Raw genomic sequence first — 114,552 nt, 5'->3', positions numbered from 1 at the left:
GTGAAACCACACAGGCAGAATTTACTATCGATTTGTCAGAAATCCACTCTCAAGGTTAAAAGAAGAGATGGCTTTTGCTAAGGCACTCTGCTGTGAAGTGAACAAATGAGAGTCCAGGGAAGCTTTAGGCTCCTTGATGCTGTTGACCATCAAAGACTTAAAGCTGGATCTGCAAGAGCAACTGTGAGGCAAGAGCAAAACCAGAAGAGGCCACCATGAGGCAGAAGATGGGCCTTGAGTGGTCACTGTGAGGCAGAAGATGGGCCAGACGAGGCCATTGTGAGGCAGGAGCTGGTGTAAGAGAGACTACCATGAGACAAGACCCGGGTCTTGGGAGGTAGATTTGAGGCAGGAGATGGGCCTGGTGAGGCCACCGTGAGAAAGGAGCTGGGCCTAGAGACGCCAGTGCAAGGCAGAAGCTGGGCCAGCTGAGGCTGCCGGAAGTCAGATAGGAACATGGCCGGGGAAGGCCACCATGAGGCAAGAGCTAGGCCTGGAAAGCCCACTGTGAGGCAGGAGTAAAGCCTGGAGAGGCCATTGTCAGGCAGGAGCTGGGCCTGTTCAGGCAGCCACGAGGTTGACAATAGGTCTGGAGAGCTTGATTTGAGAAAGTTTTGGGCCTATAAAGGCCACCAGGAGCTGGGCAGTAGCTGAGTCCAAAGACGTTGTTGTGAGGCAGGAGTTGGGCCTATAGACAGAGCCGTGAGGAAGAGCTGGGCCTGGAGAGGATGGCAGGAGGCAGCAACTGGGCCTAAAGAGGAAGTTCTGGGCCTGGAGAGGCTGCCAAAAGGGAAAAACTGGGCCTGGAAAGGCCATTGTAAGGAATGAGCTGGGCCCAAAGAGGCCATTGAAAGGCAGAAGCTGGGCTTGTCAAAGTTGCCAAAAGGCAGGAGTTTTGGACTAGTGAGGCTACAGTGAGGCAAGAGCTGGGCGTGGAGAGTCCACTGTGAGGCAGAGGTTGGGCCTGTACAGGCCTTCAGAAGGCAGGAGCTGGGCCTGGAGAGGCCGACTTCAGGTCAAGTTCTGGGCCTGAAGAGGCCACCAAAAGTCAAAAGCAGGGCCTGGGAAGGCCACCGAGAGGCATGAGCTGGGCCTGGACAGGCTGACAGGAGAAAGTTTTGCACCTGGAGCGGCCACCAAAAGGCAGGAGCTGGGCCTGGAAAAACCAACTGGAGGATGATTTGAGTCTTCAGAGGCCGCCAGGAGGCAGGAGCTGGGCCAGAAGAGGCCAACTTGAAGACGATTTGGACCTGCAGAGGTTGCTGGGAGGAAGAGCTAGGCCTGGAGAGGCTGACTGGGGGAAGTTCTGGGCCTGGAGTGGATGCCAAAAAGCAAAAGCTAGGCCTGGAAAGGCCACTGTGAGGCATGAGCGTGGCCTACAAAGGCCATTGGGAGGCAGCAGTTAGGCCTGTAGAGGCTGCGAAAAGGCAGGAATCTGGCTGCAGGAGGCCACGGTGAGGCAAGAGGTGGGCCTGGAAGGTGCACTGTGAGGCAGAGGCCAACAACAGGCAAAAGCTGGGCCTGGAGAGATGACGAGAGGAATGAGCTGGGCCTAAACAGGCCAGTATGAGAAAGGACCTTGGCTTAGAGAGGCCAGTATGAGGCAGGAGCTGGGCCTGGATAGGTTGCCAGAGGCATCGACTGGGCATAAACAAGCCTCTGTGAGGGAGGAGCTAGGCCTGTTGAGGCTGCTGGGAGGCAGGTGGAAACTTGGCCCACGGAAGCCACTATGAGGCAAGAGTTGGGCCTGGAGAGGGTGCTAGGAGGCAAGAGCGGGGCCTGCAGAGGCTGTTCTCAAGCCAGAGTTGGGTCTGTACAGGCCACTGCGAGGCAGAAGGTGGGCCTAAAGAGCTTGACTTGAGGAAGTTTTGGGCCTACAAAGGCTGGCAGGAGCTGGGCAGGAGCTGAGCCATAAAAGGTTGTTGTGAAGCAGGAGTTGGGCTTGTAGATACAGCCAGGAGGAAGAGCTAGGCCTGGAGAGGACGCCAGGAGGCAGCAACTGGGCCTGGAGAGGCCGACTTGAGGAAGTTTTGGACCTGTAGATGATGTCCCGGGACAGGAGCTGGGCCTGGAGAGGCCACTGTGAGGCATGAGCTGGGCGTAGAGAGGCCAGTGTGTGGCAGGACCTGGGCCTGTCCAGGCTGCCAGGAAATAGGTGGAAACCTGGCCAGGGAAGGTTGCCATGAGACAAAAGTTGGGCCTGGAAAAACCCTCGTGAGGTATTAGCTTGGCCTGAAGAGCCACTGGGTGGCTGGAGCTGGGTGTGTAGAGGCTGCTGAAAGGCAGTGGCTTGGCTTGGGGGGGCCACGGTGAGGCAGATGCTGGGCCTGGAGAATCTGCTGTGAGGCAGATATTGGGCCTGTAGAGGCTGACAGGAGGCAGGAGCTGGGCCTGGAGAGGCTGCCAGGACACAGAAGTTGGGCCTGAAGAGGCTGCCAAGAGGCATGAGCTGGGCCTAAAGGGGCCAGTGTGAGACAAGAGATCAGCCTGGAGAGGCCACTGTGAGGCATGAACTGGGCCTAATGATGCCAGTGTGAGGCAGGAGCTGGGCCTGTTGAGGCTGCTGGGAGGCAGGCAGGAACTTGGCCGGGGACGACCTCCGTGAAGCAAGAGCTGGGCCTGGAGAGGCCATTGTCATGCAGGAGCTGGGCCTATCCAGGCCACCAGGAGGCAGAAGTTTGTGCGGGTGAGCTTGATGTGAGGAAGTTTTGGGCCTACAGAGACCTCTAGGAGCCGGGCAGGAGCTGAGCCGAAAGAAGTTGTGAGGCAGGAGGTGGGCCTGGAGATCCAGCCGGGAGGAAGAGCTGGGCCTGGAGAGGCTCACTTGTGGAAGTTCTGGGCCTAGAGAGGCTGCCAAAAGGCAAAAGCTGGGCCAGAATGGCCACCGTGAGGCATGAGCTTGGCCTAGAGAGGCCACTGGGAGGCAGGAGCTAGGCCTGTAGAAGCTGCCGAAAGGCAGGAGCTTGGCCTGGGGGGCTGTGGTGAGGCAGATGCTGGGCCTGGAGAGTCTGCTGTGAGGCAGAGGTTGGACCTGTAGAGGCCGATGGGAGGCAGGAGTTTGGGCTGGAATGGCAGACTTGAGAAAATTCTTGGTCTGGAGAAGCCACCGGGATGCAGGTGCTGGGCCTGGCGAGGCCACCGAGAAGCAAGAGCTGTGCCTAAAGAGGCCAGTGTTAGGCAGGAGCTATGCCTGAAGAGGGGACTTGAGGAAGTTTTGGGCCTGGACAGCCTGTTGGGCGCAGGAGCTGGGCCTAAGGATGCTGCCATGAGGCATGAGCTGGGCATAATGAGGTTAGTGTGAGGCAGGACCTGGGCCTGTAGAGGCTGCCAGGAGGCAGGTAGAAACTTGTTCGGGGAAGACCTCTGTGAGGCAAAAGCTGGGCCTGGAAAGTCCGCTGGGAGGCAAGAGCTGGGCCTGGAGAGGCCATTGTCACACAGGAGCTGGGCCTGTCCAGGCCATTGGGAGGCAGAATTGGGTCTGGAGAACTTGACTTGAGGCAGTTTTGGGCCTACAAAGGCCACCAGGAGCTGGGCAGGAGCTGAGCCAAAAGAGGTTGTTGTGAGGCAGGAGTTGGGCCTCCAGACACAGCCAGGAGAAAGAGTTTGGCCTGTAGAGGCCACCTAGAGACAGCAGCTGGGCCTGGAGAGGCTGACGGAAGGCAGGAGCTGGGCCTTGAGGGGCCGACTTGTGAACATTTTGGGCCTGTATAGGCCGCCCAGAGGCAGGAGCTGGGGGGACTAAAGAGGCTGTTGTACGGCAGGAGCTAGGCCCGTACAGGCCGCCAGGAGACAGAAGGTGGGTCTCAAAAGGCCACTGTAAAACAGGAGCTGAGTTTTGGAAGGTGGCTGTGAAGCAAAAGCTGGCCCTTGGGAGGCTGATGAGAGGCAGTAGCTGGGCCTGGTGAGGTCGACTTGAGAAAGTTCTGGGCCTGGAGAGAAGGCTGGGAGGCAGGAGCTGGGCCTCAAGAGGCCGTTGTAATGATGGAGCTGGGCCTGTGGAGGCTGTCATGAGGTAGGGTATGGGCCTAAATAGGCCATTGTGAGCCATGAGCTTGACCCGTAGAGGCCGACTGGAGAAAGTTCTGGACCTGGAGAGGCTGCCAGGAGGCAGGAGCTGAGCCAAAAGATTCAAGCACATTACATTTATTAGGCACTTTTTTCCATTATTACATTGTAATATATAATGAAATAATTATAGAACTCACCATAATATAGAATCAGTGGGCATGTTAAGCTTGTTTTCCTGCAACAAGACGGTCCCATCTGAGCTTGACGGGAGAAAGTGACAGATCATCAGGTATTAGATTCTCACAGGGACAGTGCAACCCAGATCTCTCGCATGCATGGTTCACATAGGATGCATGCTCCTATGAGAATCTAATGCTGCTGCTGATCTGAGAGAAGGCGGAGCTCAGGTGGGAATATGAGCAATGGGGAGTGGCTGTAAATACAGATGCAGCTTCCCTTACTCGACACCACTCACCTCCTGCTGTGTGGCTCCTTATAGCTCCATGGCTCAGGGGTTGGGGACCCCTGCTGATGTACATCTAAAAGGACCGTTCCCACAACAGTCTTCATAGCGGTCAAGTGCAGTAACCACTTAGCTCCCAAGGCATGTGCCTCAGCTGGCATTTCATCACAATCAACAGTAAGTGGTAGCTTGAGTCACTGTGAGGTCACTTTCTGGAAATCACCAGCATCCCATTTTCCACTGGCAAGGAGCTCAGTATAGTCCCTTGGATAACCAAACTCATGTCCAAATCCCATCTATGTGAGTCTATCTCCAGGGACCCTTCTTAGCATATCAGTGTCTAATCAGGAGATGTAAACCACTCAAAAATTTAAAGTGTGTAAAATTTAATACAGATAATTATTCATTATAACAGGGGAACAACATAATGAGAGACTGGCTAGCACAAAGTAAAGAGAACTCTAGAGAATGTAGGACTAGCCCTGGTCAGGCATGGTGGCTCATGCCTGAAATTCCAGCAATTTAAGAAGCCAACACAGGAGGACTGCTTGAGGCCAGAAGCTAGAGGCTGGCCTGGACAACACAGTGAGACCCTGTCTCTATTCAAAAAAAGAATAAAATTAGCTGGGAGTGGTGGTGCACACTTGTAGTCCCAGCTCCTCAGGAAGCTGAAGCAAAAGGATAGTTTGATCCTGGGAGGTCAAGGCTGCAGTAAGTCATGATTATGACACTAGAGTCAAGCCTGGGGGACAGAGCAAGACCCTGCCTCAAACAAAACCACCACCACAACAACCATTTACAGACAGAAAAGAAATAGAGCTAATAAGCTAAGGAAAGATGTTGAAATGTGACAAAGTAATATGAGGTCTTTTATCTATTTAAAATAATCAAACAAAAAATAACTTATTAAATTATAATACCCTGTGCTGGCAAAGGTGCAGTGAAATGGACTCCTTCTTATACTATGAGGGTGTTTAAATTGTACCTAAGCCTTCCAGGGTAAAGCTTGGCAATTTTTTAAAATAATAGAGACAGGGTCTTACTTTACTGCCTCCTCCAACTCTTGGCCTCAAGCAATCCTCCTGCCTTAGCCTCCCAAAATGCTGGGATTATAGCCAGGAGGCACCCAAAATCTTGTCAATTTATATCAAGGGCAATGAGAATGTCCATTCACCATGACTCACAGTAATCTCACTTCTGGAAATACCTTGGGAGACAATTCAATCTAAACAAAAGGTCATCTGCATAAACACGGTGAAATTCTGGGAGTAATCGAAGACAGAGTGGTTAAGTGAAATAAGAAACAGTTATAAGAAATTATATTATGGTATTTATAGGCACCTAGTAAAAGGTCAGTTCATGTTAGCTGCTACTTTTTTGTTGTTTTGAGACAGGGTCTCACTCTGTCACCCAGGCAGGAGTGCAGAGGCCTGATCATGACTCACTACAGTCTCAACCTCCCTGGGCTCAAGTGATCCTCCCACAGCTGCTTCCCAAGTAGCTGAGACTACAGGAACATGCCACCACACTAGGCTAATTCATGTATTTTTCTGTAGGGATGGTGATTCCTTTGGTTTCCAAATCCTGTCTGAAACTCTTGGCCTCAAGCCACCCTCCTACCTCAGCCTCCCAAAGTGTTGTGATTACCGGTGTGAGCCACCACACCTGTCCAGCTGCTACTTTTATTATTATTATTATTATTCCACTCAATTAAAAATAATTTTCATTAAAATTATCATTTTCAAGGTTATGGAACAATATGTGCCCTACAGCATAATTGTAAAAATATATACAGTCATCCCTCAGTATACAGAGAGGATTAGTTCCAGCTCCCCATCTCTGCATATACCAAAATCCATGCATACTCACGTTTCACTTTCAGCCCTCTGGAACCCACATATAGGAAAAGTCCAAGTATTAGTTGGGCATAGTAGCAAGCATCTATAGTCTCAGCCACTTGGGAGGCTGAGGTGCGAGGATCGCTTGAGCCTGCGAGGTTGAGGTTACGGTCAGCTGTGATGGCACCACTACACTCCAGCCTGGACAATGGAGCAAGACCCTGTCTCAGAAACAAAACAAAACAAAACAAAAAACAAAAAATGGGTTAGAAATTGTAGTGAGGTCTATTGGGCAAAATTCCATATAAGCAAAGTATAAATTAATGAAGCAAATGGTGATAAATTAGTATGATTGACTTTCTGGAGTTTCTGACAATAAAGGTAAGAAAAATGCAAAACACAGAGACAGAGGGTAAAAAAAGAAATTAGGGAAGCATTCTACATGTTTAATAAAATGACACTGGCCATGTTCATGCAGCAGCAGTATGTCATGATATGACATACCTTGGAGAGAAGTTAACAGACGAGGAAGTTGATAAAAATGATCAGAGAGAGGCCGGGCGCGGTGGCTCAAGCCTGTAATCCCAGCACTTTGGGAGGCCGAGACGGGTGGATCACGAGGTCAGGAGATCGAGACCATCCTGGCTAACACGGTGAAACTCCGTCTCTATTAAAAAATACAAAAAACTAGCCGGGCGAGGTGGCGGGCGCCTGTAGTCCCAGCTACTCGGGAGGCTGAGGCAGGAGAATGGCGTGAACCTGGGAGGCGGAGCTTGCGGTGAGCTGAGATCCGGCCACTGCACTCCAGCCTGGGCGACAGAGCGAGACTCCACCTCAAAAAAAAAAAAAAAAAAAAGATCAGAGAAGCAAATTACTGATAGTGATAGTTAAGTAAACCATGAAGAATTTCCACAACTGATGTCAGCAAAGTGGAAATATTGTACAGTGTGTGTTGAAGTTCCTGTACAACATTGTTTATTTGCCTTTTGTTTGTAAGAAATGAAGAAATGTATCTACTAAAAGTTCTTCTTGCTGTCAAAAGAATATGTGTGAATAAGTCATTTGAACTTATTCTTCTGTTTTTCTACTTTGATCTTTCTGCCATCATCCCACAGCCTTACTACAGAAATTTCTTATTTTTTTAGAAATTTGAACAAGTGCTTGTTGTGGTGGCTCATACCTCTAGGATGGGAGGCAGGGGTGGAAGGGTCACTCGAGGCCAGGAGTTTGACACCAGCCTGGCCAACAAAGTGAGACCCCATGTCTACAAAACAATTTAAAAATTAGCCAGGTATCATCATGTATACCTACAGTCCCAGCTACTCAGGAGGCTGAGGCAGGAGGAGCCTTAGCCCAGGAGTTCAAGGCTGCAGTGAGCTGTGATTGCACCACTGTACTCCAGCCTGGGTGACAGACTGAGACCCCATCTCCCAAAACAAAAAAGAAAGAAAGAAAATAGATCAAGTAGCAAGTTGTATGTGGCTTACTCTGAATATTTCTTTTTTTTTTTTTTTTTTTTTTGAGACGGAGTCTTGCTCTGTCGCCCAGGCTGGAGTGCAGTGGCCAGATCTCAGCTCACTGCAAGCTCTGCCTCCTGGGTTTACGCCATTCTCCTGCCTCAGCCTCCGGAGTAGCTGGGACTACAGGCGCCCGCCACCTCGCCTGGCTAGTTTTTTTGTATTTTTTTAGTAGAGACGGAGTTTCACCATGTTAGCCAGGATGGTCTTGATCTCCTGACCTCGTGATCCGCCCGTCTCGGCCTCCCAAAGTGCTGGGATTACAGGCTTGAGCCACCGCGCCCGGCCTACTCTGAATATTTCTAACTAGAAGTTCTTAATCTTTCTGGGTCTAGCATCCCTCTACATTTTTTAACTTTGTTGAAGATCTCTAAGACTTTTTCTTTATATAAATAATTATATTAAAATTAGAAAATAAGACAAAATTTTAAAAATATTATTCATTACATATTAATAATAGAACCATTACCTGTTGATAGAAGTAATACAAGACAAAATTTTTAAAATATTTGGCGGGGCGCAGTGGCTCACTCCTGTAACCCTAGCACTTTAGGAGGCTGAGGTGGGTGGATCACAAAGTCAAGAGATCAAGATCATCCTGGCCAACATGGTGAAACCCCACCTCTACTAAAAATACAAAAATGAGCTGGGCATGGTGGCACACACCTGTAATCCCAGCTACTCGGGAGGCTGAGGCAAGAGAATCGCTTCAACTCAGGAGGCGGAGGTTGTGGTGAGCTGAGATCGCACCACTGCACTCCAGCCTTCTGACAGAGCGAGACTCCGTCTCAAAAAAAAATAATAAATTTATTATTTATTACATATTAATAATAAAACCATTACATGTTGATATAATTTTTTTTGTTTGTTTTTTGAGACGGAGTCTCATTCTTTCGTCCAGGCTGGAGTGAAGTAGCGTGATCTCAGCTCACCGTAACCTCCATTCCCCAGGTTCAAGCAATTCTCCTGCCTCAGCCTCCCGAGTAGCTGGGATTACAGGTGCCCACCACGCCTGGCTAAGTTTTGTATTTTTTTTAGTAGAGACAGGGTTTCATCATGTTGGCCAGGCTGGTCTCGAACTCCTGACCTCAGGTGATCCACTCACCTGGCTCTCCCAAAGTGCTGGGATTACAGGCATGAGCCACCATGTCCAACCCGATTAATATATTTTTTAAAACACTGATTAGTCTGGCAACGACACTGGGCAGGGGTCTCCTCATTCCCAGTGACACAAGCCCCACTGTACGGCTCCAGGGTTGCAAGGGCTGGAGAGCCAAAAGGCTCTGACTTGAGATTTTATTATTTTATCTGTATTTCTATTTGTGTTGTGAGACAGCTCCTGCTCTGTAACCCAGACTGGAATGCAGTTGTGCACTTATAGCTCACTGCAGCCTCGACCTCCTGGGCTCAAGCCATCTTCCTGCCTCAGCTCCCCAGTAGCTGGTACTACAGTTGAGTGCCACCATACCTGGCTATTTTTAAAATTTTTTGTAGAGTGAAGGGTCTTGCTATGTTGCCCAAGCTGGTCTCAAACTCCTGACACCTCAAGAGATCTGCCCACCTCAGCCTCCTGAGTAGCTGGGACTATAAGTACACATCACCATACCTAGCTACATTTATTTTATTTTATTAAATATTGAAAAATATTTTTGGCCAGGCGCGGTGGCTCACGCCTGTAATCCTAGCACCTTGGGAGGCCGAGGTGGGCAGATCACCTGAGGTCAGCAGTTCAAGACCAGCCTGACCAACATGTGAGAAACCCCATCTCTACTAAAAATACCAAATTAGCCGGGCATGGTGGTGCATGCCTGTAATCCCAGCTACCCAGGAAGGCTGAGGCAGCAGGAGAATCGCTTGAACCCAGGAGAATCGCTTGAACCCAGGAGGCAGAGGTTGCGGTGAGCTGAGACGGTGCCACCGCACTACCGCACTCCAGCCTGGGCAACAAGAGTGAAACTCCGTCTCAAAAAAAAAAAAAAAAAAAGAAAAATATTTTTGTAGAGAGGAGGTCTTGCTATGTTGCCCAGGCTGGTCTTGAATTCCTTTTAAGATACTCCCATCTCTGCTTCCCAAACAACTGTGACTACAGGCATGAGCCACCGCAATGAGCCTGAAGAGATTTCTTTAATCTATCATCCAATACTTGATAGGATTGAGAAAGGCAGTAGTGTTTTTAAAAATTACTTAATTCAGTAAGAATCTATCTCAACCTTGACCTCTGCCTTCTCTCACACTCCACATCCAGTCTGTCAGGAAATCCTGTTGTGTCTTCAATATGTATTAAAGATCTCCACCCAGCAACCCCCTGGCCTCCTCCCCTGCTTCTCTCCTCTGACCATCTCGTACCACCACTATGACCCTGGTCAGGACCACTATCATCTCCCGCCTGGATGTTGCCGCAGCTTGGCCCCCATGCTTCTACCCAAATCTTCCCACAGTCTTTCTCAACTCAGCAGCCAGAGAATGCTTTTAAATCGGGAGAGAGATCATGTCGCCTCTCTGCTCAGAACCCTCCCACAGTTCCCATCTCAGTCAGAGTAAAAGCCAAAGCCCCAGCAATAACCTCCCAGGGCTTACACGATCTGTGCTGATCCCAGCCCAGCAACTCCCTGGCCTCCTGCCCTAATTCTCTCCCTCTCTCCTTCTGCTCCACTGACCTCCTTCCAGAGCCTCAGACACACCTCAGACACTTTATTCCGTTGTTTCTGCCTACAATCCTCTTCCCTCAGCACCTCGGCCAGCTCCTTCCCCTCCTTCAAATCTTGGCTTAATTTTCACTTAGGAGGCCACCCCTGACCATTTTATTTAACATTGCCATCTGTCCTCATGCCCACCATGCTAATTTCTTCCTTCCTTCTTTCTTTCCTTCCCTTCCCTCCCCTCACCTCCCTCCCTCCCCCCACCTCTCTTCCTTTTTTTTTTTTTTTGTGTCAAGATCTCACTCTGTCACCAAGGCTGGAGTGCAGTAGCACAGTCACAGCTCACTGCCACCTCAAATTCCCAGGCTCAAGCGATCCTCCCACCTCAGCCTCCCTAGTAGCTGGGACTACAGACAGTGCATGCCATCATGCCTAATTAATTTTTTTAGAATTTTATTTTATTTTGAGACGAAGTTTCACTCTTCTTGCCCAGGCTGAAGTGCAATGGTGCAATCCTGGCTCACTGCAACCTCCACCTCCCAGATTCAAGTAATCCTCCTGCTTCAACCTCCCAAGTAGCTGGGATTACAGGCACGTGCCACCACGCCCGGCTAAGTTTTGTATTTTTAGTAGAGATGGCGTTTCACAATGTTGGCCAGGCTGGTTTCAAACGCCTGACCTCAGGTGATCCAGCCTTCCAAAGTGCTGGGATTATAGGCATAAGCCACCATGCCTGGCCATTTTTTTTATTTTTTGTAGACACAAGGTCTCACTATGTTGCACAGGCTGGTCTTGAATTCCTGGTCTCAAGTGATCTTCCTGCCTAAAATTCCTAAAGTGCTGCGATTGCCAGCATGAGCCACCATGCCTGGTTTCATGTTCATTTCTTCTTGCTGTTGCAACATAGTTTGCAGTTTCCTAAATTAAGTGGCTTAAAACACTACAAATCTACCATCTTACAATTCTGGGGGCCAGAAGCCCAAACTAGGTTTATTAAGGCTAAAGTCAAGGTGTCAGCAGGGCTACATTCCTTTTGAAGGCTCTAAAGTGTACCCTTGGCTTTTCCAGCTTCTAGAAGCCATCCCCATTCCTTGGATCATGGCCCCTGACTCCATCTTCAAAGTCATAAGTGAAGCATCTTCAAATCTCCCTCTCTGACCTCTGCTTCCATCAACCACATCTCCTGCTCCAGTTCTGACTCTCCTACCCTCATTTTTTTTTTTTTTTTTTTTTTTTTTTTGAGACGGAGTCTTGCTCTGTAGCCCGGGCTGGAGTGCAGTGGCCGGATCTCAGCTCACTGCAAGCTCCGCCTCCCGGGTTTGCGCCATTCTCCTGCCTCAGCCTCCAGAGTAGCTGGGACTACAGGCGCCCGCCACCTCGCCCGGCTAGTTTTTTGTATTTTTAGTAGAGACGGGGTTTCACCGTGTTAGCCAGGATGGTCTCGATCTCCTGACCTCGTGATCCGCCCGTCTCGGCCTCCCAAAGTGCTGGGATTACAGGCTTGAGCCACCGCGCCCGGCCCTTTTTTTTTTTTTTTTTTTTTTGAGACAGAGTCTCGCTCTGTCTCCCAGGCTGGAGTGCAGTGGCCGGATCTCAGCTCACTGCAAGCTCTGCCTCCCGGATTTATGCCATTCTCCTGCCTCAGCCTACCGAGTAGCTGGGAAGGCGCCCACCACCTCGCCCGGCTAGTTTTTTGTATTTTTCAGTAGAGATGGGGTTTCACCGTGTTAGCCAGGATGGTCTTGATCTCCTGACCTCGTGATCCGCCCGTCTTGGCCTCCCAAAGTGCTGGGATTACAGGCTTGAGCCACTGCGCCCGGCCCCTCTTTCTTTTATAAAGACCCTTGTGATTGCTGGGCATGGTGGCTCTCACCCATAATACTAACACTCTGGGAGGTCAAGGCAGGAGGAACACCTGAGGCCCAAAGTTTGAAACTAGCCTGAACAACATAGTGGGACCCCACCTCTAGAAAAAAATGAAAACAAATGTTAGCTGGATGTGGTGTGTGCCTGTAGTCCCAGCTACTTAAGAAGCTGAGGTGAGACGATCACTTTAGCCCAGGAGTTTCAGATCAGCCTGGGCGACATAACTAAATTTCATCTCTACAAAAATGAGCTGGGCATGGGTGACATGCATGTGTAGTCCCAGCTACTTGGGAAGCTGAAGTGGGAGGATCCCTTGAGCTCAGGAGGTCAAAGCTATAGTGAGCTATGATCACATCACTGCACTCCAGCCTGGATGACACGGGGAGATTCTGTCTCAAAAAAAGAAAAGAAAAGAAAAATATATTTGGTCTCTGTCCCTGGTTCCTGGTACAGAGCTTCTAAAGCTTTTATAAAGACCTCAGTGATAGAGGTGATAGGAGCATCTTTTGTTTTAATATTTGGTCTTGGTCCCAGGTTTCTAACACAAGAGCCTCTAAGAACTCTGGGATCTCCAGCATGATAAGAATGCATTTGGGGATGTTGTTGAGATGAATGGGTGGCTGCAAGCTCCTAGATCTCTTCAGGAGGAGGGCTGACTGCCAGAGGAAGCAACCAGATGATTAGAGGCTTGGAACTTTCAGCCTCACCCGCTTAACTCCAGGAGGCAAGTGGGGCTGGAGATCGACTTAATCACCAATGGCCAAGGATTTTATCAATCATGCTTGCATAATAAAGCCTCCATAAACACCCTGAACAACAGGACTGCAGAGCTTCCGGGTTACTGAACACAGGAGATGCTGGGAGTGTAGCATGTTCAACAGAGTGCATGGGAGCTCTGTGCCCCTCCCCACTTACCTTGCCCTGGACATCTTTCTTTTCTTTTTTTTGAGAGGGTCTGGCTCTTTTGTCCAGGCTAGAGTGCAGTGGCACAATCTCAGCTCACTACAACCTAAGCCTCCCCAGTCCCCAGCTCAAGGCATCCTCTCACCTCAGCTTCCCTGTAGCTGGAACTATAGGTGCACAACACCACACCTGGCTATTTTTTTTTTTTTTTTTTTTTGTAGAGACAGGTTTTCATCATATTGCCCAGGGTGGTCTCAAACTCCTGAGGTTAAGTGATCTTCCCACCTCAGCCTCCCAAAGTGCTGGGATTACAGGCATAAGCCACCACATCCAGCATGTACATCTCTTTCACTGGCTGTTTCTGAGATGTATCCTTTACAATGAACCAGTAATAGGAAATGAACTGGCCCGATGTGGTGGCTCACATCTGTAATCCCAGCACTTTAAGAGGCTGAGGTGGGAGGATCGCTTGAGCCCAGGAATTTGTGGCCAGACTGGGCAACATAACAAGACCCCATTTCTACGAAAAATAAAAGAAATTAATTAGCCAGATGTAGTGGTGCAGACGTGTAGTCTCAGCTAATAGGGAGGCTGAGGTGGGAGGACCACTTGAGCCCAGGCAGTCGAGGCTGCAGTGAGCTATGACTGCACCACTGCACACCAGCCTGGGTGATAAAATGAGACCCTGTCTCTCAGAAAAAAATAAACTGTTTTTCTGAGTTCTGTAAACTGTTCTAGCAAATTATTAAACCCAAGAAGGCGGTCATGGGAACCCCTGATTTATAACAGATTGGTCAAAAGTACAGGTGACAACCTAGGACTTGCCACTGGCATCTGAAACGAGGGTGGTCTCGTGGGACTGAGCCCCTCATCTGTGGGGTCTGTGCCAACTCCAGGTAGTGTCAGAATAAAATTGTGGGATACCCAGTTAATATCCAGAGCATTGGAGAATTTGGTGTAGAAACTCCACACACACATTCAGTCAGAAGTGTGTGAGGAGAGACAAACACGGGCTTTTCTTTCACCTGTCTACCTGCTTAACTGCATAGGAGAGGCAACACGTGGTGCTCATGAACAAAGCAAGCATTAAAGTCAGACCAGACCCGACATTTGACTCAGTCTTAATATCCAGGCGAGCTTGGGCAAATCACTCATTATCCCTAAGTCTTCATCACTTCATTCATAAAATGGGGATAACTGTGAAATACTATGCTTGGTGTTAGTGTGATCATTATACCTATTCCAAACTATCTGACAAGGACAGTGATGCATGATAACATCAACAAATTAGAAATTGTAATGAGGGCTGGGCGCGGTGGCTCACGCCTGTAATCCCAGCACTTTGGGAGGCCGAGGCGGGCGGATCACAAGGTCAGGAGATCGAGACCACGGTGAAACCCCGTCTCTACTAAATATACAAAAATTAGCCGGGCGCGGTGGCGGGCACCTGTAGTCCCAGCTACTCAGGAGGCTGAGGCAGGAAAATGGCGTGAACCCGGGAGGCGGAGCTTGCAGTGCAGCTGAGATCGTGCCACTGCGCTCCAGCCTGGGCAACAGAGCAAGACTCTGTCCCAAAAAAAAAAAAAAAAAAGAAAGAAATTGTAATGAGTTCTCTCAGGCAAAATTCCATACAAGCAAATTACTGTCTCTCCAAAGCATTCCCATCATACTTAATTCACCATTCCCTGAACAAAATGTGCCATCTTCATTGTCCAGGTCTTTACAGTGTTGGTTTCCCTGCCTGGGCAGCTCCCTCCATCCCATCTCAGCCCATTCCCCATCCCTCCACCTCCCCCTTCCCTCTCCACTCTCATACAACTCTTCCTCATCTTTCAGGACCCGGCTTCAATGTCACCTTAATTGGAAGCTTCTGTCACCCTCCAGAAGAGCTTCCCATTGCACTTGATGCATGCACTGTTATTTGATCATTTCTGAGTCATAGTCCAAGTCTTTTTGTACCTGAATAACATGTTGCCCAGTCAGTCTCTCTTCCTGGATTCTGAAGTCTTTCATGGTAGATCCAGCTAGAAGTGACAAAAAGACATTCTTTTGAAAAAGAGGGATGACACAGACAGACATAAGTTCTTAAATGTTTTAAATGGTACGTGAAATTTTAACAAAATTCAAAGGCTTGTGGGGAACACTTAGGAGGAAAAGTTACTAGGAATGTTATAAAGGGTTAATTTATATTTGATTGTACTTTATTTTATTTTATTTTTTGAGACAGTCTCATTCTGTCACCTAGGCTGGAGTGCAGTGGTACAATCAGGGCTCACTGCAGTCTCAACCTCCTGGTCTCAAGTAATCTCACTTAATCTTTATTTGGTTTAAGAAACTCAGTCTTGGTTGAGCATGGTGGCTTATGCCTATAATCTCAGCATTTTGGGAGGCTGAGAGGGGTATATTACTTGAGTCAAGCAGTTTGAGATCAGCCTGGGCAACATATTAAGACCCTGTCTCTACCAAAAAAACAGAATGAATTTATGGAAGACAATTTTTCCACAGACTGGGGGTGGAGGGAATTATTTCAGGATGATTCAAGTGTATTACATATATTGTGCACGTTATTTCTATTATTATTACATTGTAATATATAATGAAATAATTATACAACTCACTATAACATAGAATCAGTGGCATCTCTGAGCTTGTTTTCCTGCATCAAGACTGTCCATGTGTGGTGACGGGAGACAGTGACAGATCATCAGCCATTAGATTCTCATAAAGAGTGTGCAACCTAGATCCCTCACATGCAAAGTTCACAACAGGGTTCGTGCTTCTATGAGAATCTAATGCTCCTACTGATCTGAGAGGACATGGAGCTCAGGTGGTCATGTGAGTGATGGGAGGGGCTATAAATACAGATGAAGTTTCCCCTCACTCACTTGCTGCTCACCTCTGGCTCTGTAGCCCTGTGGTTGGAGACCCCTGCTTGAGTGCATTCAAAGGGATCCATCCCATGCCATTCTTCAGAGTCATCTTTACTGCCATCATGGTCAAATGTAGCACCCCTAAGCTCACACGGCATATGTCTCAGGTGGCATTTCATCACAATCAACAGTAAGTGGTAGCTTGAGTCATTGTGAGGTCAGTTCCTGGAAATCACCAGCATCCCATGTCCCACTGGCAAGGAGCTCAGCACTGCTCCGTGGATAACCAAACCCATGCCCAAATCCCATCTGTGTGGGTCTATCTCCTGGTATCCTTCCTAGCATCAATTCTGTATTTGTAGGAGTCCAATCAGGAGACATAAACCACTCAAAAGTTTAAACTAGAATGGGCACGGTGGCTCAAACCTGTAATCCTAGCACTTTGGGAGGCCAAGGTGGGTGGATCGCTTTGAGCTTAGGAGTTTGAGACCAAACTGGGAAACAGGACGAAACTCTGTCTCTACAAAAAACACAAAAATTAGGCGGGTGTGGTGGTACATACCTGTAATCCCAGCTACTTGGGAGGCTGAGGCAGAAGAATTGCTTTAGCCTGGCAAGTGAAGGTTGAAGTGAGCAGAGATTGTGCCACTGCACTCCAGCCTGGGCGACAGAGTAAAATCCGGTATCAAAAAATAAAAGAAAAAATATGTATGTAAATTTAATATAAAAAGTATTAAATTTTGGCTGGGCGCAGTGGCTCACGCCTATAATCCCACGACTTTGGGAGGCCGAGGCAGGCAGATCACCTGAGGTCAGGAGTTAGAGACTTGACCAACATGGAGAAACCCCGTCTCTACGAAAAATACAAAATTAGCTGGGTGTGGTGGAGCATGCCTGTGATTCCAGCTACTTGGGAGGCTGAGGCAGGAGAATTGCTTGAACCTCGGAGGCGGAGGTTGCGGTGAGCCGAGATTGTGCCATCGCACTCCAGCCTGGGCAACAAGAGCAAAACTGCATCTCAAAAAAAAAAAAAAAAAAAAAAAAAGGTATTAATTTTAACAGAGGATCAGCATAATGAGGGATACTCTAGCACAAAGTAAACACAAAGTAAATATAGAACTAGCAGAGGCCAGGCATAGTGGCTCAAGCCTGTAATCCCAGCAATTTGGGAAGCCTAGGCAAGAGGATCGCTTGAGGCCAGGAGTTGGAGACCAGCCTGTGCAACATAGTGAGACCCTGTGTCTACCAAAAAAAGAAAAAAATTAGCCAGGTGTGGTCGTGGTGCACACCTGTAGTTCCAGCTACTTGGAGTCTGGGGTGGGAGGACCCCTTGAGCCTGGGAAGTCTAGGCTACAGTGAGCCAAGATCATGCCATTGCACTCCTGGGCAATAGTGAGACCCTGCCTTAGAAAGAAAAAAAAAAGAAAAGAAAGTGCTAATCCCCCTACGGGAATCTCCTCTTCTCCTGCCTTCTCTGGAACCTCACTTGTCAGTTCTTCTTCCTCCCACTTCCCCGTATCATTAACCTATCCCCCGCTTTTAGCTCCTTCCCACCATCATTTAAACTAATCAAACTTCTTATATTTTAAAAAACTTTCCCTAAACTCAGTGTTTCCCCTGCTTCAGGTCTCCAGTACACCCACTGAGCCATCTGCTTTCCCTGATGCCTTCTCTACACAGCAGCCTGGACCACATCTCTAATCCATGAATCTCATTATGTTACTCTTCCCCCATTTACATCACTCCTCCTTGCCTCAGGGATTAAGTCCAAACTCCTTAACAGCCCCTGCTCTGCCCTGCATTCCAAGGCAGACTCACTGCTCTTGCCCCTCTCCATTTTACCTGCTGTGGAGTCCAACTGAGCCTCATCTGCCCCCTGAATGCCCACTCTCACTCCTCTGGGAGGCTCTGAAGTGGGTGATGCCCTCTGCTTAGAATACGCTTCCCCTTAAACCTCTACTCTCTTCCTGGGTAGCTTCGGCTCCTCTGTCACTTCTCTGCTTTGGCATCATCTCCTCCTGGAAGCCTTCCTTGACTCCCCAGATTCTCAGGAGTATGGGAGGTGAGGTGCTCCTCCCATATATGAATGGAGATTAGGGAGTATGTGTTATTCATGTTTAATTCACCAGTGCTTAGCTCAGTACCTGGCACAAAATAGTCACTGTGGTGGCCAAGGTAACGACAGCCCTCCCACCCCCCAGCAATAGCTCATGTCCTATGTTACACTGCACAAATACATAGGAAGGGGAATTAAGAGTGCAGATGGAATTAATGTTGCTAATCAGCTGACCTTAAAACAAGATTATCTGGCAGTATCTGGGTGAGCCCATGTAATTACAAGTGTTCCTTAAATGTGGAAAAGGGAGGCAGAAGGTTAAGAACCAGAGATAGTGGGCACAATGGCTCATGCCTGTATTACCAATACTTTGGGAGGCCAAGACAGGAAAATCCCTTGAGTCCAGGAGTTCAAGGCCAGCCCTGACAACATAGTGAGGCCTCATCTCTACAAAAAACCCCAAAATTCCCCAAGTGTCATGGTGCTTACCTGTAGTCCCAGCTACTGGGAAGGATGAAGTGGGAGGGTCACTTGAGACTGGGAGTTTGAGGCTACAATGAGCCATGATAGGACAACTGAACTCCATCCTGAGTGACAGAGCAAGGTCCTGCTTCTAAAGAAAAAAAGGACATTGGAATTAGGGTCCCCTCCATCCTAAGGTGCCTACAAGGCATCTCTCTCTGCAAACGAGTAAACGTCATCCTCCAACTCCTCACAGAGTGGAGCAGCAGGAAAACTCCCTCACCTCATTTCTGTGTGGCTTGGGAGGCCTGACAGCCCAATAACCAGCTCCTTGCTGATGAAGCAATTGGGAAATGGCTCGAGTTGAGTTAAGGAGAATTTGGATCCTTCTTTTGGTTCTCAATAGGCAGGGTAGGGGCCAGGCATGGTGGCTCATACGTGTAATCCTTGCACTTTGGGAGGCCACGGTGAGAGGATCGCTTGAGGCCAGGAGCTCAAGACCAGCCTGGACAACACAGCAAGACCCGGGTGGCATGCACCTGTAGTCCCCACTACTTGGTAGAATGAGGTAGGAGGGTTGATCACTTGATCCCAGGAGTTTCAGGCTTCAGTGAGCCATAATGGCTTACCACTGCACTCCATAATGCACTGTTCCATAATGGGCACCACTGCACTCCAGCCTGGGTGACAGAGCCAGACGATGTCTCAAAAAGTGACAAAAAAAAAAAAAAAAAAAAAAAAAGAGAGAGAGAGAGACGATAGGCAGCCACTGCCACATCTGGCTAATTTTTAAATATTCTGTAGAGACGAGGTCTTGCTAGGTTGCCCAGGCTGGTCTAAAACTCCTGGCATCAGGCCAGGCGCAGTGGCTCATGCTTGCAATCCCAGCACTTTGGGAGGCCAAGGCAGGCAAATCACCTGAGGTCAGGAGTTCAAGATCAGCCTGGCCAGCACGGCGAAACCCCGTCTCTACTAAAAATACAAAAATTGGCCGGGCAGTAGTGGCATGTGCCTATAATCCTAGGTACTCAGGAGGCTGAGGCAGGAGAATCACTTGAACCCAGGAGGCAGAGGTTGCAGTGAGCCAAGATCGTGCCACTGCATGCACTCTACCCTGAGTGACAAAGCGAGACTCTGTCTCAAAACAAACAAATACAAACAAACAAACAAAAAACCTCCTGGCATCAAGAGATCTTCCTGTCTCAGCCTCCCAATGCCCTGGGTTTATATATTTTTTTCAGTATAATTGAAGACACTTGTTCTTATATGGCTTTAAGAGATAAAGAAAAAAAAAAACAGATAATAACAAATGTTGGTGAAGGCCGGGCATGGTAGCTCAGCCTGTAATTCCAGAACTTTGGGAGGCTGAGGTGGGCAGATCACTTGAGGCCAGGAGTAAGAGACCAGCCTGAGCAACATGGTAAAACTCCATCACTACAAAAACATATAAAAATTAGCCAAGCATGGTGGCATGCACCTGTAATTTTCAGCTACTCAGAAGGCTGAGATGAGAAAATCACTTGTGCCTGGGAGATCAAGGTTGCAGTGAACTGTGATGGCATCACTGTGCTGCAGCCGGAGAGACAGAACAAGCCCCTGTCTAGAAAAAAAACAAAAATGTCAGTGAAGATGTGGAGGAACTGGAACTCACATACATTACTGGTGGGAACATAAAATCATGTAACCACTTTGGGTATTTCTTTTCGTGTCATTTTAATTGGATTTTTAAAAAAAATCAAGATAAGGTCTCACTATCTTGCCCAGGCTGATCTTGAACTTGTGGGCTCAAGTAATCCTCCCAGCTGAGCCTCCTGAGTAGCTGGGACTACGGGTGTGAGCCATTGCACCCAACTGGTGTAGCCACTTTAGAAAACAAACTGTCAGTTCCTCAAAAGGCTAAATATACAGTCATCATATAATACCACAATTTCACTCCTAGGCATATATCCCAGAGAAATAAAAATATATGTCCACACAAAAACTTGTACAGCAATCTTCACAGCACCATTATTCATAATGGCTAATACACGGAAACAACCCAAATGTCCACCAACTGATGAACAGATAAACAAAATGCAGTGTGTCTCTACCACGGAGTATTATTCAGTCATAGAAGGAATGAAATATTGATACACACTATGACATAAAGGAACTTTGAAAACACTGCTAAGTCACATATTGTACAATTCTATTTGTCCAGATTAGGAAATTCTACAGCGACAAAAAATGAATCAATGGTTGCCTAAGGCTGGGGGCCAAGGCAGGTGGGGGGAGTAGGAGGTACTGGCTAAGGGGTACGGATTTCTCTATAGGGTAATGAAAGGTTCTAAAAGTGACTGTGGTGATCGATGCACAGCTCTGGGAATACTCTAAAACCTACTGAATTGCAGATTTCAATAAATAAATAAATGGAAGAGTATGTGAATCATATTTTAATAAAGCTATTATTTAAAAAATAAGTGGCTGGGCACAGGTGGTCACACCTGCCTGTAATCCCAGCACTTTGGGAGGCTGAGGCAGGAGTTTGAGTCTAGTCTGAGAAATCTAGCAAGATCCCATCTCTATGATAAAAAATAAAAAAATTAGCTGGGCATGGTGGCACACGTCTGTAGTCCCAGCTACTTGGGAGACTGAGGATTGCTTAAGCCCAGGAGTTTGAGGCTACAGTGAACCATGATCATGTCACTGTACTGCAGCCTGGGCGACAGAGCAAGACCCTGTCTCTAAAAAGGAAAGAAAAGAAATACAAGTTTTTTTGTTTTGTTTTGTTTTGTTTTTTGAGATGGAGTCTCGCTCTGTCGCCCAGGCTGGAGTGCAGTGGACAATTTCGACTCACTGCAAGCTCCACCTCCTGGGTTCATGCCATTCTCCTGCCTCAGCCTCCCAAGCAGCTGGGACTACAAGTGCCGGCCACCATGCTCGACTAATTTTTTGTATTTTTAGTAGAGACGGGGTTTCACCGTGTTAGCCAGGATGGTCTCGATCTCCTGACCTTGTGATCCACCCGCCTTGGCCTCCCAAAGTGCTGGGATTACAGGTGTGAGCCACCGCGCCCAGCAGAAATACAAGTTTTTATCACTTTGTGAGTATAGTCAAGTTTGAGGAGAAATAGACAAGAATAAAAGAGCACTGAATAATGAGAGTAAGTGGCTGGTTAGGCCCAGTTGCTAGCTAAGTTGCTTCTGAAAAATTCATTAGTAAAGTTACAGCTCTAGGGACAGTCATACAGTCAAAGAATGAATGCTAAATTCATTACAAATGCCGATGGTCTTTCTTTACATGCCTTCTAGTGAAAAACTCTTAAGTGCCTAAATAGCAAGTCTGCAATGATAGCAGCTGTTTATTAAAGACTACAAAAAAGAAATGGAGGCTGGGCATGGTGGCTCATGCCTGTAATCCCTGCACTTTGGGAGGCTGAGGCAGGCAGATCACCTGAGGTCAGGAGTTTAAGACCAGCCTGGCCAACATGGTGAAACCCCATCTCTACTAAAAATACAAAAATTAGATGGGTGTGGTGGCGGGCGCCTTAATCTCAGCTACTCAGGAGGCTGAGGCCTGAGAATTGCTTGAACCCAGAAGGCGGAGGTTGCAGTGAGGCAAAATCGCGCCATTGCACTCCAGCCTGGGCGACAAAAGCAAGACACTGTCTTTTTATTTTTTAAAGCATCTTTTTCAAGAATGACATAGTGTTTCATGATAAAGAAGCCTTAATTTTGCATTTGTTCAAGTATTGATTCGATTTAGCAAATATGACAACAGACTTGGATAAAGTGCAAACAACACAATTTCATTTTCTCCTTAATCAAAACTGATTAGGTAGTCTAATATCAATTCTGATCTTATTAAAAACTGATAAGATAAAAAAATTAGGGAATGATGGAGCCAATAAGATGTTACAACCTGTTCCAAGGAGAATTCAAAAACCCACACATATCTGAGACCATTAAGTATGATGAAATATATTTGATTACTATATTTAAAAATAAACTGATTATATAGCCAATAACAATTGGGCAGGGGTCTCCTCATCCACAGCCACACAATGCGGCTCTGCGGTTGCAAGGCCTGCATAGCCTAGAAGGGACTGCTCTGACTTAAAATTTCACTTCATTCATATTTGTATTTTGAGACAGGGTCCTGCTCTGTCACCCAGGCTGGAGTGCAGTGGTATAATCATAGATCACTACAGCTTTGACCAACTAGGCTCAAGAGATCATCCTGCCTCAGCTGCACCAGTACCTGGGAATACAGGCAAGTATCACCATATCAGGCTTTTAAAAAAAAATTTTTATAGAGAGAGAAGTCTTGCTATGAGCTGGCCTCAAACTCCTAGCCTCAAGAGATCTGCCCACCTCAGCCTCCTGAGTAACTGGGGCCATAGGTACACACTACCATGCCCAGCTATATTTATTTTATTTTATTAAATTTCTTTTTTCATTTTTGTAGAGAGGAGGTCTTGCTATGTTGCAAGGCTGTTCTCGAACTCATGGCCTTGAAACATACGCCCATCTCTGCCTCTCAAACTGTTGGAACTATAAGTGTGAGCCACTGCACCTGGCCTGACTTGAGATTTCTTTAATCTAGCATCCTTTACTTGGTAGGATTGGGAAAGGCAGCAGTGTTTTTTAAAATTACTTAATAATTCAATTAGAACCAAACTCAACCTTGACTCCTGCCTTCTCTCACAGCTCACATCCAGTCTGTCAGGAAATCCTATTGACTGACTTCATCTTCCACCTGAATATTGCCACACTTTAGACCCCCTGCTTCTACCCAAATCTTCCCACAGTCTTTCTCAACTCAGCAGCCAGGGAGGTGCTTTTAAATCAGGAAAAAGATCACGTTGCTTCTCTGCTGAGAACCGCCCCACCCCACCCCCGACCCCCACGGTTCCCATTTCGGTCAGAGTAAAAGCCAAAGCCCCAGCAATAGCCTCCAGTGCTTACACGATCTGTACTGATCCCAGCCCAGCAACTCCCTGGCTCCTCCCCTACTTCTCTCTCTGTATCTCTTTGCCCCTCTGGCCTCCTTCCAGAGCCTCAGACACACCAGGGAGTTTCCTCCTAATGCCTTTATCCTGTTGACTCAGCCTACAGTGCTCTTCTCTCAGCACCTTGGCCAGCTCCATCGCCTGCTTCAAACTTTTGCTCAATTTTCACTTATGAGGCCAACCCTGACCATTCTACTTAACATTGCCATCTGTCCCCATTCCCACCATGCTCCTTTCTTTCTTTTTCTTTTTCTTTCTCTTTCTCCTTCCTTTCCTTTCCTTTCCTTCTTTCTGTCTTTTCTGACAGGGTCTTGCTCTATTGCCCAGGTTGAAGTACAGTGGTGCAATCCCAGCTCACAGCAACCTCAACCCCTTAGGCTTAAACAATCCTCCAGGCTCAGTTACCCTAGGAGCTGAGACTACAGGTGCATGCCACAACACCTGGCAATTTTTTTTTTTTTTTTTTTTGAGACAGTCTTACTCTATCGCCTAGGCTAGAGTGCAATGGCGTGATCTTGGCTCACTGCAACCTCTGCCTCCTGGATTCAAGTGATTCTCTGCCTCAGCCTCCCGAGTAGCTGGGATTACAGGTGCCCACTACCACACCCGGCTAATTTTTGTATTTTTAGTAGAGACGCGGTTTCACCATCTTTGCTAGGCTGGTCTTGAACTCCTGACCTCGTGATCCACCCCACCTTGGCCTCCCAAAGTGCTGGCATTACAGGCGTGAACCACCGCACCTGGCCTTTTCTTTAAAATTTTTGTAGACATGAGGTCTCACTATGTTGCCCAGGCTGGTCTTAAGCTCCTGGGCTTGAGCAATCTTCCCACCTCAGCCTCCCAAAGTTCTGGGATTACAGGTATGAGCAACCGCCCCTGGCTTCATGTTCATTTCTTCTTGCGCTGCAACAAACTACCCTATGTTTAGTGGCTTAAAACCCCACAAATCTACCATCTTACAGTTCTGGGGGCCAGAAGCCCAACTAGGTCTATTAAAGCTAAAGACAAGGTGTCAGAGGGGCTGCCTTTTCCAGTTTCTAGAAGCCACCCCCATTCTTTGACTCACCTTAAAGATGGCCCCTGACTCCATCTATAAAGCCAGAAGTGCGGCATCTTCAAATTTCCCTCTCTGACCTCTTTTTCCATCACCACATCTTCTTCTCTAATTCTGACTCTCCTACCTCCTTTCTCTTATAAAGATCCTTGTGATTGGTGGGCATGCTGGCTCCCACCTGTAATCCCAACACTTTGGGAGACCAAAGATGAAGGAATGCTTGAGACCAAGAGTTCAAGATCAGCCTGGGCAACACAGCAAGACCTTGTCTTTACAAAATTAAAATTAAAATCAGCTGGGCATGGTGATGCATGCCTGTAGTCCCAGCTACTGGAGAGGCTAAGGTGGGAGGATTGCTTTAGCCTAGGAGGTCAAGGCTGCAGTGAGCTATGATCACAGCACTGCACTCCAGCCTGGGTGGGAGAGTGAGACTCTGTCTCAAATATAAGAAATATATATTTGGTTTTTGCCCCGGTTCCTGGCACAAAATTTCTAAAGCTCTTATAAAGTCCTTAGTGATATAGGTAATAGGAGCATCTTCTGTTTTAATTTTTGGTCTTAGTCCCAGGTTCCTGACACAAGGGCCTCTAAGTTCTTTCAGATCGCAGCATGGTAAGAAAGTATGTGGGATGCTGTTGAAATGCCTGGGTGGCTGGAAGCTCCTAGACTGCTTCAGAAGGGCTGGTTGCCAGAGGAATCAACCACATTTTTTTTTTTTTTAAACGGAGTTTGGCTCTCGTAGCCCAGGCTGGAGTGTAATGGGACAATCTCGGTTCACTACAACCTCCACCTCTGGGCTTCAAGTGATTCTCCTGCCTCAGCCTCCTGAGTAGCTGGGATTACAGGCATGTGCCACCATGCCTAGCTAATTTTTGTATTTTTAGTAGAGACGGGATTTCTTCATGTTGGTCAGGCTGGTCTTAAACTCCTGACTTCAGGTGATCTGCCCACCTTGGCCTCCCAAAGTGCTGGGATTACAGGCATGAGCCACCGTGCCTGACCCCAACCACATTTTTTGAGGCTTGGAAATTTCAGTCTCACCCACTGAGCTCCAGGAGGCAAAAGGGGCTGGAGATTGACTTAACCACTAACGGCCAATGATTTTATCAATCATGCCTCCATAAAAACCCTAAACAACAGGATTCGGAGAGCTTCCGTGTTGCTGCACATGAGGAGGTGCTGGCAGGGTAGTGTGCCCAAGAGAGGGCATGGAAGCTCTGTGACCCTCCCCACTTGCCTTGCCCTGTGCATCTCTTTCATTGGCTGTTTCTGAGATGTAGCCTTTACATTGAACCAGTAATAGAAAATAAACTGGCCAGATGTGGTGTCTCATGCCTGTAATCCCAGCACTTTCGGAGGCAGAGGTGGGGGAATCACTTGAGCCCAGGAATTTGAGAACAGCCTGGGCAATGTAACAAGACTCTATCTATACAAAAAAATAAAATAAATTAGCCAGATGTGGTGGTGGGAAACTTGTAATTCCAGCTACTTGAGAGGCTGAAGCAGGAGAATCACTTGAGCCCTGGAGGTTGAGGTATCAATGAGCTATGATTGCACCACTGCACTCGAGCCTGGGCAATAGAGCGAGACCCTGTCTCTTAAAAAAAAAAAAGAAAGAAAAGAAAAGAAAAACTGTTTTTCTAAGCTCTGTGAGTTGTTCTAGCAAATAATTCAACCTAAGAAGAAAGTCATGGGAACCCCTGATTTCTAACTGGTTGGTCAAAATACAGGTGACAACCTAGGACTTGCAACTGGCATCTGAAGTGAGGGTGGTCTCGTGGGACTGAGCTCCTAATCTGTGGGGTCTGCACTAACTCCAGGTAGTGTCAGAATGGAATTGTGGGATACGCAGTTGGTATCCAGAGAGTTGGAGAATTGGTGTAGAAGCTCTGCACACACATTTGGTCAGAAGTGTGTGAGTAGAAACATGGATTTTTCTCTCACCTGTCTACCTGCTTAACTGCATAGGAGAGACAATGCATGGTGCTCATGGAAAAAGCAAGCATTAAAGTCAAACAAGACCCAATATTTGACTCAGTCTTAATATCCAGGTGAGCTTGGGCAAATCACTTATTATCCCCAAGTCTTCATCATTTTGTGTGTAAAATGGGGATAACTGTGGCACCTACCTGTGATTTTGCGAGAACTAATGAAATACTATGCTTGATGTTATTGTGATTATTATACCTACTCCAAACTATCTGACAAGGACAGTGATGCATGATAACATCAACAGATTAGAAATTGTAATGAGTTCTCTCAGGCAAAATTCCATACAAGCAAATTACCGTCTCTCCAAAGCATTCCCACCATACTTAATTCACCATTCCCTGAACAAAAATGTGCCATCTTCATTGTCCAGGTCTTTACAGTGCTGGTTTCCCTGCCTGGGCAGCTCCCTCCATCCCATCCCAGCCCATTCCCCATCCCTCCACCTCCCCCTTCCCTCTCCACTCTCATACAACTCTTCCTCATCTTTCAGGACCTGGCTTCAATGTCACCTTAACTGGAAGCTTCTCTCACCCTCCGGAAGAGCTTCCCATTGCATTTGATGCATGTACTGTTATTTGACCATTTTTGAGTAATAGTCCAAGTCTTTTTGTACCTGAATAAGATGTTGCCCAATCAGTCTCTCTTCCTGGATTCTGAAGTCTTTCATGGTAGATTCAGCTGGAAGTGACAAAAAGACATTCTTTTTTCTTTTTTTTTTTAAAGAGGGATGACACAGACAGACATCAGTACTTAAAAGTTTTAAATCGTATGTGAAAAGCAAACAAAATTCAAGGGCTTCTAGGAAAAACGTAGGAGGGATGGTGTCACTGGAAATATGATAAAGGGTTAATTTTTAGTTTATTTTGTTTTTTGAGAAAGGGTCTTGCTCTGTCGCCTCGGCTGTACTGCAGTGGTGCAATCTCAGCTCACTGCAGCCTTAACCTCCTGGGCTTGAGCAATCTTCCCATCTAATTTTTATTTTATTTAAGAAACGCAGTCTTACTCTGTTACCAAAGCTGGAGTGCAGTGGTGTGATCATAGCTTACAAATACAGCCTCAACCTCCTAGGGTCAAGAGATCTTCTAGTCTCAGCCTCCCCTGTAGCTGGGACTACAGGTGTGCACTACAATGTCAAGCTCATTTTTTTTTTTTAATTTTTAGTAGAGACAAAGTGTCGTTATGTTGACCAGGCTGGTGGTAATCTCCTACCCTCAAGCAGTTCTCCCACCTCAGCCTTCCAGAGTGCTGCGATTACAGGTGTGAGCTGCCACACCTGGCTGAGGGGGGGCGTTAATTTTTAATTATATAAAGAGCTCAAAGCAAATATTACAAGGAGCCTAAATGCCTACAGCAGTTGACTTATAAATTGTGATACATCCATATAATAAAATATTATGCAACCATGAAAAGGATTTAAAGCAATAGGTATTGGCATAGATATTCACAAAATATGAAAATGTGAAGTGACGTCCAATTAGCCTATATGTATCTTGAAGAATATGGCCCATTTTCACAATAGCAATTATTTCCTGAGATAAAATTGTGGGTCTAAAGAGTAAAGGAAATTTTTCACTTCTTTATTTAAAAGTATTTACTATTTTTATAATTGAATGAGATTAAACAAATAGATCATCAAATTAGCAAAATACACATTAACTCTATAAATAAATGGAAAAGACACAGACAGCCCAGGCATGGTGGCTCACACTTACAATACCAAGCACTTTGGGAGAGGGTGGTGGGAGGATTGTTTGAGGCCAGGAGTTCCAGACCAGCCTGGGAAACATAGCAAGACATTGTCTCCACTAAAAATAAAAAATAAAAATAGCCAGACATGGTGGCATGTGCCTATAGTCCCAGCTACTGAGGTGGAAGGATCACTTGAGTCCAGGAGGTCAAGGCTGTGGTGAGTTGAGACTCTGCCTGGGCCACTACACTCAAGCCTGGAAGACACAGTGAGACTTAGTCTCAAAAAAAAAAAAAAAAGACAATAAAGAAATAAAACTAATAAGCTAACAAAAGAAAAGATATTAAAATGTGACAAACAGGACGGGCACGGTGGCTCATGCCTGTAATCCCAGCACTTTGGGAGGCTGAGGTGGGTGGATCATGAGTTCAGGAGTTCAAGACCAGCCTGATGAGTATGGTGAAACCCCGTCTCTACTAAAAATGCAAAAATTAGTCAGGCATGGTGGCAGGCACCTGTAATCCCAGCTATTCAGGAGGCTGAGGCAGGAGAATTGCTTGAACCTGGGAGGCGGAGGTTGCAGTGAGCCAAGATCATGCCACTGCACTCCAGCCTGGTGACAGAGCAAGACTCTGTCTCAAAAAAAAAAAATAAAAAATGACAAATGAAAATAGTATGAGGTCTTTTATTTATTAAAAATAATTAAACAGAAAATAACTTGTTAAATTATAATACCCTGTGCTGGCAAAGGTGCAGTGAAATGCGCATTTTCTTATCCTATTGGTGATGTTTAAATTGTATATAAGCCTTCCAGGGTAAAGCTTAGCAATTTTTTAAAAATAATACAGACAGTGACTCACTATACTGCCTCCTCCAACTCCTGGCCTCAAGCAATCCTCCCACCTCAACCTCCCAAAGTGCTGGGATTATAGGCCGACAGCCACCATGACTGAAAGCTCAGCAATTTGCATCAAGTGTAATAAGAATGCTCATGCCCTGTGACTCACAGTAATCTCACTTCTGGAAATACCATCTTTGGATATAATTCAACCTAAACAAAAGCTCATATGCACAAACACAGTGAAAATCTCGGAGTATTTTTTTTTTTTCTTTTTAAAAAAATTGCGGAATGCTTCACAAATTTGCAATGTCATTCTTGCACAGAGGCCATGCCAATCTCTCTATTGTTCCAACTTTAGTATATGTGCTACTGAAGCAAGCATGAGTAATTTAAGATAGGGTGGTTACATGGAATAAGGAAGAGTTATGGGGAATTTAAAAAACTATGGTATTTATAGGCACCTAGTAACAGCTCAGTAAATATTAGCTGCTACTTTTATTATTATTATTATTATTTTTTTTACTTTTATTATTTTTATGGTAATTTCACTAAATTAAAAATTGTCACTAAAAATAACCATTGTGATGGAACATAATGTATCCTACAGTATAATTGTAAAAAACAGATATAATTTGTCCCTTGGTATATGGGGGAGATTGGTTCCAGCTCCTCCATTTCTGTGTATACCAAATTCCACATATACTCAAGTTTTCGAGTCAGTCCTGAGGTATCGAGATATATATATATATATATAAAAAATATATGTGTGTGTGTGTGTAAATGTGTGTGTATATATATATATGAGAAAATTAGCGAGGTGTGGTGACAAGCACTTGTAGTCCCAGCTACTTGTGAGGCTGAGTCAGGAGGATTGCTTGAGCCCAGGAGATTGAGGCTGCAGTGAGCCATAATTGCACCACTGCACTCCATTCTGGGCAACAGAATGAGACAGAAGGTTGACTGTTTAATAGAATTTTTCTGTTGACTTGAAAATATAGTCAGGACTGTGGCATATGAAAATTCTTCATAAGATAATTATCTAATCCAATTAATCCTGGAATTGGGAACAGAAAATGTTTTAGTGACTATTTATTCCTTCACTTGCTGTTATATAAACTATTGCCAGTGGGTACTTAATAACCAAAAGTGTCATCTCTGAGCTACTCACAATGAAAGGTGATGTCTGGGGCCCAGGTGTATTGAGGTCTCCATGTCTGGGTTATGGGTGCTGTGTGGGACTTACTTGTCCATCCATTTTCTGTATTCTGGCACTGGGAAACTTGGGTTTATCCATCTTGATAAAAGGTCACTTAAATTCCACTTGGCAAGAACCACAAATGGAAGAAAGGCCATGAAATCACAGGCTAGCCCTTGTTCTCAAGGTAATATTCAGCTTAGCTGGTTCTGTAAAAGAGGAATCACATTGTTGAAAAATCACTGCAGGTCAGCTGAGGTGGTCCATACCTATAATCCCAGCCCATCAGAAGACTAAGGCAGGAGGATCCTGTGAGGCCAGGAGTTCAAGACCAGCCTGGGCAACACAGTGAAATCTCTACAAAAAATTAGAAAATGGTCGGGCGCGGTGGCTCAAGCCTGTAATCCCAGCACTTTGGGAGGCCGAGACGGGCGGATCACGAGGTCGGGAGATCGAGACCATCCTGGCTAACACGGTGAAACCCCGTCTCTACTAAAAAAATACAAAAAACTAGCCGGGCGAGGTGGTGGGCGCCTGTAGTCCCAGCTACTCAGGAGGCTGAGGCAGGAGAATGGCGTGAACCCGGGAGGCAGAGCTTGCAGTGAGCTGAGATCCGGCCACTGCACTCCAGCCTGGGCGACAGAGCGAGACTCCGTCTCAAAAAAAAAAAAAAAAAAAAAAAAAAAAAAAAATTAGAAAATGAGCTGGGTGCGGTGGCACTTTCCTATAGTCCCAGCTACTCTGGAGGCCGAAGTGGGAGGATGAAAGTGGAAGCTGCAGAAGTGGAAGCTGCAGTGAGCTCTGATCTCACCGTTGCACTACAGCCTGGGTGACAGAGTGAGACCCTGTCTCAACATATACATACATACATACATACACACACACACACACACACACACACACGCATGCACACAGCCACATGCAGACACACACACACACACCCTCATCTCAGTCTGTCCAGACTTTAGACTAAAGAAAAGGGTCTTCTGGTTACAGAAGAGGTATGCTCTTTTGTGGGACAGGGAGGGACCAGCAACTTTGTTCACGGTCTTTTCCTCATCCTCTGCTTAGTTTTCCAAGAACCCGCACAGTGGAAACAGAGTGTCTGGGAAAGGACCAAAATCTTTAGACTACCAGGGGAGAAATACACCTCCTTTGTCAATTAATAAATAGAACACCTGCCTTAAAAAGGGTCTTCTGGTTACAGAAGAGGTATGCTCTTTTGTGGGACAGGGAGGGACCAGCAACTTTGTTCACGGTCTTTTCCTCATCCTCTGCTTAGTTTTCCAAGAACCCGCACAGTGGAAACAGAGTGTCTGGGAAAGGACCAAAATCTTTAGACTACCAGGGGAGAAATACACCTCCTTTGTAATTAATAAATAGAACACCTGCCTTAAAAGCCAGGGAGTTCTGCTAGAATGAATCACTCCCTACGACCCTGACCTATGCAGGGAACATGAAAAACTGGAGTTTGGCTGGGCACAGTGGCTCACACCTGTAATTCTAGCACTTTGGGAGGCCGAGGTGGCGGACCACCTGAGGTCAGGAGTTCGAGACAAGCCTGGCCAACATGGTGAAACCCTGTCTCTACTAAAAATACAAAAATTAGCCGGGTGTGGTAGTGGATGTGTGTAATCCCAGCTACTTAGGAGGCAGAGGCAGGAAAATCACTTGAACCCAGGAGGCAGAGGTTGCAGTGAGCCGAGATCGCACCACTGCACTCCAGCATAGGTGACAGAGCAAGACTCTGTCTTAAAACAAAAAACAAAAAAACAAAAAGCGACTGGAGTTTGGAGCCCTGTAATATTTTAAGCCACATTCCAGATTGTAGAGACCTTACCAAAGTACGGCCTTTCCACAAAGCACTGCCGAACACCAGCTGGCTGTCTCCATGGGGCACCGCCATATCTCTGGCTCTTGTTTCCCCAGGAGATGCTCTATTCTAGCCTTCTCTTACATTTTGTATTCCACACATTTCCTAGCGTAAGGCCTCAAAACATAGCAGGCTGCAGAGTCACTGCTGATCTACTGCATATCCGACTTCAGATTCCAGCAGGGCACTTTGTGTTTGAGAAATTAAAGAGGACAGAATGGACCCAGACTGACACTGGTCAGCTTAGCGGTCCAAAGATATAAGCTGCTCAAATGGACTACAGTGCCTCTGATTTTCTGAGTCTGCCCTGCTCCTAGGGCTCTTTGGATGCAATTAATTTATCCTTGTTGAAGAAATGGTTTGCTAGAATATAAAAAAATTGGCCAGGCACGGTGGCTCACGCTTCTAATCCCAGCACTTTGGGGGGCCGAGGCAGGTTGGGTAACGAGGTCAGGAGTTCAAGACCAGCCTGGCCAACATGGAGAAACCCCGTCTCTACTAAAAATACAAAAATGAGCCTGGTGTGGAGGCACGGGCCCGTAGTCCCGGCTACTCAGGAGGCTGAGGCAGGAGAATTGCTTGAACCTGGGAGGTGGAGGTTGCAGTGAGCCGAGACGGCGCCACTGTACTCCAGCCTGGGTGACAGAGCAAAACTCCATCTCAAAAAAAAGAAAAAGAAAAGAGAATATAAAAAATTTAAAGAAGAAAAAACGTTAAAATAAAATTTTCTCCTAAAGAGCACTCAAAAGCACACTCCCACCAATGCTGGATCTATTTAGCTCTCTCTTGCTTTATTTTTCTGAGATAGGGTCTCACTCTATCACCCAGGCTGGAATGCAGTGGCAAGATCACGGCTCACTGCAGCTTTCAATTCCTGGACTCAAGCTATCCTCCCACTTCAGCCTCCTGAACAGCTGGGATTATAGGTACATGCCACCATGCCTGGCTAATTTTTAAATTTTTTTAGAGAGGAGGTTCTCACTATGTGGCCCAGGCTGGTCTTGAACTCCTGGGTTAAACTAATCCTCCCACCTTGGCCTCCCAAAATGCTGGGATTATAGGTTTTAGCCACTGTGCCCAGTCTATTTATCTTTCTATGACTCATATATTAAATCTTCCTCCTTAAATTGCCTCCTACCCACCCATCTGCAGGGATAGCAAACACAGGTCTCAGTGAGTCAGGCAACCTACAAGAGGGAAGGAGGCCCGAGTAACGTGGGAGACCGGGGGAAACTGTAGCAAACTGCAAGGTACTCAATTCAACAGTTCTTCAACACTGTGATGGTCAAACCAAACACAGAAACAGGAAGTCCAGTTCAGTCACCAGCAGGCAATGTGGGATATTTCATCTACATGCTATAGGGCAAACTGCTTAGGATGAATGACCTAGTCTCCACCAACCTGCTCTTCAAGTCCAGCTGCTCCTGCCCAAGTCCCTATACTCTACTGACAGGACCCACATTCACAGGTCTCCTGACACCTTTTCTTGTTCACTTTTTTTTCCCCCAACAAATAATGCTGCTTTTTTTATTTTTATTTTTATTTTTTACTTCTTTTGAGACAGAGTCCCCCTCTGTCACACAGGCTGAAGTACAGTGGGGTGATTATGGCTCACTGCAGCTTCCATCTTCTGGGCTCAAGTGATCTTCCCACCTCAGCCTCCCAAGCAGTTGGGATTACAGGCATGTACCACCACACCCGGCTAAGTATATTATTTTTTCTTCTTTTTTCTTTCTTCTCTTTCTTTTTTTTTTTTTTTTTTTTTTTTTTTTTTTGTTGAGATGAAGTCTCACCTTGTCACCCAGGCTGGAGTGCAGTGGGGTGATCTGGCTTACTGCAACCTTCAAACTCCCAGGTTCAAGCAATTCTCCTGCCTCAGCCTCCCAGGTAACTGGGATTACAGGTGTGTGCCACCATGCCTGGCTAATTTTTGTATTTTTAGTAGAGACGGGGTTTCACCATGTTGGCCAGGCTGGTCTTGAGCTCCTGACCTCAGGTAATCTGCCCACTTCAGTCTCCCAAAGTGCTGGGATTACAGGCATGAGCCACTGCGCCCAACCAGTGTATTTTTTTTTCTAGGGACAGGGTCTCACTATGTTGCCCAGGTTGGTCTTCAACTCCTGGGTACAAGCAATCCCCTGGCCCCCTCCTCCCAAAGTGCTGGAATTATAGGCTTGGGCCAACACATCAGGCTCTAACAAATATTTCTTGAGCACCTACTGCATACCAGGCACTATAATAGGTGCCCAGGAAACAGCAGTGAACAAGGTATAAGAGTTTCTGCTCTCTACAGAGCTTATAGGGTAGCAGGAAATTGATAGAGTATGAATGTTTGTCTCCTCCAAATCTCATATTGAAAATAAATCCCTAATGTTGGAGGTGGTGCCTGGTGGGAGGTGTGTGGGTCATGGGGGCAGATCCCTCATGAATGGCTTGGTGCCCTCCCCATGGTAATGAGTGAGTTCTCTCTCTACTAGTTCATGTGACAGCCGATTGTTTAAAGAGCCTGGCACCTCCTCCCCTCTCCCTTGCTCCATCTTCTCACCAAGTGATGTGCCAGCTCTTCCTTCACCTTCTACCAGGAGTGGAAGACTCCTGAGGTCCTCACCAGCAGATGCTGGAACTATGCTTTTTTATTCTGAGACAGGATCTCACTCTGACACTCAGGCTAGAGAGCAGCGGTGTAATTACGGCTCACTGCAACCCTGACCTCCTGGGCTAAAGAGATCTTTTCACCTTGGCCTCCCAAGTAGCTGGGACCACAGGCATGCATCAGTGCACCATCATACCTGGATGATTTGCTTTTTATTTTTAGTAGAGACAACGTCTCACCATATTTCCCAGGCTGGTTTCAAACTTCTGGGCTCAAGCAATCCTCCTGCCTCAGTGTCCCAAAGTGCTGGGATTACAGGTGCGGGCCACTGTGCCCAGCCTGGCACCATGCTACTTGTATAGTCTGCAGAACTGTGAGCCAAATAAACTGTTTCTCTTTATAAACTACCCAGCCTCAGGTGTTTCCTTATAGCAATGCAAAATGGACTAATATAGGAATCATATGCCAGCCCTTACCAGACTATAATGAGCACATGACAGAAGTACAGAGTGGGACTGAAATGTTCCCCAGGGGCTTCTTGTTGCATCATAGAGGATGGGGTGAGACATCTCGGTTGAGGCTAAAGATGAGTAAAGATGAGAGTGAAAGAGTGATAACAGGGGTAGGGAGAGGGTTTCCTGAAGAAGGACCAGTAAAGTCCCCCAAGGAAACTGTGAGGTCACTTCCTGGAAATCACCAGTATACCATATCCCATTGGCAAGGAGCTTAGCACGGTCTCTTGGATAACCAAACCTATGCCCAAATACCATCTACGTGAGTCTATCTCCCAGGACCCTTCTTAGCATATTAGAGTTCAATCAGGAGACATAAACCACTCAAAAGTTTAAAGTGGTAAAATTTAATACAGAGAATTATCATTATAATAGGGCAAAGCATAATAAGAGATTGGCTACCAAAAAGTAAAAAGAACTCTAGAGAATATAGGACTATCAGAGGCCAGGCATGGTGGCTCATGCTTATAATTCCAGCAATATGAAAAGCCAAGGCAGGAGGATGCTTCAGGCCAGGAGTTTGAGACTAGCCTGGGAAACACAGCGAGACCCTGTCTCTACCAAAGGAAAAAAAAATAGCCAGGTGTGGTGGTGCACACCTGTAGTCCTAGCTACTTGGGAGGCTGCAGTGGGAGGATTGCTTGAGCCAGGGAGGTCATGGCTGCAGTGAGCCCTGAAGTCATGGCTGCAGTGAGCCATGATTTTGTCACTGCACTTTAGCCTGGGCAACAGAGGGAGAACCTGTCTCAAAAAAAAAAAAAAAAAGTATAGGACCAGCTGATACAATGAGCAGTAACTGCCCCTACTGTCCCTACACTGAGATAGAGTGACCAAGGAGATAGACTCCTCACTAGGGCTGAGATCCAGCCACCCTTGGAGAGGGCACAGTCATGGGTAATTCAATGGCAGAATTGCTGCATTACCACATGGTAGAAGATGCTAGCAATCTGCCCTCTGGAATTTGCTGAAAATCCGCCCTCTATGATGCTAGATTAAGATATTAATGAACAGTTGTCTCACTACAAAACCACCCAGGCAGGTGCAGAGAAACTGCTGGTCACTGGGTGCTGCTGAGCACCATGCAGGGCAGGAGCCCAGTGCTGCAGACGCTCAGTGCCTGTGGAGATTGATACACCACAATCAGAAAGAACAGCCTCTTACAAAGTCCCTCTAGCACAACGTACTGACAACATTTAATAATGCACCAGCTGACAGAGGAAGCATATAAGGAACCCATGTCTATGTTTGCAGAGCAGGCAGTGAAGGGTGAATTTGGAACTGGTGGGCAGTCATTGGATGGATAGTTGGTACATGACACATTTCAATCTACCAAAGAAAAAAGGAAGAGAGAAAAGAGATACAGGACCAGGCATGGTGGCTCACTCCTATAATCCCAGCAGTTTGGGAGGCCAAGGCAAGTGGATCACTTGGGTCCAGGAGTTCGAAACCAGCCTGGGTGACATAGTGAAACCTTGTCTCTACTAAAAATAAAAAAGTTAGCTGAGTGTGGTGGCTTGTGACTGTAGTCTCAACTGCTCAAGAGGCTGAGGCAAAAGGATTGCAAGTGTCTGAGAGTTCAAGGCTGCAGTGAGCTGTGATCACACCACTGCATTCCTGCCTGGGTGGCACAGCAAGATCCTGTCTCAAAAAAAGAAATGTTGGTGAAAATGTGAAGAAATTGGAACCCATATACATTATTGGTGGGAACATAAAATGGTTTAACCACTTTGTTTGGGTATTTCTTTCTTGTCATTTTAATTTGATTTTTAAAAAATCAAGATAGGATCCCACTATCTTGCCCAGGCTGGTCTCTTTTAACTTGTAGGCTCAAGTGATCCTCCCACCTCAACCTCTCATGTAGCTGGGATTACAGGTGTGAGTCACTGCACCTGACTGGTGTAACCACTTTGGAAAACAGTTTCTCAAAAGGCTAAATGTACAGTATCATAGAATGCAACAATTTCTCTCCTAGGTATATATCCCAGAGAAATAAAAATATATGTCCACACAAAAACTTGTACATGAATCTTCATAGCAGCATTATTCATAGTGGCCAATACATGGAAACAACCCAAATGTTCATCAGCTGATGAATAAACAAAATGTGGCGTGTCTCTACCATGGAATATTATTCAACCATAGAAGGAATGAAATATTGACACATGCTATGACAGGAAGGAACTCTGAAAACATTGTGCTAAGAGGGAAAAAAAAGCCAGCCACAAACGATCACATATTGTACAATCCTATTTATATAGAAGGTGTGGTGGCTCACGCCTCTAATCCCAACACTTTGGGAGGCTGAGGAAGGCAGATCATGAGGTCAGGAGTTTGAGACCAGCCTGACCAACATGGTGAAAGCCCATTTCTACTAAAACTACAATAATTAGCCAGACATGGTGGTGGACGCCCATAATCCCAGCTACTCAGGAGACTGAGGCAGAAGAATTGCTTGAACCCAGGAGGCAGAGATTGCAGTGAGTTGAGATCGCACCACTGCACTCCAGCCTAGGTGACAGAGCAAGACTCTGTCTCAAAAAAAAAGAAAAAAAAAATTCCAGATTAGGCAAATCTATAATGACAGAAAATAGATCAGTGGTTGCCTATGGGAACACAGGGGCATGGGGGGAGGAGAATATAGTGGCTAAGAAGTGTGGATTTCTCTACAGGGTAACGAAAGCTTCTAAAATGGATTGTGATGATAGATGCACAGCTTCGTGAATATTCTAAAAACCACTGAATTGCATACTTTGATAAATGAATTACATGGTATGTGAACTACATTTCAATAAAGTTGTTATTTAAAAAAAGGAAATAGGGGGCTGAGCACAGGTGGCTCATGCCTGCCTATAATCCCAGGAATTTGGGAGGCTGAGACAGGAGGATCACTTGAGGCTAAGAGTTTGAGACCATCCTGGGAAAGATAGCACTATCCCATCTCTACAACAAAAAATAAAAAATTTAGCTTTGCATGGTGGTGTACGTCTGTAGTCCTAGCTACTTGGGAGGCGGAGGCGGGAGTATTGCTTGAGTCCAGGAGTCTGAAGCTACAGTAAGCCATGATCACACTACTGCATTGTAGGCTGAGTGACAGAGCAAGACCCTGTCTCTAAAAAGGAAAGAAAAGAAATGCAAGTTTTTATCACTTTGTGAGAGTAACCAAGTTTGAGTGGAAACAGGTAAGAACAAAAGAGCACTGAATGGTGAGAGTGGGAGGCTGGTTAGGCTCATTGCTAGCTAAGGGACTTCTGAAAAATTCATTAGTAAAATCACAGCTCTGGGGGTCAGTCAGGCAGTCAAATGATGAATGTTAAATCCATTACAAATGCCCATCGTCTTTCTTTACACTCCTTCTAGTGAAAAATTCCTAAATGCCTAAATAGCAAGTGTTCTGAAATGACATCTCAAATTTTAAAAGAAATAACATCTCAAATTTTAAAAATCATGAGTCAAATATGATTTTCCTCCTCCCATTTTACAGGTGTGCAACCTGAAAACAGAGAATTTAAGTAACTTTCCTAAGTGGCAGAGCACAGATTTAAATCCTATCACTTTGGCCTCAGAGTTTGTGCTTTATTTTCTTTTATTATTTTAAAATTCATCATTTTTAAAACCAAGAGGCTTATGCAAAATTCTGCTAGGATTCAAAAAAAGCCTCTTGCTTTTCCTGACCATGGGTGCAGGCAGGGCTCATGCTGCATTTTCTTTACTTATAATTGGATAGAGACATGACGGATGGAGACATGATGACAGGATCTCTCCTGGTCATCGTGCACCAGAAAGGAGAGTGGAGAGAAGCACAGGGAAGCCAGTCTTACCATGTTTGAGCAACTGAACCAATGTCAGCCTCAGCCTACCTGCACAATTACTTTTATGTGAGAAAAACAGGCATCTCCCTATTTGGAAAATCACAGCTGGCTGCAGTAGCAAACAATCCTCAAGTTATTCCTGGTAACGTTATTTCTACAGTCCCAATCATTTTAACTCATTACATTAGCTCTTCATTTCTCTATTGTTCCTAACATCTAGTTCATAACCAAGAGTTTATGTTATTAAATAAGCTTTGGGTTAACAGGATCAATGAAGGAAGAGTTTAAAGATACCAAAAAAAGCTCACAGAAGTACCTGCCAAATGTGCCAACTGACTACTATGAACTAATTTACTTTTGAGAAACATGCTGTTTCTTATATGCTACTGACAGTGCCTGTAAAAATGGTGCACATTAACTGGCTGTTTTATTTTCTCCCCAGTCTTAATATCTAATATCCACAGACCAAGATCAGAGCACCAGCATATACAATGCCACTTTATACTAGAGTTAGGAGGGGGGGCCAAGAGTAGAAATCAGAGTCACTTTGCTAGCTGCTGTCCTCTGTCCAGAATATTTTAAAGGAGACTGTATTCCCCCAGGGCTCACTGACCTGGCACTCTCTCCTTGCGGAGGCTCACACCACTGTCTTGTGCAGCCCTCACTGCTTTTGCAGAATGTGTCACCACGCTATAAAACACCTTCTCCTCCACCTTTCAACCTAAGCATGTGTTACTGGGTTTCGGGACAGCTTGTCTTCTCACCGTCCCACCTTTCCTTCTGACCGTCTTGGTCTTTGTGGTGGCCTCTCATCTCACCATCCTGGTGAAGCTTTGGGGTCATTACTTCTTCAGTTGCTTCCCTCACCAATATATCAAATGAAGACAGTATGGACTAATTGCTTTAGAGTACAACTACTGTGGCCCTAGAACCAGCTGGTCCCAGGACTTCTTCTGACTCTAAAGTTTTTGAGATACCAGATATAGTTGGAATAAGATATACGACCATGCTCCCTAGAAGGTGAGATTATCATCATTTCCTGGACCTTTTAATCTGCACCTTTGTTCATGCTATTCCTTCTAACAGGAGTAGCTTTGTCTCTGCCTGATGACATTCTCCTCTTCCATCAAGGCCTAACTTAAATGTAATTTTCTTCATAAAGTTCCTGTCACCTTGGAATTAACCCCCCTTTTACATAGTGTAATTGTTCACCTTATTCAAATCTTCATAAATTGAGGCTCAGGTCTGTGTGGTCACGGAGTGTGTCTTTTTACCAAAAGGAACACCTCGGCCAGGCACGGTGGCTTATGCCTGTAATCCCAGCACTTTGGGAGGCCAAGGCAGGCGGATCACCTGAGGTCAGGAATTCGAGACCAGCCTGACCAACATGGAGAAATCCTGTCTCTACCAAAAATACAAAATTAGCTGGGTGTGGTGGCAGGCACCTGTAATCCTAGCTACTTGGGAGGCTGAGGCAAAAGAATCGCTTGAACCCAGGAGGCAGAGGTTGCTGTGAGCCAAGATAGTGCCACTGCACTCCACTCTGGACAAGAGTGAAACTCTCTCTCAAATAAATAAATAAATAAAAACACCTCATGCACTTTACAAGGAGCTCCTTCAGGAAAGGATGACACCTCGTGTAGAGGAGAGATCTCTGATACTCTGATCTTTTCCAAAAGGAGGAAAGTAAAGGTTTGAATATATTTTTAGTTCTTTGCATTTCTGAACAGAAATAGTCTATTACTAAGTTGCTCAAAGATGCCTATAAGCTTTCATAGGAGAAACATCTAATTCACAACCAAGACTTTATGTTATTAAGTAAGCTTTCCTTTAACAGGATCAATGAATGAAGAGTTTAAATACTCGCTGTAGTCCCCATTTAGTCATCTGGTATACTCTGTGTGAGGTATACTCTCAGTCATCTGGTATCCTCTCTCTGAGTATGCTAGATGATTAAATGGAAATTACTGCACCACTAAACACCAGTACTGCAACTCTTACTTAAAAATTCAACACTTAGGACATAAAGAATGATCCTAGGCCAGGCTCGGTGACTCAAGCCTGTAATCCTAGCACTTTGGGAGGCTGAGGTGGGCAGATTGCCTGAGCTCAGGAGTTTGAGACCAGCTTGGGCAACATGGTGAAACCTATCTCTACCAAAATACAAAAAATTAGCTGGGCATGGTGGCGTGCACCTGTAGTCCCATCCACTCGGGAGGCTGAGGCAGGAGAATTGCTTGAACCTGGGAGGCGGAGGTTGCAGTAAGCCGAGATCGCACTACTGCACTCCAGCCTGGGTGACAGAGTGAAGCTCTGTCTCAAAAAAAAAAAAAAAAAAAAAAAGATCCTAATGCAGTTACTTCCTTTTAAATTTATGAGGAGATGGAAGAAATACCCATATTTGATGGTTGGTTGGGAACTGTCTTTGGTATTGTATGAAGTATTTTAATACTGTGAACATGAAAATATGAGAACCCTGCAGACCCCGTGGGCACAGACAGAAGGAAGTACATTGGAGGGTGTTGCAGGAAATACTTTCATTCCAAGCACTGCTGTTTAAAAACAAAGAGGACAAAAGATGAAGAAACATTCCACGTGACCCTCTGCACCCTTATTTGTTGCAATAAAGGAAAAGCATTTTAGGAATTTTTTTGAGTCCAGTTTACGATGTGATCCATGTTAGTTATTTTCTGTTAATGATTTTCAAAATCTCAGTTAAAAACATTCAGAAGTTTAGCTTTATCACAGGCAGCTGTTCACATGTAAAACTAGTTTGGTTACCTTCATCTGTATAAACATGTAGCTAGTGAACTGACATAACTATTAAACTGGAGAATCAACAGAAACATGCCAAGGACTGACCCTTACCTTCCACAGTGACCTCAATGTCAGGAAGCTTTTCATTACTCTCAGGGCTTCATGGTCTTTTCAGAAACTGCGAAGCTGTAAAATAAGCACAGAATTACTTTAGTATATTGTAGGAAAAAATACAGAAGGAGATGCTTTATAAGAGCAGAGTATTAAAATTTATTCAGTTTGGCTCTTTTCAAAGGAAACTACAGAATTAAACTTGTAGTGTAATCCTCCACAGGGAGCTCAACAAAGCCATGGAAACATGAATGAAGTGGGATTGCAAATGTGACACTTCCAATAAATTTTTTTTTAAAAAAAGAAAGAAAAAGAAGTCCATTAAATAAAATACCTTAAAAAGCCAAGAAACTAACTGCAAGTCCCCCAAAGAGAGTGGTCAATGATTCCGTGTGATTTAAGGAATGCTGAGAAAGAATGTCTTAATGCAGTGAAATATAATACGCAATACAGGTAATCTCTTACCTTTAGTGTTTATTAGCCATTCCAGGAGGCAAGTAGGAAATAACTAGTTCAGGTCTAGAAAGAAAACCAAGAAATGTCATGGTAGCCAGTACAATGGTGGCCTCACAGCTAGTAAAACAGTCATGATATGACCAGTGTTTTTCCCTAAAGGCGTTCGCAGAGTCATCCTGTAATGTAACAATAATTCCTATCATTGTGGACAAAAACCCTGACTTTTCCTTCCCATGACTGGCAAGTAATTATATGAAGAATAAATTACTTCTTTCATGAAAAAGAAAATTAACACTAGTGTACTTCTTCAGCCACTAAAATTCTACAGAAATGTAGATATAATAAGAAACTCAATCATCACATCAGGCCAGGTGTGGTGTCTCACAGCTGTAATCCCAGCACTTTGGGAGGCCGAGGCGGGTGGGTCATCCGAGGTCAGGAGTTCGAGACCAGCCTGACCAACTTGGTGAAACCTTGTCTCTACTAAAAACAGAAAAATTACCCGTCTCTACTAAAACACAAAAATTAACCAGGCATGGTGGTGCATGCCTGTAATCCCAGCTACTTGGGAGGCTAAGGCAAGATAATCGCTTGAACCCAGGAGGCAAAGTTTGCAGTGAGTTGAGATCACGCCATTGCACACCAGCCTGGGCAACAAGAATGAAACTCTGTCTCAAAAAAAACAAAAAAGAAAAGAAAAGAAACTCAATCATCAGTATTTAGTTGCTCACAAGATTGACCCAGGAATAACAGAGCAGATAAAACCCAGCAAATTAAACTTCATTCAAGTACTTAGGCATACTGTGGACCACCGCAGTGCCTCTGAACACCATGAAGGCAGTGGTCACTAATCTTGCACTGATGAAGACAGCTGAGTACAGGATGGGGGACTGCAGGGGCAATGGACAGTGCCAGCACTGCAGCTCAGAGCCAGGCTTTTCCATCAAGGACTTACAGCCACGCCTGTCACCTCTAGCTAGAAAAACATTTTAGTAGAAATGTCAGTTGATTATTTTAATTCCAGAAATGACTACAGTGGCAAATAGAACCTACTTTTTTATTATTGTTGTTGTTGAGGCAGAGTCTCACTCCAGACTTAAGAGTCTGGAGTACAGTGCTGTGATCTCAGCTCACCGCAGCCTCTGCCTCCCAGCTTCAAGCGATTCTCCTGCTTCAGCCTCCCAAGTAGCTGCGATTACAGGCACCAGCCACCATGCCTGGCTTATTTTTTGCATTTTTAGTAGAGATGTTGGCCAGGCTGGTCTCAAACTCCTGACCTCAGGTGATTCGCCTGGCTTGGCCTCCCAAAGTGCTGGGATTACAGGCGTGAGCCACCATACCCGGCCTGGAACTTACTTTTTTAACAACAAACTTGATTTTATTACCTCCATGGACGATCCTTTCAAGTCATGGAATTCCAAACCAAGAGGGCTTTGAAAGGAAATCCTGTCTGGCAAGGCTTCTACATACAGGAACTCGGGGTTTGATTCAAACACAGGATATGGTACTTTTACTGCCTCAGTGAGTCCAAGAGCTTCAACTGAAAGTGCAAGAGAAAATAATTTGTAGAAGATAAAATTTGACACAGACATTCTTTTATTTGTATCTGCATTCTCAAATACATTATGAACAAGTTCCCTACAATCGAGCAATATTCACTTCATATTGAAGGCATTTTGCTTAGGATATTGGGCAAATCTGAAGAACAAGCCTAAAAGTACTTTTAGGAGGAACATTTTAACACTTTCTTTTTTTTTCTTTTTTTTTTTCTTTGAGATGGAATCTTGCTGTCTTGCCCAGGCTAGAGTGCAGTGGTGCAATCTCAGCTCACTGCAATCTCCATCTCCCCGGTTCAAGCGATTCTCCTGCCTCAGCCTCCCAAGTAGCTGGGACTACAGTCACAGGTCACCACACCCAGTATTTTTAGTAGAGATGGGGTTTCACCATGTTAGCCAGGATGGTCTCGATCTCCTGACCTCAAGTGATCCACCCACCTCAGCCTTCCAAAGTGCTGGGATTACAGGCATGAGCCATCATTCCCAGCCCATTTTAGTACTTTCAATCAAAACGAGAGTTATGTTATTAGTCAAAGTGACCTCTGTGTTCTAAGCAGAAATGACCAAAGTCCATACCATACAGCTGTGGCCCCTGGCAGCCTTTGCATTCTCAAGAGGCAGGGTAGCTGTTCAAAGACAGGTGGTGTCTATAATGCAACTAAGTAGTACTCACTAAGTTCAAGTGATCAGACGCAGAATAGTCAGTATTCCTGATAAGGGACAGGAAACGTCAGCACCAGGTATTGAGACAATGGACAGGAATGCCCCGGGAATGCTGTGCGTGCTCCCCACTCCTTACTTCCTTCTCCATGACAGACACACCCAACCAACTGAAACACACTTTCTTGCTGAGTCTGTTCAGAATCGTTCAAGACAGCACTCCAGGAAACCGCTGTCAACAAATCTAAGAATTTTTCACACGTGTGTTAGCCAGATTAGAAGTACAGACAGTGGAATGACACTTATCCCAGCGCCTCCCTTCCTCTCCCATTCTGACACATGAGAAAGCTGAATCCAAGAGAAATGAAGTTGTCTGCTTGATTTCAATAGCAAGTGTAGTAGCAGAAATAAACCAAAGTCCAGTTGCTGGGACCTTCCTTTTTTAGGTCCTAAACTTCTATAATTCATTCAGACACAACCCTTCATTGATATGTTAAGTTAAAGACCGACAGTAGGGGAAGGACTATGGGTCCCTTCATGTTCATATGAAAGGGCGAGACTCTTATCTCCAAAAAATAAAAAATACAAAAATATTTCAATTAAAAAAAAAGTGTGACGGTTTTTGGCAATGTTTAAATAGAAAATAAGAGTATCCCTTTCAAATAAGCTGACACTTTCTGAACGTGTAATAACCAGGGTCACAGAATCACAGAGGCCAGTGAGAAGATTAAAAAGTACCCCTGTGAGCCCCAGTGACACAAACACCGCCAGGAACATTTCCTGTTCCTGTCCCTCCAACTCATCCACAGCAACATAATGTCGGCAAGTGGCACGATCTGCCTCCCCTACCTCCAGGCAGCCACAGGGAAAGTAGAGAGCAAAGGGACCATTCCCTGTGTCACTGATTAGTGAGGCTCAATGGGAAACACAAAGCATGAGGGGCACCCAAAGGTAGGTGACAAGTTCAGTGTCTCCCCTTTGTCTTCCTGCTTCATGTATTATCTGCATCTTCTGCTCTTTTCATGATAAGGAAGGAAGCAGCAATAGTGTGTCTACTGTGGAAATGTGGGACTACTCATCGGGCATCATGGAACTTAATGTAGAAGTTTATACAGCCCTGGGAAGCTTTCAGAACCTGGTCTCCTAAGGCTCCTGGTTTTCTAAGGCTCTTGACCAGGCTGTAGACGGTGAACTCCCAGGAATTCACACAGGTTTTCTTTTCTTTTTTTTTTTTTTTTTTTGAGACAGAGTCTCGCTCTGTCGCCCAGGCTGGAGTACAGTGGCCGGATCTCAGCTCACTGCAAGCTGCGCCTCCCGGGTTTATGCCATTCTCCTGCCTCAGCCTCGCCCGCCACCTCGCCCGGCTAGTTTTTTTTTTTTATATTTTTTAGTAGAGACAGGGTTTCACCGTGTTAGCCAGGATGGTCTCGATCTCCTGACCTCGTGATCCGCCCATCTCGGCCTCCCAAAGTGCTGGGATTACAGGCTTGAGCCACCGCGCCCGGCCTTCACACAGGTTTTCTAGGGTCTTCACACTGCTAAGCACAGTAATGGCAACTCCTTCATTTCCTTTTTAAACAATTGTTTTCCCAATTATCCCTTTAAAATTGGCAGTTCAGGCTGGGCATGGTGGCTCACACCTATAATCCCAGCACCTTGGGAGGCTGAGGCGGGCAGATCACTTGAGGTCAGGAGTTTGAGACCAGCCTGGATGACAATGTAAAACCTACTAAAAAATACAAAAATTAGTGGGGTGGTGGATACCTGTAATCCCAGCTGCTTGGGAGGTTGAGGCATGAGAATCTCTTGAACCCAGGAGGCAGAGGTTGCAGTGAGCAGAGATTGTACCACTGTACTCCAGCCTGGGCGATAGAGCAAAACTCCATCTAAAAAAAAAAAAAAATTGGGCAGTTTAGAGCCTCTGATGTAGCAAGTGTGCACAATTATTTGTGGTAATGAGCTACTGAACATCATTAACGAGGCTATGGTGGTTTTTTAAAATTGTGATTGGCCAGGTGAGGTGGCCCACACCTGTAATCCCAGCACTTTGGGAGACTGAGGCAGATGGATCACCTGAGGTCGAGAGTTCGAGACCAGTCTGACCAACATGGAGAAACCCTGTCTCTAGTAAAAATACAAAATTAGCTGGGTGTGGTGGCGCATGCCTCTAATCCCAGCTACTTAGGAGGCTAAGGCAGGAGAATCACTTGAACCCAGAAGGCAGAGGTTGTGGTGAGCCAAGATCGCACCACTGCACTCCAGCCTAAGCAACAAGAGCGAAACTCCATCTCAAAAAAAAAAAAAGAAAAGAAAAGAAAAATCAATACCCAGCAGACTGTCAAGCATGCATAATGTAATCAGGTGCCAAGGAATGTCCATAAGGATAGAACTGCAGTCAAGTCTCCTGAATTTCCTTCCTTGGGCCCCTTCCCTGGGCCCACCCCCTACCCATATAACCACATCCTCACTCTTCTTCCCTAAACACAAATTGAGGGACACTCAAAGCAAGCATAGTACTCAATTCTTAACTGATCCATCCCCTCCTCCATCTCCAACACATGGGAGTACTTATGTTAGCCTTGTAAATAAACACTTAACATCCTAGTTATTTTTCTAGTCTGCCTTTTTTTAACCACTCACCTGGCAGAAACTTATTCTCCTGGTCAGTAGCTATTTGTAAAACTGGTCTGCCTCCCTATTTTCGCACCAAAGATACTAATTCTTTAGTAGAAAGGGGAGTATTCTAAATCAGACAATTAGCAAATCACCTAGAATTCCCATCCTTTCCACAGAGGCACACAAACAAGAGAATTAGCCCTATTTGTCTATAATAAACAGGATGTTCTACCCACCACTGAGCCCCAGAGCTTGTTACTAGATGACTAATCCCCACCAGTAATGGCTACAATGGCCCAGTTCCCTATTTTATTACTGTGTGCAGAAATTCGAAAGGCACCCCTCTCCCACCCCCATCTTCCTTTACATACTTTTGCATATCAATCCATTAAGAATCTGAGTGTAATTTATCTTATTCGCTCTTATCCTGTTAAATTGCTCTACAGCTGCCATGGAAGTAATTGCAGTGATCAGTGATTCAGACTTCTTGAGCAAAGGGCCTTAAGTAGGTTTCATTATTAAACCTTCCAAAGGTTTTATTATTGAAATAAACCCGAGATAGAGCAGTATGCCTCCATAGGGCAGTCATACTAATGATTCTTTTTTTTTTTTTTTTTTGTTGAGACAGAGTCTTGCTTTGTCGCCCAGACTGGAGTGCAGTGGCCAGATCTCAGCTCAGTGCAAGCTCCGCCTCCCGGGTTCACGCCATTCTCCTACCTCAGCCTCCCGAGTAGCTGGGACTACAGACGCCTGCCACCTCGCCCGGCTAGGTTTTTGTATTTTTTTTTAGTAGAGACGGGGTTTCACCGTGTTAGCCAGGATGGTCTCGATCTCCTGACCTTGTGATCCGCCCGTCTCGGCCTCCCAAAGTGCTGGGATTACAGGCTTGAGCCACCGTGCCCGGCCTATGATTCTTAAGTTACGAGGGATGTCAGACTCATCATCAATGTTGTGCTTGTGAGTACAAGTAACTGGGAATTTATCAACCAATAAAACCAACTGGCATTCTAAGAATGAAGAATAATTATCTCATTTTAAGTAGCATATGCAGTGCTGTGCAACCCTTTAAAAAGCTGCCTTTGGCCAGGTGTGGTGGCTCACACCTGTAATCCCAGCACTTTGGGAGCCCAAGGCAGGCGGATCACCTGAGGTCAGGAGATGGAGACTATTCTGATTAACATGGCGAAACTCCGTTTCTACTAAAAATACAAAAAAATTAGCCAGGTGTGATGGCACATGACTGTAATCCCAGCTATTCGGGAGGCCGAGGCAGGAGAATCACTTGAACCCAGGATGCGGAGGTTGCGGTGAGACGAGATCGCATCATTGCACTCCCGCCTGGGCAACAAAAGCGGAATTCCGTCTAAAAACAAAAACAAAAACAAAAACAAAAAAACCTGCCTTTGGCCAGGTACAGTGGCTCAGGCCTGTAATCCCAGCATTTTGGGAGGCCGAGGTAGGTGGATCATATTTACCTTCTAAATATCTCTCAAAACCTCACTTTCCCTTCATATTCACTGGCACCTCCTATTCAGCATCTCATCACTCATTCAACAATATTTAATGAGTACGAAGCATAGTTTTTAAATAGAATAAAAACAGTGTGATCTTTGTTTTCTGGTGGCTCAACATCTAGTTATTTCTTTTTTCTTTTTTTTTCCCAAGACAGAGTCTTGTTCTGTCGCCTAGGCTGGAGTACAGTGGCACGATCTCAGCTCACTGTAACTTCCACCTCTTGGATTCAAGCAATTATCCTGCCTCAGTCTCCCAAGGAGCTGGGAATACAGGTGTGCACCACCACGCCCAGCTATTTTTTCTATTTTTAGTAAAGACGAGATTTCATCATGTTGGCCAGGCTGGTCTCCAACTCCTGACCTCGTGATCCACCCACCTCGGCCTCCCGAAAGGCTAGGATTACAGGTATGAGCCACCGCGCCCAGCCAACAGCAAGTTATTTCTTATCTGAACTATTAGGTATACTCTTGTCTCTTACCATTCATTCTCAGAGTAGTACCCAGTCTGGGAATGGTAAGAGACAAGAGTACACCTGCGTACACCATGCCAATAGTACCCAGAGTTTCTCCTCTTCAAAACATAGATCATTTTGTTCAGGGGTCAGTAAACTTTTTCTATAAAAACCAGACAGTAAATATTTTAGGTTTCTGGGTCATATGTCCTCTGTTGAAACTACTCAACTCTGCTCTTGTAACATTAAAAACAGCCATGGACAATATGTAAACCCATGGGTGACACTGTATTCCAATATGGTTTATTCACAAAAGAAGGCACTGGGCCAGATTTGACCCATGGGCCGTAGAGTTTGCCGACCCCTGATTTAATCACAGTGCTTCTTACTCCATTGGAATTATCCAGATTCCTTTCCATAGCCTAGAAGGTGTTCCATCCTCATCTGAGTATTACTGGCTCCTTCAGGCTCCACTATGCTCCAGCCACCCTGACCATCTTTGTGGTGCTTAAACACCATGCCAAGTCCGTTCACATCTCAGGTCCCTGCACTCGATGTCCTACCCATCAGGACCACTCTTGCCCAGATCTTCTTTGAGCTGCCTCAGCTCAAATGTCACCTCCTCAGAGAGGTCTTCACTGCCCACCCCAATAGGTCAGTTCCCATCCCAATGCTCAAATATTCTAACTCCCACAGCTCCATTTATTTTCTTCAAATTACTTATCACCATCTGAAAACATATCACTTGTTGCATATATATAGTCTTCTTTCCCACCACCACACCACCACTAGAATGGAAGCTCCCTGAGAACAGAGACTGTCTTACTCATTCTCCCCTAAGTTCCCAGCACCTAGATCTGTGCCTGGCACCTGGCAGGGGCTCAGAAAATATCTGTTATCGGCCGGGCACAGTGGCTCATGCCTATAATCCCAGCACTTTGGGAAGCTGAGGTGGGTAGATCACCTGAGGTCAGGAGTTCAAGACAAGCCTGGCCAACATGGTGAAACCCCATCTCTACTTAAAAAATACAAAAATTAGCCAGGTGTGGTGGTACACACCTGTAATCCCAGCAACTCGGGAGGCTGAGGAAGGAGAATCGCTTGAATCCAGGAGGCAGAGGTTGTGGTGAGCCGAGATCACACCATTGCACTCCAGCCTGGGCAACAAGTGTAAAACTCCATCAAAAAAAAAAAAAAAAAAAAAAAAAAAAAAAAGAAAGAAAAAGAAAAGAATATGAACAGTTGGCGAGATCAAAACTTCTGGCCCAAAGGGCCTGCAGCTGGTCTGACCATTCATCAAACAATCTGAGTTTAAATGGAGACACATTGGACTGCCACATGCAATAAAGGAACTGAAGCAGCAAATGGTCTTGATTTGGGTTTCCTTTCTACCCTACATGGCTCCAGCAAATGGAGGAGTGAGTGTGCCTGCAGTGTTCCTGACACATCTAGGGTAGTTCATATTCACAGTGGTCAACCTTTGGGATTCCCCACACATCACAGGGTCATCGTCCATCTAGGCTAACCTAGAATGTCCAGATAAAAGCTCCTGTTTAGAGACTGTAGAGAAAATTGTCAAACCTGAAAGCCCATGAACTGTCTCAGGCAGGGGAGAACACATGTAGAAAAGACTACAGAGTCTGACGTCAGAAGCCTAATTTCAGATTGACCTGTACAGCTTTATGATTGTGAGTAATTAACTTACTTTCTCTAGGCTCTGTTATTCTCACATCAATAATGAGAAAAGCAGACCAAATAGTTTCCCAGATCTCTTCCAATTTTAACACCTTCTGACTTTATGATTAAAGAGTGATACTAATAAGGCTAAAACTGTGTCTTAACCCCAATAGGAGCCTGCTGGGATTATGCTAAGCAAAACTATTCCACACAGACAGAGCCATTCTGACCACATCCCTCCCTACACCAGCTAACATACAGATAGGCACCACTGGTATGAGAAGTCCCTCCTACAGAGGACATTGACTGATTCAGTAATAGGTTGATTTAGTCATTCAACCAACAAATATTTACTGAGCACTTTCTAGGTATTTAGGGATACAACAGAACAAAACAGACAAAATCCCTTCCCTTATGGAGCTTACGTTTTAGTGAAGAAGAGTGGGGGAATCAGACATCAAATAGGAAATGAGTTGAGGATATATTTCACGCAGAGCACCCTGGAGCCGCTTTTGATAAGGTGATTTTTGAGCCTCAATCCAAAGCAGTGAGACAATGAGCCATGCAGACACCAGAGGAAGAATGTTCCAGGCAGAGGGAACAGCAAGGCCCAGAGATAGGACAGGGTCAAGCATGCCTGGCATGTTAAAGGAAACACCATAAGCTCAGTGTTTATACAGAGAAGTAAGAGCAGAAGAGTAGCAGGAAGCACAGAGAGACAGGTAGTAGGGGGGCAGATCATGTAGAAAACAGAAAGCCACACAGAGTTTGAACAGAGGGGTAAACAAGATCTGAATTCCACTGTAAAAGGACTGTTCTAGCTGTTGTATTGAGAGTACAGGTGTGGCTCACACCTGTAATCCCAATGCTTTGGGAGGCCAAAGTAGGCAGATCACTCGAGGCCAGGAGTTCAAGACCAGCCTGGCCAACACGGCGAAACCCTGTCTCTACTAAAAATACAAAAAAATTAGCCAGGCATAGCGGTTCGCGCCTGTAATCCCAGCTACTAGGGAGGCTGAGGTAGAAGAATCACTGAACCTGGGAGATGGAGGTTACAGTAAGCAGAGATCACAGCATTGCATTCCAGCCTTGGCGAGAGAGTAAGACTCCGTCTCAAAAAACAAACAAACAAACAAACAAACAAACAAACAGAATAGACTGAAGGAGGCAAGCATGGAAACAAGGAAACCAGTTAGGAGATTACTGAGATAATCCAGGTGAGAGATGATGGCAGATGGCCCAGGGTGGCAGCAGTGAGGAATGATGAGGGACAGACTCTGGGATATATTCTGAAGTTGAATCAACAGGACACTGGAGGACAGGATGATCTTGGAAAATCTTGGGGACTACTGCAGAATCGAATGAAGCTAAATGGCATTAAATTTCAACATCCACTGTGAAATCCTGGGATCAGGGATTTGTTCATCTCTGACACCTAGTGTCCCACCCAGTACTTGGCACATAATGAAAATATAAAAAGTCTTCAACTCTTGAATAAATGTGGAATGAATATATTACAAAGCCAAAAAACCTGCAGTTTGATAGGTCATTAGGAGACCAAAAACATCTGGTACTAGATATATTTTACTAACAGAGTCTCGCTCTGTTGCCCCGGCTGGCAATGGTGTGATGTCAGCTCACTGCAACCTCTGCCTCCCAGGCTCAAGCAATTCTCATGCCTCAGCCTCCCCAGTAGCTGGGACTACAGGAACACACCACCATGCCCGGCTTTTTTTTTTTTTTTTTTTTTTTTTGTATAGTAGAGATGGGTTTTCACCATGTTGCCAAGGGTGGTCTCAAACTCCTGAACTCAGGCAATCCACCCATACCCATCTTGGCCTCCCAAAGTGCTAGGATTACAGGTATGAACCACCGCACTCAGCCTAAATCTATTTCTTTTTATAAAAAATTCCCTTTAATATGGCCGGACACGGTGGCTCATGCCTGTAATCCTAGCACTTTGGGAAGCCCAGGAGGGCAGATCATGAGGTCAGGAGATCGAGACCATCCCGGCTAATACGGTGAAACTCCGTCTCTACTTAAAATAAAAAAATAAATAAAAATAAAAAATTTCCCTTTATAACTCATTTCATAGTAGTAACGAAGCAACTTCACATTATACAGGTAAGAATCTGAACAACTTGGCCATTTCCCTGAGAGGCCAGATGTAGTCACCAAACCTCAGCAACTCCCATCTAAAATACAGGGATAAGTGTTACACAAGTAAATAGTAAATCACGGGCCAGGCACAGTGGCTCATGCCTGTAATCCCAGCACTTTGGGAGGCTGAGGCGGGTGGATCACGAGGTCAGGAGATCAAGACCAGCCTGGCCAACATGGTGAAACCCCGCCTCTATTAAAAATACAAAAATCAGCTAGGTGTGGTGGCAGGTGCCTATAATCCTCCAGCTACTCTGGAGGCTGAGGCAGAGAAATGCTTGAACCTGGGAGGTGGAGGTTCCAGTAAGCCGAGACTGTGCCACTGCACTCCAGCCAGGGCAACAGAGGGAGACTCCATCTCAAAATTAAAATAAAACAAAACAAAATAAAATAAAATATAAAAATAAAGACATAAAAGATGTCACTTACATGAACAGGTGTTCAGGGCTCGTGTGGAGGAGCTGTGGATAAGGACGAAAGTCGACTTGGAAACAATGGAGTCCAACTGGAGTTACTGGATGAGGAAAGGAGAGAAAGAGAGAGAAAAGGAAAAGGGTAAGGGGAGTGGAAGATTCGCCTTAGTGTGAAGGTCATCTATGATTGCTGACAAAGGCAGTGGAAAATGTTGGAGGAGATCTGAAAATATTGCTAAAGGTTGGTGGTTTCAGAAAATCTTGTAACATTTACTTTACTTTAAAACTTAGCATCTCAAGGGTTTTTAGTATGAGTTTTTTTTTTTTTTTTTTTCCGCCCCCCCGCCCCCCAATGGATTTCAGAGTAGTTGAACCATTCAGCCACAGAAAATAACTCTGGTATGAACCACATTTGAATATTACCAATAAAGACATGGGACTCTCCTCCTCTGAGGTCGAGCGTGTCTATTCACTTGCTGCTCAGCCTCCTCTTCTGCCCATCCTCACCTCCTTTTCTGGCATTTGCTCCTCCCCAGGAGGAGATTCACACCCTCCTCACAGAGCCAGCTGCCACCTCCCACTCTTCGAGGCTCCATCACATGCCTGGCTCCACCACCTTCTCATGTGTGACATCTACCTTTCCCCAAGCTGAGAACACAGTGCACCCATGGTGTGTTTAAGGAGACAGTTCTGATGGCCACAAAATTATTGTTATGTGGTCTGTGATTTGAATTGCCCTGTCCTGTCCAAAGACTAATGCATGCTTCATGGTCAGGCCAAGTAAGGTTATGTTGGAATGAGAAACTACCAAGCACCTTTAATTCCTTCCAAGATCTTTTATGAGTGGGACAAAGTCAAGAGCTGTTAGTGATGGCGAGAGTGGAGATTCTCCTTCTGGTGACAGCTGCTGCACTCTGGTGATGATGGCAGGTCCAGCACTGCTCCAGCACCCAATCCTTGCAGTGTCTTCTATGGCGCTTGCACATTCTTTATATAATACAGGCTTTGCTGTCTCAGTTTCTGCAATCACTGTCACAACTGCCCCTAACAAAAGCAGTGACTGCATTCCTCACAACCTTGAATTTGAGCTTTGTCTTGAGAAATGAAGGTTTCTACAGGTTTCATCATGTTCACACTAATCCAAACTGAAGATTTAGCTCCAGGAATATTTATCTTTCTCTATTACTTCCCTTAGCAAAAAATGTGTTAACTTCCAATCTTCAATTCTTAACCAATGCTTTGATGCTTTGGCTAAATCAAAAGCATGCTGAGGGCAGGGCACAGTGGTTCACACCTGTAATCTCAGCACTTTGGGAGGCTGAGGCAGGCTGATCACAAGGTCAGGAGTTCAAGACCAGCCTGGCCAACATGGTGAAACCCCATCTCTTCTAAAAATACAAAAATTAGACAGCACAGTGGCATGCACCTATAATCCCAGGTACTCCGGAGGCTGAGGAAGGAGAACTGCTTGAGCCTGGCTGCAGTGAGCCAAGATTGCACCACTGCACTCCAGCCTGGGTGACAGAGTGAGACTCTGTATCAAAAAAAGGAAGAAAGAAAAAAAGCTTCAGGGCGGTTCCAAGATAGCCGAATAGGAACAGCTCCAGTAAACAGCTCCCAGTGTGAGTGACACAGAAGACGTGTGATTTCTGCATTTCCAAATGAGGTACCAGGTTCATCTCATTGGGGCTTGTTGGACAGTGGGTGCAGGACAGTGGGTGCAGCCCACTGAGCGTGAGCCAAAACAGGGTAAGGCATCACCTCAACTGGAAAGTACAAGGGGTCAGGGAATCCCCTTTCCTAGCCAAGGGAAGCTGTGACAGATGGCACCTGGAAAATCGGGTCACTCCCACCCTAATACTGTGCTTTTCCAATGGTCTCAGCAAACGGCACACCAGGAGATTATATCCCGCACCTGGCTCGGAGAGTCCCACACCACAGAGCCTCGCTCATTGCTGGCACAGCAGTCCGAGATCAAACTGCAAGGTGGCAGCAAGGCTGGGGGAGGGGCACCCGCCATTGCTGAGGCTTGAGTAGGTAAACAAAGTGGCCAGGAAGCTCAAATGGGGTGGAGCCCACTGTGGCTCAAGGAGGCCTGCCTGCCTCTGTAGACTCCACCTCTGGGGGCAAGGCATAGCCGAACAAAAGGCAGCAGAAACCTCTGCAGAGTTAAATGTCCCTGTCTGACAGCTTTGAAGAGCATAGTGGTTCTCCCAGCATGAAGTTTGAGATCTGAGAATGGACAGACTGCCTCCTCAAGTGGGTCCCTGATCCCCGAGTTGCCTAACTGGGAGGCACCCCCTAGCAGGGGCAGACTGACACCTCACACAGCAGGCTACCTCTCTGAGACGAAGCTTCCAGAAGAACGATCAGGCAGCAACATTTGCTGTTCAGCAATATTCGCTGTTCTGCAGCCTCCGCTGCTGATACCCAGGCAAACAGGGTCTGGAATGGACCTCCAGCAAACTCCAACAGACCTGCAGCTGAGGGTCCTGACTGTTACAAGGAAAACTAACAAACAGAAAGGACATCCACACCAAAATCCCATCTGTACATCACCATCATCAAAGACCAAAGGTAGATAAAACGACAAAGATGGGGAAAAAACACAGCAGAAAAGCTGAAAATTCTAAAAATCAGAGCACCTCTCTCCCTCCAAAGGAATGTAGCTCCTCGCCAGCAATGGAACAAAGCTGGATAGAGAATGACTTTGACTAGTTGAGAGAAGGCTTCAGACAATCAAACTTCTCTGAGCTAAAGAAGGAAGTTCGAATCCATCACAAAGAAGCTAAAAACCTCGAGAAAAGATTAGACGAATGGCTAACTAGAATAAGCAGTGTAGAGAAGTCCTTAAATGACCTGATGGAGCTGAAAACCATGGCACGAGAACTACGTGACGAATGCACAAGCTTCAGTAGCCAATTCAATCAACTGGAAGAAAGGGTATCAGTGATTGAAGATCAAATGAATGAAATGAAGCGAGAAGAGAAGTTGAGAGAAAAAAGAGTAAAAAGAAACGAACAAAGCCTCAAAGAAATATGGGACTACGTGAAAAGACCAAATCTACGTCTGATAGTGTACCCGAAAGTGACGGGGAGAATGGAACCAAGTTGGAAAACACTCTGCAGGATATTATCCAGGAGAACTTCCCCAACCTAGTAAGGCAGGCCAACATTCAAATTCAGGAAATACAGAGACCACCACAAAGATAATCCTCGAGAAGAGCAACTCCAAGGCACATAATTGTCAGATTCACCAAAGTTGAAATAAAGGAAAAAATCTGAAGGGCAGCCAGAGAGAAAGGTCGGGTTACCCACAAAGGGAAGCCCATCAGAATAACAGCAGATCTCTTGGCATAAACTCTACAAGCCAAGCCAAAAGAGAGTGGGGGCCAATATTCAACATTCTTAAAGAAAAGAATTTTCAACCCGGAATTTCATATCCAGCCAAACTAAGCTTCATGAGTGAAGGAGAAATAAAATCCTTTATAGACAAGCAAATGCTGAGAGATTTTGTCACCACGAGGCTTGCCCTACAAGAGCTCCTGAAGGAAGCACTAAACATGGAAAGGAACAACCAGTACCAGCCACTGCAAAAACATGCCAAATTGTAAAGACCATCAATGCTAGGAAGAAACTGCATCAACTAACAAGCAAAATAACCATCTAACATCATAATGACAGGATCAAATTCACACATAACAATATTAACCTTAAATGTAAATGGGCTAAATGCTCCAATTAAAAGACACAGACTGGCAAATTGGATAAAGAGTCAAGACCCATCAATGTGCTGTATTCAGGAGATTCATCTCACGTGCAGAGACACACATAGGCTCAAAATAAAGGGATGGAGGAAGATCTACCAAGCAAATGGAAAACAAAAAAAGGCAGGGGTTGCACTCCTAGTCCCTGATAAAACAGACTTTAAAACAACAAAGATCAAAAGAGACAAAGAAGACCATTACATAATGATAATTCAACAAGAAGAACTAATTATCCTAAATATATATGCGCCCAACACAGGAGCACCCAGATTCATAAAGCAAGTCCTTAGAGACCTACAAAGAGACTTAGACTCCCACACAACAATAATGGGAGACTTTAACACCCCACCGTCAACATTAGACAGATCAATGAGATAGAAAGTTAACAAGGATATCCAGGAATTAAACTCAGCTGTGCACCAAGTGGACCTAATAGGCATCTACAGAACTCTCCACTCCAAATCAACAGAATATACATTCTTCTCAGCACCACATTGCACTTATTCCAAAATTGACCACATAGTTGGAAGTAAAGCACTCCTCAGCAAATGTACAAGAACAGAAATTATAACAAACTGTCTCTTAGACCACACTGCAATCAAACTAGGACTCAGGATTAAGAAACTCCCTCAAAACCACTCAACTACATGGAAACTGAACAACCTGCTCCTGAATGACTACTGGGTACATAATGAAATGAAGGCAGAAATAAAGATGTTCTTTGAAACCAATGAGAACAAAGATACAACATACCAGAATCTCTGGGACACATTTAAAGCAGTGTGTAGAGGGAAATTTATAGCACTAAATGCCCACAAGAGAAAGCAGGAAAGATCTAAAATTGACACCCTAACATCACAATTAAAAGAACTACAGAAGCAAGAGCGAACACATTCAAAAGCTGGCAGAAGGCAAGGAATAACTAAGATCAGAGCAGAACTGAAGGAGATAGACACACAAAAAGTCCTTCAAAAAAATCAATGAATCCAGGAACTGGCTTTTTTGAAAAGATCAACAACACTGATAGACTGCTAGGAAGACTAATAAAGAAAAGAGAGAAGAATCGAATACACGCAATAAAAAATGATAAAGGGGATATCACCACCGATCCCACAGAAATACAAACTATCATCAGAGAATACTACAAACACCTCTACGCAAATAAACTGGAAAATCTAGAAGAAATGGATAAATTCCTAGATATATACACTCTCCCAAGACTAAACCAGGAAGAAGTTGAATCCCTGAATAGACCAATAACAGGCTCTGAAATTGAGGCAATAATTAATAGCCTACCAACCAAAAAAAGTCCAGGACCAGACAGATTCATAGCGGAATTCTACCAGAGGTACAAGGAGGAGCTGGTACCATTCCTTCTGAAACTATTCCAATCAATAGAAAAAGAGGGAATCCTCCCTAACTCATTTTATGAGGCCAGCATCATCCTGATAGCAAAGCCTGGCAGAGACACGACAAAAAAAGAGAGTTTCAGACCAATATCCCTCATGAACATCGATGCAAAAATCCTCAATAAAATACTGGCAAACCAAATCCAGCAGCACATCAAAAAGCTTATCCACCATGATCAAGTGGGCTTCATCTCTGGGATGCAAGGCTGGTTCAACATACGCAAATCAATAAACGTAATCCAGCATATAAACAGAACCAAAGACAAAAACAAAATCCACATGATTATCTCAATAGATGCAAAAATGGCCTTTGACAAAATTCAACAGCCCTTCATGCTAAAAACTCTCAATAAATTAGTATTGATGGGACGAATCTCAAAATAATAAGAGCTATTTATGACAAACCCATAGCCAATATCATACTGAATGGGCAAAAACTGGAAGCTTTCCCTTTGAAAACTGGCACAAGACAGGGATGCCCCCTCACATCATCCTATTCAACACGGTGTTGGAAGTTCTGGCCAGGGCAATCAGGCAGGAGAAAGAAATAAAGGGTAGTCAATTAGGAAAAGAAGTCAAATTGTCCCTGTTTGCAGATGACATGACTGTATATTTAGAAAACCCCATTATCTCAGCCCAAAATCTCCTTAAGCTGATAAGCAACTTCAGCAAAGTCTCAGGATACAAAATCAAAGTGCAAAAATTACAAGCATTCTTATACACCAATAACAGACAAACAGAGAGCCAAATCATGAGTGAACTCCCATTCACAACTGCTTCAAAGAGAATAAAATATCTAGGAACCCAACTTACAAGGGATGTGAAGGATCTCTTCAAGGAGAACTACAAACCACTGCTCAATGAAATAAAAGAGGACACAAACAAATGGAAGAACATTCCATGCTCATGGATAAGAAGAATCAATATCATGAAAATGGCCATACTGCCCAAGGTAATTTATAGATTCAATGCCATCCCCATCAAGCTACCAATGACTTTCTTCACACTATTGGAAAAAACTACTTTAAAGTTCACATGAAACCAAAAAAGAGCCTGCATTACCAAGACAATCCTAAGCCAAAAGAACAAAACTGGAGGCATCACGCTACCTGACTTCAAACTATACTACAAGGCTACAGTAACCAAAACAGCATGGTACTGGTACCAAAACAGAGATATAGACCAATGGAACAGAACGGAGCCCTCAGAAATAATACTACACTTCTACAACCATCTGATCTTTGACAAACCTGATAAAAACAATAAATGGGGAAAGGATTCCCTATTTAATAAATGGTGCTGGGAAAACTGGCTAGCCATATGTAGAAAGCTGAAACTGGATCCCTTCCTCACACCTTATACAAAAATCAATTCAAGATGGATTAAAGACTTAAATGTTAGACCTAAAACCATAAAAACCCTAGAAGACAACCTAGGCAATACCATTCAGGACATAGGCACGGGCAAGGACTTCATGTCTAAAACACGAAAAGCAATGGCAACAAAAGCCAAAATTGACAGATGGGATCTAATTAAACTAAAGAGCTTCTGCACAGCAAAAGAAACTACCATCGGAGTGAACAGGCCACCTACAGAATCTACAAAGAACTCAAACAAATTTACAAGAAAGAAACAACCCCATCAAAAAGTGGGCAAAGGATATGAACAGACACTTCTCAGAAGAAGACATTTATGCAGCCAACGGACACAGGAAAAAATGCTCATCATCACTGGCCATCAGAGAAATGCAAATCAAAACACAATGAGATACCATCTCTCACCAGTTAGAATGACAATGATTAAAAAGTCAGGAAACTACAGGTGCTGGAGAGGAGGTAGAGATACAGGAACACTTTTACACTGTTGGTGGGATTGTAAACTAGTCAAACCATTGTGGAAGACAGTGTGGTGATTCCTCAAGGATCTAGAACTAGAAATAGTGACCCAGCCATCCCATTACTAGGTATATACTCGAAGGATTATAAATCATGCTGCTATAAAGACACATGCACACGTATGTTTATTGTGGCACTATTCACAATAGCAAAGACTTGGAACCAACCTAAATGTCCATCAATGATAGACTGGATTAAGAAAATGTGGCACATATACACCATGGAATACTATGCAGCCATAAAAAGGGATGAGTTCATGTCCTTTGTAGGGACATGGATGAAGCTGAAAACCATCATTCTCAGCAAACTATCGCAAGGACAAAAAACCAAACACCACATGTTCTCACTCATAGGTGGGAATTGAACAATGAGAACATTTGGACATAGGAAGGGAAACATCACACACCAGGGCCTGTCATGGGGTGGGGGGAGGGAGGAGGGATAGCATTAGGAGATATATCTAATGTAAATGATGAGTTAATGGGTGCAGCACACCAACATGGCACATGTATACATTTATACATATGTAACAAACCTGCACGCTGTGTACATGTACCCTAGAACTTAAAGTATAATAAAAAGAAAAAAGAAAAAAAAGCTTCAGTTTTCCCTACACTGCATATGTTCATATTCGCAAATCAAGGAGTGCCTGTATTGAGTTTCTGCAAAATATTTTTGGGGGAGGTGAAAGAAGGAGCAGTTCCATCATTTTAAAAGGTTAATTTTTTAAAGCTTAAAGATTAATCTGTGCTTTTAAAAAGGATTTCACAACTATTTTACCTGTTGTATTTGTTCTTGGCTGAATAACTACATTTGTATTGTGAGTAAGAAGTTTTGGACTGTAAATACATAGTTGATATTGATATTATAATAAAGCATTTAGAAGAAATTTACAGGCCTTTCTCACACAGCTGTGCACTTTTAATTATTATTATTATTATTGGAGACAGAGTCTTGTTCTCTTGTCCAGGCTGGAGTACAGTGGTGCGATCTCAACTTACTGCAACTTCTGCCTCCCAGGTTCAAGCAATTCTCCTGCCTCAGCCTCCCGAGTAGCTGCAACCACAAGTGCGTGCCACCACACCTGGCTAATTTTTGTATTTTTAGTAGATACGGGGTTTTGCAATGTTGGCAAGGCTGGTCTCGAACTCCTGACCTCAGGTGATCCACCTGCCTCAGCCTCCCAAAGTGCTGGGATTACAAGCATTAAGCCACTGTGCCTGGCCAATTTTTAAACATAGTCCATTCTGCCTTCATTTTATAGTGAAAACAATCATTTTGGTGACTTGAATTTTAAAAATAGCAATTTTCAGACATTCAGGTGAGACCACCTGGATGTCTCCAAAGTCATTGTTTATTTGTAAGATAAATATGCCAAAGTCACTTTTCCACTAAACCAGCTCAATTCTGCTTCTGAATCTTAGATGAACTGTCCCACAGCATAGCCAGAAACAGCTTGCTGTATCATCTTAAACCTTTCCTCTCCATATATAACTCAGTCCCAACGAATATACACAAATGCACAACCTTAATCAGTAAGCAAGACTCAACCCACTTCAACATTCCTTTCATGAGTAGAGACAGGCCTTCTGTTCCAACCCCCCACACTCAAACTACCCATGTATTACCCTTCCAAATCAAGCCAGCTTAACCTTTCTAAAGGGCAGATCCAAATTATTTTAAGAGGGAATTGCTATGAGACCATTTAATGACTGCCACTGCTTTTGTAGGATCCAAGGCCTCCCTCCACTTGGCCACCCAAGTCTGTGCAATCCCATCATGCCCACATGGCACTCCTCACTCCACAGAGAATGGGTGAGGTATGTGAATATGAGGGCATTTTTGACACCCCTCTGCCTTTTCTCATATTTGGAACATGTTCCCTCCCTTCTGGATGCACAAGTGACTGATCTGGGTGTGCCATCCTTGCCTTCTTCCCCAAAAATGCTCAATAACTCTTCATTGCATTCTTCATAATATTAAGCCTCCCAAGGACAGGGTTCTTGCTAGACCTAATTTTGCACATCTGATACTTATGCTAAATAAATGTTTGTACAGTAAGTGAATCTAAATGTTAATTGTAAATATAAGGAAGTCATGATGGGAGGGGAACAAAAAGCCCTTCTTCATCAAATTAATCTCTCCTTAGGGAAGACACTGAATTTGTTTCTGCGGATTATCATCTTACTTTTTAATAAGAAATTTAATTTGATTGCCCACTTGAATGATGTTTTCCAGCCTCGGGATTCCATACCACGAGGGCTTCTGAAAGGAATGTTTTCTGGTAGTCCTTCTACATACAGATCATTTGCATGGGCTTCAAATTTTTGGTACAGTAGGGCCTTGGCTTCAGTGCTCCCCAAGGCTTCAACTGAACAAAACCAAAGCAATTCAGGAGACTACGCTTATGTTGAAATCAGATTTTAGTACAATCCAAAGCAAGGTGCAGGTCAATTTTTTTAAATTGGAAAAACTCTGGAAACATATTTACTAACTATTGAAGCAGGCTTAAAGCAAAGGCAAGCATAAATGACTCATTATTAGACAGATCAATGAGACAGAAAATTAACAAGGATATTAAGGACTTGAACTCAGTTCTGGACCAAGCAGACTTAATAGACATCTACAGAACTCTTCACTCAAATCCACAGAATATACATTCTTCTCGGCACCACATCACACTTATTCTAAAATTGACCACATAATTAGAAGTAAAACACTCCTCAGCAAATGCAAAAGAATGGAGATAATAACAAACAGGCTCTCACTGTACAGTGCAATTAGAAGTCAAAATTAAGAAACTCGGCCGGGCGCGGTGGCTCAAGCCTGTAATTCCAGCACTTTGGGAGGCCGAGACGGGCGGATCACGAGGTCAGGAGATCGAGACTAGCCTGGCTAACACGGTGAAACCCCGTCTCTACTAAAAAAATACAAAAAACTAGCCGGGGGAGGTGGCGGGTGCCTGTAGTCCCAGCTACTGGGGAGGCTGAGGCAGGAGAATGGCGTAGACCCGGGAGGCGGAGCTTGCAGTGAGCTGAGATCTGGCCACTGCACTCCAGCCTGGACGACAGAGCGAGACTCCGTCTCAAAAAAAAAAAAAAAAAAAAAAAAAAAAAAAAAAATTAAGAAACTCACTCAAAACCGCACAACTACCTGGAAACTGAATAACCTGCTCCTGAGTACATAACGAAATTAAGGCAGAAATAAAGATGTCCTCTGAAACCAATGAGAACAAAGACAAAAAGTATCAGAATATCTGGGACACATTTAAAGCAGTGTTTAGAGGGAAATTTGTAGCACTAAATTACTAATGCACTGAATGTCCACAAGAGAAAGCAGGAATAATCTAAAATATAATATTTATGCAGCTAACAAACATGAAAAATGTTCATCATCACTAGTCATTAGAGAAATGCAAATCAAAACCACAATGAGATACCATCTCACGCCGGTTAAAATGGCAAACAATAAAAAGTCAGGAAACAACAGATGCTGGAGAGGATGTGGAGAAATAGGAACGCTTTTACACTGTTGGTGGGAGTGTAAATTAGTTCAACCATTGTGGAAGACAGTGTAATGATTCCTCAAGGATCTAGAACCAGAAATAACATTTGACCCAGCAATTCCATTACTGGGTATATACCCAAAGGATTATAAATCATTATACTATAAAGACAAATGCACACGTATGTTTATTGCAGCACTATTCACAATAGCAAAAACTTGGAACCAACCTAAATGCTCATGAATGATAGACTGGATAAAGAAAATATGGCACATATATACCATGGAATACTATGCAGACATAAAAAAGGATGAATTCATGTCCTTTGCAGGAACATGGATGAAGCTGGAAACCATCATTCTCAGCAAACTAACACAAGAACAGAAAACCAAAAACTGCATGTTCTCACTCATAAGTGGGAGTTGAACAATGAGAACACATGGACACAGGGAGGGGAGCATCACACACCAGGGCCTGTCAGGGGGTGGGGGGTTAGGGGAGGGATAGCATTAGGAGAAATACCTAATGTAGATGATGGGTTGATGGGTGCAGCAAACCACCATGGCATGTGTATACTTATGTAACAAACCTGCATGTTCTGCACATGTACCCCAGAACTTAAAGTATAATAAAAAATAATAACAAAATTCTGCCCCCAATCCAAGGCCACCAATAATTTAATTAAAGCCTATAAAATAGGACACACACACAAGTCACTCTGTTTCCTTGACTCCACAACTTGTATATGTGGCTTACAATGCATTTACTTTATTATCAGTCTCAATAAACTCTGGGGGAGAAAGCCGGGGGTAACCCACCTAATTCTTTCATGAAATGTCTAACATGGCCTCGAGTGTGTAGGATCTTTTCTCAAGCCCCTATGCCTGAGTGCTACTTGCTGATGGCCCTTCCCCATGATTGAGGAAGCTGAGTCACTCACTAGCTGAACACTAAGTACAAGACAGCATGAGAATCATGCTTGCAGCTGCAGTTAGCTGGGGGGCTGGTAGAAGGCACTGCTCCATGATTGCATATTCTGAGTTCTGCCATCTTAACGATATGTGTATATGTTTTCTATCTTTGAAGATACTTGCATTTTTACATATCAGAATCCCAAGGCTGAGAAATAAAAATTTTAAAAATTAAAAATAATAATAATGATAAAAATAAATGACCCATCATTAACAACCAGATTTTGGCAGATTTAAGTGTCCTGGCCCTAAGACAATCTTAATAACTCTAAGATCTTAAAAGTTTAAACTTTGTTTTTCAATATTCTTAGGAAGAAGAGAGAGAAAGAAAATCATTATAGACAATAAAGAACACAACCTAAATACTATTTTTTTTTTTTTTTGCTTTTTTTTTTTTTTTTTTTTTGAGACAGAGTCTTGCTCTGTCACCCAGGCTGGAGTGCAGTGACATGATCTTGGTTCATTGCAAGCTCCGCCTCCTGGGTTTAAGTGATTCTCCTGCCTCAGCCTCCTGATCAGCTAATATTACAGGTGCCCGCCACCAAACCTGGCTAATTTTTGTACTTTTCAGTAGAGACAGATTTTTACTATGTTGGCCAGGCTGGTCTCAAACTCCTGACCTCAAGTGATCTGCCCACCTCGACCTCCCAAAGTACTGGGATTACAGGTGTGAGCCACCGCAGCTGGCCTGCAAATACTATTTGGAAGCAGCCTTTTGCTACTATCTGCTTGTGAAATTAATAACCCTCCTCCACTGGCTGCTGCAAACAGGCACATTTCAGGCTAAATTTTCATCCACACTGCAACCATGAGATCAATGTTCTTTACCCCTTCAATCTCATGAGCACGCTATTTTAAAAGAAATAACTTTCCATGAAGAATTCATGGAATGGGAAATAAAAATAGTAAGCAGAGGCCAGTTTAGATTAAAAGAGGCATAACAACCAAAGTTAGCACACGAAGATTGTTTGGACCCAGATTTAAAGCAAAATTTTTCAGATAATGAGGAAATGATACTGTTCAGGTAAGAGTACGGAAACTTGGCCAGTTACGGTGGCTCATGCCTGTAATCGCAGAAGTTTGGGAGGATGAGGTGGGCAGATCACCTGAGGTCAGGAGTTCGAGACCAGCCTGGCCAACATGGCGAAACCCTGTCTCTACTAAAAATACAAAAATTAGCCGGGCATGGTGGCGTGCGCCTGTAAGCTCAGCTACCCAGGAGGCTGAGGCAGGAGAATCGCTGGAGCCTGGGGGGCAGAGGCTGCTGTGAGCTGAGATCGCGCCATTGCACTGCAGCCTAGGGCGACACAGCAAGATTCTGTTTAAAAAAAAAAAAAAAAAGAAAGAAAGAAAAAGAAAAGAAAAAAGAGTGAGGAAAGTCAACTAAGGGCTACAGATGAGCTGACAACAAAAAATCACTGTAATTTTGTCACATGTGATGAGACACTAGCTGTGTAAGAAAACATTAATGCTGTTTGGGGATGCATACTGAACAGATAAAATGACGTGATGACTGATTTGCTTTACAATATCCCTGCAAAGGGAGGCAAAGGAATAGAAGAACAAAATGTGGGACAATCTTAATGATCACAGAAATTGAGGAATGGGTATTTTAGTGTTCATTGTACTATTTTCTCTACTTTTGAATAGGTATAAAAACTGCAATTTAAAAACGTAAAAAAAGAGCCAGGCGCGATGGCTCATGCCTGTAATCCCAGCACTTTGGAAGGCTGAGGCAGGTGGATCACTTGGGTCAGGAGTTCAAAACCAGCCTGGCCAACATGGTGAAAGCCTGTCTCTACCAAAAAAAAAAAAAAAAAAAAATCAGCCAGGTGTTGTGGTAGGCACCTGTAGTCCCAGCTACTCAGAAGGCTGAGGTAAGAGAATTGCTTGAACCTGGGAGGCAGAGGCTGCAGTGAGCCAAGATCATGACACTGAACTCCAGCCTGGGCGACAGAGTGAGAATTCACCTCAAAAAAAAAAAAAAAAAAAAAAAAGTAAAAAAGAATTGACTAATCCCTGCTCTGAAGCCACATCCAAACAAAACTCTAAAAAGAAAGATTCAAGCAATTTATATTGTGCTATTTATATACAGATCTCCCTTGCACCTCTGTATGTAACATTCAAATATTTTGCAACCTGATGGTTGGGGGTGGCTCAAAGCTCGGCATGGTGGCAGGTGCCTGTAGCCGTAGCTACTTAGGAGACTGAGGCAGGAGGATAACTTGAGCCCAGGAGTTCCAGTCCATTCCAGACAACATAACAAGACCCTGTTTCTTTCTTTCTTTCTTTCTTTTTTTTTTTTTTTTTTTTTGAGACGGAGTCTCGCTCTGTCGCCCAGGCTGGAGTGCAGTGGCGCAATCTCGGCTCACTGCAAGCTCCGCCTCCCGGGTTCACGCCATTCTCCTGCCTCAGCCTCCCGAGTAGCTGGGACTACAGGCGCCCGCCCCTGCGCCCGGCTAATTTTTTCTATTTTTAGTAGAGACGGGGTTTCACCATGGTCTCGATCTCCTGACCTTGTGATCCGCCCACCTCGGCCTCCCAAAGTGCTGGGATTACAGGCGTGAGCCACCACGCCCGGCCTTTTTTTTTTTTTTTTTTTTTTTTTTTGAGATGGAGTTTCACTCTTGTTGTCCAGGCTGGAGTGCAATGGGGCAATCTCAGCTCACTGCAACCTCTGCCTCCTGGGTTCAAGTGATTCTCCTGCCTCAGCCTCCCAAGTAGCTGGGATTACAGGCACACGCCACCATGCCCAGCTAATTGAGTATTTTTAGTAGAGATGGGATTTCTCCATGTTGGTTAGGCTGGTCTCGAACCCCCTACTTGAGGTGATCCACCCGCCTCAGCCTCCCAAAATGCTGGGATTACAGGTGTGAGCCACCGCACCCAGCAGACCTTGTTTCTTTAAAAAGAAAAGTTGGGGAGCCGTCAGGGAGCTCATTGATGAATTATTTTGGTGATAACAACTGCCATCAAAACACAACTATAAAATCCAAAATTATATCTATTGCCAGATCTTTCTCCTTACTTCCGGACTTATTTATTCAACTGTCTCCTTCACCTCCACACCTCAACTTAAATGTCAACTTGAAAGAAATTAATTATTAATTAATTAATAATTTAATTATTTATTAGTAATTAATGTTTTTGTTCTTAGATTGGCTTTCCTCTAACATCTCAATGTTTGTCTTAAATTCTTACTTCATGACATTAGCACCAAATCTGAAGGGCTCTAGTATAGGAACTCTTTGAGATAAGAAACATGTGTTTTTGAGAAACCACACAAAATGAAATAATTATCACAGTTGTAAAAACAAATATGCCCATGAACAAACAACAGTAAAAGATTAGAGGCTTTTGGTCACACTAGAGAGGATGTTAAATAAAATTATTCTGTTAATTCAACAAGGAAATATATAAACCTAATTCTAACGAACTTTTTATAAAATAAAAAAGAACCAGTTGGAGTTGAGAGTGAAAAGTGGAAGTTTAGAAAGAGGCGAAGCCAACTACAGAACGTGCTCATCACATATCATCAAGGCTGATCCAATCACACCCCCTGCCTCCCCATCCCCCTTATTCCACTTAATTATTTCCCAGACCTTATACCTTCTTACAAAGTAAATATCTCTTACTTACTACACATGTTTCCCCACCAGACTGAATGCTCCAGAATGCACGGGGCAGGGCACTGTCTTCTGCACTGCCCAGTTCCCGGCACCTGACTCACAGGTGCCAAATGACTGCAGGATTATGAGGTTGGAAGTAGTAAATATTTCCTGAATACTTGCAGTGGTTCACAGCAATGAAAAATCTAAGATTTCTTCTCTCCCTTTCAGGAACCTTAGAGAAAGCAGCAATACTGTCAGAGGTGTTTGAATGACAGCAACTCAATCTTAAATAGGAGCTGGGTAAAATGAGGCTGAGACCTACTGAGCTGCATTCCCAGATGGTTAAGGCACTCTAAGTCACAGGGTGAGGGAGGAGGTCAGCACAAGATACAGGTCATAAAGACCTTGCTGATAAAATGGATCGCAGTAAAGAATCCAGCCAAACCCACCGAAACCAAGATGGCGATGACAGTGACCTCTGGTCATCCTCACTGCTACACTCCCACCAATGCCATGACAGTTTACAAATGCCATGGCAACATCAGGAAGTTACCCTATATCATCTAAAAAGGGGAACCATAAAATAATCCACTCCTGGCCAGGTGCAGTGGCTCATACCTGTAATCTCAGCATTCTGGGATCACCTTAGGTCAGGAGTTTGAGACCAGCCTGGCAATGTGGTAAAACCCCATCTCTACTAAAAATACAAAAACAAATTAGTTGGGTGTGGTGGTACGCACCTGTGATCCCAGCTACTCGGGAGGCTGAGGCAGGAGAATTGCTTGAACCCAGGAGGTGGAGGTTGCAATGAGCCGAGATCACACCACTGCACTCCAGCCTGGACTCCATCTCAAAAAAAAAAAAAAAAAAAAAAAGTAAGAGAGGCTGGGCATGGTGGCTCACAACTGTAATCCCAGCACGTTGGGAGGCTGAGGTGGGTGGATCACCTGAGGTCAGGAATTTGAGACCAGCCTGGCCAACAAGGTGAAACTACATCTCTATTAAAAATACAAAAATTAGCTGGGCATGGTGGCAGGTGCCAGTAATCCCAGCTACTTGAGAGGCTGAGGCAGGACAATGGCTTGAATCTGGGAGGGGGAGGTTGCAGTGATCCAAGACCACACCACTGCACTCCAGCCTGGGTAACGTGAGCGAAACTCCATCTCAAAAACAAAACAGTAAGAGAAAACTGGAGCTGAGTCCTGCTCATTATATTTACTTTCCTAAAATAAAACAACATTATAAAAAAATTACTCAGTAATATACTTTAGTTGAAAGGGGAAAAAACAGACTTACCAAAATTTTTTGCAGAAAAGCTGATCCACCATCTTTCTTAATTTAGTGATTCTGGCATACCATTCTTCCTTTACTGTCGAAATCACAGGAATACAAGTTTTCTCAATTTAGTGGGTTTAATAGCTTGGGTTATTAAATATTACTATTATAAAATAGGCAATATTATTTTTTCTTTTCCTGTGACTAAAGTTATTTCTAAGATCCAGAATGTATTTATTACTGAAACAATGCTGACACACACTGCACAAAAAAGGAAGAACCAGACATTCATTAAAGCTAGGAAAAAGCAGAATTCAGTGTGCTCAAGAACCACTAGCGGGCCAGGCGCGGTGGCTCACGCCTGTAATCTTAGCACTTTGGAAGGCTGAGGTGGGCAGATCACCTGAGGTTGGGAGTTCGAGACCAGCCTGGCCAACATGGTGACACCACAGCTCTAATACAAATATAAAAATTAGGCGGGTGTGATGGCAGGTGCCTGTAATCCCAGCTACTTGGGAGCCTGAGGCAGGAAGAATTGCTTGAACCTGGGAGGTGGAGGGTGCAATGAGTTGAGATCACACCACTGCACTCCAGCGTGGGCGACAGAGCAAAACTCCATCTCAAAAAAAAAAAAAAAAAAAAAAAAAAAAAAAAAAAAGAACAGCTAGCAGGTGCCATTTGGTATGGGGAGACTATGCATATAATCTTGCAGCAATCCTTCCATTTTAGTAAATCTAAACAGTGTGATTCCATTCTGTTTTGTCTCCACTCTACTCCAGAGCCAAAACAAGTAAGAAAATCAGTTATATTTCTGTTTCTTTGAAAACACATCTAACAATTAAGAGACGATATGCATGGCTCCATATTCTAAAAGGAAACCTCTTATATCCTGGGTATCATGGACATTTGATGAATGTTTGCTCAGTTGTTTGGTGCAAGCTTCAATAATAACCTGTTCAATGCATTATGCCAGATAAATCTTGCATCTCAAAAGTAGGAAAAATATTGTTCTTTTAGTTCTGTCTACCCATAAATGCAACATTTACATGTATTTATAATGGGTTAATAAAAATAAAGTGAATTTACTGTTCTAGAGAGTATTAGAATTTTGACAACATGAATTCTCCTGTCCTGTCATGTAATTAAAAGTTAGAGGAATATTATTTCATGTGGAAGATACCATTAAAAAAAATCAATGTTAAGCATTAAATAATTATTTTACATAATCTTCTAATCTGACTTAAGACTGAAGACCTACCTCCTGAAGCTGGTTTATCAAGTTGTAAATCTTCATGTGTCGAACTCACAAGTTCATGTCTGCAAGGTGAGAATAAATACTTAATATTCACTAGGCAATATTCAGCAAAGTAATATCCATTAGTACATATTTAACATTTAATCACCAAGGGTGGCTTTGGAAAGAAAAGACAGGCTGGGCACAGTGGCTCACACCTGTAATCCCAACACTGACTGAGGCAGGCAGATCACAAGGTCAGGAGTTCGAGACCAGTCTGGCCAACATGGTGAAACCCCATCTCTACTAAAAATACAAAAATTAGCCAGGCATCGTGGCAGATGCTTATAATCCCAGGTACTCAGGAGGCTGAGCTAGGAGAATCACTTGAACTTGGGAGGCAGAGGTTACAGTGAGCTGAGATCACACCATTGCACTCCACTATGGGTGACAAGAGCGAAACTCCAGCTGAAAAAAAAAAAAAAGAAAAAGAAAAAGAAAAAGAGAAATATACCATTACTTTAAGGCAATGTAGATACAGCCAGAATTTCTACAGAAATCTGAACCACATTACAAAACTAAAAAAAAAATACCAGCTAATATCATTTAAAACATATAGCACTAAACGGAATAGGTAATATTTTCTTTCTTTCTTTTTTTTTTTTTTTTGAGACAGAGTCTCGGAGTGCAATGGCACGATCTCGGCTCACTGCAACCTCTGCCTCCTGGGTTCAAGCACTTCTCCTGTTTCAGCCTCCGGAGTAGCTGGGACTACAGGCATCCACCACCATGCCCAACTAGTTTTTTTATTTTTAGTAGAGATGGTGTTTTCACCATATTGGTCAGGCTGGTCTTGAACTCCTGACCTCAAGTGATCCACCCACCTCAGCTTCCCAAAGTGCCGGGATTACAGGTGTGAGCTAACGCACCTGGCTGGAAAAGGTAAAATTTTCCAAACATAAACATTAGTGTAACTTTATTGGACTTAAAAAAAATTTTTTTTTTTAGTAAAAGCAGCAGAAGATTCTCCTGAACTGCATCATTTCAACTAGCATTTATTTACTCATGATTAAAATAATACAACAGCTATAAAAAGTCAAGAGGTGGCAAGGTGCAGTGACTCATGCTTGTAACCCCAACACTTTGGGAGGCCAAGGCGGGTGAGCACCTGAGGTCAGGAGTTTGAGACCAGCCAGGCCAACATGGTGAAACCCTGTCTCTACTAAAAATACAAAAATTAGCTGGGCATGGTGGCTCTCACCTGTAGTCCTAGCTACTAGGGAGGCTGAGGCGGGAGGATCGCTTGAACCTGAGAGGTGGAGGTTGCAGTGAGCTGTGATCACGCCACTGCACTCCAGCCTGGGTGACAGAGCAAGACTCTGTCTCAAAGGAAAAAAACAAAAAGTCAAGAGCATAGGGAGTATTAAAATCAGACAGAACCAATGGTCTCTCATCTGAACAGCTCCATTTTTTTGCTATCATTATGTGTTAAGGTCTACTTGCTACTAAACATTAATATTTGTACTAAAGTTTCAAGTGTACCACATAACACATTAGTGCTGACTTAGGTTTAATGTCCTTTGCTGTACACTATACTTGAATATTATACTTACATACCACAACAAAAGTATCTTTCTCTAAGGCAATTAATATTAATACTGCTTTAAAATTATAAAATGTGAGACGGGTGCGGTGACTCATGCCTGTAATCCCAGCACTTTGGGAGGCCAAGGCAGGTAGATCACGAGGTCAAGAGATCAAGACCATCCTGGTCAACATGGTGAAACCCTGTCTTTACTAAAAGTACAAAAATTACCTGCGTGTGGTGGCACATACCTGTAATCCCAGCTACTCGGGAGGTCGAGGCAGGAGAATTGCTTGAACCTGGGAGGCAGAGGTTGTGGTGAGCCGAGATTGTGCCATTGCACTCCAGCCAGAACAACAAAAGCAAAACTCCGTCTCAAAAAAAAAAAATTATAAAATGTGAAGATTTGTTTTATAATTTCACAACACCTGAATATAATTGTCTTTAAACTAAATAATAAATCACCACCACAACAAAAGCCCCACAACATAATCTGTTTCACTTTATAAAAAGCACTGACATTTAAAAAATTGTCATGGTCAATTTATAAAACTGTCATAGCAAATTATTTTTACTCAGAATAGTACTAAATTAACAATATAACAAAAATATAGACCAGGTGTGGCGGCTCATGCCTGTAATCCCGGAACTTTGTGAGGCCGAGGCAGGTGGACCACTTGAAGTCAGGAGTTCGAGACCAGCCTGGCCAACATGGTGAAACCCTGTCTCCACAAAAATACAAAAATTAGCTGGGCGTGTTGATGCATGCCTGTAATCCCAGCTACTTGAGAGGATGAGGCAGCAGAATTGCCTGTAATCCCAACTATTCGGGAGGCTGAGGCAGGAGAATCGCTTGAACCTGGGAGGCGGAGGTTTCAGTGAGCTGAGATCGCGCCATTACACTGCAGTCTGGGCATCAGTGTGAGACTCTGTCTCAAAAAAAAAAAAAAAAAAAAAAAAGATAAAAGTAGAGACAATAGGGGCATCTTGGTGAATACCAAATTTAACAAAGCAGATTAAAAGAAAAAATTAGTTTCAAAAAATAATATTCAATTAAATTCCTAAGATCCAGGGCTTTGCAATAAATATGTAAATAAATCCCCAATATCCATGCTGAAAGTTTAAAAGAAATGCTAACGATAATTAAACAAATACAACTTTTTCTCAGCTTTGCAGTAATATAGAAACAAAGAATGTTTCTAATATTTAGAGAGAAACTACAAAGCAACTTACAAGGAGAGACGTGTAAGGATGGTAGGATTCACCAGCAGCCCTGGGCTTGTCCACAGTACCCCCATGATAAACAATAACTCCATTGTGTATATGAACAAAGTATTACACGACTTTTCCAATTTAAACATACTGTATTTTCTTTCAGACAATTCTTCAACTTATTTACATAGATCAATGATATGATTATTCCATTTCTCTGAAAACTGAGCAAAAGCTGATTCTCAATAATATGTCCCTAGGTCAGAGCAGCACTAACATATGACTTATTTCCTACATTTTACATACTAACAGTCTATATCATTTTACTGCTTTTGGAAACATTTTTCCCTTTTTTGGTGGTTCTTAGAATTAGTTTAATGGTAGACTATAAGAGAAGTTTTAAAGTTTAGTACCTCTTTTTAACCTTTTAATTTCTGAAAAGCAGGAAGGCAGAAAAGATCAATCAAATTAAACACGACAACAGGGAGGCCACAATGAGGAGGTCTCCGGGGGTCTTTTAGCAAACTTCCTAAAACATGTCTCAGCTGTGTGGAAATAAGATTTTACAGCGGCTGGGTTCAGTGGTGCAGGCCTGTAATCCTAGCACTTTGGGAGCAGAGGTGGGCGGATCACTTTGAGCTCTGGGCAACAAAGCAAAAACCCCCCTCCCCTCCCCAACCCCTTGCCTCCGCCCCCATCTCTATCAAAAATACAAAACTTAGCCGGACATGGTGTCAGGTGCCTGTAGTCCCAGCTACTCAGGAGGCTGAGGCAGGAGAATCACTCGAACCCAGGATGCAGATGTTGCAGTGAGCCAAGGCCGCGCCACTGCCAGCCTGGGTGACAGAGCAAGACTCTGTCTCAAAAAAGAAAAAAAGAAAGAAAAAAAAAAAAGATTAAGTAAGAGGGACCCCAGACCTTAAAAATACAAGTTTAAGAGGGACCCTGACTGAGCGCGGTGGCTCATGCTGGGACATTGGGAGGGCGAGGCAGGCGGATCATGAAGTCAAGAGATCTAGACCATACTGGCCAACATGGTGAAATCCCACCTCTACTGAAAATACAAAAAGTTAGCTGAGGGTGGTAGGTGCGCACCTGTAGTCCCAGTTACTAAGGAAGCTGAGGCAGGAGATTTATGTGAACCTGGCAGGTGGAGGTTGCAGTGAGCCGAGGTAACGCCACTGCACTCTAGCTTGGGCAACAGAGCAAGCCTCCACTGAGGCAAGGTTTCTCACTCTCAGGTCCGAGGGGTTCAATAACCGGGCCCTTAGGGAGGTGTGAGCCCCCTGAAACGATGCAAGGTTTTGTGTGGAGAGCATGCACATGTGTTTCTGGGAAAATGGTCCACAGCTCTCATTCTCAGCAGGCTCCACACAAAAACGGTTAGAACTCTTGCTACAGAGCCGTGGGAGCAGCTAGGTGAGGGGCCTGCCAAGAACACTCTGGGGACTACCTGGGCAGTCTTGAGCCCACCTGGGCAGTCCTGAGCCCACTGTCGCCTAGGCAGGCTGCGCTGCTTGGCATTTGCAGAGCTGAGGGGATGGGGCATGCAGGGACTGTGAAATCGCCCTGAGATGACCCACAGTCCTCAGCTGGGAAGTGAGGGGTGTGTATCCTGCGGCATCCTCCATCCCTAGGGCCATGGGGCCAGGAGAACTGGCCCTTGCAGCAAGTGAAAAGCCTATTATTGACTCCCTCCCTGGCCATGTAGACAGTGAACCAAAGGCACTCATATCAAGTAAATGCCTTGGTCTCTGTGACCGAGGTGCCCAGTAGGCATTCCCAGGTGCAGGGAAGGTCCTGACACCAACATATGCACCTGGTCACCTGAGGAAAGAGAAAGGACTATCCAAGGGGATGGGGCTGAGCTGGGTGTGGAGTGGTCCTTATGGGTCTTGGTGAGCAGGATGGGGAGGAGCATGAGCCAGGCCTCAGGGCAGGACAACCAGGAGACGGCCTGGAAAAAGTGCTGGACCCACGAGGCTTCAAGGCTGGCCAGAGAGGGAGGCAGGATAGGCTGGGAAGTCCCGAGGTCTGAAGATTGGCCCTGGCAGGCAGAAACCAGGTAAGATGGGCAGTTACCTGCATCCTGGGGGGCCAGATGCATCCTTAGCCCAGAGCAGGCGCCAAGATTTCTGGCTCTGGGTGTGACTTCAGTCTGGGGAAAAGCCCCAACCCCCACCAGGACCACCTGCCCCCCAGAGTACTTCAGATGCTAAGCCCAAGCAGGGGCAGGAAGCTGGACTGATGCCTGGGGTATCCCAACAAAGTCCCTGCTACCCCCAAGCTATGGGGCTAAAGGGGGATTACAGCCCAAACCCCACATGCTGGCTCTCAAACTAACACTGAGCCCTCAGTGCCCAAAGGGAGATTCAATCAGCACACTTTCCAGATGGGAAAATGACCTCAGAGAAGTGGAAGAGCCTTGCCCAATGCCCCAGACCAGGGCTCTAGCCCAGAGTGTTCTTTTGTCACTGTGTCCAGAGGGCAGCAGCTACTCTGATGTACCCACCTAAGCCTGGCAACTTTCTCCAACTTTGGAAGCCCAGGAGCATGGCCTGTGTCCACAGATGCACCTGGCATGAGGCGTACCCAGAGAGACAGAGGCAGATGAGTTTCGCTTTCTCCACTGGATTGTGACGGCCTCCAAGGAGACAAAGATCTGCTTGTGAAGGCAGCGGACAGTGAGCAACTGGGGGTGGTTTAACTCTAGATGGATCTGCAGTGCCTGGATGGGACCTGTCTCAGACAGAGCTCAGTTCTGCAGGTCACTTCAGGCACGGAAAGGTCACAGCTACCAAGTGTAGGAGTCTGGATTCAAAGCCAACAGCATGACTCCAAAGTCCCTGCCCTAGCGCCTGGACCACCCACCTCTCGGAGTCACCCTTGCAAGCTCATCAGATGCTCAGGCCAGCAGCACAGCTGGCCAGGGCAAGGGAAACTTGGGGAACCTCAGAGGACCCCTAGGTATTCCAACCTAATCCTGGCACCACTGCCCCTCACCATCCTTCTTCCTGCGTTAACCTTACCCCCTACACAGAGCCTGGGCCACTTAACTTGGCATCAAACAGATGCCTCAATAAATCAGAGTCTGATCTTCTTGAAAAAAAAAAAAAAAAGACTTAACAGATACACAGTTGCAAGTTAGAATACTAAAGAACATAAACATACAACAACTTAATGAACATATAAATTCAATATATAGCCAATCATTGTAACTATGACATAATAGAATATTAAAATACTATTTTCAACATGTATACAAGCTTAATGATCTATTTATATCCAAAATATGAATCATCAACATAATTTGCCACTAATATTCAGTCCCTTCACAGGACACATGATCCACTAGGAGTTAACAGATTAGCAGCTGACAGGCAGTGACACACAGCAAAAACGAAAATGAAGAGATGAAATAGCTTTGAAATAAAGAAGGTTTTAAAGCTAAGAGAAAATTAGTGCTATTAAGTCATTAGCACTAATTTTGAGTCAACTAACTAATTAATGTGAGATGAAACAATGTCCTATGCTTTGGTAAATTCGAACGATGTTTAAACAGTGTCTATAATGTGACTTTCAAAAAGCTCCTGGCTTTACAAAGGTGAGATTATAATGTAGTAATAATGCTAAAGCATGTCCCCCTGCAGATGAGCATGTTGTAACTTTCATCAGTCACACTGAGAGTCCAGAAGATGAAGGAAAAGGTCGTGGATTTCACTGAGAACTTACCAGAGTTGAACTCCCTCACTTTCTGTTGCCCAACATTGGCAGGTTCTGGAACTGGTGGCTGTGGTGGCTCGTTGGTCTTTGGTCTCTTAGAAGATGGAGAATCATCATCATCTTGAAAAAGAAAATGGTCATTACTGAAGGAATCATCTTAGGTTACAGCCACCTCCTAGTCAATTCCCAACATTCAAAAGGTAAGTGGCTTTAAAACTATTTTGAGTATTAATAATTATTCCTGTATTATGATCATTAGCATACCTTTTTCTAGTTGCATCTGAAATTTTATTTTTTTGGGATGTGCTCGAGTGAATACTGTTTTATCCTCTGTCTTGCTTCATTATTTTTTAGTTTGCTTCATTTGAATCATCATTACAAATCTCCCCTTGCCCTCAAATAACTCTGAAATTGCTGCCAAGAACTATATTCTATTTTAAGGCTTTTCAGAAAAAACTTTCAACAAAGACAGCCACCTAAAGTTATACAAATACAGAAGAAAGGGGATATAATAAAGCTTAGACTGGAAAAAATATTTAAGCTTATACAAAATTCAAGCATACATAAACAAGGGAAGCTGGATAATTGTATGTTCAAATACTTTTAATAAGTGCAAAACGTATATGCTTAAAGAAATAGGGCTGGCCGGGCGTGTTGGCTCATGCCTGTAATTCCAACACTTTGGGAGGCCAAGGCAGGCAGATCACTTGAGGTCAGGAATTCAAGACCATCCTGGCCAACATGGTGAATGAAACCCCATCTCTACTAAAAATACAAAAATTAGGCTGGGCGTGGTGGCTCACACCTGTAATTCCAGCACTTTGGGAAGCTGAGGTGGGCGGATCACCTGAGGTCGGGAGTTCAAGATCAGCCTGACTAACATGGAGAAACCCTCTCTCTATTAAAAATACAAAATTAGCCAGGTATGGTGGCACATGCATGTAATCCCAGCTACTCAGGAGACTGAGGCAGGAGAATCACTTGAACCCAGGAGACGGAGGTTGCAGTAAGCCGAGATGATGACATTGTACTCTAGCCTGGGCAACAAGAGCAAACTCTGTCTCAAAAACAAAAACAAAAACAAAAACAAAAAAATATTAGCCAGATGTGGTGGCGCCTGTAATCCCAGCTATCTGGGCAGCTGAGGCAGGAGAATCGCTTGAACCCAGGAGATGGTAGTTACGGTAAGCTGAGATCGTGCCACTTTACTCCAGCCCGGGTAACAGAACGAGACCCTGTCTCAAAAAAAATAGGGCTATATTATTTATGAAACAGATACTGTTGACTCAGTCACCAGAAAGCCAAGGTCGCCAACATTAGACAAATTCGCTGGAGGACCTATGTATGTGCTTTGAAAGACAAAACTGCTTTTGTAAAGAATACTGTATTTTAGAAAAACATAATCACATTAACAACTAATAACACTGTAAAATTAACTATCTAGAGACATAATCTCATTCTATTGCTCAGGATGGAGAGCAGTGGGATGATCAAAGCTCACTGTAGCCTTCAGCTCCTGGCCTCAAGTGATCCTCCTGCCTCAGCCTCTTAAGTAGTTTGGGCCACAGGTGGACACAGGTGCACCTGACTCTTTTTTGCTTGTTTTGTAGAAGCAGGGTTTCACTACATTGCCCAGGCTGGTCTCAAGCTCTGGAGTCTCGCTCTGTCGCCCAGACTGGGGTGCAGTGGTGCGATCTCGGCTCACTGCAACCTCCGCCTCCTGGGTTCAAGAGATTCTCCTGTCTTAGCCTCCCGAGTAGCTGGGACTACAGGCATGCGCCATCATGCCTGGCTAATTTTGTATTTTTAGTAGAGATAGGGTTTCTCCATGTTGGTCAGGCTGGTCTTGAACTAACCTCAGGTGATCCGCCCACCTCAGCTCCCCAAAATGCTTTGATTACAAGTGTGAGCCACCACACCAGGCCTAATTTTTGTATTTTTTGTAGAGACTGGGTTTCACCAAGTTGGCAAGGATGGTCTCGAACTCCTGACCTCAGGTGATCCACCCGCCTCAGCCTCCCAAAGTGTTGGGATTACAGGCGTGAGCCACCACACTTTCTTATGTTATTAAATAGCCCAGGAGGGTGCGGTGGCTCAGGCCTGTAATCCCAACAACTTTAAAGGCCAAGGTGAAAACATGCTTGAACCCAGGAGTTAGAGACCGGCCTGGGCAACATAGCAAGACCCCCATCTCTACAAAACACACAAAAATTAGGCCAGGTGAGCACGGCGTCCGGCTAATTTTTGTATCTTTTGTAGAGATGGGGTTGCGTCATGCTGCCCAGGCCCGTCTTGAACTTCTAAGCCCAAGCTATTCTCCTGCCTTGGCCTCCCAAAGTGCTGGAATAACAGGGCCCAGGCAGCCTCATGTTTTCTTTAAGCAGTCCCTCCCGGTTGTACACTTGGATAGTTTTTCTTTTTTTTTTAAATACAGGGTTTACCTCATTCTCGCAGGCAGGAGTTCTGTGGTGGGATCATAGCTCACTGGAGCCTTGAACCTTGGTGTTCAAGTAGCTGGGAGGCTGAGGTTGGACTACAGAGATGGGGTTGCGCCATATTGCTAGGCTGCTCTTGGCCTGAAGGGATCCTCCCACCCCGGCCGCGCCCGGACATTCTTTTCTATTTTTGACCGACATAAATACTGCGCTGGGTGGGAGTTTATCAGCTACCCCTTTCCAGCCCGCAACACACAAGAACTGGCCGAGAGGTCGCCGTTACCAGGCTCCACTCTGAAAAGACTGCCCAGCTCCAGGCACTGCCCGTGACGTGACAGAAGACCCGCCCCTGTGACGTCACCGAAGGCACCCCCCCCCCCCCCAACAAGAAGGCGCAAAGGCCCGCCCCTCACGCGGAGCCAATCGGAACTCGAGGTGGGAGTGCTGGGTCTTCCAGGAGCGCGCTTGCGCGCGAGGGTGACTACCGGCGGCCGGCTGGTATGTCATGTCCGCAGGCTTCAACCCAGCGGCCGCCACCCAGAAGCTACCAGGAGGAGCTTTACCACCACCTGGACTACTATACCTGCCTGACTTCCCGGCCTGCGGGGTCCGCGCAGCAAAGACCTGACGCTACTGGAGCAGGCGCTGTGCACCTACCGGCTGGCGCCTGGTGGGTACCAGCGCAAGGTCGCCCAGAAGCTCCTCAATGGCCGGCGCAAGCGCCAGCCAGCACCAGCTGCAGCCCGGGCGGCGAACTCGCCTCAGCTGAGCCTGGGTACGTGCACCCCCCAACACTTCCCCCAGCCAGGTTTCGGGAACCTCGGGAGCGTCCCCCACTGCCCGGTGCCACTGGTGCTGGGCAGGGAGGGTTGGCCCCATCTGAGGCTGTCCTGTATTAGGGAGCTGCACCAGCTTGACCTCTGACTGCCGTTGCAATAGCATTAAAACCTTTGGAACTTTGTAGGTGGGTAGAAGGGGCTAGGAAACAAAGAAAACATCTTTTTAAAAATTTATATAAGAGATTGGCCGGGCGCAGTGGCTCACACCTATAATGCCAGCACTTTGTGAGGCCGAGGTGGGTGGATCACGAGGTCAGGAGTTGAAGACCAGCCTGGCCAGCGTGGTGAAACCCCGCCTCTACTAAAAATACAGAAATTAGCTGGGCCTGGTGGCGGGCGCCTGTAATCCCAGCTACTCGGGAGGCTGAGGCAGAGAATTGCTTGAACCCGGGAGGCGGAGGTTGTAGTGAGCCGAGATTGCGCCTTTGCACTCCAGCCTGGGCAACAAGAGCAAAACTCCGTCTCTAAATAAGTAAGTAAGTAAGTAGAGAGAGAGAGAGAGAGAGAGAGAGAGAGAGAGAGAACGAAAAGAAAAGAAAAGAAAAAAAGAAAGAAAGAAAAAAAAAAAGCAAGTAAGTAAATAAATAAGATTTTCAAGGCCGGGCATGGTGGGTCACACCTAAATAAGCAAATAAATTGGACTTTCAAGGCCAGGCATAGGGGGTCATACCTATAATCCCAGCACTTTGGGAGGCCCAGGCAGAAGGATTGCTTGAGCCCAGGAGTTCGAGACTAGTCTGGGCAACAGGGCAAAATCCTGTCTCTACCAAAAGCACAAAATAAGCTGGGCATTGTAGTGCGCACCTGTATTCTGAGCTACTCAGGAGGCTGAGATGGGAGGATGGTTTGAGCCCGGGAGGCAGAGGCTGCAGTGACCTGAGATCGTACCACTGAACTTCAGCCTGGGTGACGAGCCAGACCCTGTCTCAAAATAATAATAATAATAAAAATAATAAATTCATACAGTTTAGTATGGTTTAGTAAGTTTCAGCAGGCAGATTGTCAGGGTAAGATGGATTGTTATATATATACTTACATATATAACAATATGTATATTTATATACTTATTTATTTTAGCAGAGATAGGGTCTCCCTATGTTGCCAGGCTGGTCTCAGACTCCTGAGCTCAAGCAATCCTCCTGCCTTGGCTTCCTAAAGTGCTCACATTGCAGGTGTGAGCGACCACACCTGGCCTATAAGGGGAATTTAAGGGACTCTCTACTATGATGTCCCTTCTCCCAGTCCCTTTCCCCATGTAGAAGAGGGTTCTGCTGAGTGACTGGCATTTGCTTATATTTCTCAGTGCTATGCACAGTGTAATGGAAAATGCACAGACTGGCTCAAGAGCCCAGGGATTTCAGTTCCAGGCCAAGCTCATCCACTGACTGAGTCAGTCAAACCTCTTTGGATTTCAGATTCTTCATCTGATTAACATAGATAACACTTATCCCATAGTACACTGCAAAGATGACATGTGATGGTGAACAAGTTAGTTTCCCTTTAAATATTAAGAATTAGGCCAGGTGCAGTGGCTCACACCTGTAACCCCAACACTTTGGGAGGCTGAGGCGAGTGGATCACAAGGTCAGGAGTTCGAGACCAGCCTGGCCAATATGGTGAAACCCCGTCTCTACTAAAAATACAAAAATTAGCTGGGTGTGGTGGTGGGCACCTGTAATCCCAGCTACTTGGGAGGCTGAGGCAAGAGAGTCACTTGAACCCTGGGAGGCGGAGGTTGCAGTGAGCATAATCACACCACTGCACTCTAGCACCTGGGTGACAGAGTGAGACTTGGTTTCAAAAAAAAAAAAGAAAAAAAGAAAAAAGGATGAGATTGGAGAGGGCCTTCATTCCTCCTAGAAATATGGATTTCACTGTCGCCTACCGCACAGGGCCTTCACCATCTCTGCCGTCTGGAGAATTTATTCCCACCTGGCAGTTGGACCATGCTAGTAGCCTGTCCATTTCCTGCAGAGAAAAGAGAGAGTTATTGGTAATACATGCATATATATAAAACAAGTGATAATATTTGGATCGTATACAATACTCATGATGGTATAACAAAACAAACGTGGAGGCTTAAAAATCTGGCATTAAATTCCTTTTGTGTTTTGTTTGGCTTCACATTCTTGTTCTGTCACTTAATTTGATGGGACACCTTAGACAAATTACTTAATCTGAGAATCAATTCCTTTTCTTTTTTCTTTTTTTTGTGACAGGATATCACTCGGTTACCCAGGCTGTAGTGCAGTGGCGCAGTCTTGGCTCAGTGCAACCTCTGCCCCCGTGGGCTCAAGCAATCCTCCCACCTCAGCCTCCTAAGTAGCTGGGACCACAAGTGTGCACCACCATGCCTGGCTAATTTTTGTATTTTTTGTAGAGATGGGGTTTTGTCATGTTACCCAGGCTGGTCTCAAACTCCTGGGATCAAGTGATCCTTCCACCTCAGCCTCTCAAAGTGCTGGGATTACAGGTATGAGCCAACACGCCTGGCTGAGATTCAATTTCTTCATCTGAAAAATGGGGATATCTATGGACAACTGTAGCTTGTTCATAAAAGAAAAAAAAATAAGTAACACGGAACCAGGTGCAATGGCTCAGGGACAGGGTGCAGAGGCTAAGGCAGGAGGATTGCTTGAACCCAGGAGTTCAAGGTTGCAATGAGCTATGATCATGTCACTGCACTCCAGCCTGGGTGACAGAGTAAGACCCTGTCTCAAAAAATAAAAAATAAAAAGATAGAAATAAAATAGCATGGGTGAAATGTTGAGCACACGATAGATTTGCACTTACCTCTTTCTTCCTCTACACAAACCCTTGCCCCAGCTAGGCAAATTTAGACACTCTACCCTAAAATACATTTAGCACTTTCTACCCATCCTTCTGCTCTTGCTGTTTCTCTGCCTCTTCCTCTCCACTTACTGAACTCTTATCAGTTCTTAATGATTCTCACCATTATATGCTCCAGAAGGGAAGTATATAATACATATATTTTTGACAGTATATCCCTGGCCCCTGCCATAAATGTGCAATGATTATCACCAAATAGTTAAATGAGCACCTTTAGACTTGTTTGAATGCCTAAGAAAAATGATAGAATTAAAAAGGACTGGCCAGGCATGGTGGCTCACGTCTTGGAATCCCAGCACTTTGGGAGGCCGAGGCGGGCAGATCACCTGAGTGCAAGAGTTAGAGACCAGCTTGGCCAACATGGTGAAAACCCGTCTCTACTAAAAATACAATAATTAGCCAGGCGTGGTGTCAGGTGCCTGTAATCCCAGGTACTCAGGAGGCTGAGGCAGGAGAATTGCTTGAATCTGGGAGGCGGAGGTTGCAGTGAGCCAAGATCATGCCACTGCATTCCAGCCTGGGTGACAAGAGCAAGACTCCGTCTCAAAAAAAAAAAAGAAAAAAAAAATTAGGCATGATGGTGCACACCAGTAATCCCAGCTACTGGGGAGGCTGAGGCAGGAGAATCACTTGAATCTGGGAGGTTGTAGTGAGCCAAGATTGTGCCGCTGCACTCCAGCTTGGGGGACAGAGTAAGACTCTGTCTCAAATAAAAAAATAAAAAAGGGTCTTTGCTTTAGCCCCCTTTTTCCACAGGAGGAATCCAAGACCCAAAAAAGAAATATGACTTAAAATGCTGGTTAGCAGGAGACAGGACTAGATTCGGGTCTCTTTACCATGTTGTTTCCAACAGGCCACACTAACTCAGCTTGATGCACCACTTCACAGTGTCTTTCCAAGAAAGGATGTCTAAGCACTGTAACTTCTTTCAAGGCAGAGTCCTGGTCTTTTGATGTTCCTCAAGATCCTATCTTTGGCTCTCTTATCCTGACACATTCACACTTATTTCATCCTTTTTTTTTTTTTTTTTTTTCTTTGAGGCAGAGCCTCACTCTGTTGCCCAAGCTGGAGTGCAGTGGCAAGATCTCGGCTCACTGCAACCTCTGCCTCCCAGGTTGAAGCAACTCTCCTGTCTCAGCCTCCTTAGTAGCTAAGATTACAGGTATGTGCCACCACGCCCCGCTAATTATTTGTGTTTTTAGTAGAGATGGGGTTTCACCATATTGGCCAGGCTGGTCTTGAACTCCTGACCTCGTAATCCGCCCACCTTGGCCTCTCAAAATGCTGGGATTACAGGCGTGAGCACTGCGCCCGGCCTATTTTCAGTTTCTTCAACAAATATATCTCAAGGGGAAAAAAACGGATCATCCTGGCGTGGTGTCTCAGGCCTGTAATCCCAGCACTTTGGGAAGCTGAGGCAGGGATTGCTTGAGGCCGCAGTGAGCTATGATGGTACCACTGCACTCCAGCCTGGGCAACACGGTGAGACCTTGCCCCCTGCCCCACCAAAAAAACAAATAAATGAGTAAGTAGGGAAATAATCAGATTGAATCAGAATTAAGAACATACAATTGCGGCCGGGCACGGTGGCTCAAGCCTGTAATCCCAGCGCTTTGGGAGGCCGAGACGGGCAGATCATGAGGTCAGGAGATCGAGACCATCCTGGCTACATGGTGAAACCCCGTCTCTACTAAAAAAAATACAAAAAAATAGCCGGGCGAGGTGGCGGGCACCTGTAGTCCCAGCTACTCCGGAGGCTGAGGCAGGAGAATGGCATAAACCTGGGAGGTGGAGCTTGCAGTGGGCTGAGATCCAGCCACTGCACTCCAGCCTAGGCGACAGAGCTAGACTCTGTCAAAAAAAAAAAAAAAAAAAAAAAGAACATACAATTGCAATGTATGAGATTTTTGTCCCTAATTCAGCCAGCAAACGTTAAAAACCCTTTATGAGATGATAGATGAATTTGAACAGACTGGATATATTATTAAGCAGCACTGTCAGTTTTTTAGGTGAGAAACGGTAATTATTTTTTCATCTAGCTGAAGGTTTAGAATAAAATGGGATACGTCTGGACCCACTTCAAAATGGCTCTAGGAGACGGGGAGACGGGGAGAGTACGATTCCGCAGGAGCAGGACTGGCCACAAACTGGCAGCTCTTTAAGCTGGCCGACAAGTACATGGGGGCGGGGGTCATTCCTTGTTACATTCTCCTCTTTCCCTTTTTTTTTTTTTTGCGATGAAGTCTCGCTCTGTCTCCCAGGCTGGAGTGCAGTAGCACAATCTCGGCTCACTGCAACCTCCACCCGCTGGCTTCAAGTGATTCTCCTGTCTCAGCCTCCTGAGTAGCTGGAATTACAGGCCTGTGGCACCATGCCCGGCTAATTTTTTGTATTTTTGTGGAGATGGGGTTTCACCATGTTGGCCAGGCTGGTCTTCAACTCCTGACCTCAAGTGACCCACCCGCCTTGGCCTCCCGAAGTGCTGGAATTATAGGCGAAAGCCACTGCGCCTGGCCTCTCATTCCTTTTTATAGGTTTGAAAGATTCCAGAGCAAGTTGAAAGCACAAGGCAGTGAGGCACCACGCGCACCAAAAGCGACCTCTCCCCAGCCGGCCGCTGCAGGTGCATCCCGGAAGTGGGCAGAGGGGCCTCAGGCTCAATCCCACCAGGGCGGAGGGCCCCATCCCCTTTCCCAGTGCCCCCGGGTGACCAGCGGTTCAATGACTTAGCTTGAGCCAGGCACCAACCAGGAGCGACAGCAAGGACAGCAGCGGTGATGAACAACCCATGCTGGCATCAGGACTGGCGCACCACGCCACGCACACCCATGGCCCTGCTGCTCATCCGCCCTCAGGCACCAGGGTGGCAGTTGCCCCCTGCACACATGCGCATGCTGCTCCACCACCTGCCCTTCACCCAACAATTCAGCAGGGGGTAACGGACGGAGGCAAGGGGTAGGACTGGCCACCCCACCTGCAGGGCCGCCCAGGGAATTAAGGAAAAGCACGTTGAGGGTCCCTAGAGGCCCCTTCACTACTTTTTAAACCTTTGGACAGTTTACACTACCTTTAAAATTGCATTTGTGCATCATACCATTGCAAGACCACAAAGGAAGTTTCAACTTGACATTTATTGCACACTCACTTCAGGCCAATGCTGAGCCCGCAAAACACACAGCCTAGTAACATCAACGTCACCTTTAAGGACTGCAGAGACAGATCAACAACTATATAAATAATATTGTGGAAACGCAGTTATTTGGGTGAGAAAAATATGACACTAGAGGCTTTGGGATGAGTATCTTGCATAAGCAAAAGTTCAGAAACTTGAAAATACAGTTAGCCTACAAATCTCAAATTTAACCCCATAACTGTAGCCCTTAGTCACCACACCTTCCAGCTCTCTCAACTCCCTTGCCTCTAGTTTACTCCTCTTCCCATTTCCTATAACTTAACTTTGTAGGGGGAGCATTTTAGCAAGGCTATTTCAAAAGCATGAAAAGTCCAACTGATCCAATGAATTTACTCAGAAATTTACACTAACAGGGATGCTCTCAAAATTTTAAATTACTTAAGCTTTATATTAGCATAAAAAATTTAAAACCAAATGCTTAACAATAGGGTACTGTTGAATAATTTAACATACGTCTACATAAAATTAAACTATTAAAATCTGCTTTTCAAGAAATATTTAGTAATGTAGGTAATATATGCTTATCTAACGTGGAATTTTATGTTACTGCTGCTAAAGCAAAACATCCTGTTCACTGGGTGAAAGACCTGCTTTATGTATGTACACTTCAGTGCAATTTTTAAAAAAATACTGTAATTATAATCTCAGAACTTCCGAATTTCAACAGATGCCAGTGTTCTCTTCTTTTCTCATATGGGAAAATTCCTTTGAAACTCATTTGAAGCTTGGACAGACACTCCACAGCTGTATTCCTCAGGATCACTTTGCAGAATCTTCAAGACTCAGAGAGGAAGCTTCAATTCAACCTTTCAGAGAAGGCATTCCAGGCTCACATGATCTTATCAACCAAGAGAATGTTGGTGGCAATCACAGTGCTGAAAGGGGGACAAAAATTAGATGGCTCAGATGATTAAAAGCCCTGATTCGACTCAACTTCCCACTTCCAACTAAGCTGCACATATTACATCCAATTAAATTTCCCCCTTCCCCTCTACACATCAGAGGGTTAGTTCGGTTTCCATACTTTCAGCTGATTACATTGTTCATGGGGGAAAAGGAGCAACTAAACAGGACACACCAAATGAAAAGAGTATGATGATTCTCTAACAGTTTAGTTTTCAGTTTCCCAAACTTACCAAGAGTGATGAAGCTGTTTCTTGACACAATCGTTATCCCGTAATGCCTACTTCTGCTGCTACCACTGGCTCACCTAGAAGGCAACCAAACCTTAAATAAGGTCAGTCAATAAGAACCAACAATATTGTGTGATTGTGTGTGGCTTTGCTTATCACTGATGACTCATTTCCGCCAGTATTAACTATGAGAATTCAAAGCTTCTCTGTTAGCCCAGTTTTCTACTCTGAACCATGAACCCTGTCCACAATATTTGAGGAGTGTCTGACTTCTACTTAGAAGACCTGAACATCCCTCTCTTCCGGATACATTTCTCTTTACCCACGGTAAAGTATAGTACTGCGACTATAATCTGGCTAAAATGGACTGATCATTTCCCTCATTCCAGAAACCTTTTTTATTAAATAATAATGTTGACAACAATAGGTCTTGCACATACTGCATGGATGTACCTGTTATCTGTCTTCTACTTTGTACTTAATTTGTGTTGTTTTGTTACAGGGGTCTAAGATCAGGGCTGTCACCATTTCATTAGATTTCTAGATCCCCTTTTCTGGCACTATTTGCTATCTTTAGCTGTTTTTCACCCATGAATATAATCACCCAATCTATTTTCTTATCATAGTACTTGATTAAAAACTGAGTAAGGTGGCCAGGCGCGGTGGCTCACACCTGTAATCCCAGCACTTTGGGAGGCAGATCATGAGGTCAGGAGATCGAGACCATCCTGGCTAACACGGTGAAACCCCATCTCAACTAAAAATACAAAAAATTAGCCAGGTGTGGTGGCGGGCGCCTGTAGTCCCAGCTACTCAGGAGGCTAAGGCAGGAGAATGGCATGAACCTGGAAGGTGGCACTTGCAAGTGAGCCGAGATCGCGCCACTGCACTCCAGCCTGGGGGATACAGCAAGACTCCGTCTCAAAAAGAAAAAAACAAAAAACAAACAAACAAAAAAAAACCCACTGAGTAAGGCAAATGCAATATGAAAATCCTTCAACAGTAATCTGAACCATCTACCACCACTCAACATCTCCAACAAAATTATCCCAAAATTACTCAGTCTACTCTCTTATTATATCTAATCATTCCATTTTTTATTAATATCCTATTTTATCCCATTTTTAGAACCTAGAGTTCCCTAATAGTACTGGTGTCAAATTGCAAAGCAAAAGATTTTTTTCTGGTCCCCATTTTTAATCTTTCCCGGCTTCAACTCTCATGTATTACATCTAGTTTTCCCTCTACAAAAAGTTGCATTCTCTTACCTGTGTTCAAGTTCACACCCACGAGCTGAACTGATTCTGAATGTTCTGCTTAAATTTTAACTAATGTTTCCTGAAGGTCAGAACCAGAATTCTGAGCAAGAACCTAAAGTAAACAAATTTAATTCTTGAGAAAACAGGAAGTAAGAATTGATAGTTTAAAAAAAAAAAAAAAAAAAAAAAGGCATGGCTGGGCATGGTGGCTCACGCCCATAATCCCAGCACTTTGGGAGGCCCAGGCAGGTGGCTTGTAAGGTCAAGAGATTGAGACTATGCTGGCCAACATGGTGAAACCCTGTCTCTACTAAAAATACAAAAATTAGCTGGGCATTGTGGCACGTACCTGTAGTCCCAGCTAGTCGGGAGGCTGAGGCAGGAGAATTGCTTGAACCTGGGAGGTAGAGGTTGCCGTGAGCCGAGATCACGCCACTGCACTCCAGCCTGGGCGACAGAGTGAGACTCTGTCTCAAAAAAAAAAAAAAAGCGCAAAAGCGCAAAAGAAATCTCAGCTGGATGCAGTGGCTCACGCCTGTAATCCCAGCACTTTGGGAGGCCAAGGCAGGTGGATCACCTGAGGCCAGGAGTTTGAGACCATTCTGGCCAACATGGTGAAACCCCATCTCTACTAAAAATACAAAAAAATACCTAGCCAGGTGTGGTGGCAGGTGTCTGTAATTACAGCTACTGGGGAGGCTGAGGTTGCAGTGGGCCGAGATCACACCACTGCGCTCCAGCCTAGACAACAAAAGCAAAACTCGCAAAGTTCTCAAAAAACAACAACAAAAAAACCACAAAAATCTATTGCATGAAGACAGAACATTTATGTTCCCTTCAGAGAATAACCAGACACAAGTTACTGATAACTCTCTCATCTACCCCAAAGCAAGCAGCAATACACCAGTCATAAACTATACTTCAAAATTAGTATATAATAGAAAACAATGATATCAGTTTAACTAAAACCAAAACAAAAAGCAAGTTTGTACTCAGCAAATATTAAACTACAGGTTCTCTCTTGCCATCTGAAACGTCAGCTATTTAGGCCTCCCAGAGAAACCAAATACATCTGGATGATGAGCGATACCTGTTCTGGAGTCAGGAAGAAAACTGATCAAACTTGCTTATCCAAAATCCACATTATCAATAAAGACATTATCAAAATCCAATTATCAAAAAGGTTTGATGAGCTGAATCTTCTGGAAGATTGACTGTTTAAGGCATGTACACCTTGGGAATAACGAGCAACGCATCAGCAAATGCTTGGACTCCAAGCTGTGCCCTGCCCTTAACACTGAGCTTATATTTAATCACACAGCCTGTTGAATGGGGAAAAAAAAATACTAAGAAAACTGTAGGACTAATTTTAGGAATAACAAAATACACATATGAAAGCCATTACTTCCTTACAAATTCACTATGACCACATCAATTTAAGTGCTGCATTTGAAAGCCACAATACAAGCAACTAACATATCAAATAGGAGAATGGCTCAACCAGAATGGCTTCACTAGCCACTGGCAGCTCTTTCAACAGATCAGTATTAGTTCATTTATTTGTATTCACCTTTAATAATGATACGCTATGAAAAACCTTAGCATACCATCAGTCATTCTAAAGGGAAGACTGCTTTTGCATGGTGTCTGGCTGTGTAAACTACTGATAAAACAACACAGTATTCAGCCATGCTTTTCAGACCAGCAAAACAATATAATAGAACTGAAATATGGTAAGGACCTTACCATCATCAATAGCAATTTTGACAGCCCTCAAGCCATCCCTTACTGCATCTTTGATCTAAGTGTGGGCTTATTTGGTCCTTTGATCAATAATGTGACAGAACGAGAGTTGTTAACACTTCTCAGTAAAGGTGAACTCCCTATGTGTAGAAGAAACATGATTGGGCAAAGAGTGAAGAGAGAAGAGGAACTTACAGAGAATGACAAGCAGCATATTAATAAGGAACAAACTTGATCACATTAAACCAAATTATCTCTTTTTGAAAAATCACATATAAATGTGATTTCCCCCATCAATGGCTTCCCATTACTACACATAAACCTTCAAAATGTATATAAACAAAAATCTGATCCTGAATTTCAATTAATTTTTCTGCTAAAGACTTCCTGAACCAGGCACAGTGGCTCATGCCTGTAATCTCAGCACGTTGGGAGGCTGAGGGTGAAGGACGGCCTGAGCCCAGGAGTTTAAGACCTGCCTGGGCAACACAATACGACCCTGTTTTCTACAAAAATTACACAAAAAAATTAGCCATGCATGGTAGCACATGTCTGTGGTCCCATTTGCTCAGGGGCCTGAAGCAGGAGGATCACTTGAGCCCAGAAGATGAGGCTGCAGTGAGCTGTGATCTGATCACACTCCAGCCTGGGCAGGAGTGAGACCCTATCTCAAACAAACAAAATAAAAATAATTCATGAGCTAAAAAGTTCTATTGCCTTCAAGAAGAAAATACACTTACCAATGTATACTCACATAAAAGTCCTGCATGTCCCAAGCAGTCAGGACTGAGGTCGTCAAAAGAATTCAGGGCCACCCCACCCCAAGCAAGAGTCAGCCTGAAATAGCATTTTAAGGGAGGTGGACAAGCAATGTTACCACTGAAGTTCAAAGAGAAGACAAGTAATTTTTTGGAAGGAATTTTTCAGAATTACACACAAAAATTACATTTTAAAATGTACTTTAACCTAAGCCTTTTAATTTGCCATCAACCAGCTGAAAACCACTCTCCCCAAGTCAGCAAATGAAATCTAAAAGTAGACAAGAGCTCTTTGTTGGCCAGGCATGGTGGCTCACACCTGTAATCCTGGCACTTTGGGAGGCTGAGGTAGGTGGATCACTTGAGGCCAGGAGTTTGAGACCAGCGTAGCCAACATGGCAAAACCCCATCTCTACTAAAAAAGCAAAACAAAACAATTCAGCGGGCATGGGGGCAGACACCCGTAATCCCAGCTACTTGGGAGGCTGAGGCACGAGAATCCTAGAACTCAGGAAGCGGAAGTTGCAGTGAACCAAGATCATACCACTGCACAACAGAGCAAGACTGTCTCAAAAAAAAATAATATTTTTTAAAAAACCTTTATTGTGGTGAGCTCTTTGGGAGGAGGTATACTGAATTCAGAGACAAAAAGTAAAATAATGTTTACAAGGGGCAAGAGGGAGGGAGAAATGGGGAGTAACTATTTAACGGGTATACAGTTTTAGTTTGTGATGATGAAAAAAATTCTAGAGATGTACAGTGCTGACGGGTGCAAAAAAATGTGAATATAGTTAATGCCAATTAATTATACAGTTGAAAAACCCCAAAATAAAGTATAAGGAGAAAGAATCCCAATTAATTTGCAAAATAAGTAAAAGTCAAATTACTTGGATAAATCTGCTACTCATACCTCTCCATATTTCTCCTTTTAGCTCTGCGCAGAGCGACTACGCCTTCTCTTGAAAGAGCATCTGAGGAAAAGGGGTCAATTCCCTATAACAAAAATAAAAATTAGTTTCAACATCTTCCACCTTAAAAGTAAAAAGGATGATACATACTATTTAGTTTATACAATTTTCATTCTCACCTTTTGATTAATAACAAATCCTTTATCTGAATCACCACAGACTTTCCTTTTCAGTTCTATTATTTAACTCTATCTTCAATGAATTTTCTTTCAGCTTTTATGAGTTTTTCTCTCTTCTGCACTCTTGTAAAAAAAAAAAAAAAAAAAAAAAAAAAGCCAGAATTCACTTCTCTATTAAGAAGGAAAAAAAAGTTACAGAAAGTAGGGAAACATTTATTTTTTGAGAAGAAAATAGCTTCTGAAACTGGATTAGTCCTAAGATTTAACAAACAGTTCACTGAGCTCCAATCCTGCCCCTTGCACATCTTCAGAGGCTGTTTCCTGTAACTCTCCCAAACCAATTTGAGGATTATTGTCCTTACAGTGGGAAATGAAGTTTCACAAAAAAGTATCTCGCCTAAAATACGAAGCTTCTCCATTTCACTGTTAAGGGGCTATAAACTTAAGTTTTTTCATATTCTAACGACATGTTACAAGTGAGGATGTATGCATCCTCCACCCTTTTTTTCTATCAGGATGCTATGCTCCGTGATCCAAAACAAGCCCTCTGATTAAGCTGTTCAAACACACAAAAAATTATGGTTATTGATCTCCAGATGGATGTGTGTTAAACACTGAACTGAGAAGGTATTGATAATTTTCATGCAGTCAGCTTTGTTTCTTGAATTACTTGAAGATCCCATGCTGTACAGAAGTCTGCAGAGATAGTCTCCCTGGTAGGCTGTCCAACTGTGATGACATCCTTTAAAAATATGTTTTCTAGCCGGGCGCGGTGGCTCAAGCCTGTAATCCCAGCACTTTGGGAGGCCGAGACGGGCGGATCACGAGGTCACAAGATCAAGACCATCCTGGCTAATACCGTGAAACCCCGTCTCTACAAAAAAATACAAAAAACTAGCCGGGCGAGGTGGCGGGCGCCTGTAATCCCAGCTACTCGGGAGGCTGAGGCAGGAGAATGGCGTGAACCCGGGAGGCGGAGCTTGCAGTAAACTGATATCCGGCCACTGCAGTCCAGCCTGGGCGGCAGAGCGAGACTCCGTCTCAAAAAAAAAAAAAAAAAATGTTTTCTGCCAAGCGCCTGTAATGCCAGCACTTGGGGAGGCAGAGGTGAGAGGACACCTTAATCCCAGGAATTCAAAACCAGCCTAGGCAGCATAGGGAGACTCCATTCTCCACTAAAAGAAGGGAAAAACGAACACAAACATGTTTTCTAACTAAGTGTTTGAAAAAAATTTTTTTAAATTCCTCTGCTGCTTCTCATTATGCTTTGTACCTAGCAATTCAATAAATGCCAAATGACTGATGTTGTTCACTTTTCAGAACAATTCTAACCATAAATACAACATAACATTCACCGTATTTCAGGAGAAAATATTACTAAAAGTAAAAACAATATTCACCAAGCAATTTATCCAACTTATATCTGCAGGTAAATATATAATATTTTATATATCCAAATATATTAAAAATTTTGCCAACAGTATATATTGTACAAAGCACCCTAAATTTCAAAACACATTTTATTAATTTTTTTTTTTTGAGATAGAGTTTTGCTCGTCACCCAGGCTGGAGTGCAATGGTATGGTCTTGGCTCACTGCAACCACCGCCTCCCAGGTTCAAGCAATTCTCCTGCCTCAGCCTCCCAAGTAGCTGTGATTACATGCGTCTGCCACCATGCCTGGCTAATTTTTGTAATTTTAGTAGAGACGGGTTTCCCCATGGTGGACAGGTTGGTCTCGAACTCCTGACCTCAGGTGATCCACCCACCTCGGCTTCCCAAAGTGCTGGGATTACATACAGGCGTTAGCCACCACGCCTGACCATTAGTATTTCAGTCTTCTACCACCTACCTTGTATCAGTTTCAGATTTATGTTTCATCTCCATGATCACAAAACCATGAAGAGATCAATAATTTCATCTTTTCTTTTAATGGCCAAAATGGAGCCCACTACAGCCTGCAATAGAAGGATAACCATTAAGTAAATTCAATTTGCGGCAGCAGAAATATGTTGCTTTTCAGAAGGCTAAAGTAGACAGTTTCTTCATTTTACAATCTCTACACTGATTTGTCTTCTTCTATAAGCAGATAGAATACATTATATATAAACAGCTGTTACCTTTCTGAAATCTCAATCTGTAATTCACAAACATTAACATTCCTCCTGGTGTTTCATTAAAAATACTGGTAACTGGAAGCTTTCTAATAACAAAATCTCTACTTTATAATCCTTTTAATGAAAGCTCCAATTTTATAACCTGGTTAGGTATACTATTACTTGAATTTCCTCATTTTACTTTTTAGAGACACAGATTAGGTATCACTGTCACAAAAATGAACCTACATAGCACCTTGTAATTGAAATTGGTAATTATATTCATGTTTCTACTATCAGAGATTTTCTATATAGGTGTACAATAACAGACACACACAAAATTTAATATATATCTCTGTTAAGACATCTGCAAATTCAGCATGAACTTTGGTACAAAGAGATGCTCTGGCCACATCTTTAAGTGTTTCCTTGTCCATCTCTCTGCTTACTTTGACTTCTTCCAAAAACTGAAGGGCCTTTTCCTTCACAACTTCAAATCCTTCAGTGATTATTCTGGGATGAAGGTCCTACAATAAACACACAATAACACTCCCATCTTCAATTAGGTGCAACTATAGTTCATGATAAAGTTCAGATAATTCTTGGAGGGATATTCTGAATCATCATACCTTTGAACACGCAGTAACATAATGTGCTGGCTTTCTGAATACATTTAAAAGGATAAATATTCCTTTCAATGCAGAGGAGAAGAACAGGCAATGCTCTAGCACAGGGTCAAAGCCAAGGGAACTATAAAGCACACTTGGGTGTTCACTGTGCAGACCACCCCGAATCATGCCAAAACCGACACTGTGTCCCAACAGCTGGCAGATGGTAGTGTTATTCTATTTTTTCTATAGGTAATCTCAAACTAATTCACATAATTTACTAATAAAAATAAAGACTGCTCTCTTCTGCCAGGAAATTCTGACAATAGATTCATAGTTCTTGAGGTTTGTTTTAAACCTTGGAACTAGTCAGGGCTAAAAAAGTGGAATTTATCCAAATGTAAGCTTTTAGTTGGCTTTTTCCTAACAAATAAATATACCTAGTCCTAAACATCCCATTTTAAAATCTCAATTATTAATTTACACTAAAGACAGATACAAATCACATAGGCAATTCAACTTGATTATAAAATTATTTTCAGGCCAAAGAAGGTTCCATAACCTGTCCAAGATCACAATTAATTTATTTTAGACCAGGACGAAGACCCAGATTTAAGCCCCCTAATTCTACTCTATGGTCTCAGCTAGTATTAACAACACATCAATTTGTATAAATAAATATCTGACATATCCTATATACAATGAAATATTACAGAAACAAGCTGTGCGCCGGGCGCGGTGGCTCATGCCTATAATCCCAGCACTTTGGGAGGCCAAGATGGGTGCATCACCTGAGGTCAAGAGTTTTGAGCCAGCCTGACCAATGTGGAGAAACCCCATCTCTTACCAAAAATACAAAATTAGCTGGGCGTGGTGGCGCATGCCTGTAATCCCAGCTACTCGGGAGGCTGAGGCTGGGAACTGCTTGAACCCAGGAGGCGGTGGTTGCGGTGAGCCGAGATCACGCCATTGCACTCCAGCCTGGGCAACAAGAGTGAAACCCCATCTCGAAAAACAAAACAAAACAAAAAACAGTTGTGCATACTTCAGAAATGTAGAGATCCGCCTGTTTCAGTAGCTCTCCAATGATTAGGACATTGGAAGTCATACCATCCCCAGTTATATAATCCTGGGCTGCTGCTACCTTTGCTATTAAGGAAGCTGTTGGGTGTTGAATTTGCTGAAAGTAGAAAAAGAATGAATCACTTAAAACAATATGAAGCAGTCTAAATATACCACAAATAAAATGCATGAAGGGCCTCTTTAAGTGCTATCTACTTGAAAAATCTACCCAAGAGTTTGGCTACAAATTGCTAAGATTAAAAAGTCACAATTAGCTATCATGCACATGCAATTATAATGATCAAAACATTTTCATGTGTAATTTATTTCCCAGGTTATCTCTACTTTACAGATGAGGAAGCTTGAGGCTCAGTAAAAGCTGACTCAAGATGACACAGCTAACAGTTAACAGTAACACATAATTTTACATCCTTGCCTCTTTACGGCAAGTATAGGGCTCTAGTGAGAATAAGCCAGGTATCTCCTAAAATGAAAGCTCAGCAGCCTCCACTGTTACTCTGCAATGATCAAATAATTTAAAAGGAAAGGTCAGGTGCGGTAGCTCATGCCTGTAATCCCAGCACTTTGGGAGGCCACTGCAGGTGGATCCTTTGAACTCAGGAATTTGAAACCGGCCTGCGCTACGCGGCAAAATCCTGTCTCTTAAAAAAACAAAACAAAACAAAACAAAACAAAAAAAAACGGAAAACATTGTATTTTAGAGGTAAAATGGCATGTCTCCAGTTTAACTTCAAATGATTCAGGGGAAAAATAGGAAAGAAATGGAGCAACATGTAAACAATTGGTGAATCTAGGTAAAGGGTACACACATTATAATCACTATCTTTGTAGGTTTATAATTTTTTCAAAGAAAACTGAAATACAAACTTCTGGAGACTGGAAAGAGGTTCCAGTGGGAGGGGACTTCTAAGGTGGTAGCAACAATTTATTTCCTTTTTTTTTTTTTTTTTTTTTTTGAGACAAAGTCTTGCTCTGTGGCCCAGGCTGGAGTGCAGAGGCCAGATCTCAGCTCACTGCAAGCTCCGCCTCCCGGGATTACGCCATTCTCCTGCCTCAGCCTCCTGAGTAACTGGGACTACAGGCGCCCGCCACCTTGCCCGGCTAGTTTTTTGTATTTTTTAGTAGAGACGGGGTTTCACCGTGTTAGCCAGGATGGTCTCGATCTCCTGACCTCGTGATCTGCCCGTCTCAGCCCCCCAAAGTGCTGGGATTATAGGCTTGAGCCACCGCACCCAGCAACAATTTATTTCTTAACTACAGTGGTGGTTGTGTGTGTCCACTTTATACTTATTTCCTAAATTGTAAATGTTCAATGTGCTTCTCTCATGCTGTATTTCTCACACACTAAAACCCAAATAATTTTTTTTTTTTTCATGTCAGTCTCACTCTGTTGCCTAGGCTGGAGAGTGCAGTGGCACAATCTTGGCTCACTGAAACCTCAGCCTCCTAGGTTCAAGCGATCAATTCTCCTGCCTCAGCCTCTGGAGGAGCTGAGACTACAGGCGTGCAGAACCATGCCCGACTAATTTTTGTATTTTTAGTAGAGACAGAGTTTCACCATGTTGGCCAGGGCTGATCGTGAACTCCTGGCCTCAAGTGATCCACCTACCTCGGCCTTTCAAAGTGCTGAGATTACAAGCATGAGCCACAGCACCCAGCCCCCAAACAATTCTGATGTCAAGTTTAACTATGGTTCCACTTTTTTGCTAATGCAGGCCACCATTGAACCCACTAAAAAAAAAAAAAAAAACTATACCTCCTAGGTTAGCGAGTCTTTGCTAAACGTATTTCATCTGGATGTTGATGGCATGGTATACTACTAGCAAAACACTAATTATTATTCTGTACTCAAACCAACAGGAAATCATTTCCTTTTCTGGTATTTGAACTGCGAAGTTTTGGGAATTTAGGGATGAGTAAAACACATACTCCCATCAATAATCTCATATTCTCCATCTCTAAAACTTTAAAAATGTTAAAGCAAAGGGATTTCTCTCCCCTCCAGTTGGAGATGGAGATAAGACATTAACAGAGAAATTGCTGTTTTAAAAAGAAAAACCGGCCCGATGCGGTGGCTCACGCCTGGTAATCCCAGCACTTTGGGAGGTTGATTCAGACGGATCACCTGAAGTCATGAGTTCAAGACCGGCCTGGTCAACATGGTGAAATCCCATCTCTATAAAGAATACAAAAATTAGCTGGGTGTGGTGGAGGGAGCCTGTAATCCCAGCTACTTGGGAAGCTGAGACAGGAGAATCGCTTGAACCCAGGAGGTGGAGGTTGCAGTGAGCCACTGGACTCCAGGTTGGGCGACAGTGAGACTCTGTCTTTAAAAAAAAAAAAAAAAAAAAAAGCCATAAAGAGAAAAACTATCCTCATGCATTTTGACCATGTGATTGTGTCAACCACCCTTAATTTTTCAAATTTTATTATAATTAATGTACAATTACAATCCTTTAGCCCAGACTGTGAATGGCAAAAAAGCAGGGATTCAAAGACAGGGCTGTCAGACTCCAGGCACGGTCAGTACTATTACTGATTACATGTCACTTCTGAATGTGCTCCTTCCTTGAAAATGAACATGGTAAATCTTTCTACAAAGCAAAAGTTCTATGGAAAATCAAGACATTTCAGACCTGGCAGAGCACCTCTCACCATTTCGTGAAGCAGCACACTGTGCAGGAACATGCCTGACTAATTTTTGTATTTTTAGTAGAGACCGAGTTTCACCGTGTTGGCCAGGGCTGGTCGTCAACTCCTGTGTCTTTAGTAAGCCTGATGTCTCCAACGCGAGAAACAAGCCTGTTTAAGGGGCAGAAATGAATCAGATTGTGACAAAAACGAAACTAATTAAAACGAAAACTAAATTTAAAAGTCCCATTAGAAAACGGGCTTTTTCGTCCGGCCGGGTGCGGTGGCTCACGCCTGTAAATCCCGGCACTTTGGGAGACCAAGGCGGGTGGATCACGAGGTCAGGATATCGAGACCATCCTGGCTAACACGGTGAAACCCCGTCTCTACTAAAAATACAAAAAAAAAAAAAAAAAAAAAAAAAATTAGCTGGGCGTGGTGGCGGGCACCTGTAGTCCCAGTTACTGGCGAGGCTGAGGCAGGAGAATGAGGTAAACCCGGGAGGCGGAGCTTGCAGTGAGCCGAGATCGTGCCATTGCACTCCACCCTGCCTGACAGAGCGAGACTCCGTGTCAAAAAACAAAACCAAAAAAACAAAAATCGGGCTTTTCCCAGATCTCAGGGAGCCGGGGATATGGAGCTAGTTATCAACGAAAACTAAATTAAAAAGTCCCATTAGAAAACGGGCTTTTCCCAGATCTTAGGAAGCCGAGGATATGGAACTAGTTATCTACCGCAGGCTGGAGGGCGGGTGTAGTGCCCACCCCGTCCCCGCAGAGATTGTGCAGAGTCCTCAGGGTGCCTGGAAGTCCCAGAAAGCGGGAAACGCCGCGTACTAGAGCCGCTTTTTTCTCCATGGAGACGGCATCGACGCAGAAAAAAATGGCCGCGTGGTGGGGCTTAGCAGGGAAGAGGACCGGCCCGGGAGGACGCGGGGAAAGGAGGCTGCGGAGCCCCGAGGCGGCGGGCTCGCGTCCGCGGCCCAGGGCCCAGCGCGCGGTGCCCGCCCAGCCCTCCTGCCAGCCCCGCCTTACATCTTGATGGTGCCTTTGGGCCCCAGGTTGGTCCTCAGCACGTCCTGCAGATCCCGCGCCGCGCTGACGTTGACCGCCAGCGCTGCCTGCGCTCGGGCCACCTCTGTCTTGGGGTTCACGGTCTTCGCCGCCGCCACAGCTGCTGCAGAGGAGAAAAAGAAAGCCATGCGGCGAGCGGAGAGCTCAGAGCCGGCGCGCCGTGCACGGGAGGCACTATGCGGTTCTTCCGGAAAAGTTGGCGCGCCCGGCCCGCCCCTAGCGTGCCCGCGCGCCGCCGCCACTGGGCCACGGCCCGTGCGGCGCACGCTCATTGGTTCGCGGCTGCGGTGCCTGCGGTCCCACCCCTCGCGCCGCCGCTGTGACCGCGGCGTTATTGAGCAAGGCAGCAACCTGTTCCCAGCAGTCAGTGCTACTAGGTTCCGGCGTTGCGGCTCAGTGGGGCGCAGCTTTGCGGACCCAGGAGTTCAGGATGCAGGCGGGGCTTGTGCTCCGCGCGGGGCAGGGCGTATGGTGGGCCTCCTCCCGCCCCTACTCGCGCGTTTTGCTCCTCAGTCTCCTTCTCTTGCTGCTTTCATGGCTTTCATTGGAGCTTTCTGGACCTTGTGCTTGACGGTGCTGCAGGTGCCGTGGGGACACACAAGCTAGTCTGATAAGCACCCTCCCCCAGGATCATGCGGTGCTGTAAGGACTAGCGAAGATGAAGATAGAATGCAAAGTAGAAAGTGCTGGATGCCTTTAGAAAGCTGCAGGACTGGTGCGATGGGAGTTGAGTCGTAAGAACCTGTCTGTCCGTAGGACTCAGGATGCTGCTGAGGCCCTGGGCTTCCATGGTAGATTTGAAAACTCACCCTTGTAGAGTCATGGTGTCCAGCCTTTGAGAGGACTCCCTTTTAAGGTAAATTTCCAAAGAGCTACACAATTGTTTCCAGTATCCAGTGCCCGCCAAATACCAGGGATTCAGTAACACGTGATATTTTACTTTATTATTTTTTTTCTTTTTGCAGACATAGGCCTCACTCTGTTGCCCAGGGTGGTCTCAAATTCCTGAGCTCAAGCGATACTCCTGCGCTTAAGTGATCCTCCCGCCTCGGCCTCCCAAAGTGCTGGGGTTACAGGCGTGAGCCACCGTGCCCGGCTGGTGTTTTATTTTTAATAGATAAGGGAAATTGTTCTGAATTCAAAAGGCATAAAAGGGCATGTGGAAATTAAATCATCCTCCCGCCTCTAGTTCAACACTAGAGACAAGCACGGTTACCCCTGGATACTCGATGAATTTTCGGAATGCTTTCTGAATTTATAAACTTATATATGAATATAATCATTTCCCCACACAAATCGCAATTCCTAATACACACTGTGGGGTGTGTTATACTTTAAGTGTCTTGGAGAGTGTGCAATATCAAGATGAACGGGAAGTCCTCGTTAACAGCTGCGGAATGTTCTTTGTAAGAATTACACAACTAGAGGCCGGGGCATGGTGGCTCACAACTAATCCCGACAATTTGGGAGGCCAAGGGGGGCGGATCACTTGTGCCTGGGAGTTCAAGACCAGCCTGGGCAACACAGTGAGACCCCATCTATACAAAAAGTACAAAAATTAGCTGGGCGTGGTAGTGCACGCCCATGGTCCCAGCTACTCGAGAGGCTGAGGTGGGAGGATTGCCGGAATCTAGGAGGCGGAGGTTGCAGTCTGCTATGGTATTGCCACTGCACTCCAGCCTGGGCGACGAGAGCCGACCCTGTCTCAAAAAGAATGACACAATTAACCGGTCACCTACTGACTGATGTTTAAGTTGTTCCCAATCTGCTATTCAGGCTGCAGTGAATATCGGTATATGATGCTTTTAGGAGGGTTTGTGTATTTGAGAATCACAAAAACGAATATATATATATGTGACTAGAATCACTGCACAATAGAATACTAGTTATTAGTTCCATAGGTATTACATGGTGTGCATGCAGATTTATTATAACTGCTGTTAAAAATGTTATGAGGAGACCAGGCGTGGTGGCCCCCGCTTGTAATCCCGGCACTTTGGGAAGCTGAGGCGGGCAGATCACTTGAAGTCAGGAGGTCAAGACCATCCTGGCCAACATGGTGAAACCCTGTCTCTGTAAAAATACAAACATTAGCCCGACCAACATGGTGAAACACCGTCTCTGTAAAAATACAAAAATTAGCCTGGCATGGTGGTGTGCATCTGTGATCCAAGCTACTCAGAGGCTGAGGCATGAGAATTGCATGAACTTGGGAAGGAGAGGTTGTAGTGAGCCAAGATGATGCCACTGCACTCCAGCCTAGGTGACAGAGCCAGACTCTGTCTCAAAGAAACAAAAACAAAAAAAAAGGCCGAGCGCGGTGGCTCACGCCTGTAATTCCAGCACTTTGGGAGACCGAGGCGGGTGGATCACAAGATCAGGAGATCAAGACCATCCTGGCTAATGCAGTGAAACCCCGTCTCTACTAAAAAATACAAAAAAAAAATAAAAAATAAAAATAAAAAAATTAGCTGGGCGTAATGGTGGGCGCCTGTAGTCCCAGCTACTCGGGAGCCTGAGGCAGGAGAATGGTATGAACCCGGGAGGTGGAGCTTGCAGTGAGCCGGAAAAAAAAAAAAAAAAAGGGCCGGGCACGGTGGCTCGCACCTGCAATCCCAACACTTTGTGAGGCTGAGGCAGGCAGATGATTTGAGGTCAGGAGTTCAAGACCAGCCTGGCCAACATGGTGAAACCCCATCTCTACCAAAAATGCAAAAAGCCAGGTGTGGTGGTACACACCTGTAGTCCCAGCTACTTGGGAGGCTGAGACAGGAGAATCGCTTAAATTCTGTAGAGAGAGGTTGCAGTGAGCCAAGATCATGTTACTGCACTCCAGCCTGGGCGAGAGAGCGAGACTCCTCAAAAAAAGAAAAAGGCCGGGCATGGTGGTTCACACTTGTAATCTCAGTACTTTGGGAGGCTGAGGTGGGTGGATCACCTGAGGTCAGGAGTTCCAGACCAGCCTGGCCAATGTGGTGAAACCTGTCTCTACTAAAAATACAAAAGTTAGCCTGGCATGGTGGCGGCCACCTGTAATCCCAGCTACTCAGGAGGCTGAGGCAGGAGAATCGTTTGAACCCAAGAGTCGGAGGTTACAGTGAGCCGAGATCACACCATTGCACTCCAGCCTGGGCGACAAGAGTGAGACTTGTCGCCCAGGTGACACGATGGAAGTATATTAAATACATAAATAGGTGTTCTTGATGGGGGAAAAAACATTTTAAATAACATGCATAAGAAGTTCTCACTTTTGAAACATTTCCCATGGGTCTATACAGGGAGGGGAACATCACTCACTGGGGCCTGTCGGGGTGGGGGACAAGGGGAGGGAGAGCATTAGGACAAATACCTAATGCAAGCGGGGTTTAAAACCTAGAGGATGGGTTGATGGGTGCAGCGAATCACTATGGCACGTGTATACCTATGTAACAAACCTGCACATTCTGCACATATATCCCCAAACTTAAAGCAAAAAAAAAAAAAAAGCCTGGTGTGGTGGTGCATGCCTGTAATCCCAGCTACTTAGGTGGCTGAGGCAGAATTGCTTGAACCCGGTAGGCAGAGGTTGCAGTGAGCCAAAATCGCAGCACTGCATTCCCAGCCTGGGCAACAGGGTGAGACCCTGTCTCAAAAATAAAAACAAAAATAATTTGTAAAAAACAGTAAGAAGAATTCCCATACTCTACACACAGATCCTCCAAATGTAAACATCATATTTAATCCTATAATAAGAAATTAACATTGATGCATGATCCAATCTATAGATTTCATTCAAATTTTGCTAATTATATCATGATTGTTCTATCTCTGGCCCTGGATTCTATTTATCCAGAATTATGCTTCGCATTTAGTTGTCATTTCTGCATGTTTTTAATGATGTTGGCATTGCTTTTAGTACTGGCCAGTTATTTTACAGAATGTCCCTTACTTTAGGGTTATTTGATGTTTCCTTATGATTTTTTTTTTTTTTAATTTTTTTGAGACAGAGTCTCGCCCCTTTGCCGAGGCTGGAGTGCAGTGGCACAATCTCTGCTCACTGCAGCATCTACCTCCTGGGTTCAAGTGATTCTCCTGCCTCAGCCTCCAGAGTACCTGGGATTACAGGTGCCCACCACCACTCCTGGCTAATTTTTGTATTTTTAGTAGAGATGGGGTTTCACCATTTTGGCCAGGCTGGTCTCTAACTCCTGACCTCAGGTGATCTGCCCGCCTTGGCCTCCCAAAGTTCTGGGATTACAGGCATGAGCCACTGTGCCTGGCCTGACGTTTCCTTATGTTTAAATGCAGGTTGTGGCTGGTTGCAGTGGCTCATGCCTATAGTCCCAGGACCTGCTGAGATGGGTGGATCACATGGTCAAGAGATTGAGACCATCCTGGCCAACATGGTAAAACCCTGTCTCTACTAAAAATATAAAAAATTAGCTGGGTATGGTGGCACGTGCCTATAATCCCAGCTACTCAGGAGGCTGAGACAGGAGAATCACTTGAACCTGGGAGGCAGACGTTGCAGTGAGCCAAGATCGCACAACTGCACTCCAGCCTGGGCAACAGAGCGAGATTTCATCTCAAAAAAAAAGCAGATTATTCATATTTGGCAAGAACACCAGAGAAATTATGTGGCCTTTTCAAGGCATCAGAAGAAGAGTCACATGATGTCAGTTTTTCCCATTCCGCTATTTTTATTAGAGACAGGGTTTTGCCATGTTGTCCCAGCTGGCCTCCAACTTCTGGCCTCCCAAAGTGCTGGGATTACAGGCGTGAGCCACTGTGCCCAGCGCACTCACATGCTTCTGATGTCTTTCCATGTCCAAATTTTCTCTTCTTACAAGGACACTGATCAGATTAGATTAGGGCTCACTCTAAAGACCTCATTTTAACATAATCACCTCTTTAAAGACCTTGTCTCCGGGACGGGTGAGGTGGCTAGTACCTGTAATCTCAGCGCTTTGGGACACTGAGGCAGGCAGATCACGAGGTCAAGAGATCAAGACCATTCTGGCCAACATGGTGAAACTCCATCTATACTAAAAATACAAAAATTAGCTTGGCATGGTGGTGGGCACCTGTAGTCCCAGCTACTCAGGAGGCTGAGGCAGGAGAATCGCTTGAACCCAGGAGGTGGAGGTTGCAGTGAGCTGAGATCGCACCACTGCACTCCAGCCTGGCAACAGAGCAAGACTCGGTCTCAAACAAACGAACATACAAATGAAAACCTTGTCGCCAAATATAGTCACATTCTGAGGTACTGGGGGTTAAGACTTCAAGATGTGGACTTTGGGGGAGCACAGTTCAGCCCATAACAAAGGTGTTCCTTTCTTTTTTCTTTCTTTAATCCATTATAGAATGAGCTGTATTTTCCTGGACTGATCATTTGCAAGGGTCTTCTCTGAAGGAAAGGGACTAGGGTAGTTTTCCAAGCTTCTCAATGCAAATGAAGATTTTCAGCTGCCACAGTCAGACTGTGTCATTCAATGTGGCTCTTGGTGGTTTTTGTGTAGCTCTGCCTCCTTTGCTGTGTACTATTTTTTGTTTTGTTTTGTTTATTTTTATTTTTGTTGTTTCTTTGCACTGTTCTAAACTGGCCCTGTAGGGCTTCTCCTCCCAGTCCAGTACTCCCTAGCATCACCACCAATCACTGCACATAGGGCACACAGCCCCTGCATTTCCTGTGAGCTCTTCATCTACTTTCTTCCTTTTTTTTTCTGGAGTGCAGTGGTGCAATCTCAGCTCATTGCAACCTCCACCTCCTGGATTCAAGGGATTCTTGTGCCTCAGCCTCCCGAGTAGCTGGGATTACAGTTGTGAGCCACCGTGCCTGGCTTTTTTGGTATTTTTTTTGTAGAGATGGGGTTTTGCTATGTCACCCGGGCTGGTCTCAAATTCTTGGACTCGAGCAATCCACCTGCCTTGGCCTCCCAAAATGCTGGGATTACAGGTGCGAGCAGCTCCTGCTCTCACTGTCTCTCTGTCCTTTTAAGTGATAGAGTCTTAGGGCCAGGTGCAGTGGCTCACGCCTGTAATACTAGCACTTTTGGAGGTCAAGGCGGGCGGATGACGAGGCCAGGAGTTCAAGACCAGCCTGACCAGCATGGTGAAACCCCGTCTCTACTAAAAATACAAAAATTAACTGGGCATGGTGGCACGCACATGTAATCCCAGCTACTTGGGAGACTGAGGCAGGAGAATCACTTGAACCCGGGAGGCAGAGGTTGCAGTAAGTTGAGATCGCGCCACTGCAGTCCAGTCTGGGCCACAGAGCAAGCCTCCATCTCAAACAAACAAACAAAAAACAAAAAAAGAGATAGAGTATTGCTATGATGACCAGATTCATCTCAAATTCTTAGGCTCAAGCAATCCTCTTGCCTTAGCTTCCTAAAGTGTTTGGATTATAGGCATGAGCTACTGTGCTGGCTAATAGAATGTTAGTGACACACCCTACACTGAATTTACCTGGAAGGCTGATTCTTTTCCCACGCCCTCTCTAGGAGAGCGAGCTGGGTTTTAGGACCTTAACTCTGCCCGTAAGATGCTTAGGCCAGGAGAGATGCCCTTCGCCCCTTGGGTTACAAGGGTTTCAACTCCCTTTCTGCTTGATTGAGACTTGCCCTCAGTTCTTTTTATCCCTGCTCTGCTGTGCTTATTTCAGACAACACATGTTTGTACTGTGGCATGAACAGCTCATCTTCAGAGAGTCTGTTTTAGCAGGTGTTTTTTGGGATCTGCATCTGCCTCTTCCCGTGTAACTTTGGTAGCGCTTGTGCAGGTCTTGGAGTCTCCAGTGACTTTTTGTCTTCTGGTTTTGCTGAATATGGGATTTCTGCCTCATTCACCCCTCAACCACATCTCCCTATCACTTTGCATAATTTCTAGGAGGAGGAAGGGGAAGATTCGGTCAAATATTGCTGCAGTTCTTATACTGTAATCATACCACTTTGTAATATAAATTTTCCCCACTTTTTCCATGATAAAGATAGCTGTAGGCAAGGTGTGGTGGCTCACAACTATAATCCCAGTGCTTGAACCTGGAAGGTGGAGATTTCAGTGAGTTGAGATTGTACCACTGCACTCCAGCCTGGACAGTGACAGAGCCACACACTGTCTCAAAAAAATAAAAATTAAATAAATAAATAAACAGTGTTTCCTCTTTTATATAGCTATATAGACATAGATATATAACTATATACCATACCTGGATATAGACACACATAGAGATTTCTTTGTTCAAAACTGGGGGCTCAAACTATGTGTATGTTCTGCAACTTCCTTTGTTCATGTGACCTGTCATGAGCATATTTCCATGGCGTCACTTGTTTTGAATCCCAATGTTTATATTAAATCACATTTTAAACTGTGTTTACTATATTCTTCTAAGACATTTATGCTATTTTAATGTACTGGTATTTATTTATTTATTTATTTATTTATTTATTTAGCGATAGAGTCTTTCTCTGTCACCAGGCTGGAGTGCAGTGGCATGATCTCGGCTCACTGCAACCTCCGCCTCCTGGGTTCAAGTGATTCCCCTGCCTCAGCCTCCCTAGTAGCTGGGACTACAGGTACATGCCACCATGCCTGGCTGATTTTTTGTATTTTAGTAGAGATGGGGTTTTGCCATGTTGGCCAGGATTGGTCTCGATCTCCTGACATCGTGATCCACCTGCCCCAGCCTCCCAAAGTGCTGGGATTACAGGCATGAGCTACTGCAACCTGCCAGAAATGTATTGGTATTTAACATATTGATATGAAATATTACATTTGTTAGCAAATATTTTATACACACAGATACAGAAAGCGTCTGTACACCTACTGTCCTACTTAAAGGAACATCGTTATTATAATGCCGTTGATTAACTCTACATACCTTTTCTGAATCTCATTTCCTTCCTTCCTTTCAGAAGTAACTACTGAACTGAATTTTATGTTGGAAGTTATCATTTATGACATTAAATGATATTCTCTTTTTAAAGTTTCCAGTGGCGATTGGAGTACCACAGTAACTGAGAATGTTCACAGTATTGCTGTGAAAATTCTTATATATATGGCTCCTTGAATCATACACGTTTCTTCTCTTTTTTTTTTTGAGATGGAGTTTTGCTCTTGTTGCCCAGGTTGGAGTACAGTGGTGTGATCCCAGGTCACTGCAACCTTAGCCTCCTGGGTTCAAGTGATTCTCCTGCCTCAGCTTCCCAAGTAGCTGGGATTACAGGCCTACGCCGATACACCTCGCTAATTTTATGTTTTTAGTAGAGACGGGGTTTCTCCATGTTGGTCAGGCTGGTCTCGAACTCCCGGCCTCAGGTGATCTGACCGCCTCAACCTCCCAAAGTGCTGGGATTACAGGCGTGAGCCACTGTTCCCAGCCTCTTTTTTTTTTTCTTTTTGAGACAGAGCCTCGCTCTGTCACCCCGGCTGGAGTGCAGTGGTATGATCTTAGCACAGCCTCAACCTCCCAAGCTCAAGCCATCCTCCCAACTCAGCCTCCCAAGTAGCTGGGACTTGAGGCATGTGCCACCATGTCCAGCTAATTTTGTTTATTTTTTGTAGAGAATAGGCCTCACTATGTTGCCCAGGGTGGTCTTGAACTCCTGGGGTCAAGCGATCCTCCCACCTAGGCCTCCCAAAGTACTGGGAATAGAAGCATGGTCCACCCCACCCAACCTACTCATGCAAGTTTCTCCTGAGTGTCTTCCTCAGGTGGAACTGCTGGGTCATAGAAATTGCATGTGTTCAATGTTACTGAATAAACCATATTGTTTTCCAGAGGGCTTGTTCCAATTTACTATACTTTAGAAGGCTATCAGCACTGAATAACTTTTTTAAAAAGAGTACATGATTCTAACATAATTAGCCATTAGAAAATTTGTGGCTGGGCATGGTGGCTCACTCCTGTAATCCCAGCACTTTGGGAGGCTGAGATGGGCAGATCACTTGAAGTCAGGAGTTTGAGACCAGTCCGGCCAACATGGTGAAACCCCATCTCTACTAAAAATACAAAACTTAGCCAGGCATGGTGGTGCACAACTGTAATCCCAGCTACTCGGGAGGCTGAGGCAGGAGAATCGCTTGAACCTGGGAGGCAGAGGTTGCAAGATTGCTCCACTGCACTCCAGCCTGGGTGACAGAGAGCAAGAGCAAAATATATACAAGTTCTTGACTAGATTGTTATTATTTCAGACCCTGATTAGGCACCCCCCCCCATGAATTGTATAATTTTTTTATCTCATTATTTCAAAATGTCAGAATTCATCCTCTGAATCCTTTATCAGAACCACATCCCACAGACTTGGTGTTATGGTACACTGAGGAACGGAGAGACTGATATGGGAAAAGAGAAGGATATTCATTTTAAGGTATGCACTGGCTCAGTGGATTCACATCTAAAAAGCTGAGCACTGAACAAAGACAGAGCGGGGTTTTTATAAGTGGGCTTACAAAAGCAAAACAAAGGCAGTTAATCATATAGTGCATAACTTGTGGCCTTGCATACCTGGTGACCTTGTAGCTGCGTTGAAAGAAAAACAAGAACTGGCTAAATACATTTGTAAAACATAGTCATGCTTAAGAAGCTAGGGAAAAAAATGGCTGGGCGCGGTGGCTCATGCCTGTAATCCCAGCACTTTGGGAGGCCAAGGAGGGTGGATCACATGCGGTCAGGAGTTCAAGACCAGCCTGGCCAACATGGTGAAACCCTGTTTCTACTAAAAAAGTAGAAAAAAATTAGCCAGGCATGGTGGCACACGCCTTTAATCCCAGCTACTCGGGAGGCTGAGGCAGGAGAATCGCTTGGACCCAGGAGGGAGAGGTTGCAGTGAGCCAAGATCACGCCATTGCCCTCCAGCCTGGGCGACAGAGTAAGACTGTCAAAAAAAAAAAAAAAAAAAAAAAAAAAAAAAAAAAAAAAAAAGAGCCGGGCGCGGTGGCTCAAGCCTGTAATCCCAGCACTTTGGGAGGCCAAGACGGGCGGATCACGAGGTCAGGAGATTGAGACCATCCTGGCTAACACAGTGAAACCCCGTCTCTACTAAAAATACAAAAAACTAGCTGGGCGAGGTGGCGGGCGCCTGTAGTCCCAGCTACTCGAGAGGCTGAGGCAGGAGAATGGCGTAAACCCAGGAGGTGAAGCTTGCAGTGAGCCGAGATCCGGCCACTGCACTCCAGCCTGGGCGACAGAGCCAGACTCCATCTCAAAAAAAAAAAAAAAAAGAAGCTAGGGAAAGGAGTAGCAGTAAAGGAATTTGTCTCTCTCTCTCTCTCTCTCTCTCTCTCTCTCTCTCTCTCTCTTTTTCTCTTTCAACATTGCTCTGGAAGCCGGAGAGGTGTCTGGAGCCTATTCCTTTGGCCTTGGCTTTTCGGACAGTGTTATTTTATAACTGTCCTTTAAGTGAGAGGAAAGCTTGTTTCTTTTCTTTTTAACCTTTGTCTTGCCTGTTACTTTTCTTGGAGTGAATGAATGCATATTTATTTTTAAATTTTCTGCCTCACTGGCAGATATTAAACTAGATGTTCCCAAAAACCTGCAACCATTTTCTTACTAATAAAATCTGGAAATATTATTTATTTAGTTAGTTTTATAATAAAGACAGGGCCTTGCTTTGTTGCCCAGGATGGTCTTGAATTCCTAGGCTTAAGCGATCCTCCTGCCTTGGTCTCCCAAAGTGCTGGGATTACAGGCGGGAACACCGAGCCTAGCCTCAAAATCTGAAAGTATTGAATTTAGGACACATCCAATCCAAGAGCATCAGGCCTCTTGTTACTGGATAGAATTGTGTTTTGGTGGCCAGGCATGTTGGCTCATGCCTATAATCCCAGCAGTTTGGGAGGCCAAGGTGGCTAGATCACTTGAGGTCAGGAGTTCGAGACCAGCCTGGCCAATATGGTGAAATGCTGTCTCTACTAAAAATACAAAAATTAGCTGGCTGTGGTGGCGTGCACTTGTAATCCCAGCTACTGGGGAGGCTGAGACAGGAGAATCACTTGAACCCGGGAGGCGAAGGTTGCAGTGAGCTGAGATTGCACCATTGCACTCCAGCCTGGGTGACAGAGGGAGACTCGGTCTCAAAAAAAAAAAAAAATTGTGCTTTGGTGGGGAGGGTCCTGTAGCTAAGGGCAGGAACGCTGTGACCAAGTGTCCTGCCCCACGGATTGCATCCTCTGCGTGGGTGAGGAACTTAGAGTGAGCCTGGAGTGCGGACTGTCAGCCTCTGAGGTTTCAGGTTGTGTTTTAGACTGGACCTCAATGCCCAGCTCCACCCAGCTAACTCCAGTGGTAAATATTTGGCGGAAACACCTCTTATTTGTTGCAGTTAACATAGTTAACATACAAGGAGCTGGGCAAGTGACACGGGGGAATTAATTTTTTTTTTTTTTTGAGACAGAGTCTCACTCTATGCCAGAAAACATTGTAGTGCAGTGGCATGATCTCGGTTCACTGCAACCTCCTCCTCCCAGGTTCAATCAATTCTCCTGCCTCAGCCTCCCAAGTAGCTGGGACTACAGGCATGCGCCACCATGCCCGGCTAATTTTTGTATTTTTGCTAGAGACGGAGTTTTGCCATATTGTCCAGGCTGCTCACAAACTCCTGATCTCAGGTGATCTGCCTGCCTCGGCCTCCCAAAGTGCTGGGATTACAGGTTTGAGCCACCATGCTCGGCCGGAAAATTTTTTAAAAGAAAGAAATAGGCTGGTCGCGGTAGCTCACATCTGAAATCCCAACACTTTGGGAGGCCGAGGAGGGAGGATCACTTGAGCCCAGGAGTTCAACACAGCCTGGGAAACACAGTGAGACCCCCTCATCTCTATTTAAAAACATAAATAAAAAATAAATAAAATTAAAAATAAAAACATGGTGCAAAGACTCATTTTGTTACTCATGGTTGCATTTTAATTAAGAATATAAGCAGTCTTTGAAGTTCTTTTGGGACCTACACTGCTACAAGCGCATAATGTCAAACGTAGATTTCAAAAGAGGCCCCCCACGGGGGGTTCATTAATTGCAAAATCAGAGCAGAGGTCCCTTGCTTCCCTCACCTACCCTTATCCTAAGTGGTGGTGGCAGCAGCGCGGAGCAGCTTCTGAAAGTCCGGGAGCTCTTTTATTCCTCCTCTGCAAAGCAAAGGTGTCACAGGGCGCGGCTTCGCCAGAAAGCGCACTCCAAACCGTGCACTTCTCAGTCTGCAGGCGCTGAGCCCCCGGAGGAGGAGGGGCGGGGCCAAGGCCTCCTCCCAGCCCGGCTTTGCGGAGCAGAGATCTGATGTCTGGGGTCTACAGAAGCACTTGCAGAACTGATCAGAAGCCACCCCGCTTATCGGCAGATCTTAGGAGAGTGTTCGGTGGAGGCCCTGCAGGTCTGCGCAGCTCACCTCCCTGGGAACTGCTCGCCTGAGCGTCGGAGCCGGCGCTGGCACCCTGCAGTCAGAAAGTTGCAGCCGCGGGAGCCCCGGATGCCTAGGACGCAAGGTAAGTCGCGGCCTTTTGCCTTCCCTGCGCCAGCTTTCTGATTTCGCCGACTTTACTTTTCCTCTTCCAGGCTTGCTCTCTGAGTCTACATTTATTCTTCTTAATCGCGTAGGCAAATCATTTCCTAGAATCTCCAGACTTTCTTTCTATTGATTTATTTTTTGGGTAGCTTCACTGTCTAATCTCACAGCCGCTGCATGTTTCCAAACAGCACGAATGAATGATACAGTCCTGCACAGGAGCACCCTCAGTGCAAGATTGGTGCAATCCCAAACTCAGAGTTGAAGGGTCTGACTTTGTCGTCGTCTCCTTTCCCATTAGAATTAGAATTTTAAAATAAGTACCTACCAGGTACATTGTTATAACGATACAACTTCAAGTTGAGAATTAAATAAATCATGCTTTCGTTCATTAAATGTATTTACTATATTTTCTTTTCTTTCTTTTTTGAGGCAGAGTCTCGCCCTGTCGCCCAGGCTGGAGTGCAGTGGCGCGATCTTGGCTCACTGCAACCTCCGTCTACTGCGTTCAAGGGATTCTCCTGCCTCAGCCTCCTGAGTAGCTGGGCACATGCCACCATGCCCAGATAATTTTTATATTTGTAGTACAGACAGGATTTCACCATGTTGGCCAGGCTTGTCTCAAACTCCTGGGCTCAAGCAATCCACCCGCCTCAAAGTGCTGGGATTACAGGCATGAGCCACCTGGCTGCTATATTTTCTTTATGTATGTTTGCATATTATTACTTTTTAAATATTTGATGACTGATAATTGGAATGAAAATCAGGGAGGAAAATAATAAAATCCAATATTCCTGTATTACAGTGCCAGGTAGGTTTTCAATATCGTGATCATAGTCCTATCACTTTCATGTTGGTGAAACAAAGTAGTCAGGACTTTAAAAATTTTCAAATGATTTAATATATGCCTGATGCCTACCTTCCTTTCCTTCCTTCTTTTCTTTGTTGTTTTAAGAGACAGGGTCTCACTTGGTCACCCAGGCTGGAGTGCAGCAGTGCAATCATAGCTTATTGCAATCTCAAACTCCTGAGCTCAAGTGATCCTCCTGCCTCAGTCTCCCAAGTAGCTGGGACTACAAGTATGCAACCACCATGCCTGGCTCATTTATTTTATTTTTTGTAGAGATGGCGTCTCACTATGTTGCCCAGGCTGGTCTTAAACACCTGGGCTCAAGCAATCCTCCCACCTCAGCCTCCCAAAGTACTGGGATTAGAGGGGTGAGCCCCCATGCCTGGCCTTTTTTTATTTTATTTTTTAGAAAATACTTGGACTAGCTGGGCATGGTGGCTCGCGCCTGTAATCCCAGCACTTTGGGAGGCTGAGGTGGGCGGAACACCTGAGGTCAGGAGTTCGAGATCAGCCTGGCCAGTATTGTGAAACCCTGTCTCTACTAAAAATACAAAGTTAGCCAGGCATGGTGGTGCATGCCTGTAATCCCAACTCTCGGGAGGCTGAGGTAGGAGAATTGCTTGAACCTGGGAGGTGGAAACTGCAGTGAGCTGAGATTGCGTCATTGCACTCCAGCCTGGGCGACAAGAGTGAGACTCCATCTCAAAAAAAA

At 44.8% G+C, this 114,552-nt stretch overlaps 1 protein-coding gene, 1 long non-coding RNA gene, 2 other non-coding genes and 3 pseudogenes across 10 annotated transcripts; 1 reads left to right on the top strand and 6 right to left on the bottom strand.

Moving 5' to 3' along the window:
- Positions 1 to 781: 781 nt before the first annotated feature.
- On the bottom strand, positions 782 to 2,631 carry LOC126950920 (putative uncharacterized protein FLJ46235; annotated as a pseudogene). The gene has a single exon (XR_007724300.1). The product of XR_007724300.1 is annotated as a putative uncharacterized protein FLJ46235 (transcript).
- A 978-nt stretch (positions 2,632 to 3,609) lies between these two features.
- Positions 3,610 to 80,494, bottom strand: LOC126950316 (uncharacterized). Of its 5 annotated transcripts, none has more exons than XR_007724155.1 (18): positions 80,168 to 80,494; positions 77,736 to 77,846; positions 73,043 to 73,165; positions 71,231 to 71,289; positions 69,994 to 70,066; positions 69,438 to 69,546; positions 53,557 to 53,641; positions 43,878 to 44,032; positions 42,502 to 42,555; positions 42,037 to 42,111; positions 35,324 to 35,427; positions 30,430 to 30,590; positions 27,272 to 27,336; positions 18,650 to 18,773; positions 15,194 to 15,258; positions 6,814 to 7,142; positions 4,206 to 6,530; positions 3,610 to 4,114 (listed from the first exon to the last, which is right to left on the bottom strand). It is a non-coding gene; the product is annotated as an uncharacterized LOC126950316 (long non-coding RNA). The 5 variants fall into 5 exon arrangements; XR_007724158.1 differs by having other exon boundaries at positions 6,341 to 6,530; XR_007724156.1 differs by lacking the exon at positions 6,814 to 7,142.
- Positions 29,464 to 29,564, bottom strand: LOC126951778 (uncharacterized; annotated as a pseudogene).
- Positions 80,495 to 80,582: 88 nt separating the features above from the next.
- On the top strand, positions 80,583 to 87,192 carry LOC126950251 (uncharacterized). The gene is made up of 2 exons (XM_050783540.1): positions 80,583 to 80,936; positions 86,385 to 87,192. The coding sequence occupies exons 1-2, from the start codon at positions 80,662 to 80,664 to the stop codon at positions 86,578 to 86,580; spliced, it is 471 nt and encodes a 156-aa protein (XP_050639497.1). The 5' UTR covers positions 80,583 to 80,661; the 3' UTR covers positions 86,581 to 87,192.
- On the bottom strand, positions 86,963 to 100,705 carry LOC126950261 (T-complex protein 1 subunit zeta-like; annotated as a pseudogene). The gene is made up of 12 exons (XR_007724083.1): positions 100,475 to 100,705; positions 99,465 to 99,611; positions 96,772 to 96,906; positions 95,454 to 95,645; positions 94,875 to 94,980; positions 93,470 to 93,579; positions 93,024 to 93,194; positions 92,847 to 92,929; positions 91,933 to 92,015; positions 91,182 to 91,318; positions 88,180 to 89,547; positions 86,963 to 87,918 (listed from the first exon to the last, which is right to left on the bottom strand). The product of XR_007724083.1 is annotated as a T-complex protein 1 subunit zeta-like (transcript).
- LOC126951834 (small nucleolar RNA SNORA15) lies at positions 90,994 to 91,128 on the bottom strand. Its single transcript, XR_007724681.1, has one exon. It is a non-coding gene; the product is annotated as a small nucleolar RNA SNORA15 (small nucleolar RNA).
- On the bottom strand, positions 95,767 to 95,900 carry LOC126951842 (small nucleolar RNA SNORA22). The gene has a single exon (XR_007724689.1). It is a non-coding gene; the product is annotated as a small nucleolar RNA SNORA22 (small nucleolar RNA).
- Positions 100,706 to 114,552: the final 13,847 nt, after the last annotated feature.

Source organism: Macaca thibetana, chromosome 3 (genome assembly GCF_024542745.1).
Source record: "Macaca thibetana thibetana isolate TM-01 chromosome 3, ASM2454274v1, whole genome shotgun sequence".
Lineage (NCBI taxonomy): Eukaryota > Metazoa > Chordata > Mammalia > Primates > Cercopithecidae > Macaca > Macaca thibetana.
The sequence above is the reverse complement of the archived record's forward strand: the minus strand, read 5'-3'. Positions and strand labels throughout refer to the sequence as shown.

What these genes read in the sequence shown, in the direction of transcription:
- LOC126950251 (XM_050783540.1), top strand. Translation starts at nt 80,662, where the DNA reads ATGTCATGTCCGCAGGCTTCAACCCAGCGGCCGCCACCCAGAAGCTAC. An exon ending in CTCGCCTCAGCTGAGCCTGG is followed by an intron (nt 80,937 to 86,384) that starts GTACGTGCACCC and finishes TCCTTTTTATAG; the next exon opens with GTTTGAAAGATTCCAGAGCA.